The sequence below is a fragment of the Leuresthes tenuis genome, unplaced genomic scaffold (genome assembly GCF_036924035.1).
Source record: "Leuresthes tenuis unplaced genomic scaffold, fLeuTen1.0.hap1 SCAF_21, whole genome shotgun sequence".
Lineage (NCBI taxonomy): Eukaryota > Metazoa > Chordata > Actinopteri > Atheriniformes > Atherinopsidae > Leuresthes > Leuresthes tenuis.
In genome coordinates this window covers 28,930,351-29,058,887 of record NW_027325375.1, presented here as the reverse complement: position 1 = coordinate 29,058,887, position 128,537 = coordinate 28,930,351, and the positions used below count along the sequence as shown (strand labels likewise).

The window sequence follows — 128,537 nt, the reverse complement described above, 5'->3', positions numbered from 1 at the left end:
CATCACTCAAGTAACTTCAGAGCAAAATACATTTCTGAACACTTATTATCTTCCTTTTTGCCTCGGGGTGTTTTGTTTAGATGCAGAACGGTATCCATTCAGCGGTTGTACAGATTGAGCGCTTTCTTTGTGTGTCTACATGCTTGAAGGAATCTGATTATATGCTATATTTACTTTCTAAATATGAATCTAAGTGCTCTGTCTTACTACCTCTGAGCCAATTCTTTAAACGAGGAAGACGCAGCTAAGAATAGGCGGGTTCTTATGAACAGTATGAAGCTGGCAGCGTGGTGTGGGAAGCACTCAGCTGCTTGGCTGACCTTGTGAGGTGTCAATGAGTGTTGGATCAAACACTGAAAGTTGCGGTCAGCCTGGGGCCAGATGGTCATTTTCTCAACAAGAGAGTATCCTAATTTTGGATGTTTATTGTGTGTTAATGGGGCCGAGTTAGTTCTACTCCATACATCATAATAAGATAAATATAGCAGAAGTGTAAAGGAGAAGGAGCGTGCTACTCAGCAGTAGCCGAACCCTGAATTTGATGATCTTCAAGCATCGTTTGCAATGTTTTAATGTGGCTTTATCAGAGAATGTTTTAACGGGAGATCCTGTGTGCAAAACACAGCATCAAAGTTTGATTAACAGATTTCTGAAACAATCATTCAAGCCTTGTCCCACAACAAGTCCACGGATAATATTAAAAACATAGTTTTTAATCCATGATGTGCAGTAGATTATCTGGACACAAGAGGGCATCAAAAGTTGATACAAAACCATGTTTTTCTAACTGCACAGCGGTTAGAAAGCAGGTTACCCTGGTCTCCAGGAGTGAATAACATCAACATTGTCACAGCTTATCACTATGTAGTTACAGCTAAACAGCAGAGTGTTTGCTGTTGCACAACAACGAAGATAACTGTAGATTTTTTTGGATTAAATATGCAGCTCCCACTCGATGAGTCAGGGCACCTTTTACAACAGATTTGGTTTTCTTATGACCTCTCCGTGTGTTTTTGATGGCAGACTCAGCATGAAGGATACCGGCTCAAATGTCTGGAGGCATGTTTTGCCATTCTTAAGATTTTTCATTCTCAGCAGCTCTTTGTTTGAGGAGTTGAGACGTTACACCCTCTTTAAAATGCACCTTTTTCTTCTACCAGACGTGGATTTTGGCAGCGGGCTTTGGATAGTTTTGCTGGAATATTCTTCTTCTATCAGGGTGACTGGCAGCCAATACTTTTGTATGTCCACAGGCAATCCTGTGGTTTCATCCATCAATGCAAGCTCTTCAACATCTCTTCAATCATGTGGCCCTCATTGTATCACACACTATCCTGACTTATCATGTTCACAGCAAACACAACCCATCTAACTAAAATTCATTTGTCTTTGTCTGGTCTGGCAGCAGAGTATGCTAACGATAACAATCTGTCTTGTTTCCATCCACTTGAAGAGCTCGATTTAAACGTTCTGCTGTTTATAGAGGCATGTCCTTCTCACTGCAGCTGCAGCTTCTGAACCTTTTGTCTAATACATCTTGCTCCTGTTCTGGTGTTCACAGATCATTTAATGTCCATGTTAGCTGCATAGAAGGCTATTTAAAGTCTCTGCAACCCATTTTTCTTGCTCAGATGAACACTGTTGTTCATCTCCCCCCCCGAGAGCTTGTTGTAAGCTTATGAGTTTCTCCAGGTTTTTTATGTCTGAACTGGTGAGTGAAGCAGTTCACGGGAAACTGGTTTTATGCAAATCACTCTTAACTTGCAAGTAAGATGTTTAAGAAGAATAATTCTATCATCTGTACAGGAATAATCGGTCATGACACTACGAACACCCTGGCAAACATCCCTGTGTCAGTGTTCATTAAGCTGCGACTGATTGGTTTATTCCTTTGTGTTTTCTTCTTTCAGTGATTCACTTTGAGAGGGAAGACTGATGACACACTGATGAATAATGCACCCATGAGGCATCATTCTAAAATGTAAACTTTGATACCCTATCATCAACAGTATTTAATAGGCACATTTCCAATTTAAGGTTGACACACTATGTCTTCAAAGATTATATGCAAACTTATATGGCAGACTGCCATTTAGGACTGGCATCTGGCCAGGCAACCACCCAGCATTCAGCAGATGTTAGGTGAGTATGATCTTCTTTAGAAATGTGAATCAGAAAGTATGCGTTGCATCACCCATCCATCCATTTTCTTAACTGCTTAATCCACATGGGGGTGAATATGGAGAGGAGAGAGGCCCAGACATCCCTGTCTCCTGCTACGTCCTCCAGCTCATCCCGGGTGACCCCGAGCCGTTCCCCGGGACATAATCTCTCCAGCGAGTCCTGGGCCGACATCGGGGCCTTGTCCCAGTTGGTCATGCCGATGATGAGATAACTCTGTGCATGTTCAAACACCTTCAATGAAATATTAATTAAAACATGTTGACTGTGTAGGACGTGACAACATTTTGAACTGATAACCGTTTTAGCTACTTTCAAACCAAAAGCTACACATAGCTTTTCACCTTTGAATATGACAAATTAAAGCCATTCCTTATGAGCGGGCCCCTCAGATAAGCTGCAGACTCCGCAGGATGTCCAAGAGAGTGGCGCCATTTTCCTGTTAATCGAGTCCTTCTTTCTTAATATTTGATTCCCACAAAACTTCAGGACATTTCAGGTTTCCCCCTCTGGGGTTTAGGTGGGAACTCTCTTCATCCACAGACCACTCCTTTTCGGGGTTTTGGAGAAGTCGCTGCTTGTTGATGAGTCCTGCATCTATACTCTCATCTTCATGCAGGTGTGGCCACAAACCCTTTCATTGTTATTTGATTACTTTTTGCCTTGCAGCGACGTTCAAATAAATCATCTGCACCCTGAGATTGTGTGACATGTGGATGTCATACACCGCATCCCCCAAAGCGCTAAAGGTTGATGAATTTAACAAAATAGACGGAGCAGACAGCACAAGGCCCATTCTGAGCTGTTTTAGGGTTTCTCCGTTTGTTTTTTTGCTGAAAGCTTTACCTTAAGATTAGGCTATGAGGAGATTTAAATGAAGCTTTGGCGGGGGGGGGGGGGGGTCAATAAGGCAGATCTGATCCATCCATTCTGCTGCAGTGCATGTCAACTCCTCCTCAGATAATGCGAGGTAAAGTCAGTTATTCTGGCAATGTGCAAACCGTATTTTAGGTCAAATGCATTTCTACTGCAGTAATTTATTGATTAAATGTACTGATCTGCTGAAGTCATCTCCGAAATCAACTTAAAGACTCAAATAAAGGCTTCAGTCAAAGCTTTATCAAAACTGTGAGCATCCCGGTTCTTATTTTCAACTGATCACAACGCCTTGTCCCTCAAGATCTGGTCATTCGGTGTTTTTCCATTAACGCCCACAGGCAGGTTCATAATGGCCGTAACATGTCCATCACCATTCATTCACTGCAGCCGCTTCTTACTTAGCTGCAGCCACTTCTTCAGTGTTCATATCCATCTTTTGTATTCTTCAGTCTGCACGATCGCCTCATCTTTATTCACATTCCTCTTATATCAGCTGCTTGCATCCTTGTCTCCTGCTGTATTATCTACCTCGAGCATTTTGACAGCCTAAAAGATCATCATTTAATTGTGCTCTGCGTTCAGTTTCATTAATCGGCTGTCTTTTGTTCAGTGGTTAAACGCATTATTCCATGAGCGGATTTTAAAGTGTCCCAAAGACGATCACATGAAGGTCAGTCTTCTTTGATCAGAACTGACAGCATTAGTCTTGTATGAAACCCAGAATCTTATCCGAAAATGTCCCAGCAGAAGAAGATGAATCGATCAGCAAATATCAGCAATTGTCAAAGTCAAATAGAGAAATCTGATATTTGCATTCAAGTTCTTTAGAATCTTACTAAAGTGTTTTGTTTGCCTTTCCTTCAAAAAGTTTAACAGCAAACTGTGATTTACATGAAACATTTATGGAATACACTGGTTACTCTTTAGATTGTGGTTCTTCACCCATGTGGCATGTCTCAAATGCTCAAACTTTTGAACTTGGCTCCTTATATTTGTTGAGTCAAGCTAATCTTTCCATCTAGAGATATCTCTCTGGGTGCCGTGGTTGGAGATGAATGTACCAAACATACTACACAAACATGAGTCAGTTCAGGTTTATGATCGATAAAACAAAACCATAAATCCACATGAGGTAATAAATGAGCAACATTTTCATTTGAGATTTAATTATCCAAAAAAAAAAAAAAATTAATTTAGTCAAAGGAATTTAATCCTTTAATTGTTTTGACTTTAGGGGAGAGATGGCATTTAACTCAGCAATATAGCAGCAAGTTCAGACAATATTATGAGCTGCGGGTGCAGCTCTTTCTCAGTCTTTTCATTGCCTTGAAACGTGCAATAAGACAGCTCACTGGATTTAAACTACACCATATCTATAGGGCACAGAATTAAACATCCATCTACACATCAAAATAATGGTTGATTATCAGTAGGTAAACGGTTTGGTGTCCTATAAATCCATCTATCCAGCCAGCGGCCTCTCATTCATCAACTATTATCGATTCAGACTGAGCTGGATTCAGATGGATTCAATTGCACGACTCAGGAGACGAGATAATACAACAAAAGTACATATTTCCAAAAACAACAAAGACGCTCTTAAGGAGTCGATAATAATTCTAACTTGACTTGAAACACAATCTGTCCCGAAGACTGGCAGGTCAGACTTTACACACACTGGACTTTGACCTAACAAGACAAAATGACAAAGGGAGACGCAGACTATTTAAACACAGGAGTAATGGGGAACAGGTGGAAATAATCAGGAATCAGGGGAAGACAATCAGACCGGTGACACGTGAGGGAAGGGCAAGTAAAGGAAGAAGGTGAATACAAAATAAAACAGGAAGTGCTTGAACATAAAAGCACCGAACTTGAACATAACTAGATTTAACAAACTTGACGAGACGTAACATTGAGACGGGTTCTGAAGTGCACTTAGATTTCCATCCATCCATTTTCTATACCCGCTTAATCCAAGTCAGGGAAGACTGGAGCCTATCCCAGCTGCCATCAAGCGAGAGGCCCTGGACGGTTGAGTCAAACACTCAAACTCACGCCAAGGGTGAATTTAGAGTCACCAGTTAACCTAACATGCATGTTTTTGGATGATATGGGGAAGCCGGAGTACCCGGAGAGAACCCGGGAAGCACGGGAGAACATGCAGAAACCGAACCAGGAACCCTCTTGCTTGTGGTGGTGCTAATCACCTCACTACGATGCAGCCCTAAAACATCGTCTTTTCCTCTTATATGTCGAGCTGTTATCTTTCTGTATTCAATAAAATTCTGGTTCTTTTAAAACACATCCCTAACTGTGCCTAGAAAAAAGTGCTCAGTTTCATCAAATTGTGTTTTTATTATAGCTGTCAGATGCTTATAATATTATACAGCTTATTAACCATGTCCAATTCCATCTATGAAATACAGAGATGAACACAACTTACACAAAAAAACACCCATGAACACCAGAAAGTACATTCTTTTACATTATATCTCCATGAAAGGTAGTATAAGAGCAAATATCAACGCTTGTGACATATAAATATCTAAATCTGTACCAGAATTGGCTAAGTAAGGTCAATAAATGTATAAAACATGTTTTATCCATACTTTGTAATAATTCTGAGTAGCAGAAAAGCTGCACATTGTTGCACATTACATTGGTAGCCTTGTTTAACTTTTATTTCAAACAACAAAACAAAAATTGGCAGAGATGTGGCATGAAAAACACTGACACCCTGATGTCTTTTATACATATCAAACATTCAGCTGCAGCCGAAATACTAGAACGGTGAGTCACAAAACCGTGCATTAACAAGATTTAAAACCTGGCTTCTGCTTTTCGATGTGAAACAAATCTTTTCTAGTCTAAACTGACTGCCAAGAATTGAGGCACAAAGTAAACAAAACAGATGTGAGTAACCCGTCTTCACTGAAACATCTGGCAAGAGATCTGGCAAATTGTAAAACATAGAATAAAAAAACAGAATATGCATATTCTCTCTACTGACTAAATCAGCCTGCAAGTCCTGTGGCACAAAGTAAACAATCAGCCAAAAAAGGCTGGATTTTTCTCAAGAACAGTTCCACGTAACGTCGTACAAGAGTCCGCGTAAATTCAAGCATTCGCACAGAATGTAAATACAAAAGGAAACAGCGAGTCCAGAGTGCTGGGATTACATAATGTAGGGTTGTTGGATACCAGGCTGTGACCCGCCGGGTGGCTTCAGCCTCGCAGACCCTGGAAAATGAGCATGGTGGACTGAAACAGTAGAATGCTCTCAGATAATTGTGCCAGGGCACATTTCCTCGCCTTTGCAGGGTTCTGTGTGTGTATTCCTGGTGAACAGTGTAAGCAGAGCGTACAGCTTCTTCTCTTGTCTCGAGTTCTTCCTGCAACAGAAGCACAGTTTGAAGTCAGCTTGTTTCTAACATATAAAGATGCCGATATATATGTTTATTTCTTTTAACTGAGTATATGTGAACACATAAGTGTGGATTAACTCACATTTTGACAGCTAACCACATACAGAGAGACAGCACCAGTATGGCGATGATGGCAACAGCAACGTAGATGTAAACCGGTATCAAGTCCAGTTCTGGCTCCGGTGTGGTGAACATCTTTTCTAACACTAAAAGACACAGAGAGGAAATCAGGTTAGTTTTCAGTTGCTTTCCATGTTACTTAATGAGAAGAAATGAGCAATGAGAAGACAATTAAATCTGAGATCAACATCTTTTAAATAAATTAACTGTATAAAATACTACATTAGGTTAGAATATAGACCTGAGAATGTGAGGTACCCTGAGATGACTTTTAATCAACCTGGACTGAGAAAACATCCGAACAACAAAATAACTCGGATGAACGCAGCTTTATTTACTCTGATATTGTTCAAAGGACTTGCAGGAACACATTGAATCCCCTCAGATGTGTTTCTGACACACATAAAAAAACCACCTAAGTCACCTAAACAAATCCACCAGCCCAGTTCATTTTTCAAAGTTGAAACTTTAATGAGTATGACTTGAATGGAACTCTGGTTTAAGAGCAACATAAGAAGTAAATCTCCATAACACAATGTTAATTGAATGCTTTATTTACTGCTATTGCACTGTTTTGGATTGGATTACATCTCGGGCTGGGCAAATATTAAATTCTTTAATCGCGTTAATCGCATGATTTCCTCTGATTAATCACGATTAATCGCATTGTTATACGCAAAATACGATAATGAATTCAAAAGTAGCATATAACGCACTTTTATTGGAACTGTACAGTCATAAGATCGAAGTGCTCCGGTGATAAGACAATTCAACGTTGCAGAGCTTACAAATAACTTTGGCTGCGCCTCTGGAAGAACTTTGAAGTGAAAATGTTCACTTTTTTGTTCCTAACCTTCTCCATGTTTGTTTATCCGCTACATCCGCCAATCTGTCCTTTCCTGACTGCTTCCTGTGAGCCGCAGCAGTGAGCAGCATGCTAGGCTTTTTCAAAATAAAAGCCGGTGAGCGACAGACGTTTGCAATAAAAATAATAAATAATAAAAACTGCGTTCACGGGAGACAAATAACTGTCGGCGATAATGAATTAATTAGTTAACGCAAAAAATAACTAGTTAATGTGCATAATCATATTACAGCCAGACAACTTAGCATTTTACTGAATAGTAAAGTTTGTCAGCATGTTCTACATATTTGAAAAGTATTTGAAAATGAGCTTCCTTGATGAGACATTTTTCAGTATGATTCTCTGTGAAAATGAGCAAAGCAGTGCATACATTTCCATTTTCATATCACTGTTGGTTTATATAGATGTTTAGATGTTTGCAGCATGAGCTCAGTGAGAGTTACACTCAATCAAACAGAATCTAACACATTTTTTTCCCATTTTTGGCATTTTCTGTTGTGATTAACAGTCCATTTACATAATACAGAATATTTCAATGTCAGCTGAAAAAATGACTTTGCAATGTTCGCTTGGAAAATATTTTAATCAACAGAGGATGCTAACGTTGTTCAGTCACAAAATGCAAAGCGGAATTACAAAGCATTTCATTGATCATCTTGACCTTGGCCATCGATTAAAAAGTTAAATCCTAAAAGTAGTTGGAGTTGGAGCCTAATGAAGTTACCCTCATCCCTCAATGAGTTTTGCTGCTGCTGCTGTTGATGGACATTCAGTAAAGGTTAAGACAAGACTGAACTTGTCAATTACCATTAATCCTTTGGGAGGTAAAAATAGGATATTTTTTCCTTAAAGCGGCCTTCAAGTATCCATAAAGTGCAGTGCGCACACTGTAGGTAAAACTGGCGACTTCATCGTTTCTTATAAACAGCTGAAAGTAGTCAATCGACACTCATACAGTCCCAAAGAAAAGAAAACACTGTCTGTGTAACTGACTTTGTCAAAACAATACTGATGTAATAATATAGTGACACATAAGGCGCAAAGTTTTCTAAAGATTCTGCTCTGCAGCCCTGGAGACCAACTGAAAATATTTCCCCCGAACGGTGATGACTGAGTGCTTATTAGTCATCTCGTTTTTCCTGCCACACGCTCACTGGGACAGGTTTAATAATACCATTGGTTCAGGTACACATTTCTCACCTTAACTTTGCAAACAATTCAAAATATACATGAAAGTCACATCATCATAAAGTGACTTAGTCATTTAAATCCAAATACAAAAAAATATATGCAATTCAGCATATATTTTCCCTGAGAAGTGACACATTTAGCACTTTAGACTCAATTTCACATTGGTGCATACAGTTAAAAGTCTACATTTTATATGACATCCTGAACAGAAGATGTTCCTTCGGCCTCTCCAATCTTCGGCATCTCTGTCTGTTACCTGTGAACAAAGAGGAAAACATCAGTAAAGAAGAAACAAACTTTGCTTGCTTGTCTTTATTTCACTTAAAGCAGTATCACAGCTGACAGTTTGATCAAATGCACAACATGTTTGAAAGGATCCTACCTAAAGGGGAAGTTTTTTTAGTTTTTTTTTTAAACCTGGACCTTATTTCCGGCATAAAATACGTTTGTCTACTCACGATAACAGAAATAGATCCATATAACGGGAGAGAACAGGGCAGAGACAATACAGCCTCTGGTATTATAGCCCATGTGCAATACACATACACGTATACTGGGATGATGTCATCGACGGGCGCTGCTGCAGCACAGCTTATTTACTCCGTGCTCTGTGACGGTCGGCTAGCTTCACACGGCGTTTGCTACGACTAGTTTCCAGTAGACGAGTGTATAGAAAGCCCTCTATAAGCCCCCCGATAGCCGCCAATAACAACAACACAGCAGCTATGAGCTAACAGAGCTAAAGTACGCGTTCATTCATTCATTCTTCTTAAAGTATTGGTGAAATAAAGACAGATAAAGCCTTATTTAGAGGCTGTATTGTCTCTGCCCCGTTCACTCCGTTATATGGAGATATTTCGAGTGGTTTGAAAAAAAACTAAAAACTTCCCCTTTAATAGCTCAGAATTAAAACTTAAATTATTGTTTTTATCAACATGTAACATACTAAAATGTTTAGTTCAAAGAAGAACAAAGTCATAAACAGATATATGAGAAAGAATAGAATAGAAACTTACAATTTGACGATTATGGTCTTCAGGTGGAAATCCTAAAAAAATGCTATGACGGCTCTTGACAACTTGTTGCTTTGACTTTGAACACAAAAAGAGGCTTTATTGCTTAGTTTGAACATTCTTCATCCACTGGAAATACACTTTAAACTGATTGCTCAGGATGTCCCACATACAAGCTGAACACAAATATCTGAGGAATTTATACCCAACATGTTAGAAAAACTCTAAAAAGAGAGCGGGAGTAAGACTATGTCATGAAAAATATGAACTCATCTTGAATTCGATGGCAGTGAAATTGTCACATCTTTGGGTTTTGTTGTGTTTTTGTTTTCTGTCATGATTATAGTTTTTGTCTTCATGTTTTTAGGTTTGTATTTAGTCAATAGTTTCCCCATCAGTTCATTCAGGTCACCTGTGCTTTCCCCCTCAGCTGCACTCCATCACCAATCACCTCCCTTCAGTATTTAGTTTCCAGGCCTCACTTGGCCAGATCCTCACCGTTCTATATTCTAGTTTAATTATAGTCATGCTTCATGCCATGTTTGCATGTAATCAGTTTAATGTGTTTGGTTTTCCGGCTCAGCCGTGCCTTGTGTTCCTTTTGTTTAAATAAATCAAGTTTTTCTTTACAAATATCTGCATCCGGCTCCAATCTCCTTCACGCCAAGTCACACCACAGCTGACCCTGGTTGACAGAAATGTTTTTAAAAAGCTGGAAAAGGGGCAATAAAAAGGTTGGAGTAAGAAGTACAGCTGGAGGAAGTGTAGTGGTGTGATTGCCACCTTCCATGTGGGAGACCTGGGTTCAAATCCCCTGCATGAAAGGTACTCTCTCCAGTAGGGGTCCTTAGGCAAGACCCCCCACCCTATCTGCATACTTGTAAGTCGCTTTGGATAAAAGCATCTGCTAAATGCATAAACAACAATAAACAAAGATGTTGCAACTAATGAGGTTAATTGGAAACAGCTCAGTAAGATGATTGGGCATAAAAAAGAGCAGCTTAGAGAGAGAGAGTCTCTTGGAAGTAAAGATGAACAGAGATTGATTAAAAAAAGGTGTCAACAGAATGTTTCTCAATGGAAAATTGTGAATATGCTATCATCTATAGAACATAAAATCATCCGTGTCCCCTGCACACAGATGAAATCAATACTAGATGCTTGTGAGCATCAGGCAGCACTGCATTAAAAACCAACACGGTTGTCTTGGAAATCCCACAGAAATCATTGTCAGTGGACACAGAGCCATCCACAACAACAGGTGAAAGCTCTATTGTGCAAAGAAGAAGCCACACGTGTGTAAAAAAAGCTTCATCACTGACGTTTACTTGAATTATCTTGTTATCTATCTTTTCTCTCTATAGAATAATAAAGTATTATTATACTGAATTTAATTCAAGGTGTGAAAATCATTTCAGAAACACCTCCAGATTAAAAAGAAGAGCAACCATTAGCACTCAGCTTTAATGGTATGGGGGTGCATCAATGCCTATGAAGCATATCAGGAAAGGCACCATCAACACCGAAAGGTATCTAGAGGGTTTAGAGCAACATCCATCCATTTTCTCGACCCGCTTAATTTAGTCACGGGGGGGTCATTGGGTACATGCTGGTCATCAGTCCATCACAGGGCTTTTAGAGCAACGTATGCTATATATTTCAGCAAGAAAATGCTAATCTGCATATTGCATCTATTACACCAGCTGGACTTTGCTGTAGAGGAGTCCAGGTGTGGATCTCTTTAGTTCCCAGATGTTTACAGCTGTTGTCAACAGAGGAGGAGATGCTTCACACTGTTAACATGGCAACTTTTTTTCTGAGATGTTGCTGCTGATGAGCTAAGCTGCCTTCAAATACAAGGCGAGCTAATGCTTTTTCATGAAGTAGAAACATGTCTCATGTTCAGAATTTGATGTAATTTTTCTGTGTTCTAATAAAATATTTCATGAGATTTACTAAATGAGATTTTTTCACATTTTACAAAGCATTGGGGTTATATTTTCAGGCTTCAGCAGCTTTAAAGTCAGACGTTTTCTGGCAGCTGTGAAACATTCTTACCTGGGGAGCATATTTGGCGGCTCCAGTCACTCCAAAAGCCGTTATTGACACAATAGTTGTTCAGTTTTGACCGAACCCTGAAGCAGTTGGTCTTTTTTCTTTGGCTGGAGGGCAGCGTTAGGCTGGTCTGTTCGGCGGTAATCCGCTTCTGTCGGGAGGAAAAATAAGCACGAAAGTTATTATGAAATTAAGGCTTAAAAGACCAATGTTTTAAACTAACTTTTATTAAATCTCACTTAAATGTAGTGTAGTCATGATAAATCATCATAAACATTTTAAACGATGAAGAGACATGCATTAAAGTCTTTATCTACTTCAGCTGGTACGCTCTGTACAGGACAGATAAACCATACCGATACTATTTCTCCATCAGGTCCCTCCTGGCTGTGTTCCACCTCCCACTCCAGGCAGTGTCCAGGAACATTCCCTGCAGGTTCCTCCCAGTCTAGTTCCAGCTGCCTGTCAGGACCTGCTTGCAGATGCAGCACCTCCGTGGCTGCAGCCTTCACTGCAAAAAAAACAATAAAAGCATAAAGAAAATGTTATGGATTGTTAAAGGATGAAGGGAGGAAAACGAGTTCCAGCAAAGTGACAGCTGAGCAACAATCGTGGAGTCAGAATCCGAGCACCGCCTCACTGAGCAGGCGGCGTCCATGTTCACGCCGTACTCCTCTACATCACATACGTACCGTGGTTCTGGATCTGCAGGGAGATGAATGTTGGCTTCAGGTTCCCTTCGAGGGAGGAGCCGTTTACGCAGAAGTTGATATCAGTGAACAGGGGGAGAGATTTTTCTGTGAAGTTGCAGCCGCTCCTGACTCCCCCTGACACGACATATTTTGGACATTCCAGCGCCTGCTCCAGAGATTTATGCCTGTGGCAGAGACAGACCGCATTAATAAATAATTATCACTGACACTGTTTCTCATGTCTGGTTCAGGAATGATGGCTTGATTATGTACAAATGTAAATCTTCGGGTGACAGCTGGTGAGCATGAGTTTGATAGTTTAACGACTGTCTGATGGGGAGTTGCTGTAGGAAAACAAATAAACACTCTTCGTGCAATCAATCATAGACTTTAAGTGACAAGACCGAAAAGATTCAAAAATGCTAAAAGCAGCTGATGCATGTCAGTGTGAAGTTTCCTCAAAGGGTTTCCAAAGTGTTCAGATGCAGTTGGTTTGCATTAGAATTTATATTAGAAAAAAACAATAATGTGTTTGAGAAACTAGTAGTTGTAAGGATATTTTGCCATATAGAGTAACATCTGCTTGCATGGCTCAGAAATAGCCTTCTTACCAGAAATACAGACTTTGCTGTGAGGTGGCCGGTGTTTTCGGGCTTCTTTTCCACTTGCACTCCATATACTCCATGTTATGGAAGACACAGATAAAGTCCAGGACTGCAGTATCCTCAATTACTAGATGTGTGTGAATAAAGACCAATCAGCAGCTGTTCATTCACGTTCCACATCAGTTTCCATTGTTTCCATCACAACTCTGTAAGCACTGACCTGTGCTGGGAGGTTTCTGAATCAGTTCGGTGTAATTTGTGCTCTTGATCGTCGTGTTGTTGGTACAGGGCCCATCCAGCAAGGTGTAAATTCGTACTTTAACATCTTTCATCAGATTAAATTGAGCGCGATAAGTCCTGAAAACTGTCCTGACAGCCTGCCAAATCAAACACAAGCATGTTGTTGTATGTGACAGTGAATTAATAAGAGTTTTGTCTTTTAATTCCAGCGTTCAACAGACATGTCAAGAGACAGAAAATTGATTAAAAAGCCAGTAAAAGTCAGACGAGAGGTGTGGTATGTCATTGCCGGCTGTGAAAATTGTAAAACAAAATTGGTTGGACTGTAGAGGACTAAAAAAAACGCTGTTATTACAACATTCTGGCATAGCTTCAGTCATCACTGCGTCAGTCATTGCACTTTACTGTTGCCAACATCCTTTGCAAATGCAATTGAATCTGCAGAAAAATGTGCAGGAAGATTATTTCCACTCTAATGCAGAGGGTTGGAGTGCTGCCATTTCAAGGTAAGGCACTTAAGGAAAAAACACCCCTTTATGGCTTCCAAATGATGTGTTCTTTCAAACAAAAAGAATATTTGGGTTTATTTTTTTTGGACATTTATGCAAATCAGAGCCTATTTACTATGAAAATGACATATTAACTATAAGAGTGCTTGTTATACGAGCAGCGTTTAAGAAAATCTGAATAAGCAAACAGCGTACGCTCTAGACTTTCATATATCTCATTTCTCCTTCCGAGCCTAATTCACAGCATATTTTACTCCTGGTATCATGGTGACTTTTTTTTATATCCAGAGCCACATCTGTCAAAGTTTTATCGAATGTTACGTTTAAAGTAGCTGTGGTGCATCATTTTCAGGTTCAAAAACAATAAAAGAACAAGAACTCCAGACAGCAGTGATATCAACCGTAGTATCACGACTATAATCTGTGCTCTCTTGCATGCAAAAACAATGACATCTTCTGTTAGAGGGTGAACAACAGTGATGAAGTGAATCATCTTTGGTTTGAGGGTGTAGCTGAAATCGATCTTAAAAACTGCGTTTTACGATATTCCCGAAGGGCATAAACGGCTTACTGCGTTTTATAGTCCTTTGATAAGCCTTTTTTAATTTCGATTTGAATTTTTTTAACCTTATTCAAGAACTGCAGGATTGTACACAATCTGAATGAGGGTATAAAGTAGCGTTTATCATTTAAGTGAAGTGGTAATCATTTTTAAATCATTGAAAATACAACTTTTAAAGTTATTAACGTTTAATTCTAATTTAATAATTAAAAATGACACAACGCGGTGTTTATCACGCCGTAAGCATGACGTGAGCTAATTAATTTTTTGGTAACAGGTAAAGCAGGTCAAGAGCCTTCCTCTAAAATGTGAATAAAACAGTCAAGACTTACATCCCATTTGTCCCTGTATGTGTTGTAGTAATCCAAATGATACATTATTAAGCACTCTGTCATGTTGATTAAGCTCCTTGGGGGGCTCCAAGTAATCTCTAGAAGTCCAAGATGACCAGGGTCCAATACTGCGAGGTCCTCAGGAGGACTAACTGCAAAGGAAGAGGACAAATTTATATTAAAAAAGCATTTTTGATACGGTGGGAATGTACATAAAAATACACCTGAACGGGACATCTCAAAAGTCTTCTTTCTATCTCCGTGTTACAGAGCTGCCACAAGTTCTTCTTCCCCACGTTTCTTACTGTCTAGTTATTATCATTCTGATCATTTGAACACATCCAGAGATGCATATCTGAAATAAATAATTTAGATAAACCTCACAAACCTTCGAGTCCACTGCAAAGCAAGCTCTCCCTCCAGGTCATGAGAAGCAGCATCATTATGCGAGGATAAGACAGACGGAGTTTGTTCGCCATCTGTAGCACAAATCAAGACTGGAAAAACGCAAATACAGTTAGAATAAGATGTTAGAATAATCCAAAATGAGAAATTTATTATGCGGGGAAAAGATAATTAATTGTACGAAACCAACAAAACATGTAATGCTTACTAGAGAGTCAGAGAGGCGTATTCCTTCAAGTCCAGATAGAGATTATGAGACTGAGACAGCGTGGGCGGGCAGCCAAATTTAAATCTTTTTTCTTTTTTCAATTTTTGAATATTTAAAAATAATGTGCTGTATAAGGAGAGGGGGAGGAGTCCGGTGTTATCTGAGAGAGCAGGACCAAATTCATTGTAAGTGCAGAAAAGTTGGTTCTGCTCGTGTCCGAACATGATCGTTTGTGATGACATAAATCATTTCCACCTAATACACGCCTGGCACCATCTTAATAAATCTCTAACGAAACGAAACGAATATAGAGACAAAATGAATGACATTTTGTCGGAGATCCAAGGCTGACCCGGCAGTGCAGTAATGCAGCAGATTTAACACAAACAGTGACACAAAGTTTCTCAACTTACATGAGATTGTTTCTGTTTTCCTGTTTTTTTTTTTCTTCTTCTGCAGTTTTCCGCTACAGTGCTGTATTTTCTGAATTTTCAAAGATCTGCTCCCTTTCTACCTGCAGTGATCCGTGACATCACAGGTCAAAAGTTCAGTGAGGCTTATCAGTGGCTGCTGTGGCGCCCCAGCAGCAGATTTCAGGTGAAGAAAAAGGCTTGTGCAGCGAGGTAAATCAGTAAGTGATGGCGAGTTTAATGTAAAATTGTTCATTTATATCTGTGAAACTGGTGATTTTGAGAAGGAGATAAACTCATTACTGTTAAACTGTAGTCGTAGTCTGACTGTTGATTTGAATTCTTACACTGGACGAGGTCACTAAGAATTGTTTCACCAGCCAGACTCTTATCCAACTGGTTCTCCCTTTCTTAAGCCTGGGCTTTTCCCCTGCCACGCCTTTGTTTCCCATGCTGTCAAACCTGTCAGTATTATAATGACATCACTGCTTTCTCACAAACCCAATCACATCCATTATTTTGAGATCTCACTTCTGCTGTCATTCTTCTAGACTCCAGGCCTTTCCCATCATGAAGGGGCTGGTATTAGGATGCCAGGCCCAGGAAGCTCAGCAGCTCACCAATATTATACGGACAGGCCAGTCACTACTGCTGCTTTCACTGGGTCAAAGGGTCACCCCTGCTGCACTGGAAGATAAGAGGATGAATTTTCTCAACAATTTTCTCAATTCAGCAGTTTGATCTGCCAGAGTTTGTTTGGAAGAAGAGGTTGCGAGAACTTTACTTCCATGAACACTCCCTTTTCCCTAATTAATCTCCTTTTAGGACAGTTCAAGACTAATTTCAGGCACCTTTTCTTGGCAGTGGCTGAAGGCTATAGATTGTTGAAGGTTTGGTGGAAAAAAATCCTTCAAATTGGCTTTTTACTCGGTTGGAGTGGAGCGTTAAGCTTTGCCATCCACCCTTTTGGGGCCTCATTGTGCAGATGAATACCATGGGATGGTTTCACCATCATCTTGATGGGACAGGCCCGCCTTCCACCTGGCGGCTCTGCTGCTGGTGCAGGGATGCAAATATGTTTAAACCATCGTTTAACTTCGACTCACCTGTATGTTAATTCTGCCAAACACCACAGTCCAACATCAAGAAAGCATCTGTTTCTTCTCTGTGAGTGACTGATTTACCTGTTTAGGATAAAATAGTCTGTGTTTGCCTCCTTCAGCTCAAAAGAGTTTAAATAATCTACTTAATTCTCACTAGTTACTCACTACTGAATTCTACCTAATTCTTACCAGTGGCTGTTTTTTGTGGTGCTGCTCTGGTCTCATCATAAACACTTCAAGTGGTACCAACAGTGCGAAATATAAATATATTAAAACATAATCTAACTGATTCATTCTTGTTTTTGACACAAATTAGACCTTTAATTGTGCTACTGAAAGCACTGTGCATCTGTGCGTGGATCAGTGTATTTGTACGTGTTGTGCTCAGTGTGTAGGTTTAAAAACTTGTCATGAAGTTATCAGCTGTGTTATCTTTTTTCATCATTTCCCCCACAACACGGAAAAGTATTTCCCTCAACTGTGGTGTTGGCATGATAACGCCAGCATTACCTCATTAGTAGAAGAAACAACTGGAACAGTTCACTGATCATATTAACCTCGGCTCTCCAGGTTTGATTAATGCTCACAACCGTCCCTTGACTTTGTGGAAAATAAACATCTGCTCACCTCTGCATGAATGCAAAAACACACTGAGCGTGTTGAGCCAGAGAAACACTGAAAAACACTAAATAAGCAGAGCTTTAACAATCCAGGAAAAATCAAAACACAGATCATTTACTGTTACTTTTTAACATCTGGTGGCTCCTTGGTAAGGACAGCGAGAGGGCTTGACATCCCTGCAGACTAGTACTGCAACATTTAATATTCTCAAATAAAGCACTAGTTTATACTTGAATTTCTCTATTTTTTCACTATGTTTAATCAGTAACCCTACTTGGCTTCTGGTTTCTATCTATTTGGAAATAATTTCAATCCTGTTTTATAATTGTTTATAGTTTTATTTTGGACCATGAATCATATGTGTTAGCATCATATGTGTTACTATCTGCTATGTTAGCATCATATGTGTTACTATCTGCTATGTTAGCATCATATGTGTTAGCATCTCCTATGTTAGCATCATATGTGTTAGCATCTCCTATGTTAGCATCCTATGTGTTAGCATCATATGTGTTAGCATCTCCTATGCTAGCATCATATGTGTTAGCATCTCCTATGCTAGCATCATATGTGTTAGCATCTCCTATGCTAGCATCATATGTGTTAGCATCTCCTATGCTAGCATCCTATGTGTTAGCATATCCTATGTTAGCATCTCCTATGCTAGCATCCTATGTGTTAGCATATCCTATGTTAGCATCTCCTATGCTAGCATCATATGTGTTAGCTTTGCCATAACAGTCACACAGCAGTCACTAAGGATTCGCATTGTTGCACCTTGTGATTGAAGAAGCACTGGATAAAAAGCAAGTTTTCATTTTACTTCTTAATCATCTTCATAGATGATGTCTTTCAGCAGGGAAACATTTGTTTGCATCAACATTGGAAGCTCATGATCTTCTTACCAATACACACAAGAATCCACCAGGTCTTTGGCAGTTGTTTGTTTAGTGATCAAACTCATCACAGGTCCAGCCTGCTCCTATTATTTCTCTTTTAGGCTCCCTCCAGGCTGACATAGCTATCAGCCCCCTGCTGTCTCTTGTCTTCACTTCCTTGATTCTTTATGAACTGTATGTGGTCGGATTTCCAGTCTCTTGCTCTTCCTTTCGTGATCTTCAGACTGCAGCACGAAAAGCATTAAATTCCCTTCAGAATGCTGGTTCAGCAACTATCAGTGTTGGAAAAATGTTCAGAATGTCCTTTATGGAGTGAGTCCCCTTAAAAAAACTGTAAACGCTGCTTCAATATTACCCAAAATCAACAATTTGCCCTCTGTCTCTTCATAAAAATGCTTGTTTTGGATGCTCATCGATACTGACCAGCTCTGCAAAGTCGAGCGCCTGCCACAGAGATATATATATATATATATATATATGTATATATATATATGTATGTATATGTGTGTGTGTGTGTCTCAATGACACAACATTATTGACTCAAGCTTTCCTCTTTAAGAAAGCCATTGATCTGACTCCACTATCACACATTTTAATGCTATGTTTTCATTGCAATCCTAACGATGAAACTCACTTTAAATCTTAAATCTTTAAATCTGTAAAGCACTTTGCCGCTCTGTTAAGAGAACTGATGAATTGTTTAATAGATCTGATGCAGTTAGATAGTTAAATGGTTAAATTGTCAGTACATCAACAGATGTAATGAACATTAAGAGACTCACCTTAGTAACCGAAGAAAAAGAGCTTCTAATGGTTATTTTTCTCACGGTAGAACCGGTTGTATTAATCAAAGATCAAATTACAACGTGACACGTTGAGATAATCTTACTGTCATCTAACAGCAGAAGTGGCATTTACTATGTTGCTGCTAATCTGATCTCGAGTTGGAGACTTTGCTCTCACCCCTAGCGTCCAACTTTCTGTTGAGCTTTTTTTATGATGGCACTGAACACACGTCTGTACTCAACTGTCTGTTCGTTACATTTTACTGACAGTTTCACCTTTATCTGGGACAGTAGAGACCTTCCTCAAAAAAGATGGAATTTTACTTAACAAACTGTGAATAAAAATCACCACCGAGACTCATTTTACTCCCTATGTCAATCATCTGTTTACTTAGGGACAAGATAAAAGCTGATTTACAACAGGAGCAAATAATAACACCTTGGAGGAGAGCTTCCTCAGCCTCACTCCAAAACATGTGAGGAAGATCCTCCATCATCCCCATCAACTGCCACCTCACCTTCCTCACCCCCAAACTGAAGGCTTGTGCACCTCAAGGCTCGACTTCGCTCTCCTATAGCTGCATAAGAGCAGCTATGAGCTAACAGAGCTATAGCACGCGTTCATTCATTCATTCTTCTTAAAGTATTGGTGAAATAAAGACAGATAATGCCTTATTTAGAGGCTCTAAGCCCCGTTCACTCCGTTATATGGATCTCCAGTTATCTAAATATCTTCCGAAGGACGCCGACTTTCACCAAACTGTTCTCGGTGAGCAGATGAACGTATTTCATGCCTGAAATAAGGTCCAGGTCCAGTTGATGTATTATCATGTCGTCTCAGGTCATCTATATTGACAGTTGTGTTGTATGCGATTGCCGCTACTTGTGCTTGTTTTTATTTGTTTTTTCTCTGCTTTCAGGAGCTCCTGGTGGCTGGATTCCCCTCAGAGACCATGGATTGTTGTCTGTTTTGTTTTTTTTACAGGTGTAGCAGCTGGTTGTCTGGTTTTTGTTTCTATTTTTGTTCTGTTTCCTCTTCTTTCCTCTTCTTCTTTCCCGGTCCGGTTCAGTTCTATTACATGTTATATATTGTAAACAAAAATAAATAAATGGGCATCAAGGGGAGCTTTACATTTATAAAACTTCCCTTGGCAAAGCAAATCTGTTTGGCATAAAAGGTATTCAGACTACAGTTCTGCTGCCATAATGCTGAACAGGACAAGGGGAAATAAATAAATAAATAAGGTCCAGGTTTAATAATACCCCCTTTAAGGGGTCTTATTGCTCATTTCAGGAGATACTGAACGATCAGCACCACGTGTCCACAGTTGAACGGCAGACAAAGGAAAAGTAAGAAGAGAAGAGAATAAATTGCCAGACAGGTATTTTTGTATCAGCTTGGTCTTGGCTCTGCTTGTTTGTGCTGTTGAGAGCTCTTTGACTGTGAGCTTCAAGACTTATTCCGCCTCTTTTTACCCTATAATAGCACATAACATTTTTTTATTTTTGTTCGAAGATTTCAGAAGCTTTGAAATATTAAATAATGTTTAAGTGTTTCAACTTCATTTAAGATAGAAAGGCCGATATGTTCCCTGATTTTGGGACTTGCTCCACTGATCAGTCTTCAAAGCAGACTCTTAAACCTCAACAATCTTGTCTGTTACTTGTGTTTGTGAGTGTGTGTCCATGCCAAAAATCTTATTCAAGGACATGACTCAATAGATGACTGAGAGATAAACATTAACTCAAGAGGGATTAGTTAAGCAGGGAAATCCCAGATTATGAAAAGGAGCTTCTTGGAAAAGCAACGGACCAAAAATGTGTTTTCTTGGGGTCAGCAGCAGGAATCACCTCCATCATTTAAGAGAAGTGCCAAAAAGTCAACTGGGTCAAGCCTCAACAACTAACATTCTTCGGATTATATGCTGGTGGAGGCCCGTCACCTACCCAAATAACATCTAGATTTCCTGAAATGCACCAGTTTGCTTTAAACACTCAACCAACTGGACCAGTAGTCCATCTGAAGAATGACAGCAGCGATGCGTCATCCCTCAGGACTTCGTCTGAAACATGGTCTGTTGGGATCCTTTGTTATTACAATTGGTGCTTTGACTTCCTCGCAGATCCTTATCAGTTTACACTGGAAATATCTGAAACCAGTGTCATAAACACTAGTGCTTCCCAGAGTTGCGTCATCTGGCTTGTATTGTTCATTGCGATGACTCATAGAAAGTAGTATTGGGTTTAATATAAACCCTGCCAGCAGTTACAGTAAGTTAATGTGAGCTATCATTTCCCCTTCTGCAGCAAATCACTGAATGCTAGCAAAACAAAGAGGTCACTGGAGGTCACACTTGAGGTGTGAAGTGTGCACATCAGGGTCACCTGATGAGCTGCACTCCTGGCTGGTGTGGCAAGACTTTTCAAAGAGTAAAGATGGTTGACAGATTATTGGGACCCCTCTCCAGCCTACATGGCTTTAAGCTAACCAGTTCATCTTTTTGACCTCTGGCAAATAAAACTGCAGCATGTGGTGCAGGTCGGCCAAGCTCTGGACGTCTTCTCACAGGCGTCAGGCTCCATTTCTCCGTGCACGCTGCCAAACATCTGTCAGTAGTCAAAAACTCTGTGTTGTCACATGTCTTGTGCCTATTCAGAATCACTATAAAGAAGAAACTCATCTCTCAATGCGGGTGCTGTGTTTCATTTTACTGTATTGATTTGTTGTAACTGCTGGAGCTGCTTTGTTATGAATTATCTCTTCTACTGTTTCAACACCCCTTAATAAATAATGCAAGATAAGCTTTTGGCACAATTACATGGTTCCACGCATCAGTGACAATGTTTTCAATAAGTCTTGCTGACTTTTATGGTGTGTAAATCACCTGCATCTTAAGAGAAAGACAGTTTTGCTTTGCTTTGCAGGTTTGACTGGTCTCTTGTAGTTATGAGCATGTTTTCTATCTAACTTAAGCAAGGGCGTAACCATGGTTTAGACATTGGGGGGGTCCAAGAAAAACAAAATTGTTGAGTGCATTATCTACAATTCTTTATTTATATATGAAAAATTGGACATTTAGAACATAGTTTAGAGGACTACATTGACCATGTAAGTTCACATCTAAAGGAATAGTGTGATTTCTCCGAGACAGTGACTGCCCCCCCCCACTTTGTTTTGGTTAGTTGCTTACTGTTTACAGACCTTAAACACACCTACCAATTACAATTATGCTCTTCCAGTAGTACTGTAGCAAATAGGACAGCTTCCAATGGAAAACGACCAAATACCCAAAGCATGTTTATGGAAATATTTTAATAAGGACAACTAAAGATGTAACAAATTACAGACTTTTCCTTTAACAAAAAATGTGCCGAGGACTTTTAGGTCCAGGTTCATTAATATTGTGTCAATGTCTCAAAATGTGTATTAACAATGAAAAGTCTAATAGTCTAATGTTATTTTTGTTTTAAGTTTTTTATTTTGAAAGGGGACGGAAGTTTATTTTGTTGATTCTGTGTTGGATTTCCTGTTCTGGTACAATCTGCTCTGTTGAGCAGCGCCCGGTGGGTCACTCTCATTGGCTAGAGTGTTAGCATCAACAACGGCGACCGCGGCGCAGCCGTTACCCCGGTAACACACGGAAATAAGTTGAAAATAAATAAGGCATAACAAGAGACCGATCCCTTGACAGGGTTCATAAAAGGAGAACATGCATTTTACATATTTTCTTCTGTATATTGGGGGGGACAGGTTGGTATTTTCTCAATATTGGGGGGGACACGACCCCCCCAAAGAATGCGTGGTTACGCCATAGAACTTAAGACTCCAGATACTGATTTCCCATAATGCACCGGCTGCAGCTCAGGAGGAAGAGCAGCAGAGCTGAACCAGAAGGTCAGTGGTTTGAGTCTGGTCACTTGTTGAAGTGTCCTTGGGCAAGACACTGAACCCATACAAGTCTTGTGTGAATGTAGTAGGAAGAGCTGAGACGTGCTGTAAGAGTGTGTAATGTGGCAAAAAAGTGTTAAAAAGACTAGAAAAGCACTTTAAAAGTACAGTCCATTTACCATTTTACCCATAATGCATTGAGTAGTTTATCACTCCCTTCTGGTAATAACACAAAACACAAGGCATTTGCTTCATTTTGGGGTCAGAGGTGTTTGAACTATACACATTTTTCTCTCTTTTTGACTTTTGACAGGAAACCAGTGAAGTTTTTAAAGCTCCTAAATAAGTCGCGTGTTTAGCATGTCAACTCAGGCTGCGAGAGGGAACCAGAAGGCAGAGACAGCAGGAGAAAACAAAATTAAAAACGTGTAGTGGACTGCATGCAAATCTAGAACAAAACCAGGAAAGGAACATTGAGATTAACTCAAATTTATTAACAGTGCTCCCAGTGACAGGCCACATAAACTAAACCTAAACACTTGTACATACTGTATATATATATCAGTATTTTTTGCTGCTTTTGCTGCTGTAATATTTGGATTTTTCCCCTTGTGGAATGGATAAAGGTCTATCTTTTATTATCTTAGAGTTCTTCAATAAAGAGATCAAATTAAAGGTTGATGCAATTTATTGGTGCACAGTAACTAGAAAAGCTTTGCTGTACAAATATTAGAATAGAGTTGGACTCAGATGCTGTATCAAGGGTTGTTGAGGCTCCATCTTGGGCAACTGGAGAAGGTGGAGTTAGCGAGGAGGTGGGATGCGTTGTGTACTTTCTCGAAGGACAGCGTCAGCAGAATTTAAAAGGACTTAATAGCAGGAATATCATTGGACCAGAGCAGATAAGTCATATTTAATGAAGACAGTTTGACAGTGTGGGAAGGAAGGGTGTGGCAGTGAAGCGATGGAAAATCCCAAAGCAGCAAGAAAGAATGAATGTAAAAGATTAGATCTCTTATGTTGGACTTTTTCCAAAGCTCCAATTTAAAAAAGTCTTGAGCCACCCCTCATTTCTTTCCATCAAGGCGTCAGACTTTCTTCACTGATGTTTAGTCCAGTCCTTGGACCTCACTATTTTCAGAGCAATGTGATTTTTTTTTGTTTTTTGCCTCTTAACACCGACATATGAACCACTTTAATATAAAAAAGGCACCTGCCTGAAGGGATAAACCACTGTTGTATCAAAGCCAGAGGCAGAAACTTTGCTTGTTACAAGCAGTCTGTTGCAAAGACATCATTTGTTCCCGTTTATTTAATTGTATCAACAAAAAAGTGACAGTTTGACAGAAATTATGTTGTATTTTTTGCACCAATGCTGTGATTTGACATATCTCCATGCACTGTACACTAGGAAGCTAAGTGGTAAACCTAAAAAAAACTATCTATACCTGTCATGCCAGGTCTATGTGTGTTCTTTGTTCCTGCTTTATTTTGGTACTCACTTCCTGTCACAGCCTTACTGTCGTCATCCTAATTCTTTTCACCTGTGCATCATTGTCTTCCCCTCTTTAGTGTATTTATACCCCAGCCTTTGTTGTCATTTGCCAATCTATTCAAGCGGTTAAATCAAGTCTAGCTTTCACGTTTCCAGTCGATTTAATACTTTTGCCTTGTCTACACTTGCCTGTCCGTGTACCAGACCTTGGAACGATTAAACCAGTGTTTCTCAATTCCAGTCCTCATGACCCACCGCCCTGCATGTTTTCGATGTTTCCCTCCTCCACCACACCTGATTCAAATGAATGGCGCCTTATCAGGCCACTGCAGAGCTTGATGGCTATAAACCATATATAAAAAAAGGCTGAGCTGTGCCAAATGACACAAGAAGTGGACTGAAAATCAGTGGCAACAGGTCTTATGGAGGGATGAATCCTCCCCAGAGCCCGGACCTCAACATTATTGAAGCAGTGTGGGATCATCTGACAGAGAACGGAACAAAAGGCAGCCCACATCCAAAGAAGAGCTTTGGGATGTCCTTCAAGAAGCCTGGAGAACTATTCCTGAAGACTCCTGACAGAAAGCTTGTCTCAGAGGGTTCAGGCTGTGATGGAGAATAAAGGAGCTCAGACCAGATATTCACTTTAAAGCTCGTTAGAATTCTACAAACTCTGTTTCTGCCCTATAAATCATATCTTCATTTATTTGTGCAGCACCCATTTCCCATTTTCCTGGCAATAGATGGGGTGGCTCATGTTCTCGAAATAATACATCTGATTCTTCAACTTTTTAGTCAACTGTTTGAAATGACTAAAAGGTGACTAAAAAAATACTTAGAGAGCTGTTTGGGATTCTTGCTAAAAGTTGCCTGCAGGAACCACCGAGTCTCACCATGTGGTCACTTGTGTGTTCAAGTGCCAAAAAAGGCTGGATTTAAGGCTATTCTTGTCTTGTGTCTTGTGTCAATGTGATGGAAAAATCTGAAGGACATCTGTCATTTTGACAGATTGCAATTCACACCCCTGACCACTTGGAGGCGAGTGAGCAGCTATCGTCTCTCTTGATGCATGACCTCGCTCGTGGGCCGATTGGCTTCACAAGGAAAAGTGTCCCGGCCCAGTAACGATGATGGTGTTGATTTAAAAAAAAAAAGAAAAAAAAGAAGAGGGACTGATACAGTGGAAGGTATCAAACAAGTAATCAGCCCTCGGCAACAACGGGGCGAGCGAGCGGCAGCAAGGATTTCAGGAGAGAGGACAGAGTTCAGTGGAAGCAGGAGTTCTCGGCTGAGGAGGGAGGATGGAATATATATATCTATAAAGTAACGGAGTTACATGTCTGTTCAGCTTGTTCGGACTGAATATTAATTAAAAATTAATTAAACTTAAATGATATTGAATATCTCATCATTATCATTTCGGAAATTAAAGTGGCGGGTAAAAATAGATTATGGGTTTTTATGACCCTCTCAGTCAAAATAACGGACAACTAAATAATCTGGCACAACTTCTGATCTCATCAGAATTATTGACTTATTCTGTCAGCTTAATAGAATCAATAAATCCTAACTTGAAGACAGTCCAACTCACGGTTTAATCGGAATTTAACCACCCATAATAACGCAGCATTAAATCAAACGGTGCCCTGCTGATCAGAGCCTGCAGTGCAATAAAAACAGAAACAGCCAGAGTTGCAAAGAGTTTGACTTTATTTTACATTGATCACGTTTTTGTTTTTTTTTAAGAAAACGTTGGATTTTATACAGACTGTATGTACAGAGGTTCAGCTTCAGTCATTCTGTAGTCTTGCATGCAATAGACCAGTTTTACAATACAAAAAGATTATGTACATGACTTTGAATTGTCTTGGCAGTGTAGTATTTAGACACGACTCACTGTTTCATTGATTTTGCCTGGATGAGATCACAAGCTATAAAATCATCAAAAAGTCAGAATAGTCAGAACAAGTAACCCAAATTTACGAGTACATATAAAGTAACATTAGCATCACTGTCTGTAGAAATGATTTGCCACGGAAATGTCATGTGTGTTATAAAGGGAATATTGTGCATTGTCCAGATTATCTTGCTTTATCAACTTTCCTTCTATGCGATACCTGCTCAGCTAATCTTGAGATAAAACACGTTAATTAATTATAGCAGATTTATACATGTAATTCAAGGACACCCACTTATGTTTGACCAAAAGCAGTTGCATATTTTGTGATATCCACCTCTTCCAATCGGCTAAAACAGATCTTTCAGGTCTGCTGTGACCAGTTTTACTTTTACTTTGAATTCTAGTGCAACGTAAGTGACCAATTTACAATAAAAGACCAAAGTTGAAGCTCTCAAACTGTTTTAATTCATGTTTCTAGTTACTTCTGAGGTTGAGAAAATAAAAGGGTTCCACGGACAGTGGAAATATTCCTGAAAACCCTCAGGTTTTCCACTTAAAACTGAGCTCTGAACAAGGAAGAACAACACCCATGTGGTTACATGAAAGAGCTGATGTAAGCCTTTAATGACTGACTTCCAGGCACACTGAGTCTAGACAGTCTTCGTTCAGAGAAAGAAACACCTGTAAGTTCCCACTAATTGTGTTGAAGTACAGTTTATGACATTAATATTAATATAACAATCAACACAGCTCACCGTTTTCCTTTTAATATGGTGCTGCACAAGCATCACATGTGTGTGTGTGTTGCAGACATCTGTCTGCACATCTTTAAGAATTCCATCATGATTTGGCAGTAGGGTAAGCAGGCTTCACAAAAACAATGCATCAGTGTGGCCACAACATAACTATTTCAGTCAGTTAACAGAGGTCAAGGTCGGTTTGCTCCACAGATCTCATCGCTTCAGAGTCTCAAACAGCTGAAGAACTGTTGGTGTCGGTGCCCCACACCCACAGTGTGTCCCAACAAAAACATCACAAAGATTCATTTGAATTTTAACACTTCATTGAGCTCTGGAACCAGAAAGTATGTGAATTATAGAGGGGACAGGTGCCAACGCGCTCTGCAAAGGTGAACTGGAACTGCAAGACTTCATGAGAGTTGATACACCTTTCATGTAGAGTTACTAAGGATATAAGAAACAAATATATACAAGGGTGGTTCTTATCTGGAATGCCCCACCGGAGGATGAGACGGTGAGAGCTGCAGATGATTCTGTCTCAAAGGGTAGTCGGTGCGTGGGATGTTCTGAATGCACATCAGTATTTCCAGCTGGTTCAGTCACCACACCCTATCGAAGGTTAACAGCAGCTGCATGTTGGTACACAGCCAGTCTTCCTTAAGTAGGGTTTATGTTTGAATTTAAACTTCTTAGTCATTCTTCTCCACTAACATGTTTCAACCTTTCCTCTCTCATCTAATGGAAACCACATCAGAACCATTTATGAACGAGTCGGCCACAAAGTGTTTTTGTGGTGTCACAGTTAGCACCTTCTTCTGCTCTGACTCATAAATGTGTTGGCTTGAGTAATAAAACCTTTCCAAACATTAACCACCATATCTCACAAACAGAGTGTCGAAAAACCCCCAAAGTTTAGGCTCCGCTGTCTGGTCAGTTTCTCGATTTTATGCCAGATGTGGTTTAGATTAGACGATGGTGCCTACTGCTGAACATAATCAGTAAACTTATAGTGTTTGATGAGGGCAATAAATCACATGACCTACTTATGTCAGAGAAAATCTCAGAGACTTTCAGCACATGAGGAACGTTTGACCTGAGACTCTGTGGTGCTGTGCATATTCAACACCCAAGGGCTGAAACACAGGAAGCTTTTCGCTGTTTTGTTTTTGTTACCTCTGAGGCATCTCTTCTCTGGAAAACTAATCCAACTGAGAAATCAGACAACTTGACTACAGGTGAGGCTTTGCACAATCGAATGCAGAGCAATAACAAAAACAAAGCTTTATTTTGGATTTCATGCCAAATCTCAGACACAAGTCTTTCAACAGGCCATTTTGGGGGTTTTTAACAAGCCATTTAACAAAAAATCATGTAAGAAGATATAATCACAAAGTACTGACACACAAAGTGTACCTTAGAAGGCCTGTTATTCATATGCAAAGCCATGATATCATGTTGCAACGGCCATGGAGCTTTGTTGGACTCCATGTTAGCAAACTGGAGATGCATCTCTGCAGCGGAGAGGCTCCTTGTGTTAAAAATCTGAAGCACCTTGAATGAAGGGAGCAGCTTCAACTCTAATTCATAGACTAAAAATAAAAACATTAACAGAGAATTTCGTCTTTCAAAGTTAAATAAATATTTTATATATCCCTCCTCTAAGGCACGTGTCATGTTGCAGATGTTATAAGGCTGCGTCTGGGCCTGAAGTGGTACTAGATCCTGACATCCTTGGTTGTTTTAGCTGCTTTAGTGAGTTTAAGCTGCTTAAACTAATCCCCACCAGAGATTTAGCAGATTTGAGATTTCTTAACTCGATACGACTCATTGGAAGTAAATCCAAATCATGAGGGTGTCAGCTTTTCCTCAAAGGATATCCTTCGGTTTTATTCACACACACTTTTATCCAGAACACAGCAACGATGTGCTGTGTGTGAGTCGGTGTTGAGTTCTTCAGTGAAGCACAGAGCAAGTTTCTCTGCTGTTTGACATAATCTCGTGGCCTGCATTGCCATCATTCTTACCTGCAATTAATGCATAGTTCTGTTTCTGTTTGTCTAAATTAGTGATGTGATTTGTTGAGTTCCTGAAGACAGCTTAGCATCAGAGGTGCAAACATGTAGCAGCCGTGTCCATCACTATATTTGGTTGTGTTTTCTTTATTTTTGCAGGGTTTGACTGTCTTAAGCTCACTAATCTGAGCTCCGAGCCACAAGAACAGTCATCAACAACTCAGCAACAGAGCCAGCGACGGGAGCATCCAGAAAACACGAATAACAGATAAATGAATAGCTGCATCTAAAAAGGTAGGGTATAGATAAAAAAATGCACTCACCGGCCACTTTATCAGGAACCCCCGTTCAATTGCTTGTTAACACAAACAGCTAATCAGCCAATCACATTGGGCATGTAGACGTGGTGATGACACCTTGCTGAAGTTCAAATCGAGCATCAGAATGGGGGAGAAAGAGGATTTACGTGACTTTGAACGCAGCATGGCTGTTGGTGCCAGACGGGCTGGTCTGAGTATGTCAGGAACAGCTGATCTGCTGGGATTTACACCCACAACCATCTCTGGGTTTACAGAGAACGGTCCGAAAAAGAGAGAATATCCAGTGAAAATGCCTTGTTGATGTGAGAGGTCAGAGGTCAATGGGCCGACTGGTTCCAGATATCAGGAAGGCAACAGGAACTCAAATAAACACTCGTTCGAACCAAGGAAAGCACAACACGTGGAGCCCTGCAGAAGATGGGCTGCAGCAGCAGGAGACCACACCGGGAGCCGCTCCTGTCAGCTAACAGCAGGAAATTAGGCTACAATTCCCACAGGCTCATCTCCTATTGTCCAGAACTGGACAATAGAAGACTGGAGAAACGTTGCCTGGTCTCCATTTCAGCTGCAACATTCAGATGAATTTGGCGTGAAAACGTGAAAGCATGGATCCATCCTGCCTTGTATCAACGGTTCAGGCTGGTGGTGTAATGGTGTGGGGGATATTTTCTTGGCCCACTTTGGGCCCCTTAGTACCACCTGAGCATTGTTTAAATGCTGCAGCCCACCTGAGTACTGCTGCTGACCATCTTCTGATAATGACAGGATAACACACTAAGCTCAGATCCTCTCAAAGTGGTTTCTTGAACATGACAATGAGTTCACTGTTATCACCGGATCTCAGTCGAATAGAGCACCTTTGGGATGTGGTGGAACAGCAGATTGGCATCATAGATGTGCAGCCGACACATCTGCAGTGACTTCATGATGCTATCATGTCAATATGGACCCAAATCTCTGAGGAATGATGCCAGCACCTTGTTGAATCTATGCCACAAACAATTAAGGCAGTGCTGAAGGCAAAAGAGGATCCAACCTAAAGTGGCCGGTGAGTGAATATTAAGTAATAGATACAGAAATAATTAAATTTCCCTGAAATAAAGCAATGTATCCAATAGTATGTGCAGCAGGTTGGGCTGGCGGTAACTATGCAGAGAGTGTATACTTTGCAGAAGTGATTGTCTCTGGGTGTCTCTAAACCCTTATGATTCAGAAGCACAACCACTCAGACACACCCTCTCAAAAGCATATGCTAACATGTTTCAACTGAGGTTAAAGGAAAGAAAAAACAGCTTTTCATTGCCTTTACACTCGCTATAAAACAGGGAGGCGTGCTTTTAGAAAGGGCCAAGCACATATTATCACAGTGGTCAAATGTCACTTACCCAGGTGCATGCAGGTTTGTGAGGAAAAACACTTCAGCACAGAGTTGCTCATGATTTGTACAGAACCTGTGCTGCTGACACCACAGCAGAAATTCAGCCAAACGGGTTCCAGGCAGCACCGAAAAAAGATGCCACCTCGCACTCGCCCTCAAATGCAGCACAGAAAAGAATCTGTACTTCATTCAAGCTGGGCTGCTCGAAGGAAAAGAAAGAACATAATGAAAATCCGTTAAGAAAGGACCAAATGAAACTTCATTGGAAAACAAGGGTAAAAAAAAGCTGCAAGACAGCTTAATCCTCCTCAGTAACAGAGTGAGTTGTGTGCCAGTTTTGTCTTTACTGCCACAGAATGGAGCACTGGCACTTACAGCTGAGAGGGTAGCACAGTTCTTCTTCTGAACTCACTGTTATATCTGTGTTATAACCGTGCAGCTCAGGAAAAGCGCGGTTTCGTCAGACGTCCACGCGCATACATGATGACCCCAGTAGCAAAGAACAGGACACGAGGGATAATTTGATGGACGCTGCTTTGCTGCTTGCTGACATCATTAAAGGAGACAGGTCAGCATAATGTCTCCTGTTTCAGTCAGACAGACGCAGACTCCCCAAAAAGCCACGAGCCACTGGGTCCTCACCCTGAGGGGGGGTCTCTGGTCCCTGGCAATGGTGTGACGGTTCGGGCTTGGAAGAAACAGCAGGTCAATCGGACGAAAGATGCGCAGAGTTTGATGGCGACAGGTCCAGCAGAGCCTGGACAGTTATGCCCACCTTCACCAGACCACGCTCCTCTAGAATGTGATGCGGCAGGCACAGCTTGTCCTGAGTTTGCAGAGACATGTCTCTCATGAGTTTCATGGATTAAAACAAAAAGGTGTGGCTTTCTAGCAGAATTTACCTGTTGATTATCCACACAGATTCAGCAGAAATAACACAATGTCATTTTAGCTCCATTACTTCCAGCAGTAAGAGGTACAGAGCTCTGAGAGTCAGTATCATGGACTCTGTCCAGAATTCAATGATTAATAATAAACATGTAAAGAAAAAAAAAGAAATAATACGTGCATTCAAATGAGAAAAGGTGTAAAAATGTATTACCTGTGGAACACCGAGCTTCTTACAGGCGTCCAAGAAGTTCTCAACATTCCTGCGACACTTTGCCATGCTGAGCTTTGGCTGGAAGTCATAACATCAGTCAGGTCAGGTGATCACATTCATGTTTTAAATGTTTTAAATGTTTTAAATGTTATGGAGGAAACACTTTTATATACGAGCAGAGTCATGTTAGCCATGTTAGCATTTCTTCAAACTGATGATTTATGCAAATGTGTTTTATATGGAAAGCAAAAAAAAGCAATCTGATAAGTTTGGAAACGTTGCACCTAAAGATGCACCCTGCTAATGATTAATGGTGTTATGGTGTTTTTCCCCCCTCTTTTCCCTCTTTTCTGTCTTCTCAAACCCCAGCTGGTCGAGGCAGAAGGCCACCCTTCCCGAGTCTGGTTCTGCCAGAGGTTTCTTCCTGGTTCTGCCAGAGGTTTCTTCCTGGTTCTGCCAGAGGTTTCTTCCTGGTTCTGCCAGAGGTTTCTTCCTGGTTCTGCCAGAGGTTTCTTCCCGAGTCTGGTTCTGCCAGAGATTTCTTTCTGGTTCTGCCAGAGGTTTCTTCCTGGTTCTGCCAGAGGTTTCTCCCTGGTTCTGGTTCTGCCAGAGGTTTCTTCCCGAGTCTGGTTCTGCCAGAGGTTTCTTCCTGGTTCTGGTTCTGCCAGAGGTTTCTTCCTGAGTCTGGTTCTGCCAGAGGTTTCTTCCAGAGTCTGGTTCTGCCAGAGGTTTCTTCCTGAGTCTGGTTCTGCCAGAGGTTTCTTCCTGAGTCTGGTTCTGCCAGAGGTTTCTTCCTGGTTCTGCCAGAGGTTTCTTCCTGGTTCTGATTCTGCCAGAGGTTTCTTCCTGGTTCTGGTTCTGCCAGAAGTTTCTTCCTGGTTCTGGTTCTGCCAGAGGTTTCTTCCTGTTAAAGGGACTCGTTCCTTTCCACAGTCCCTCAGGCTCAGGACAGGAGATTGGACTGAAGACAAGTTTCGGTGCAATCTGTTGGTTTCCTTATTCCATATTAATTTTGAATTGGCTCGATGTGAATGAATTGGATTATTTTGAAATTAATTAATTGGTTTTAATTGGATTATGATTACAATGAATTGAATTCCAATTGGCTTGAATTGGACTTTATTATTTAAGTGCCTTGAGATGACTTTTATTGTAATTTGGCGCTTTATAAATAAAACTGAATTGAATTAAAGAGTTACTGCTGCTAACTCATAGCACCTGGGCCCTCTTCTCCTGCTGCCTGTGAACAGAGTTCAAAGTTCAACCTGTCCTTCTTCCAGATGAACGTTGGAGATAAAGACTGGTGGGAGACAGTTCTCTGAATTTACAGACCAAGAATTGTTAGAAAAGAGAAGGAAAGAAATCTAGGCTGAAGATAAACTTTTCAAGGGTCTCCATAAAATATTTTGTATCCCTCACAGACCATTACATCACCTGCCCCCCACCGCCATGTTGTTTTTAAGCATGTGCAGAAAGAACATATATAGGAACGATCAAATTAAGTGTATCCATGGTTACGGTTTTACTGTTGGTCAGATAATGAAAAGGTTTACAGCACTCTCCTCGATCTGATCAATACTTTTTCTGCTCGGGATCAACATGCTTTGGTGTCAAAATGAGGCATTTTTATTCTGATTGTTCTAATCTAAAGTGGCTTATGTAGCCTGCTCTTTTTATACGTTTCAGTTTACTTACCACTGCAGGCGATGGCACATGAATGCTGGCAACAGACCGAGGACAAATGTGATTGGCTAAATGGCAAAGGACGACCCCGTCCATCAGAGCCGCTCCAACATCGTCCGGAAGCAGCACCTTCAGCCTGGACTCGATGTTCTGCACACACAGAAGCAATGACCCAGTGATGTCACTGTCCTCTGACACCAAAGGGAGTTTGATTTTCACACAAAGTTCTCGAGAACATCAGCATGTGGCTGCACGGGTTGTCGGGTGAGATTATACATGCTACAATGTGATGGTTGGATCTCAGCTTATCTGCCTGCAGGTCTGTTGTCATGTATCTCTAAATCAGAACCAGGAAGCAGATTTGACGTGTAGTTCAGGCCTGCCTTGCATGAGGTGTAAAAGAGAATAACTTTTGTTTGTTGCCAAACTGAATCCCATCTCTGGCTCCATCAAAGGCTGCTAGAAACTTGGGTGTCATGATTGATGACCAACTAACCTTCAAAGATCACGTTACCTCGGTCGCTCGTTCGTGCCGCTTTGCATTACTAAACATAAGAAAGATCAGACCATACCTGACCCAACATGCCCCCCAGCTGCTGGTGCAGGCCATGGTCATCTCCCACCTTCACTACTGCAACGCTCTCCTAACTGGTTTCCTAACTGCTCTCCTAACTGCTTTCCTAACTGGTCTCCTAACTGCTCTCCTAACTGGTTTCCTAACTGGTCTCCTAACTGGTCTCCTAACTGGTCTCCTAACTGCTCTCCTAACTGCTTTCCTAACTGCTCTCCTAACTGCTCTCCTAACTGCTTTCCTAACTGCTCTCCTAACTGCTCTCCTAACTGCTTTCCTAACTGCTCTCCTAACTGGTCTCCTAACTGGTCTCCTAACTGGTCTCCTAACTGCTCTCCTAACTGCTCTCCTAACTGCTTTCCTAACTGGTCTCCTAACTGGTCTCCTAACTGGTCTCCTAACTGGTCTCCTAACTGCTCTCCTAACTGGTCTCCTAACTGCTCTCCTAACTGCTTTCCTAACTGCTCTCCTAACTGCTCTCCTAACTGCTTTCCTAACTGGTCTCCTAACTGCTCTCCTAACTGCTCTCCTAACTGCTCTCCTAACTGCTCTCCTAACTGGTCTCCAGCCTGTGAAACCTCTGCAGATGGTCCAGAACGCGGCGGTGCGTCTGGTCTTGGATCAGCCTAAAAGAACACGCCCCCCCTCTGTTCATTGAGCTCCTCTGGCTGCCCTTAGCATCAGATCCAAGTCCCTGATGTTAGCTACAAAGAGCTTCATGGAACGGCTCCATCTACTTGAATGCTCTTGCAAAGGCTTCTGTCCCAACTGGGTCCCTCCGTTGGTCCCAGGATTGTCGTCTAGCAGCTCCTACACCACGCCTAAGACAATCCAAACTCTGTTCATGTGTCGTCCCACGATGGTGGAATGACCTACCGAGCGCTACCAGAACAGGGGCGTCCCTGTCTATCTTCAAGAAGCTCCTGAAAACCCAGCTCTTCAGAGAGCATCTCCTATCCCAGCACTTACCTTGTACTTCCCTCCCCCCTCTATCTCTGCACTTTATCTTTCTGCACTTCCTTCTATGCCTGCACCCTATCTCTACTCTGGTCTGCTATGTGCCGTTAAATGCACACTCGCTACTTTGCTTTCCTCATAATTGAAATGAACAATGGGCTGTTGTCAAGTTTTCAGGCGTGACCCAGTTAAGATGTAAGAGCCCTTTTGTTCTCTTGCTGCTTTCTCTTCTTCTCTTAAACGTGTTTTTACTTTTGGTTTGTTCTTTTGTTTAGCTCCTTTTCAACCAACAAACGCATGTACTTGTTTCAAAAGAGTTTCCTTTATTTTGACACCATCACCATGGCAACACAACCTGCTCCTGAGTAAGGCGCGGCGGGGATTTTGGATTATAGTCAGATCTAAACAGCACCATCCTTTCATTATCTATTTCCCATTACATATCTCAGATGTCACAATCAAAGTGAAGCATTAGTCTGTTATCAGGAAGACTCTGTGCTGTTGCCAGATGTTTTTACCACAACTATGTGTTTGATTCTAATACGACTCAGTCATCATCTAAAAAGTCAGTTGGTGCTAACATAAAGAGACTGCCCTCCCAGTCTTAATTCTCTGGAAGAATACAATAGGTAATCCTCAAAATCTTCCTATATTTGCCATTTTTGGGATAATTGAGGGTGTTGGGTTTGTACAGCAGGTGTCATTGCCCTTTTAATGCAAGTTTCTTTAGGACAGAGTACCAGTTCACACGTGTTTGAGACTCTTGTTTCTTTTCTTTCTTTCTATTTTGAAGCAGTGTCTATAATCTGGTCCCTTGTAAGTCTGGCTGCTGGAGTTTTAACCAGGACTAAGAGATCTGAACGCATCACACCAGCTTTAAAACCTTTACTCTGGCTTCCAGTCAGTCACAGAATAGATTTTAAAAGCCTGCTGATGGTTTACAAATCCCAGAATCTGTGATATGTTCAGAGAATATAAACCCAGCAGAGCTCTTAGATCCAAGACTCAGGTCAGCTGGTCCAGTCCAGAGTCCAGACTAAACCTGGAGAAGCAGCATTTAGCTGTTATGCTGCAAACAAGTTCAACTTATCTCGACTGTTGCTTGTTTTAATTCATTGTAATTATTTAATTTCTTTCTATTTATATTCTTTTACATATTTGTAATGCTTTTTCCGCTCCCTGCTGCAATGTTTTTATTTTATGTAAAGCACTTTGAATTGTTTTGTACATGAAATGTGCTACAAATGAATTTTTAATTTTTTATTTTTACTATAAGGTGTTCTCTTTTTGGGGATGGAGTGTTTCCCAGCTGCCATCAGGTGAGAGGTAGAGTACACCCTAGACGGGTTATGTTCTGGACTCTGGGGGAAGTCAGAGAACCCACAGAGACTCTGAAATATGAGCTGAGATTCAAAGAGACTCTGAAATATGAGCTGAGATTCAAAGCGGGAACGTTGTTGCTGTGAGGCGACAGTTAACCATCACACCATGGAGCAGCCATGTGTCACAGGTGGACTTAACTGAGCTAATTCTGTGATTTATGGCAGCACAAAATGGTAAATGGTAAATGGACTTGTACTTGTATAGCGCTTTTCTAGTCTAGCTGACCACTTCACTACATGCCACATTCACCCCACTCACACACATTCATACAGCACGTCTTAAGATTCATAACTACGTGCTTTTCTAATCATTCATACACACATTCATACCCCCAATGATACACTGGGGGGGCAACGTGGGGTTCAGTGTCTTACCCAAGGATTGCTCTTCCTCTTGAGCTACAGCCGCCCTTAAAAACCATGACTGAAAAGCAGATGCACAACTTACATTTTTCTCAATTTTAGGTAAATTCTAGGTTGTAATGCAGCAAAAAGGCACTTCATACTTTCATACAAGGCGCCAACAATGTAACAATTCATGGATATCGTGGATTTCAAGTTGTCATTGAGGTCAACAAATGTTAAAGTTCAAATAGCTGCCATCAGCTTGTTCTCTGCAGCTTGGGGCTATGATACAAATGTTAAACTATTGTCAGTGTTTTCCATTTTCACTCGCTTCCATTTGACCCCACTTACACGGTCACCAGCAGAAAATATGCAGTTTCCAGTTTCCACCATTTTCTTGTATACAAAAGAAGAGTAATTTCTCACCAGTCGTGACAATGATTGCATTGAGACCTCAGCACCTTGGCAAACAGCCAAAGCTTGTTTCACGTCATGTTGGACAAGCAAACCTTGAAAAGGTTAAGGGCATCTGGTAACTGAGACATGACTGGAAAGAGCAAAAACAACTGAAACGATTGAGCAACGAAAACAACCCGAAAAGCACAACCAAACCCAAAGAGCATGACTTCGACAAGGAATCAAATCCAGCTGCAACACGGAGGCTTTGGATACTTTCTCAAGGCACTGAAATTATATAAAAAATAATGAACAAATCAAATAAAGTTGACATTTTTCTTCTTAAGAATTCTGTTTAGAAAAAAAATCCCAGAAACTGTGGACTATCAGGACACCTCACCGCTTGAAATCACCTACAGACATGACATCCAGTGGTGCAATACTATCAAGCTGTCATTATCTAGCAATCAGGAATGCTGAGAGAAGCGTATTTTGCTATGTCAACAAATCAAAAGCTTTACTTTTACTTTTTCTGACTTTGCAACACCCCGCCTTTCGCCCGATGACTGCGGGGAACAGGCTCCAGCCCACGGTATAGAAAATGGATGGATGACTTTACAACATCACGTTTGTTCTACTTGGGAGGCATCGTAGATTAGAATCTTATCTGCAACTCATCCTCCATCTGCTGCCATCTTTTATTTCCCTTCCAAAGATTCTTCGCTTGCTTCACCTATTCTTGGCAGTCTGTCGGTCGAACTTGATGGAGGAGGTTTGATTCTCCTCCTTTTCTGTATCGAACACTTTGGAGCAGATTTACGTGCCCGTCGTGCACCGCTGGCAGTAAAAACTTACTGTTGGTATTTACTCGCAGACTGATACTTTTAGCTTTGTTCTCTCCGGCTTCCTCCCACCGTCCAAAAAAACCATGCATGTCAGGTTAATCTGTGACTAAAGGGTCCTCAGGAGTGGACGTGAGCGAGGTTGTGTGTCTCGTTTGTCTCTGTGTGGCCCTGTGATGGACTGGCGACCCATCCAGGGTCTTACCCAATGACAGCTGGGATAGGCCCCCCCCCCCCCGTCACCCTAAAAGTGAAGGATGATTTTTGCACTTCATATCAGAGCAACAATGTTCCTAAACAACAACAGAAACTCGAAGTTGACCTGGACTCCACCCATTTTAAAACACAGTAGCTTCTCACACACTCGACTTTGTTGAGCCAGATGGGTGAGGGGGGGGGGGGGCCCTCTTCCAACACCCCTGTTGCTGGCGCATCTTGGCTCCCAGGTATCTGCTGGGGATTTGAGTGGCGTTTGACTCATGCATGGGTGGCCAGGGCTGGCTTTGCGGGGGGCCTCTGCCCCATGGGAGCCCCTGCAGTGGGCCTCCCGGGTTCTGTGCTCCATGGGGGCTACTGGCGGCCTGGTATTGTGGCCCTGTTTGTCTGCTTCTGATCCCTGGGTTGTGTCGGTGGCCCTCTGCACTCATAATTGAGCACAATTCATGTAAAACCTGCTCCATATTTTTTGATTACATTATAAATGTTATCGATTTGACTCGTCTGTGAAAACTCTCTCATTTCCTTAATGTTTTCATTGTTTTCTTGTCAGAAAATATGGAGTCATTACCTAAGGAAGCCATTTTTCATTCACTTCAAACTTGTCACATGATACGCTAACAGCTAACAGAACAGAAGCTGTAAACTTCATCAGTAGAAATAGACCAGAATGCATTGTGCCAAGAGCTGCTAGAGTTTCCCAGTTAGCGCTCGCTGGCGCTAAAGTTTGCAGCTTCTCATTGAGATTTTCTCAGCCACTGAGTGAGCAGACGTCTCAGCTGTAAAGTGGTTCCTCTCTTTTTTCAAGTAATATAGATCTGTGTAAAGGAACCATATTTGAACTTTAGAAATTCAGCCTAAAGAGTAAGGAGGAGCTGGAGAGTGTCAATGTTTAACTGGAGGGAGGGATGTCTGGGTTTCTCTCCTGGACCTGTTGCAACTTGACATCATTTAAGCCGAAAAAAAAAAAAAGGATGGATGCGGGGGGCCTCTGCCCCCCGCATGGAGACCGACGTCAGTTACAAGAACCAAAAAGAGCCCATTGTCCTGTTTATCACTTTAGATTCTGTGTGTGTTTATGTGATGTGCAACTCAATATTTTGTAACATGATAATGCAGTCTGAAAAAAAAATGAGGCTCAAGGTAGAAACAACTGAGAGAACAGTTAAGTTTCACATACATTAATGCTACAACGCACAGGCCCAACAAAATTAGATGAGACAAGACAGGGCAGGTCCGCACTGTGTGAGTAATTTAGCTCTTTGGAAACTCAGAAGTTTAGATTATCTCCGTGTTGTCATGTAGGAACATTCAGTGAGAACCCATACAATACACTGGACATTTGTCAGTCCGCACATTCAATAGAGTAAACATACACAGGATTTGGCAGGTTCTATTACTCTCTGAATTGTGCAAAAATGCAAATGCATAAACAAAGCTGTGAGGCGCCTGACCTGCCGTAATAGTCCGATCTGCTCCAATTCCTCCCTCAAGTGTTCCATCTTCCTCCTCATCGTAAAACTGGGGTCTGTCGAGTTGTATTCCTGACGGCTTCCTCTCGTGAAGGCTGAAAATATATGAACAGGGTCTGAGTACTGAGTTCCAAATCAAACAGGGAAATGTGCAAACTAAACTGAGTTCCTGGAAGTACTTCTGAGAAGTAGCACTTACTAACAACGGATAAACAACCTGCCAGAAAATGTTCTCTTGTGGGGCCACAATGATCCATTATATTGAAGCAAACAAATCTGTGTTTTATCTGTGTTTTATCTGTGTTTTCAGGAGTTAATAACACAGCTCCATTGTGTGTTTTCTGTAGCCATGTTGTTCCTATTCCACACATTTCCCTTCACACATGCTGATTTTATCTTTAATTCCAGGGCTGCAACAAAACATTTTCCCTCTTTTTGTATCTCTGCAGCCCTCTGATGCATTTAGATCAGACATCATCATGCTTTCCAAATCATGCATCAAACCACTGGAGATCAGCTCAGTTTTAACTGGAAATGTATAAATCTGCACAACAAATAGCACTCTGCCAGCAGGGCACGACACAAAGTGAGAAATTCAACATTTCCTGAGCAGCTTTGTAGCAATGTGACACAGTCCAACGTGTTCGAACTAAATCTAATTCATTTTCTCTTTGTAAAGCAATTCTCAAACACAAATGCAACCCACAGTGCTTTACCAAGTAAGAAGTTGAATAAAACGAGGACAACATAAGAAATAAAAGACAACACAGACAGGAAGCTGGTGAAACCGGAGAGGGGCTTGGACACGGGACTACTGCAGTGTATATAAGCTTGTTTAGGTGTGAGTTAGATGTCCAAGTATGAAAGCAATGCAGGGAGCTACAGTTTAACACCAGAACACTGAATTATGACAATGTGGTGATGCTCAGTTTAAAGGGGAACTCCGGTGTTTTTAAACCTGGACCTTATTTCTGGCATGAAACACGTTCATCTACTCACCGAGAACAGTTTGGATATTTAGATTCCTCGAGATCCATATAACGGAGTGAACGGGGCTTAGAGGATGCAGCCTCTAAATAAGGCATTATCTGTCTTTATTTCACCAATACTTTAAGAAGAATGAATGAATGAACGTGTGCTATAGCTCTGTTAGCTCATAGCTGCTGTTATGTGGCTATAGGAGAGCTAACGGAGGGATTTCTACACAGGCACTCTACTGGGACCACTTCACCTGTGCTTTCCCCCTCAGCTGCACTCCATCACTAATCACCTCCTTTCAGTATTTACCATATTTTTTGGGCTATAAGGTGCATTAAATGAAACAAAACTCAGATAAGTCAAACTTTATTCAACTCACTTGTTGTACTGCCTGACTGATAGCTTTGAGTGTGAAATCCGCTTCGTAAGCATGTCTCTTAACAGGAGCCATTTTTGGGGCAGCGGGTATAAAAAATGAATGAATGAATGCACACTCTGCGAGGCTCGTGACTACGGTGGCCCGTAATGCTCAATCCATCAAACAGTGCAGCTTCGTAGTTTACCAAGGCCGTGCTAAAACATTTTGACAGATTTTTGAGCGCCGTGTACCACATAAAATCGGTTCTAGGTCAGAAAGCACAACCAGAATGAATTCATACATTAGGCGTACCACATTTTAAGGAAGCACTGTCGATTTTTGAGAAAATTAAAGGATTTTAAGTGTGCCTTATGGTCCGAAAAATAGGATAGTTTCCAGGTTTCCCCTTGCACTTGGCCAGATCCTCACTGTCACTGAAGACAGCTATTCATGTCACATCAGGTTTGGTCTATGGTTTGTTCCCATGTGCTTTTGGTTAGTCATAGTTTTTGTATTCCGGCTCAGCCGCACTTTGTGTTGTTTTACTTTTGAAATATACCAATATATCATTTTGTTTTTCTGAGATATCTGCATCCGGGTCCTACTTCCACGCCAAGCCACACCACAGCTAACCAACCCGTTCTGACAGAAGCAGGTGAAGTGAGTGAAGCTGCTGACCAAGAGGGACTGAGGGGAAACATGGCAAAAACTAATGACCAAACACATGAAAACAAAAACTATAATCACGACAAAGGCTGAGGAACTTCCTCCAATAAAAGGTATAAACCTATAAAGATGAGAACAGATTTCCATGATTGATTTTCACACTGAAATAAGACATGTGTGAACTGAGGTTAAATCATTGTATGTCCAAATAAAGCTCGACAGCAAGAGAACAAAACAATTCCACAGAAAACCTTCCTCACTTCCAGAGAAAGAATGCTGGGCTCCACCTAAGAAAAAATGTTGGCTTCAGGTATCATCAAGCGTTCACAGTGCAAAATAATGAGCCTCAATGATACCTCCTCTCTGTTTTCACATGGACGCAGTGCTTCGACACGTCCGTGAGAACCTTTGACATGTTGATGCAGTGTGTTTTATCTCCAGCTGCAGAAATCTAAATGAATGAAGTCGTATGTAGACAGAAAGTAGCACAAGGTGCTTTTCTCACATGCATGAACTGGCATGTCATTGAATCAGTTTACCCAGAGGAGATCTACTGATTAATTCAACACAATAAAACAGGTAAAAAGGAAAAACGAGAAGACAATAACTATCACAAATGTGTGTTACCTGATCTTGGCTTCAGTCCAAACACTGTCAACGTGGTACTGAAGTCAGCGTTGCGCAAACTCTCCTGGGGAGATAACATCCTATATTCACAAAGACTCATTATCACAACTCAGGGGTTATTGTCCAAACATGATGGTAGATTATACCTACCTCACAGTCCTCGTTCCCACTGGAGTTTTTACGAGCACTCTGACACTTATACTGTAAGCAAAGAAAAAGCAACTCTTAAGCATGCCTTTGTGCCGATTCTCTTACTTATCCTCATCACCTCCAGTTGAATAGGTGTTTGACTACGAAGGCACACTTCTTTCACATCGTTATCCTGAATCAAAACGACTGGAGCGTCAAACTTACTTCAGAAAACCTGAGGCAGCTTTCTCTGGGATCTTTGTGGTGACATTTATCTACACATCACTGCTAACCCAAACCACACACAGAGAACAAAAAACACGTGCAGTGACACTGTTTTCAGATATCTATATGTGACGAGGTCAGTTTTTTCTTGTGTGTGTTCTGATTTTTTTCTTACTCTGTTATGATTTGATTGGTTATATATTGCATGTTGTACTGCCTTGAATTTTTATTCATTACTTAGTTTGGATTTTACGTGAGTTGCATGTTGTGTGTTTTTTACATGCTGACCTTGAACGGTACACAGACTTGATGGTGGTGGTCGTGACAACTGGATTTTACACCTTTTTAGAGATGCTGAGGACTCTCCTCCGGTTTTAACTTTAGTATTGACGCCATGTGGCTCTTTTGTCTCCTGTCTTTATGTTCCAGAGTGACTGAGGCTTTTTCTGCCGCTTTCAGAAACTGGAGATCTGTCGCCTGTCCGAGCTAAAGAGCGGGACTATCCAGAAGCTGTGGGACCCTCAGGGAGCAGCCCTCGGCTATTAAACCTGGGTATCAGCATCTTTTAATTATCGTAGCTTCGTTATTCATCATTTTAACAGTAGATATATTTTTATTCTTTTAGCAAACGCCTCATTTAAAGCAGTAACTACTCAAAAGGAAGTTCACAGAACTGGAAAAAGCTCAACATCCAGATTTCTGGAACTACCAAAAGAGACCTACTGCTAGACAAACATATAAACTGGGGTGGTGAGATTAATTCTATAAATGGACATCTGAAAATCCACAATGCATGCTTTGATAGCATTGACGAATGCATGAAATTGATTCACTATTAGTTTGTTTATGCATTTACGCTTTTATCCAAAGCGACTTACAGATAGGGTAAGGGGGTCTTGCCTAAGGACCCCTACAGGAGATAGTACCTTTCATGCAGGGGATTTGAACCCAGATCTCCCACATGGAAGGTGGCAATCATACCACTAAACTATCCAGTCCCCAAATGAGTCCCATTCACTAAATGATGGCCAGCTCATACCTTTAAGTAGTCTTTCCTCAGGTATTTATTCCGTCTGCGATCTTCATTCTGATTGAGGACAGGTGGGACTTCAGGCCACTTTGGGTCTGAATCTGACTGATCTGTCTTCAAGCTGCTATCAAAGGAGCAGGAGGAAGAGGGCTGCAAAAGCAGAAAGTTACAAATAAAATCATTCTGTTTTCCCGGTTTAGGAAATCTGAACCTGAAGAATGAAAAGTGCAAACAAAGACAAACACGGGGAACCTAACACATCAAACACAGTATATCTGCTGAGAGGTAGAAGACTTTGTACCTGTCCACTCAGCATTGATGCTGCACTACTTCCTTCATCCAGAGAAGCACTGGAAATAAGACACAAGTAACACCAGATGACTTTAACGTGCAGTGAACATGGGTCTCAGTTCATATACGACACACTGTTGATAAATCTGAGCGTAACATGATAGTACGTCAGAGAATTTGAAGAGCTAATTGTGCCTGACACGCCCCATATGCCCCGTCTTCATACCCTATTTTACCCCATATTTGTGACGTCTTCAGACAGAAAAACCTTGTAGCAATCGATGGTAGGTTCAGGCAGCAGCCAGACTGCAGTAACCACCCAGACCAGAGTATGTGGTGGTAGCATTCAACACAATCTCAAATCTTCAAAAGAAGAAGACAAGTCAGCTAATCCAGTCAGCTTCCAGAAATGCCAATGGCCAGCTGAGAGAATATCTAATTAAGAGGGTCTAGACATGCTACTCGTTAGCCTTGCAATGCTAAAGATTAACCCAGCGATTAGATGGTCCATCAAATAGCTTCATTAAATGACACCACCCAGGTTGAAAGAACAGTAGTAGCTCAGGAGGAAGTGCAGCTGTCTGTCAATCAGAGGGTCAGCGGTTTGGTCAGTGGTTTGATCTCATGTTAACGTGTCCTCGAGCAAGAACCTGAGCCTCGTGTTGCCTCTTATGTGTTCATCGGTGTGTGACTGTAGCCTGTTAACACTGTACTGTATAGACTAATAAATCCCGTGTGAAAGGGGCTTGCAATGTAAAAGGTCAACCAGACTAGAAAAGCAAAAGAGATATATAAATAGAGTTAATGACCAGGAACACCTTATTCCTCGTCAGCTGAATAGTTCGCTTGAGCAAGGATATATCCTCCAGCCACAAGGACAAAGCCTCTGCTTAATTTGGTCATTTTTACTGTGCTATAGGCTTGCTTCCACGGCCCAAAGCACAATGTATCTCTCTGACAGTCTGTATAAAATGAGTAACTTAAAGATTTGCTAAATTAGTGGCAAGAAAAAAGGAGAATATTGAAAAATATTTTTCTCAAAACAGTGCAAATAAAGTTTTCAACTACACTGCAGATTTCAGTGTATACGATACATGAGTTCCATCGCTCAGTGACACTGAGTCATAGTCCACCAGTCCTGAGTCGTGGTCCATCAGTTCTGAGTCATGGTCCATCAGTTCTGAGTCATGGTCCACCAGTCCTGAGTCGTGATCCACCAGTCCTGAGTCATAGTCCACCAGTCCTGAGTCATGATCCACCAGTCCTGAGTCATGGTCCACCAGTCCTGAGTCATGGTCCATCAGTCCTGAGTCATGGTCCACCAGTCCTGAGTCATGATCCATCAGTCCTGAGTCATGGTCCACCAGTCCTGAGTCATGGTCCACCAGTCCTGAGTCATAGTCCACCAGTCCTGAGTCATGATCCACCAGTCCTGAGTCATGGTCCACCAGTCCTGAGTCATGGTCCATCAGTCCTGAGTCATGATCCACCAGTCCTGAGTCATGATCCACCAGTCCTGAGTCATGATCCACCAGTCCTGAGTCATGATCCATCAGTCCTGAGTCGTGGTCCACCAGTCCTGAGTCATGATCCACCAGTCCTGAGTCATGATCCACCAGTCCTGAGTCATGATCCACCAGTCCTGAGTCATGATCCACCAGTCCTGAGTCATGATCCACCAGTCCTGAGTCATGATCCACCAGTCCTGAGTCATGATCCACCAGTCCTGAGTCATGGTCCACCAGTCCTGAGTCATGATCCACCAGTCCTGAGTCATGATCCACCAGTCCTGAGTCATGATCCACCAGTCCTGAGTCGTGGTCCACCAGTCCTGAGTCATGATCCACCAGTCCTGAGTCATGGTCCACCAGTCCTGAGTCATGATCCACCAGTCCTGAGTCATGATCCACCAGTCCTGAGTCGTGGTCCACCAGTCCTGAGTCGTGATCCACCAGTCCTGAGTCATGATCCACCAGTCCTGAGTCATGGTCCACCAGTCCTGAGTCATGGTCCATCAGTCCTGAGTCATGGTCCACCAGTCCTGAGTCATGATCCATCAGTCCTGAGTCGTGGTCCATCAGTCCTGAGTCGTGGTCCACCAGTCCTGAGTCATGGTCCCTCAGTCCTGAGTCATGATCCACCAGTCCTGAGTCATGATCCACCAGTCCTGAGTCATGGTCCACCAGTCCTGAGTCATGGTCCACCAGTCCTGAGTCGTGGTCCACCAGTCCTGAGTCGTGGTCCATCAGTCCTGAGTCATGGTCCACCAGTCCTGAGTCGTGGTCCATCAGTCCTGAGTCATGGTCCACCAGTCCTGAGTCGTGGTCCATCAGTCCTGAGTCATGGCGCAGTTTTGTACGTACCTACGAGCGGTCTGAGGTGCGAGCCTTGGTTTGCTGCTGGAGCTTCCAGAGTGACTCAGGAATCTGCAGACAGAAACAGAAACAATCCTTACTGTACTGTTCTAACGAGGCCTAGAAACCAGGGACAGTCCTCGTTAGATGATGTATGATGATTCACCCTCCATAAGCAAGATTTGAAATTTCTTTTACAATCATGTTCGGGAGTGTTTTCAAGCCTTTTTTCAAACAGTAAAACTGTATATCCTGCTTCAAGAATATCATCCATGCCCCCTTCCTGTTACAATGCAACAGAAACGAACTACAGAATGACCAGTTCCTCTTTAACAAGTTGTGACATGCTGTCTGCAAATAAGGAGAGCGAAAATCTCCGTACATGTACCTGTGTGCTCGGCCAGTCACCCGCCGCCTGTGAATAAGACTCTCTGCTCTGCAAATTAGGGATCGTCGTCTGGAACCATGCAGAAGCAGATTGAGAGGAGAGAGAAGAGGACAAGAGATGATGTTTATGTTTCTGTATTTATCAGACGCTTTTATCCAAAGCGACTTACAAATGAAGATATAACAGCTTTATAAAAAGCTAACAATAAACTACATAGAAGGAACCCAGGAGTCCGACTCTGTCAGAGGGGACAGAGTAGAGATAGGGTGCAGGCATAGAAGGAAGTGCAGAAAGATAAAGTGCAGAGATAGAGGGGGTAGGGAAGTACAAGGTAAGTGCTGGGATAGGAGATGCTCTCTGAAGAGCTGGGTTTTCAGGAGCTTCTTGAAGATAGACAGGGACGCCCCTGTTCTGGTAGCGCTCGGTAGGTCATTCCACCATCGTGGGACGACACATGAACAGAGTTTGGATTGTCTTAGGCGTGGTGTAGGAGCTGCTAGACGACAATCCTGGGACCAACGGAGGGACCCAGTTGGGACAGAAGCCTTTGCAAGAGCATTCAAGTAGATGGAGCCGTTCCATTAAGCTCTTTGTAGCTAACATCAGGGACTTGGATCTGATGCGGCCGGCTAAGGGCAGCCAGAGGAGCTCAATGAACAGAGGGGGGGCGTGTTCTTTTAGGCTGATCCAAGACCAGGCGCACCGCCGCGTTCTGGACCATCTGCAGAGGTTTCACAGGCTGGAGACCAGTTAGGAAACCAGTTAGGAGACCAGTTAGGAGAGCAGTTAGGAGAGCAGTTAGGAGAGCGTTGCAGTAGTCAAGGTGGGAGATGACCATGGCCTGCACCAGCAGCTGGGGGGCATGTTGGGTTAGGTATGGTCTGATCTTTCTTATGTTCAGTAATGCAAAGCGGCACGAACGAGCAACCGAGGTAACGTGATCTTTGAAGGTTAGTTGGTCATCAATCATGACACCCAAGTTTCTAGCAACCTTTGATGGAGCAAGAGATATGATAAAGGGAAGGACAAAAGTAGACAGAGATTAAGTAAAGTAACGCTGAAAGAGCTCTGCAGAGACAAAAGAGGTGAAAGTAGTGTTGATGGAGGGAGATTTTTGGTAAGGTGAGAAGACTTAGAGCAGAATTAAGCAGCACAGCATGGTGTCACACCAACAGGATCAAAGTTACGTCCCACGCACCTGTTTTGCTGCTCCTGCTGCAAAAGCTGAACAGCAATCTTCCTCAGGTCCAGCACTTCTTTCAGCTCATCATCCTCCTCCTCAACCAGCTGCTCCTTATCAGAACTGGGGAAAGATGAAGAGTTTAAACATAATTTCCACAAATCCCAGCTGTCAGAACACAGAACACCCATAACATAACCATGTATACAGTGTGCTGTAAACTCAGCTTAAAACCACATGCTGTATGAGGAAACTCCCATAATACTGTTCCAGTTAGCATCAAATACCTAACATGACATCTGAATGTCTTTTCATGAAGCCACACACTGAGCACAGCTCTTCTTTGTATGTGCTGGATTACAAAGAAAGGTTCTGTTTACGTGGAAGGAACCAAAAGCATAAATCAAAACCAGCAGGTGCAGAGATCCGTTAGCCACAGAATCAGCCTGAGGCAGCAATGCATACGTGCATAAAAGGTAGAAAAGAGCCTGAAGTTTTGCATTTGTGCAACTAATTGAGTCGTTAAATAGTAAAACCACTTGTGGCTTCAGCAGTTATCCACTCGTTTATGTGCTTTCATCAAGCTTCTTCCATTTATTTGTGGATAATCTCGTCTCATATGTCTACAAACATCTTTGATTCAAGTGAAAGAAGGATTGCAACAGACATCAAGCACAATATGTTCCAACAACACAGCTGCACAGCGTCTCCGCGCATGCTCTTTTAAACCTCCACCATGTTGGGTTGAAATGAACACAAATCAAATCAAAAACAGAATGCAGTGATTACAGATCACCTAAATGCGTTGAATCTAATTGGAAATAGATTTACAAATTGTTTAAAAAAAATTTTTAATCATCATTATTTGATGACAGCAGCATTTTTCAGAAATATTGGGACAGAGGCAGATTTTTTTTTCTCTAAGTTGATTTCTCAGGCCACAAAACAGTCGTCTACGTCATCTCGGTGAGTCCATCTTAAATGATTTCAGGCCCAGAGAAGATATTTCAGTATTTGTGGATGTTTATTTCTGTGATGAGAGCTGTTCACTGATGATGGTTTTCAGAAGTCTTCCTGAGCCTGTCCAGTAATTTCCAGGTGATTCAGTCATTCTCAGAGTGTTTTAACTACATCATGTATCATAGAGTCTTTTTAAATGTACGGTGGCGAGCCTTTTTCTTTGTCCTTTGAGCCTTTCAGTGGAAAGCCTCTCCCGGTCTTTGATTCTAAAGGAAACAATCCCTCCAGATGCTCTTTCACACAGAGTCATGCTACTGACCTGTTGCCCATCGTGTTGGTTTGTGGGCCCATTGATATGCTGTTTTGGCCGTGCACAACTTTTCCACCGTTTCCTACATTTTTTTTAAAGCGTTACTCCGCATTACAGTTTCCACCGGCTGATCTTTTCGTGCTTATTATGCTAATCCATAGCATTTAAGATGATGACTCACTGAGGTGTAGTCAGGGAGTTCCTTTGTCCCACAGATTTATCACCTCAAGTCTTTGTGTTGTGTGCATTTAGCACATTACATAAATGTAATGCATGACAGTAAAGGTTGAGAAGATAAGCTCCTTCTTTGACGGCTTCGCTGCAGATGACTCACCCTGACTCTTCCTTCCAGCTGTCTTTATCTTTGCATTGTTGAGACATGTTAAGAACTTTCTCCAGTTCCTGAAACACACCGAGACGCACACCATGTCAGGACCAATTAACAGAGATGAACTTTCTCGTCCATGAATGCCTGAGTGATGTGTTCATGCTTTTCTTGATTAAAGTAATACTTTTCTTTGAAAGACAGTCTGACAAACAAACAGATACCTTTATACAAGACATGTGACTGCTTTGCTGCCCATCACACTCTGACAGAGCAGGATCCTCATCAGGATTGGGGTCTATAAAGTCATAGAGATCCTGATCTGATAGAGGGAGGAAGCATCCGCGTTCATCACTTAACTGTCACATTTTAGGCACTTCATTCAACAACCCCGTGTCTCTGTTATTGCTTTCAAAGGGAATATGTGATACTTATTGTCGATAACCTTTGCAAGAGTCCATTTTGGAGAGAAGGGAAAGGGCATCAGCACGAGCTGTCTCTGAAACTTGTGAGTGGAGGCTGACAGTGTCATCATCAGAGGGCTGCAGAAGAAGCAAAAAGTGGTGTCAAAAGCTGTCATAGTGATGCTGACTGCTCACAGTTATGATGCCAGCGTGCCACAAAGTCTGTGCACAGATATCCATGCAGTAAAAATTACTTTTTGTGGCTGTTGCTTCTTTAGATGTAGCCAAACATGGCCGAGAACATAAACATGTTGAGGGAAGGCGTGAGGAACCCATGGCAGGACTAATGTTGTGGGAGAAATGAGCCTCTTTCATGTACACCTGCTCAAGCTGGGACTGATGCGCCTCTGTTGCTCATCGCTTCGAGTGTGAAAGTCGAGGCAGAACAGGGGGTTGAAGTCACCCCTCGGTCCCTCTCTGAGCCGGCGGAGGAGGTCGTAACCACGGCAAAATGACCTTCACACACTTTCAGCCGCTCCAAACGCTGCTGTTGTCACTCAGCGGATTCCATGACGCCAGCTTGATGCGTAAAAGGGCAGAGCAGTGCGAAGCTAAGTCGCCTCTGTGTGGCACGAGATGCAGCAGCGACAGGTTAAGAAAGAGGTCATGTGTGAAAGAGGTTCATATCATTCACTATATGTCATTAATCTCTTTCCACCAAACTGGATTTTGCTCTGAGCACCCAGCCAAACCTCTGAGCGTGACCTATTTAATCTTAGGATGGTTACAGTCTCCATTAACTCATGACAATTATTATGTTTGCAGTTGCATGTAGATTAAAAGGTAGATAATCATAGAAAAGTGGTTAGAGGTTTTAGATTTCCACCCGCAACCTCAGCTATTATTTCTGACTCATTATGTCTGTCAGCCCTGATTAACTACCGGGCTCCACATCAGGCCAATCCCAGCGTTCAGGTTTCAGTCCCTTCGTGAACACTTTGTGCCATACCTAATAAATGCCCTACCTTTTCTTGTCTTCTGTTAAAAATAACGCCTTCCACATTTTATGTCGTAAATGCTGACATTTTTCTTATTAGCGACGAGCCTGAACTTTAAAGTCTATCCTATCCTGATCGGTTCTGTCCGAGGCGTCACCAGGTGAGTTCTACTGTCTTAACCCAGGAGTCAATCCAGTTCTTAGATGTACTGGTAAGCAGCAGCAGTTAAAGGGGAACTCCGGTATTTTTAAACCGAGACCTTATTTCTGGCATGAAATACGTTCATCTACTCACTGAGAACAGTTTGGTGAAAGTCGGCGTCCTTCAGAAGATATTTAGATAACTGGAGATCCATATAACGGAGTGAACGGGGCTTAGAGCCTCTAAATAAGGCATTATCTGTCTTTATTTCACCAATACTTTAAGAAGAATGAATGAATGAACGTGTACTATAGCTCTGTTAGCTCATAGCTGCTGTTATGTGGCTATAGGAGAGCTAACGGAGGAAATTCTACACAGGCACTCTACTGGGACCACTTCACCTGTTATCCCAGTAGATGAGTGTGTAGAAAGCCCTCTATTAGCCCCCCGATAGCCGCCAATAACAACAACACAGCAGCTATGAGCTAACAGAGCTATAGCACACGTTCATTCATTCATTCTTCTTAAAGTATTGGTGAAATAAAGACAGATAATGCCTTATTTAGAGGCTGCATCCTCTAAGCCCCGTTCACTCCTTATATGGATCTCCAGTTATCTAAATATCTTCCGAAGGACTTTCACCAAACTGTTCTCGGTGAGTAGATGAATGTATTTCATGCCAGAAATAAGGTCTAGGTTTAAAAATACCGGAGTTCCCCTTTAAACACACAGGTAATTCCACAAGTTGGATACATCAGGCCAGGATCATGCTGAGATTGTAATTGAATCAGTTGAATGCTGTGAGTTTGAACTCTGACCTCTGTTGTTGACAGCCTCTTGTCACCATTGTCACTACCAATTCCAGAGTCGGGCCCGTGGTTTTTACTGGGATAAAAATCCTCCATGCTGGAATTAGGCAAGATAATTCATATGTTGCAGAATTAATAAAATAACAAGTGGATGTATTTGTAGTTTGTGTAAAAAGAATACATAGAATATCATCTTTAAATAAAAAACATTATGCTTTATGACAGAGCTAAACTTGGTATTCGAATACTAACCTATCTGTGAGGGGCTGTGGAAGACAACGTTTACTGAGGGAGGGGAGGTCCAGGGTGTCTGGTTTCTTGTCCATTCTGCAAGCCTGGATGTTCAGGTACTTGAATATGTGAACTTTGCCCTTCAGGCAAATCTGAAACACACATACATATGCAATGTGTACCGGCACAGAGAGAAATGTGTCCTTTCGTCCACTAGATGGAGCTCTTGTATATACATCATACATCCCGTAAGCATGTAATCGGTGCACAGAAGTCTTTAGTGAAACCCAAACACAAGTGGATGTACATACTTGTGCAGGTGGAGACTGCATAGGATTGTTGTCAAGGATGATGTTCTGCAGCTGCCTGAGTTTCCTGTAAGCTGGAGGAATCTCTGTGATCTTATTGCAGGAGAAGTCGAGTCGAATGAGGGGCAGGTCTGCTAACTCTGAAAGTACAAATGTCTGAGATTAAACGGCCATCATTGTACAGTGTGACACCTTCTGCATTCCTGCATATAAAACAAAGGCGGTATGGGCACACACACGTCTCCTGGCAACACCACACCACTGGCAGAATATTTCCCAGTAGCACTACAGCAGTTTAATCATGCAGTTGTACAGTTTGAGGTACTGAAACAAAATGTTTGCTTCCAACAAACCATAATATCCTAAACTTCTCTGTCAAAAGTGTGAGGAAATATTAGACCCCACAGTTCTTATGAAGTGACTTAACAGCACATTTACAGCATCTCTCCCTGGTGAAATGATGTCAAAAGTCTTTGTGAATTAGAGTTTTCTGCGACAAATGAAAATAACATTGTTCAATTTGTATTCAGTTGAAGATTCTCAGTCATCCAGGTCTTGGTAATAATAAGAGCTTGAATAAGGGCAACTGGACTTCTTCTTGGATCTTTAAGACCTCCCTGCTTATAATAAGATTGATATCCCCCACCATCTAGTTTAGAACTGAAGAAACCTTTCAGATGAGAGGTGAAAGGTCCAGTTGCCCTTATTCAAGCTCTGATGAACATTCAGTCTGAGTCATATACATGCAGAAAAAGGCGAGACATTTCAGTTTAAGGTTGTAAATCTACGTAACTTCAGAAACATTGTGGTGATTCAATCATACTGATAATTTTCATGTTATTGCCGAAGACTGTGAATGAGATGTTGAAGATAGTATGACAGCCAACACAAAACAAACACTGTAGCCAAGTGTTTTTTGGCTGTGAGAGGACTAGCATGCTCACTCAAACTGTCAAACAACATTAGACAATAAATAAATGGAAGAACAACATAGATATTATACTGACCCTCAGGCAGCATATGAAGACAATTCTTCCTAATGTTAAGCTCTCGTAAGGCTTGGAGCCGCCCCACCTGAGCTGGTAGGACCTGGATCTCATTGCAACTCACATCCTAAACAGGAGACAACGTGTAGCAAATAGGATTACTCAGGCCATCAATATACATAAGGCCGTATGTACTGATAAATGCACTCTGCTCACCAGCTCCATCAACTCTTTGGCCTTTCCAATCTCTTCAGGGATGGACACAAGCTTGTTGTTGCTTACAAGCAGAACTTTGAGGGGGAGGCTGAACAGATATTTTGGCAAAACTGACAGGAGATTTCGGCTGTGGAGGAAGATAAAACATTGACCTGCATTTAAAACAGCATACAAAGACATTGGGAATTGAGCTTTAGCAATAGAGGAAATGTGTCTCTTTCATGTGAGCTTTTTTTTTCCGTGCTGTTGGTGCACTAAAAGGGGAACGAGCACCTCTTCAGAGACTTCTAGCTGCGAACACATGAACATTCACTGCTGCTGAACTGATCAAAAGAAACTTGGAAACAGAACTGAGAGCATATTGTTAGCAATAGCTCACCTAATGTCAAGATATGTCAGCATCTGAAGGTTGATAATGGCCTCCGGGATGCACTTGATGCAGTTGTGGTAGAGGCTGAGTGACTCGAGGGGGGCGAACAAACACACTTCTGGAGGGATTTCTGTGAGACGATTCTTGGAAAGATCTGCAAGGAGATGGGGGGAAAGAAAGCTTATGAAATATATTCACTTTCTTTATACACTATATAAACACAGGAGACGGTCTGCACATTATTCACAGGCTGATCAATACATTACTATGACAGCTCTGAACATCTAAGTGCTACTGGTTAGATTTGTCATGATGGGTGGAAAGTAATAAGACAGTAATAGTCTTTTCTTTTGTTGAAAAATCACTAACATCAGAAACTATTTGCTTTTTGTACATAAGAAAATGGCATTTTCTGATATTTCAAACAATTTATATAAGATTTATTTTCCTGGGCTTTATATTATGAGCTTTTTTTTTAAAAAAAACAATATAATATATTACTTCTAGAGGGGGATAAAGTATAATTAATAAAAAAATTTGAAATGTTATATAAAGATTATTCATGAAATTATGAAAATGACAGAATCCATTTTCTAAAGATATGTGTTAAGAGTATATGATGATGCTATCAACCCTATGAAGCTAAACATCTGTGTTTCAAGCTAACCGCTAATGTTAGCGTGTCATCATGCATATTTGTAATGGTAATAAGTATGATGTTGCAGGTAGAAAAGAGTAATATTTAATTTATTCTATCAAAGATGTACAGCCGTTCAAATGATTCTGCTAAGCTAGTTTCCAGCTAAAGGCTAATCCCAGGATATCATCATGACAATGCTAAATTATTGATGTTTTGCAGTTATAATCAGCACTTGATTTATTTATTTATTCATTGATTCAAGAGAGTTGTTGTCCAATAAGTGGACTCCCCATGTCTCACACCAAAAGCCACACACACACACACACCCTGGGACAACAGGAGCATATTCTCCTAATTTTCCCATGAAACCCTCCACTTAGACTAATATTTACTATGGTCTCCATCAGTTTAGTAAATGATCCTGCTAATACTTCATAATTAGCACTGAAAGCAGTCTAGAATTAGCCTGTGCCAAGTAATGTGGTTTTGGAAAGCTCCTCTTTTTGTAAACATTTCTTCAAGAAAATATCAGCAAAGGCATTGAAATGTATCGTGGCAACTTGTCTAAATCTTATCTCGGCATTTCACTTAAAAACAAAAAAGGTCAACTTCAAGGCAACGATAAAACTAAATATCAGCGTGAGTCATGTTCTTGGAACTATTAACATGATCTAAATTAAATGTTGAAATATTTAGTTTAGATGCAAGCTGGGAACTATCAACCAAAAACTGACGCCTTTATCCCATGGATCCGTGCCAATGACACGGCTTATAATCTCAGTCCTTTTCAATGGAGCTTTCTGAAATACACCTACAATTAAATAACTGTACAAGATATGGAATCCTTCCCACATAAAGTGGAATTAGGTTAAAATTAGTGAAAAAACATCAGTGATGCAACATAGGAACCGATCCTTTGTGCTTTTATCTGTTTATTTTATGGGAAAATGTGTCAAAACTAAAACACCCGGTCAGCTGTTGCAGAGATGGTTATGAAAGCTTCGTGTCCTTTTATATTAATGTGAAATAGTTGGTGCTGACCTGTTTCAGATGCTCAGCTTTTCTGCTAATAATACAAGTTTGCAACTAAACCAGCATCAACAAACCTCCTCCAGTTGCTTCTGCTTTGCTGCAACAATCAATGCAACCTCTCTCCCAGTCAGTGAATAAAGGTGCAGCTTTACATTTGCAGCTGTCTCTTATTATTAAATATTTAGCATTCTGGCTCTGCAGGCAAATAACTCACTAAAGGAGCTCACTCAAGAAGATACAGATGGTTAAGATCATTACTAAAGTATTTGATCTCATTCAGTATTCTCTTATATATCCGTCTATGATAAATCTGATAAATCTGTTTCTTTGACATCCGTTTTCTATGCCCACATAATCCAATTCTGGGTTGCAGGGGGGCTGGAGCCTATCCCAGCTGCCATTGGGCATGGAGCGGGGTGCACCCTGGACGGGTTGACAGTCCATCACAGGGCTTTCTGGAAGACAAATGAGACAACCAGCCATGCACGCTCGCTCCTAAGGACAAATTAAACTATCGTGTATGTATATCGTGGAGAGAACCCGTGCATGTGTTGGGAAAACTTGCTAAATCCACACAGAAAGGCCCCAGGCAGGATTCAAACCAGAGACCCTCTTGCTGTGAGGCAACAGTGTCAACAAACACACCACCATGCAACTCCGAAACCTGTTTTAAACAAAACTTTAGGCCTGGAAACTTCTGGTGTTGATCTGAGGCTGCACTGTTAACAATAATATATACTCTAAGATGTATAAAGATATATCTTTATGATATTATCTTATCATCTAAAACGATTATGTAAGGACGTTAGGTGAGAACGAGCCTCATTATATACAATAAAAATAAAATGTATGTGTACATTTTTGCAGCCTGACTTCCAGCACAGCACTGCTGAATCATGCAAACGGATCATTTTCATGAACATAGGTATCAATACACACATATCTATGCTAACCATCCTCTGTTTTCTGTCAAACAAACCCTGACACATGGCACCGCCTATCCAAACTGAAACAAAAGCATACATGGGGAACTGAGAAGAACAAGACATGTAAAGGCTTCCTTGTAGCCACCATCGGATTATTGATTCAGGGGCTGGAAATGTGTGCATATGTGTGTGTGAACAATCCTGTTTTCTGAATTATCTTCGACTGACAAGATAATTAGAGGCTTCTGTGAGGAGCTGCATGGCCCCAGATAAACAGAGAACCCCCCCCCCCACTGTGGTGCCCCATCCTTTCTGCTGGAAAAGCAAACACTGCTGCACCTCAGTCCCCTCGATCGTAGCAATTACATGTCCCCTCCACTCTTTATTAAGCAATTAGTCTGTATGTGCTTTACTGAAAGCACCCCACTGACCTGCTGCTGGGGGTTACTGTTTAGTGTGGAGGGTTCAGAATATCCATCAGTTTTTATTTCGGTTTAACTGTCACATATTTTGTGAGTAAATCTTCAGCCCTATTCCCTCTGAAATGAGCAACAACAGACCCGACAGGCCCCCACTCTGTGGTTCAGGAAGCAGAAGTGAGAAACAGACAATAAGGCAGTCAGTCGCATGAAGGGAAAAGAAGACCAGAGGTTAAGGGGAAACAGAAATTACCACATGGGGATAGACCAAAGCTCAGGTCACAAGGTACACTTGCTCTCCATTTAGAGTGAATTTTGCCTCTCCCGAAGGGTTTGATCTTAATGATGTAGCCCAGCTGTATACAGACAATCCCCCCCACCTCCCACCATCCAGCCCTCCTTCCCCACAACTGCAGGGATTCTCCTGTAGCAGTGGGTCTGTGACAGAGAAATAGGGAGGAGGGGGCAGGGGCGCTCTTTGTATGCCTGTTTGTCTCCATCTCTTTCTCCCTCCTCCTCTACAGACCGTGCACCATCTGCAGGCCACAGTGGGTCCTCAAGCCACCTGCTGGTCACCTCGAGCTCCCACAGGACGGGGCCTGCCAGACAGATGAGCGCTCCATCATGGCTTCGCTACGCTGCTCCTTCCCCCTTTGGCAGCAATCTTTTTATTCATGCTGGAGGTGCAGATGATGCTCGGGCTTCCTGTGACACAGCTAAATCTAGACTAATACTTATGCTGCTGAGATCTGGAGCTATGATTGACAGAGAAAAATCTCAAATGAAAAGAGGAAACCAGCTTTTGTTTTAATGTTGCAGCTAATGTGAGGCTCCTTCGTTTCTGACTGGATTACAGAAAGGAGCTGAGTCGAATCTACAGTAAGAGTTTATCAGGAAGCCTCCTCTTCTTATTCAGTGTCCCAGACTCAAACATTTTCTGATCCCTGTGTGCCATTTGGAAGCTTTTTGGGACTGGAGTGCAGCTATCTGAGTGTTAACATGGGCAGCAAACTGGGCTGGACCAGGATCTCTGTGGCTCGTTACAGGAGGCAGCACTTTTTCTTCCTCGGTGCATGTTTCACGACGACCATTTGGACAGATTCTGTGCTGTGGTCCGGTGGGGTTAATAGTGTGATAACGCTAAAAGACTTAAACCTACCCGGACCTTGGTGCTGGAGGTTTGAGCGTCCATGATCTCAGAGCAGTAGAGGAGAAGAAGACACAAACTTCTTTCTATCATGGGCAACATCTCCCACCCTGTATGGAGTTCATTCTGGCCAGAGGAACACGATCAGCACTTTTATCTACTCCTCAAAGTATTTATTTCACATTTAGTTACACAGCCTCCACAATCTTTGCAACTGTAAGTTTTAGCAAAGCTCTTTTTGTTATATTATCATCATCTTGTGTTTTATGGCTCAAATGCACAGCAGCAGTATCACTGATTTGAAAAGGTTTTAACTCAGAATTCTTCTCACTCATCAGTGCATTCATGGACTCACCCTCCAGACCTCTTCATGCACCCTCCGTTCTGCAACCAAGAACACCCTCAAGCCCCCAGAACCACAAATCAGAACCACTATGGGTGATCGGGCCGTTTCCTCTGCAGCTCCGAGGCTGTGGAACACCCTCCCCGACCACCTGAGACTGCAGAGGCTTTTAAATGTGACCTAAAATTCACCTTTTTAACAAAGCTTACTGCTAAAATATATTTTATATTGCACTTTGAGATTGTTAAATATAAAGTGCAATACAAATAAAATGTATTATTATTATTATTATTAACCCTTCTTGTTGAAAGGAATGAATATGTCTTGTCTGGACATGCTGAGGAAGATGTCAAAAAGCCTTAAGTTATATAAGTGATTTTCTATTGTTAAGGTTACATTTGTATTATTGCACAAAACAAATGTTAAAACATAAGAAAACCCACATTTTTTTTCCAAAAGATGCACCTGGTACGTCCTAATTTGTGTCTCTTTTGCAAATGTTTATTTTGATGGATAAGACTGAACTGAAGTATGACAGAGCACCAAGTATTGATGGAAACTGACTGTTCTATCAGAACGATGCTGAACCTACTCTCAAAATAATACCACACTATCTCCTCCTGCTTCACTTTCTCAAAACAGCTGCTTATGAGACACACAATCCAACACTGATTGTGCTTCTCATAATATCGGTGCACCGCTGTGCTGATAACTGCCAGGTTTCTCGAAGCCTTGAGGCAGGAGTCAGCCTTCCTTGTGGTTGCTTTTTAATGAACAGTGGCACTCACAGTATTTACATTGGTTGATTATTACATCTGAGAATACCAGCTTGATTCTTGTCCTTGTGGAGAGAAGAATGCGGTGAAAACAGCACGAGTTTTACTCTCTTTTCCACCTGTTTCAGCTGCAGCAGCTCTGGGCATTACATTTGCAGTCAAACTCGGGTCACAAGCGCCCGCATTTGAGGGACAAAAGTCACATATCGACTCTTTTTTTGTTTTTATCGCACATTCTATTCATCTTCAGCGTTATTTGAAAGACAAACATTTTACACTTAACCCTTCATAGATGAGATCTGCTGCAAGATGACACACTCTGAACAGTCCTCATTATGTTATATGGTCAAATGAAGGCAAAGTAAACTAATCACAATCTTCTATGACCCAGTATTTCTTAAATACACTGTAAATAAACCAGGATATTCACTTAGAACTCAAAGCATTTCCCTGAGCCACCACACACTAAGTGTAGCATCTATTCTACACATTGCTGTGAAGCTGAGAATCACAGCAACAGGAAGCAACTCGCACTCTGATATGTCCCTATGGTATGACCCTTTGGGGAGGGTGACGGCAGGCAGGGGCACGCTGTGATATGAACATGAACATCTGCCCAGATCGCTGAGCTGCTCTTCTGCCACAAGGTCAGAGCAGCACGGCAGGCCTCTTGCACTTTCTCGTGGGAAAACAAACTGACTGGAGACAAACTGCCAGTAGCACAATGCAAACAGACACCCTCGTGTCACCAGGCCTCTCTGCTCCTGCTGATCACTTGTCATGGAGGGGCCACTTATCAGACTGTGTCTTCTAAAACCAGCATCACGAGGCTTTAACCTGCCCGAGGACCTGAAGTTAAAAAATGTCATCAGGACTCCAACTTTCAATGGTCAGGTGTCCCAATAAGGTTCAGTGTGGCTTAAAAAAATCCCAAGAGATTAGACAAAAACTGTCTTAAATGAAAGGAAGAAAAGGGGATCTGAATGAGCTTGCTCTATCATTAGGTCTAAATGGCTCAGTTGTGATTAATCCACTGTGATGAATGTGAAACCTGTTTGTGGGGCTGTGACACAGTTTCTTTGCAAAGCTGAGATTGTGGCTGAAGTGGAGGGCTGTGCTGCAAAGTGCTGATCTCTCTTTGCACATTCAAACGTGTGACTTCCCTTGCGCACACCCTTAATTCAACATGCTCTGAAGCTTATCGAAACAGGGTGAAATTGTAGCAACACATATGGCAACTGGATTAGTTACTGTCAAAGCAAAGGATTGACGTTGTGACAGTTGTGTTTTGCATGGTTATTGCTGCTGTTGCGAATACATATGTTTGCACTGACAGATCACAATCTTGACAGATACTTGCCTCTTTTTTAAGATAGAGGCAAGTGTGTTTGTGGAGTTTATTCAAAAGCATGAAAGTTCAAGGACTGGTGACAGAAAGAAAGCACTTAACATAACATAATCAGTGTTGATTGATGGAATTAGCTTCTAAAAGCAGGAGAGTGACATCTAACAAAGCCCATTAAGCGGTATAGAGACACATCTGCTTGATGTCAAAGCCATGATTGGCCTCTGGGGGCTAGAGTGTCGGTTCTGTGCAGGTTATGAGCAATAACAAACATTTTTACACTACTCCTGGTCTGATTTGTGTTTTTTAGTAAGTGTTTTTTATGAAAGAAAACTGCCGTAAATCCCCTGGGACAAAGGGCTCTAAAAGAAATCAGCAGCTCCTCATGATAAAGTGCTGCCATATGGCACGTGGACACATCAGAGACTATCAATCTGATATTCAGCATCTGGCAGTTGTCCATGATAATGACAGAAAATGATTAATAATAAACCATTTCACTATCATTATCTAATCTGCCTACGATTAAATAGGAAATAAAATAAATCTGATTCACGTCGGTACATGCTCACCTTCACAAGGTTTCTAGCGGCAAAGTCTCTCCCTCTGACAGTGTGTGAAGTCCTGCTACACCATAATGTCTGATAAAACTTAGTATGTGTGGTCATGCCCTGATAACACCGCCTTCAGAGGACGTGACTGACCTCCTGACTGCCCTGACTGCAGAATACGGTCACCGTTTTAAGAGAATCCATTAAAATACAAGTCCCCAAAAAACAGCTAAGCAGCAATCAGCCTGCACTTGAAACCAAATCACATCAGGTCCTTCTCCTGCCTGACAGATAATAAACTATGTGCTCATACACCCCGGCAGGCAGCCAGGGGGTGAGGCTGTGATCACCCTGCATCTTTTGTCTGCCGAAAATGAGAATGGGGAGGAAAAAACAGCATGTAGTAGGTGCAATTATACCGTGCTAGGCGCAAATATAAATGTATAAATGAGCTAAACGTTCATTCATGTCGTGCTCCGGCTACTCATGTACCAAATGAAGTGCGGCTCGCTGTGCACAGCGCCTGCTTGGGTGCGCCTGCCGTCTCCTTCATGCGTCTCCCGGGAGGTTACTGAAAGCTGTTGGTGTCGACCAAAACAGCCACACAACAGCAGCCGAGCCCCTTTGTGCAGTAAAGTGGCGTGATATGAGACACTGAGGACAGTGATTACAACCAGGATGTGATGCAGTTTCAGAAGTCAGTCCAGCGGCCGCCTCATCCCTTTAAATGCACGCACGCGTTACTGCGCCCCTACCCACAAAAGAAACCATGCCCGATAAGAGCATGCTGCGTTCGTCAGCGCCTCACTCCCTGCACATATCTCTGTGAACCCATCTCACACGCACAGCAACCCACCTGCTTGTGTCGTATCGGTCAGATCGTAGCTCATCCCCGGGTACTCCCTCAGCTTCCTGCCGCTCAGGTTCAGGATCCCGGAGCACACGGCATCCTCCAGAGCCCGGTCCAGGCTGCGGGCCGTGAGGTGCTGCTGCTGGTGCTGGTACTGGGTGATGCCCGGGCTCCAGTGAGGTCCGCTGGGGTAATGATGACTTTGCAGAGCGGTGACAGCTCCCACACCTCCCTGACCAGTCGCCATTTTCGTAAAAAATAAATTTCTCTTACAATAATAACAGCGCACAGCGGCAGTCTCTCCGCCCATGCGCATGCAGGGTGCATTCCCGGGACGGACGCTAGGGGATGGGCTTGTGAGGAGGTGCTACTGCTGGTAGTGATGGCAATGATGAGGAGGGTATGGTGGCCATTTTAGGCTTTTACGCCTTTTTACACATAGAAACCCATTTATTATACAACCCCTGACAGAAAGCATTCACCACACCTGCAGGATCCTTTAAATACTAAATCAAAATTGGATTTTTCTTTTTCTAGCTGAAGTAGGGGGAAACGTTATGGGATCACACTGCAAATTGCATTTGTAAAACAAACACCTACACAAGTCTGAATATGCAAATGAGTGTGCAGTTAAGAGAGAGTTTAAGGAGCTGGTGCACCTGGCTGGCAGAAAACATGACCCCCACAAGAGAGTTGTCAGTGGAAACAAAGGAAAAGGTGATCAAGCTCTTTCCAGGAGGTAACTTAACTGGAAGTGTGGCAAAAAATGCTGTTTGCTCCCAGTCAGCTGTGTCCACAATTTGGAGCAAGTACAAACAAAATGTGAGGGTTGTAAAAAGGAAACATACAGGTCGAGCAAAGAAGACGCCAAAGCGTCAGGACAGAACCCTCAAAGCAACATGTCTTGAAAATGGGAAATGCACAAAGTCTGGCTGAGAGACGTGGGACTTCCATCTATAAAAGCCTGAGATAAAGCATCACTTACACCTAAACAGAAGAAAAGAAGAGAGTCCTGGCAGTTAAAATGTTCTTCAATGAAGAGGAAACATATCAGAAAACAGTTCATATCTCAATGCAGTTCAAAATTTATGGAGGAAATATTAAAAAAAGATACCTTCCTGCAAAGATGGTCCGTCAGCTTCTACACAAAGAAGTTAGAATCTGATTGATGAAGAACATTGTTTTTAATAAGAGACGTCTGAGGAGCTTAAATAAGGTACAAACTGTATCGTTGTGTCTTTTTTTTTTAACTATTTCATGTGAAAAAAATGCAAAAACTGACAATAGTTTTGTGAACAATCAAGAATCTTCAGTTAAGATATTTTATTTTTACTTATCAAAGCAGGTTTAGGTGCAGCTAGACTTTATTTTCTCTGCTCAGAACAAACACATCTGCAGTCATAAGCAGCTCTACGGTCCTGTAAGTGCTTCTCTAGCCAACCCAACTCGAGTTAAATATCATCAATAAAAAGCTGCAGCAATGTCTTTTAAACATTAACTTGATTAGGCAAGTTATTTTTGTGTCTTTGCCACTAAAATCCACTCTGAAATCATCTTTTCAAAGTCAAAGTCAGCTTTTTTGGCAATTCTCTAATACATATTCAGACATATTAGTCTGTGTATCCCTAACAACACAGTAGAAATAAAAATAAAGCAGTAAACACTGAATAAAAAAAGTCTTTATATAAGAAAATACTAGAAGAAGTATAAGGATAAAAAGTATAAAATATATGCTATTGTGTGCAAAAAAAGAAGCAAAAACAGTAATCTAAAAACAAAATACAAATACAAATAACAGACAATGGATGTAGTAATGAGGTAGATGTAATGTAATGTAAAAAACTGAGCAGTCTTTTATTATTATGCTTATTTATGAGGAAGAATACAGCCACGTGGCTATTTTCAGTTCTGTGTTTTCTCCACTTTAGAGCTTTTACTGTAAAATTGCATGTGCATGGCTACAATGAACTCAACTAAAGTATCTTTGTGGGACATCAGAAATACCCTGCCATCTCCCTGGTTTCCCTCCCAACTCACTCCCAGCAGAAAAGCAGCATCAAACCACTTGGAAAAACAAATTGGTTCATGAACAGGCGCATTTTAAGACGTTGGAACACTGAAATTTGATGTCAAATCAAAGAAATATGTTGTTTTTAGTGGACTATGGTTCAAAACAGGTTATTTTATCCCACTTCAAACCCTTTATCTAATTAATATAACACGTTTTGAGAGGAAATTTTCTCCCGTGCTGTGTAAATAAGCATGTTCCACCTGTTCATGGCACAAATTTAAGGAAAGGTCAGAGGGGACACATCTAAGACAGCCCCCCCACCCCGCCATCATCAAGTGACTACAACAAACATGGCAGGGAGGAAAGCAGCTGTGGTTGGAAGCAGATGAAGAGTTGAAATTGACATTAAAATCTCGGATTTCCTTCTTTAAAGAGAGGAAGTCTCCCTCATTAATGCGCACGTTGACGGGAGACAGACTCATTAAATGACGTGCGGACTGAGCAGGCGTCCTGCCCACTCTGAAGAGCACCACTCGGGTATCTTGCATCCTGGTAGCTCGTTGTGATAGAAAACATTTGCCCGTCGCTACCAAAATGGTGACGCAATAACATACAACATATACATGTTTGATTAAGGTATGGATCTGCATGCATGTGGTGTGGTTTAATCGTGTCCTGCCTGCTCAGGCGGTGCATTGTGGCGTTGTAGAGCAGCAATGTTAGCTAGCTAAGTGAATGCTATTCATCTGTTGGAAATGTGTGCTTAGCAGGCAAATGTTAACGAATATGATACAGATGAGGATGCAAAGTAATTGCGTCATTTGGATGATTGTTCATGTTAAAATAGCTGCTGTGTGCAGCGTTACACGCTTAAATGCTAAAGCTAGCTTGCCATTTAACTCGGTCCATCGGCAGGTAGCTAAGCTAAGCATTGAGGTTAGCTAGCGTTAGCTCGGTTAAGTGATGGCTAACATTCAGTCAGGGCCTGTTAAACAGGGTGAGGGTTTGTTAAACAGTTTGTGGTGCAAACGGACTGAGATAACCTGTGTTTGGCAGTCGGTAGGTTTATATATGTGGAGTGGTGTCATCAAGTTAAAACATTTGTGTTTGCATCCTTGGCTGATTTCAGCACTGAGGTCCACTTGATTTTGCTTTGTGATTTTTCACCAAATTATCTATTTTCTTGGTTTCTGTCGCAAGTTTACCTCGAGCATTGGCTATTTTTGTTGTCTGATTAAAGACCGGATCAATGTAGGAGCAGAAAATGAGGAAGCTGTTAAATAGAAAACAGATGTTGGCTGATTAAGCTTTCAGTCAGCAGTGGTCGCGTCTTCCTCCAGAGGACATGATAATTATCCTCAGATGCATCATTAACTCAGGACCCTGACCGTGAGGTATCAAGTTATTCAGACTTAATATTTATCAAGTTATTTCATGGATAGATTTAGATTTAGATTAGAGATTTCAATGATTAATAACTACAACCTTTTCTATGTTTTCCCAAAAATATCCCATGCCTCAGATTATTTTCACAGTCCACTGTTTTCTGATCAGGATTATGATCTGGACTCTTTTTATTGATGACTTTGGCTGAAGGTTTCCAGTCATTGTCCCGCTGGAAGGCCCAACGCTGCCCAAGGCCAAGTTTTCCTTCTGGCTGTTGCTTCAGAATCTCAATGAGATGCTCTTAAACTTAATGTTGGACGGCTGTCGCTCAGCTGCTCCGGTGTTTGTCTTCCAGTCGGAGGTTCAATACCCAGAGCATCCTTTGTCAGCATTATGACGAGGCACCGCACCCCCGGTGTGCTAATTGCTGTGTGGTTGGAGCGAACATCTGTGAGATGGCTGAATGAGAAACATGTGAAGGGCTTTGTTGACCAGGTTAAAAAGGCATGAGATCAGTGAGGACCGTTCCCTTTTCTAAGGATCTGAACATAGATTTCAGTCCTAGATCAGAACTGAAAAAGGGTTTTAAAGGCACACAACCCGAAGAGTAAAAAGGTCTCAAATATTTGACCTGATGAAAAGCATTTTTAAGTTGTTTTTTTTCCCCATCTTTTGTCATAGCAGTTCGAGAATGGCCGATAAAAAGGGAAAACCAGCCACTCCGATCAAATCGCTCACAAAAAAAGAAAAAGAAAAGCTAAAGAAAAAGGTACGAAGGTGTGAGATGTTGTAGTAATAGATGTGTGCTTTCAAATGAAAAGACAAACGAGAGAAGCATGCGTTCTCCGTGCAGATCTGCATTAATGACCAAGGAGTGAAATATCTTGTAATGTTTCGCTGTGACACTGCAGGAGGAAGAGAAGGCAGCAGAGGTCTTTGAAGAATTCGTGGCGTCCTTTGAGTCCAGCGAGAAAAGCCGAGTGAAGACCTTTGTCCATGGGGGAATTGTGAATGCAACAAAAGGTGAGCAGCGAAGGCTCGAGGACCTCTGGATCGTCCCTGTTCGAATAAAAAAAGATATTATTCGCTTTTATTGTCCTCCTTTTTCCCTCATCGGAGGTCAAATTGATTTTCAAATCTGGTCCACATCTTCTGAATGGTTTGATAAAACACCTTTTTGACTTTTATTTAGCAGGTAGACTTCTGAATAACTGAAATCTTAATTGGAAACACATAATAAAGCCGCAGACTTGACCAGTCGGTGTGTGTTGCTTTTGCTTTTGGAACCGCGGCTGATCAATAAGAAGCTGTTCGCTCATCTGCTCTCAGGCAGACGGACGAGGTTTACACCTATAATAAGGAATGAAATGAAAGGTCAGAGTTTTGTTTCTCTGTTTCAGAGGAGGAAGCAGCAGAGGTCAAGAAAAGTAAGCTGTACCGACCTGCGGCGAAGTTTGTCCCCGTGCCGCCGCATGTCTCCCCGCCAACAGCCGCCGAAAGCAAAAAGTCTGTGAGTTTGTCCTCTGATGCCTGCAGTGTCGTAATTACACGATAAACAGGCGTTTTGGCTGCTTACTGGACGCTAAATGTTGGTCACGACCTCGCTCTTTTGTTCAGAAGTTGTACAACCGGTCACTGACTTTCTCTCTGTGTGATGAACAGGCGTTTAAAAAGAAGGCAGATGAAAAAAAGAAGAGCAACCTCGAACTGTTCAAGGAGGAGCTTAAGCTGTAAGTCTGTTGGTACACATGTCCGGTAGCGTGTTTCGGTGCGATCTGTTGCCCACGTGAGCCTGTTTTCATGTGCTAATGAATGCAGAATCCAAGAGGAGCGCGAGGAAAGGCATAAGAGGAAGAAAAATGACCCTGGAGGAGGGGGGGAAGTGGGAGGATTGGGAGAGCTGGACATACCATTATCAGGACGATCAAGTAAGCATCAGCTCTTCATTAGCCACAGTTTGCTAAGCTGCAGCTCAGGCTAACCCCCGTCTCTCTGGTCCTGCAGTGTTGTACGACGACCTGACGGTGCCGGTCACCACCAACCTCTACATTAACTGCATCAGCCCAAAGGTAAAGCAGGGCCGCCTTCGCTGGGGGGAGCGCGGTGCAGCTGGGCGTCGCTCACGTTCTCTTGCACTTTTTCCAGATGAACGAAGAGATGCTCTGCAGGGAGTTCTGTAAATACGGTCCCCTGGCCAGCGTGAAGATAATGTGGCCCCGAACAGACGAGGAACGCTGCCGCACTTCCAACAGGGCCTTCGTGGCCTTCATGACACGGAAAGATGCAGAAAGGGCCATGGCTGCCCTGGATGGTAACGCTGACTTCTGCTCCAGCTCATGACCATTGAGCCGCGATCCTGGTGTTCCTGACTGGCCTTTTGTGTCGTAGGTAAAGTAATTATGGGCTTTGAGATGAAGCTGGGATGGGGCAAACCTGCCCGCATTCCACCTCAGCCTCTATACACTCCGGTTGGGGTGAGAGCCGCGCCGCCCCCCCCATCTGGCCTTCCTTTTAATGCTCAGCCGAGGGATCGCTTCCGCAATGACTTCACCAAGCCGCTGGGCATGTCCAAAGCTGAGCTCGACAAGGTAAGGTCCGAGCAATGGGTGTTAAACTGCATTTAGACGGTGATGCTAGTGTAAGACTGTAGTCTTAGAAGAACTTTACCACCTTTAGAGACTGAAAATGTGTCATTTGGCTTTTATGTTGAATGGAGAAACGTTGATTTTAAGCTTCAGCTGGTTGAAAAAACTGCAAATTGAGTGCAATTCATCCCCGATCATTGGAAATAAGTGTGGATCATGTTATTATGTTGATGCCTGCTTACTGGTCTGTCCTGCAGCGCAGTGCCATTTGACTTGATGCCGGGGATGCTGTGTCTGTGTGTAGAAACTGTTAATAGAAACCTTTGTTTGTCATTATGTAGTTTAGCTTGTGTAGATGGTTTTTCTTTTTTACTGGAGTACTAAATCTGTGTTCCCCTCCCCAGTTCACTGACTATGAATGCTATAGTGGTTTTCTATGCTGTATGTATCCTGCAGTGTTTCATCTGTACAAGTTCTCACTTTTTAATATTTTTACTATTTGATTTGACTTCACAAACAGACTCTGTCCGAAGCCGTAGTCAAAGTGGTTATCCCAACCGAAAGGTACACACACTCTTCTTACTACGACTGACCAGCTGTCATGATACAAGTGTCATAGGACAGAGGCTGAGGTGCACTGATCTTTTATCCATGCTTACTCTGTGAGGCAGGAGAAACCAGGTTTAACAGCTATTGCGCTTATACACACTGTACACAACCAGGAACTTCAGAGCGTGTCATCCTGTTCCTACCACCCAGGCAGTGTTATTGTAAGAGGTGAAAATGACTGTCAGAGCCATTCAACTTCTTTGAGTGCTTGGATTCTCGCGGGTTGGCTGAGACACTGCAGACCGATACAGCTAGAAGGCAGATAGATTCGATATTAACCCCCAGTCAGGTGACGTCATCAGTGAACCCATAATGGTGCCGTAAATCAAAGCAGTCTCAAGTAGGAGTAGTGAGTTTTATCAGAGTGTAGTGCTAGATCTGACACGACAAGTTTAGACCCAATCTTAGGTATCTCCCCACAGAAATGCCACGCAGTTGCTGGTTTATTACGTGCTGAAACTGTTCCAATAACTGTCTGAAAACAGAAAGCCATCTCCACCCCACAGAGTTAAAGCCACGTCTGACAGCATGGCCTCTGAATTCTCACGCAAGTTTGGTGCCTTGACCTTCTTTAGCATTGAAAACTAAATGATAAACTTTGGATTGGAGCATGATTAGATCAGTTTTCAGGAGTGAATACTGTTACTTCTGTGATTTATTTAAACCCTTTTATGGTCCTGTTGACCCAGCAATGATCTAATATTCTGGCTTATTGTCCCATTCGCACACTGGGACTTTTAAATTGAATGCTTTGACATTGAATTCCTGCTTAAACACGATGTGACAGTCAGTTTTCATGGGCCACTAGTTGACTTTGAAGAGGTACCAGAGATCTCACATTGTAACTTACAGAGAGATGAGACGCACAACCTGCTCTGATACGCCCTTCTCTCTCCGCAGGAACCTATTATTCCTCATTCACAGAATGATAGAGTTTGTGGTGCGTGAAGGTCCCATGTTTGAAGCCATTATAATGAACAAAGAGAAAAGCAATCCAGATTACAGGTAGGACTGCTGCAGATGCTTGGTCCTCTAAGTAAACACGCAAAGTAAGTGCATACTTATCTATCTTTCTCATCATTCATCTTCTTCAGGTTCCTTTTCGATAACAAAAGTCAAGATCATGTGTACTATCGTTGGAAACTGTTCTCTATCCTCCAGGTACGTTTGTGCTGCAGCGCCTGGTTTGCATGAAGCTGCCACACTGAACCCAGATCTTTGACTCGCTGCTGGTTTTATTGGGAACGACTGGGTTAGCAGTCACCTGGTGAATGTATCTCCCCACAGGGAGAGTCCCCGACAGAGTGGAGGACGGCTGATTTTCGGCTGTTCCGGGGAGGCTCATTATGGCGGCCGCCCATCCTGAACAGCTACTCTGAGACGGGTGAAGACGATGAAGAGGTGGAGGACGAGGTGTCCCTGGAAGAGGAGGTGAAGAAGGGGCAGCTCCGAGCCGAGTGAGTCTCTCCAGCTGATTTAGTCGTGTTTTTTTTCTGTACTTTTCTTCGAGCTAAACGTTCTGTTCTGCCAACGCCACTCAGGCACAAACAGAGGCTGGAGACACTTCTGAAGGAGCTCACTCCAAGCAGAGAGGATGTCGCCAACGCCATGCTGTTCTGCCTGGACCGGGCAGACGCGGCAGAGGAAGTCGTGGGGCACATCGCCGACTCCTTCTCATTGCTTCAAACGCCCCTCCAGACAAAGGCTGGTTGCCTCTCTTTGTCTTAAAGTTAAACGTGTGCACGTGTCGTCTCTAACCTTTCATTGTCCTCACAGATGTCTCGGTTGTATCTCGTGTCGGATATCCTGCACAACTCTTCTGCCAAAGTAGCCGGTGCATCCTATTATCGTAAATAGTAAGACCTCTGACCCCTGAATGCACCTCCAGCTCTGATCGTTTTCTTTTCTTTACCCTCCGACAGTCTCAAGCTGTTTCTGTCTTTTCAGTTTCGAAACAAAGTTACCGCAGATATTTGGAGAGCTTAACGCAGCGCACAAAAACATACAAGCCCGGCTGCAGGCCGAACAGTTTAAGGTAATCCTGTCACTGATTTTCCTCTCAATTAACCCAAAAAGGATGAAAGAAGAAAAATAAGCGTTGGTTTTTATGTTCTCCACAGCAAAAGGTCATGATTTGCTTTAGAGCGTGGGAAGACTGGGCCATATATCCACAGCCTTATCTAATCCTCCTGCAAAATATCTTTCTGGGCTTTGCCAAACCAGGAGAGGAGGCGCCACAGGCTGCAGAGGTGAGCTCATCGCCTCATTGCAGACATTTCTGCCTCTTTGTGAGGCCGCTTCTTTCACACTTCTGTCTTTCAGGAGGCATCCTGCGAGCTTGATGGAGCACCCATGGACCGGGCCCTGATAGCCGGGTTACCTCTGGGCAGAGCTCCTGTGGATGACATAGACGGCTGCCCCATGGGCTGGGACCCCCTGGACGGAGTCCCTGTTGATGACATAGACGGCGTTCCTCTCAGTGTCGCCATTGATGACATCGATGGAATGCCCTGTGAGTCCACCACATGCTGTATCTCTCTCAAACTCAAGTCCACCGTCTCCATCGTCCGTTATCTGCCCTGCGGCTGCATCTTAAATCCACTCCACTCTCCTGAGCTCCACCCGGGAGTCAGTGACATCACTCCAACACAAACAGCTGCTTACCTAATGACCTACGGTGGCTCTGACCCAGGTTTCTCTTTGCTTTAAACAGTAGATGCTCCCCTCTCTGGAGTGCCTTTGTCCAAATGGGAGAAGACCAGTGGAACTGGGAGATTTTCTCAAGGTAAGACGGGTCAGAATGTGCTGCATCACCAGTCCAACTCCAAGGATCCAGCTCATTATTCTGCTTCCTTTCTCAGCCAAAACTGAGTCCAAGTGGGACACTGTGGGGGAGCCAGGCGGTGAAGAGGAAGTTAATATTAGGTAAGTGTCTGGCTTCAGTGCGTCGTCCGTCTTCATTTCTTAGAGGAGGGAGTAACCGGTGCGTTTCCTGTCCTCCCCGGGAACAGCTGTAACTCACAGGATGAAGATGAAGGCTCAGAGAGCGACAGCAGCGCTGACTCCTGCAGCTCGCCAAACTATGACAGTGCAGTTTTCCAGAGCTCGCTCAGGAGTTTTCAGATGTCTGAGAGTAAAAGGAAAAGGCTGAGGGAGGTGGAGGTGAGTGTTTGCTTTGAAAGAGACACTGTTGTTGTTGTTGTTTGTCAGCTGATCCTCCTCTTCCTGAAGCAAAGCTTCAAAGTGCACCTGCACGTTTACTGTAGAGGTCCTTCACCTGAAATCAACCTTCAGTGATTCTGGAGATTTGCTCCTTTTCTTTAATTAAACAACCAAAAGATCCGGGATCCTCTCCTTGTCCGATTGGTGATTCATCAGTGAATATCATTCTCATCCAACCCTCCACAGTCCATGACTGCCTGTCTTTAGCCTGCTGTAGCCTTGTTTTCCAGATGGAAGTCCCATTTCCCTCAAATTTCTTCCCAAACGATGATTCCTGTCTCTGCCCTTTGGTTTTCCATTTTCAGGGCTACTGCTTTGAGATTTCACACCATCCTGCATGTTTCCCTTTTACAACCTTCCCATTTTGCTTGTATTAGCTCCAAATTTTAGACCCATCTGACTGGGAACAACAGATCTTTCAGTTATCGAATCCTTTCCAGTTGCAACAGCTCAGTAAGGTCTGTAAACACTTTCCCTCAATAAGTGATTGTTTTTTTTCCCTCTATTTGATCTGAAAGAAAACAATTTCATTCATTTTTCCCTCTAAATAAGAACAATGGGTTGCACACACAGACTTTTCAGTGATGTCTGTAGATGTAGAACTGATGAGACTGTGTCACACACAGGTAAAAGTTATGAAGTTCCAAGATGAGCTGGAATCTGGCAAAAGGCAGAAGAAGTCTGGAATGACCATCCTAAAAGAAGTGGAGAACTACAGAAACAAACTGCTGCAGAAGGTGGGCTGACGGATCACTTTCTCCCCCCCCCACAGCTGGACCCGTCCTCACTTTAAATGTTACACACTTACTGACACAGAGCCGCAGCTCCACCAGCGTCTGACCATCAGATTCAGTCAAATGAGACTAAATTAATATTCCTCTGTCTGTTTTAGGAGTTTCAAAAAGATGAGGACAAGAATGAGAAGTCCAAGTCCAAAGAAAGGCCAAAAGACGACAGGAGAAATAAAGAAAGAAGCAAAAGAAACGACGGGGACAGAAGGCGGACCGGTGATCAGCCTCGAAAGTCAAGGAGCATCTCTCCTTTAAAGCAAGTGCAGTCACTTTGTAGCAGGAAATGTGCTCGTTCTGCTCGGTGCTCAGCCTCTTATATGTTCTGCTCATTTAGGAGGACGAGGTCTCCCAAGTCGTCCAAACGCTCCCGATCACCGTCTCCCAACCAGAAGTCGCGCAAATCGAGGTCACGGTCACCGCATCGCTCCCACAAGAAGGCGAAGAAGAGCAAACACTGACTCAGCTCAGCAGACGAAGCCGCTCTCGGTCCCAATGTGAACTGTCCACGCAGAATCCAGCTCCCTTTTATATTCTGAAGTTTGAACACTGTAACTAATTATATATATTTTTGTTCATGTTTGTTTTTAAAATGATGTCCGGACATGTTGCTGTAAAGGTCTGACACTAAATAAATCACCTTTGGTGAGGAATGTCGGCGAGGGCATGATTTCCCAAGGCTGCAGAAGTCTTAAGTGTAGATTTTTTTTATTGAGGAAAGGAACATAGGATCATCTTAAGTTTACAAAAGCAACAAGTAAGCAATGTTGAACAGAAGACGTACAGTATTATAATGAAATGTGCTTTCGTTGAACAGAAATTTATCAAAAGCCACTTTTATTTGTGGAAAAAATGGAGATGCTGAGCTCTAATCGTTAGCGACAGATCTTCTGCACTGAAGGGATCCGCTGAAATGTCTGATATTTCCAAGAAGGCTTCAGAAGATGGGCTTAGAAAAGCAAACTAGATTTAGTTTCAGTCCACCCTGACAATGAGACGAACGGTGACGAGTCATAGAAAAGAAAAACCTCAGAATTAGTCTTACTTCTGACAGGAGAAGTGATTTTTCTGAAAGAAAAACATGTAAGGTGCCCATACTGGTGCAAATAGCCTTCCTGCTACTGTATCCTCCGCCCTGGCCATACAGCTAGAAATGTACACGCATCTGAGCAGAAACACTTCCTGCTCAAACCTCTTGGCATCTCTGGATCTCTAAATGCCAAAACCGTTCACAGTTACCTGGTATGAAAGATTTAAAAAATAGAAACGCGGCAGGGAATCTCACCTCGTCCCTTTTGTACAGTCTTTTGCTCGCACCCTTATCTACAGCTTTGTCTGGGAGCAACAACCATCGGGTACTGAGTGAAAAAGAGTCCGAACACGGAGAACCCCGGAGCTCATCAGTACTTTTTAACGTTGATGAAAACTTTGATGGCGCCGGTGAAGTCGGCAGAAAGAAGAACCTCGGTGTGGTCCGTTTTCAGGGCTCCTGTAAAAAGAGCAAACGATGCAACGTCACAGCACTGAAATGACCGTCCTGATGGTACAAAACCCGTCTTTGCAGCAGATGCATACCTGACGGTATCGATTCGGACTCCGTTGAGTCCAGGCTCGCGCGGTCGGCTTCTGGTTTTTCTGCTCCACTTTCCTGTGGAACGATCAGGGCGGGATGGGGTGAAAATACGGCCGAGGTGACCACTGCGTTGTGTGCTGCAACACAAAATGAGGCTTTAGCAGCAGGAAAAGAGCAGGATAAATGGCGGGTTGTGGCGCAGCGGTCACCTTTGATCCCTTCCCAGAAGTCATTGCGATCCCGTCGTACGGACGTGAACTTGCTCAGGTCGTGGTAAGTGCTCCAGATGTACACGTATTTATCCTCCGATCCGCTGACTATGAATGAGTAGTCGTGGCTGCAGAGAGACGGCAAACAGTGAATTAGTTGCTGCTCAAAACGAGTGAAAAAATGCTTCAAAGAGGAAGATTTTAAAAAAAAATCTAGTTTCAAACAATTCTCACCTGAAGCTGGCCTTAATCTGGCTGCTGCTGTTGACGTAACCCTTGTATTTCATGGACAGAGACAAGTCCCTCAGGTCATAAAGGCGAATGCGGGAATCATTCGAGGTCACCAAAATCTGTAGAAGCAAGGTGGATTTTTAGGTTTCATTCCAAGAGCATCACACCTGCTGCAGATTAGGGGGGCTAAGTGCTTACTTTATTCTCTCCAGGCAGAGGTTCAATGCCGGTAATCTTGCGCCCGACTTTGTTCCTTCCTCTGGTGGACCTCACGTGAATCTGAGTGTGGTATTTCAGCCGCTGATGAATGAGAAGGGAAAACGTTAGATTTGTGCACGACTGTGGCGTGATGGCGACAGGACGCGGCCACGTGTGAGTACCTCCGTGTCATAGAAGATGCAGCGGCCATCGTAGGTGCCGATGACGGCGTACTTTCCGTTCTGGCAGAAGTTGGCAGCGGTGATGAGTCGAGTTTGACCGTCGACCTCATTCCACAGCGCCACCTTCTTGTCTGGAATGTTCCAAAGTCGTAATTTTCCATCCAGAGAGCCGCTTAAAAAGTATCTGTCATCCTGGGCGGCAAGGAAGAAAAATACGCTGCGTAAACGAATGGATGTGTGATTTGTGCTGATGATGCAAGTAACACAAGGTGACTGGACTTACTCTGGGGTGGAAAGCAATGGCTGTGACGAAATCAATGTGCTGAAAGCAGCAAAGACACTCTCTCCTGGATATGTGCCACAATCGAACCGTTTTATCCATGGAGGACGACAGCAGGAAAAAGTTCTGCACAGGTACGAAATGTAAAAACAATGACGAGGGATAGAAAACACGGGTCTGGACTGTGTGAGAAGGGGGCAGCGAGACCGTTACCTTCGACCAGGACAAGTCCAACAGGTCGGCCGTGTGACCCTTGTACTTGCAGAAGGGGACCTGACGAAAAGGAGCATTTCTGTCTTCAGTGTCTGGGTCCTCTGGAAGACAAGCTGCCTGAAAGCAAAGGATACGGCCATAATCACGCTGATAATCCCTGAAAGTGATGCCTTAATATGCACAAAACAAGTGTTCTCAGCGCTCACCCCGGGATCCGTGTCAGATTTAGAGGAGCATAAACTTTCCTGAGACGGAGAAGGAGAAACGCGACCTGGACGAGCCAAAAAGATTACATTCCACCAAAAGAGACTCAATCATCACAGAACTGCAAATGTGAGCCGCTCCCGAGCCTACCTTCAGTGTTGTACTTTAGCCTCATGTTGTTGAAGTAGTCAAAGGCGATCTTCAGCACCCAGATGCGAACGATATTATCTTGACCTGCGGTTGCCAGCAGCCTCCCACAGTGGGAGAACTTCATCGTCCAAACGGCGCCCTGCCGGGACAAATGTGCCACGATTAGACCGTTTTAAACCAGCCACAGAAGAGATATGACAGGATTAATATGGTCTTACCATGTGCTCACCACTCAGGTCCTGCACAACCTTGATCTGATCAAAGTCAAAGGGACCCTTGAGGCTGTGGGCAGCTTTGAACTTGGCAGGCCTGGTGTAAGGCATCCCCTCATCGTCACTCGATGAGTTATCGTCCTGATCCGTGTGGAACACTGAGTGCAACCCAAGCAAAGAGCAGAAATAAGCTCAGCAGAACCTCCGATGGAAGAGCAACGCTTTGCATTTATGCAGCAAACTGAAAAGAAGCTTTTCTACCTTCATCGCGCACACTTTTCACTTTATTGACGGCCTTCTCGCCGTACTCCTCTGCCAGATGTTTGGCTTTTTTCACAGACTTGCCCAGGAATTTTTTGAGCTGCGTTCTGTTTGGAAATTACAAAAGAAGAAGAAGAAGAAATTCTTACATTCTGGGTCAGATGACGGGCTGAAAAGGAGAAAAACAACCTGAGCAACGTTACGTTTTCTGCTTCAGTTTTCCTCCATCGGTTTCTGACAGCGCAGCCTGAGGCTTGTCATCATCATCCGACTGTGCCGCATCATTCCTGGAAGGGAAACAACACATCAGCTTCTTCTGCATGGCAGAAACTGCACAGCAACATGCTCAGGTGCTGCATCTAAACGCACGTGATGTACTCCTTGGTTCTCCTCATGATGTGCAGAGTCAGAGGGTTGATCCCAGCAGGAAGTTTCTCCTCTGCCTGAATCAGAGGAATCTCTTCACCAGTGTCTAAGTTCTTGATCATCACCATCGCCAGTATTTCCTGGTTGAAGATCACACACGCGGTCAGTGTTTGGATGGGAGGTTGTTGGTTATGGGAGGGATTCAAACTGAATAAACGAGGATAAAAGTACAAAACAATAGGAGGAACTCTCACTTCGTCCGTCAGCTCCCTGCCAGAGTTGGACCGCGGCCGCTGAGGGCCTGGAGCCTGTCCTCCAGTCTGAGATGAAGCCTGTTCATCTTCATTTTCCTAAAACATAATCATTAAACATTACTGACATGTATAAAGAAATCAGGAAGGGAGTTGGCCTAATCTTGTGGATTGGAAGCTAAACTGGATCTTTTTAATGGAGAGTTCATCCTCAGAACCCTGCCAGATGTTCTGCTGTTCCTGCCGATATGAACCGAGTCATCACCGGAGAACACAGAGTGTTAGATATGATGCAGAGGTGCCCCCCCCCTCTCACCAAAGGCAGAGGGAGACACCTCCACCTGCGGCAGGTGAGCCACAGCTACAGCGTGGAGTTTTTTCCTTAAAGAAGGTCACATTCAGCTCAGCGTGACCTTCTGTTGCTGCTCGTTGGATGAAGAATGCTCAGATCAGGACTATTTTTGGGTTGTTGATGTGAAAATAAAACACATTTGCAAAAAGAAAGAATATTTGTCTGCTCCCACGTTGATAAGAGTATTAAAAATATATATTAAAACATATATTTTGCGATTAATCACGAGTTAACTACAAATAATCGGTGGATTAATCGTGATTAAATACTTTAATCGCCTGGCAGCCCTAATACACATATTTATGTGACATATCAGCAAATTGCTAGAGTTTGAGCACCAAAAACAGGCGACCGCCTCACTGACCTGCGCTGTTACCACCTTGTCCCCACTGGTGGCACTGGCCAGGTCCAGGGAATGCTGAAGGTCCTTTGTTAGGCTCCTAACTGTGCTGCACGGAGACACCAGTCCAGACGGCTCCAGGGAATCACAGTTGACCGAACTCCCCACAGACACTGGATAACCACACAAGAGGACACAACAATCGGTTTTTCCTTTGATCTGTCTGTGCGTGCACAGGGTTTGGTGTCATTGAAAAATAATAGCTCACTAAAAGCGATGAGTGGAAGGTTTTCAGAGGATAAGTGATGCTAACATCTTACCACATATTTTAGTTTGAACAGTTTTCTATTATAAGGAACGTTCAATCAAAGTTTAAGTGACATCTGTCCGTCTCACTGCCTAAACTTCATGTATTCACTCATGCTTTACCTTCACTAATGCTCCCCACACACCAAAGACTTAGAAAAGACTCTGAAAGGCTATCAGCTCACATCTAAAGACTAGTGTTTAGAGTTTTTAGTCCCAGACCAAAGACTGAATCTTGTAGGGTCACCATTTACAAGACTACAACTAGATTTTTTTTATTTTTTCCCATCATGCTCAGCAGAAGTTTTACAAAAATGGAGGAGAAGCAGCTTTTAGCTGCAGCTGCTATTTTCTGTGCAGTGGTTTGTGGTGAAAAACCCAACAAAAAGAAGAGAAAACGCCTCAGAATTTCCATTTCCACCTGCTTGTTGCTCGTTCTTCTACGTCCGCCGACATGTTTGTTATTGACTGTCTGCTTTCCTGTTTCCGATGCTGTCAGAGCTCATCTATTGGCTGTTGATGGTGTCACTGCGACCTGAGATAATATTAAACACGTTTGATACGATCCGAAGCCCAAGACTGGGGACAGACTGGTATGAAACGTGGTCGCAGACTGCAGATTACCACCTTAAACTTATGTTTATCTTTATGCATTTAGCAGATGCTTTTATCCAAAGCGACTTACAGGTAGGCAGGTAAGGGGGTCTTGCCTAAGGACCCCTACTGGAGGTAGTACCTTTCATGCAGGGGATTTGAACCCAGGTCTCCCACATGAAAGGAGTCCCTTAATTTAACGCAGATTACCGCCTTAAATTTAACGATCGAGATGACGGGAGCGCGCCGAGACTCCAGATAAACTCCTAAAGACTCAGTTTTTAGTCTGGGACTGTGGTGTGAGCCCAGCATAAGCCAACAAAGAGCCAAACTTCTGGGCTAATGCTCAGAAATCTGTTACGGTTACATGTCAAAGGGTTACGTTAATTTCTTTGATGAGTTTTAATCAACTCAACACTTTGAGCATATTTCTTGTGTCTACCTTCCAGCCCACTTGGCCTCAAACACTCCTGTGACTTCCTGGATGGTAAGCTGTGCCAAGATGGTGGAGGAGGTCTTGGTGGAGGACCCCCACTGGGAGGGGGTGGGCGTGAGGGAGGAGGCTTCTTTGTGCTGGCTACAATATCTGGTTCCACTGTGAACTGACGTGGGGGCTTCATGGGCCCTGGGGAGTCCGGGGAGACCTGCTCTAAAATGTCTGCAGGCCTCTGCTCCTGGTCGCCCTGTGCAGCCACACCAGCACCGTCAGGCTGCCTTTGTCCGATGGTGCTGGTGATGTCTGGAGGTTGCACGCAGTCCTGCAACCCCGCCGATGGCTGTGGGACATCTGCGGGTTCAGGAGCAGGTAAGGAGCATTCTCCGTTGGTTGCTGCACCGTTCTGTTTTTCCTCTGACCTCTCAACCAGTTCAGGTCCAGAGGCTGACTCCGCAGGAACCTCCTCAGCATTCTTCTCTTCCTTTGGCTCCGCTCTTACGTCAACATGCAGCTGATCTAACAGCTGAGCCACCTCACCAACACTGTCCTTCTGACTCTCCTCGATGATGCTATCAATGATCTATAAACAGGAGAAAAGAAACTTTCATTTCACAGCCCAAATAAACTGTAAAAGAGATAATTCTTCCCCGTCTTTAAAGAATTTAACAGTGTGTTTTAATGAAGTGAAGCAGATGTCCCATATTTACACTCTTCTTCAAAGATTCACAAGAATGTGACAGAAAAGTGGATATTTTCATTTTTAATCTGGACATTTCACAAGAGCAAAGTGAACTGAATTATTCCCAAAGAGAAGTCAGAATGTTGCAACAGATTATAGACCATAAAAATGGTCAAACAATAACTCAGAACTGAGCTTTTGTGATGGACACAGATAAAACGAAAGCCACACCTGTAGGGAATCATCCTGCTGGGTCTCAGATGCAGCACCGCTCACATCCTGCTCAGCGTTCCCTGAACTTTGTGGGATCTGAAGAAATCAAATAAAGGTAAAAGCACTGATTTACAGTTGGGCTGAAGCACATCAAGACTGCTTACTTATGTCAGAAGAAATGGGTCGATGAGCGTATTTATCATCAATGGATTCATGACGGAGAAAAGGTGTTTTCAGGCAACTTTGCAACTCTTACATGAAAATTTTAAGCTGGTCTGAGTGCAAAGTTCACCCCTGAGGCCCCTTCAAATGCTCCGTTTGTGACCTCTACCTCATTTTTAAGCTAAAGTTGGAATAATCATTACAGCATTAGTGCCCTGTTTCAACAGTGGCTCGGTTTAAATAAACATACCTCAGGTGAAGGAATGACTAACTTTGTAGGTGACCTGGACACACAAAACAAACAAAAAAAAGCACAAAGGTCGGGTTAAAATGCATCGAATCAATGGATAAAAGTAGCTTTCTTATTGTGGTTACGCTGCTCCTGAATAAAACTCATTTTCAGAGACCTGCTATCATTAAACATGACTATCTGAGTATGGTTAGATAGTTATATCAGTAGAGCGCTGAATGTTGCTGAGAAAAGACCTTAAAAAGTTCAAATAACATGACAAATTCAGTTAAACCAACAGGGCAGAGTGGCATAATAACAGAGACAGGGCTATATTTCTATAAATCTGTGTATATGATGAGTAAGCTTCCTAATATGACTTGTATTTTTGGTAAATTGCACAGTTGGTTGATTTTGGCCTCAAACACCCACAGCCACCAAAGCCTTTCTGCTGTAACAACAAACTTTGCACAGGAACCTGTTCCCACACCTTAAGCCATTACCCTGAGGTGTCAGGGATGACATCACGTGCCTGGTGTTGGGGCTAGACTCTCCTGTACTGACAGTAAACAGCTGGTGAACTTTAGTGCGGTGTGACAAATTATCACACGATACACACACATTAAAAACCGAAGCTCAGTGAACAGCACCGAGTTGCATGAGGAAATGGGTGTTCTACAAAGATCCGTGTGATGCAACAAGCATTAATCATAAAGAACTGTGTTTAAATGTCTTTCCTTACACTTTTGGAGAAGGAGTAAAATTAACGTCCTCTGCAGCATCATAGAATTCTTCGGTGTCACTTGTATCTGACGCCATGCTAACGTCAGTTTAGCTTCCCAGCTAGTCCAACTAAGTCGCCAGGCAGCTGTGTACAAGCCTAACCTGCGGGGGTTTTAAGTGATAAACATATGCGGTTGTCTTACTATACACTGCCTGATCTAAAATAACAGCTTAATTCCAGATGCTTGGCCCAGCCGTCGTCAAACAACCACTTTCTTGTCCAACGTCACGCCATAACGTTGCAATCTGCTAGCCAACCACAGGGCTAACGAATGCATTCTGGCCGTTCGATGCTAACGCTAGCTAGCCTTCTACCTCTTTTAATTCAGTCTCTCAAACAACACAGTATCGATCATGGGATCGGAAAAAAGCGCGCTTTGACAACAGCACCCTCTTGATCAGCTGTAAAGCTGTCGGAGCCAGTGAACCGCGTCATGAAGAAACAGGAAAAAATACATCTTAGCGGCTGTATATGGGTGAGTCAAAGGGCGGGGCGCAGCTGCCCTTCTTCTTCTGCTTCACTGTTATGATCCCTGGCTATGATTTTGACACATTACTGTCAACTACTGGACTCTTTGAAGAACAGCAAGCTAGATTGGCGAGTTAGGACAGTGGTGGAATTAAAATATTCTGACGGTCAACTCAGATAAAGTCCACAGACAATTATTTCAACAACTGCAGAAGCCAGATACACATAACAAACGTTTATCAGTGTTTCTTATGGGTTCATGATTGATTTGGTGTGATGGAACCCAAGTATAACATGTTACAGATAACTGTTTTCAATAGAAGTAATGTGCCACTTATTCTCTCCATCAGTGGTAATGCTGTTAATAAAAATCTGCACGTGTAACTCTTTCACTGTAGACTGTGAGTGTGATTAAAATGTGGTTTTCCATATCGAGCTTGAAGTGCAGTTCACAAGCAATTCAGAGATAATAAGTTGATAGAATATGCACTTAAATTAGCACCTACTCATTCATTCAAGTAGAATATTTTTGGGCACAGTAAAAAAGTGTCGGGCAGCCCACAGTCTGCTAAACTAGCACTGGATTTGATGTCTGTTTTTCTACTTTATTGAAACACTCACTGGATGACATGAAAAGGTGAAATTAGACGAGTTAGCAGTTCAAAGAGGTTCATTTTAATGAATGCATATATCCTCTACCTGCTTCAGAGAGACCACTCTCATCTGGACAAAGCAGGCAGCTCTGTGAGGATCATATTTTTTTTATTTCTCTGGTGCTTTTGATATCATTCAGTTTGTGACGCTATGTCAGAAGCTTTAGAAAATAGAGGTGAACGCCTCTACAATTCCCTTGATTATTGACGACCAGTCAAAAAAAGCACTGAAGAGTTGCATGTCTGCACCACAGGATCCTCGTTGTTTTTCTTCACAGTACATGTCAGACTTCAAGTACAACTCAGAGCCCTGTCACCTCCAAAAATACTCAGATGAGCATATCAGTGACGGACATAGAGGGAACTGGTCAACATGGTGTGAGACAATCATCTCACCTTGAATGTGAACAAAACAGAGGAGATTATTGTGAATTTTAGGAGGATCAGGAATAATCCAAACACTATTTCTATCCTGGGAGACGAGGTGGATGTGGTGGAGTACTGCAGATACCTGGGAATGCTACACTGAGGCAGTCTACAAGACGGGACAGAGCAGACTGTACTTCATAAGGAAGCTTAGGCCCTTCGATGTTTACAGCAAGATGTTGCATATCTTTAATAAATCTATGATGGAGAGTACAATCTGTTGGGGCAGCAACAGAGCCACTGTCTCAAATAAACTTAACAATCTGATCAAGTGTGCTGGCTATGTGCAGGGAATGGTGCTGGAGCTCCTGGAGCTGTTTCTGTAAAGGAAAATGTTGCAAAAGCATATCAACATAATGGACAATGCTGCAGACCCTCCACAAAACATAGTCATCAAACGACAAAGTGTGTTCAGTCAAAGGCTTCTTCATCTCCGGTGCAACACAGAATCTTACAGATAATTTCTGCCTGCAGCTCGAACTCTGCACAATCACTTTTAAAAGAAAATGTTTCTAACTAATGACCAATAACTGTTGTTTATTCTTTATGCTGTAAAAGAAGAAATTAACCAAATCACCCAAAGAAACAATGGTTTGGAAAGTCACTAAAGACCATTTATAAAAAGTACTGAGCGACCATTTTATTCAAAATGTATAATCATGCAGTTAAGTGACACATGTTAAGGGTACAAAAAGTACTCTTTTTGTTTTAATATTTAATATATCAGTCTTTCATAGCACGTGACAATTATCCTTTGTTCGACAGCATAAAAGAAACTGGAACAAAAATGATGAGTAAACCCACTTCCCCACGCATCACTACATCTCTGTCGTCATCAGCCATGTCTGAAACCCAAAATCATTCTTATGGTTTAGGCTGAAAATGCAGCCTACGCAGTAACAATGAGGTTTCTGTGTGTGGAGACAAGTGGTTGCATTTGTCCAAATATAACTGCGGTATTACAAAAACTAGGTTGTGGTTGAGGCTGGTTAGATAGCTCTCGTGGTTCTTATTGGTAGTTTTCATACAGCTGTGATGAAATCTTGTAGATCACATCAAGAGCACTAGGAGGAGCCAGAGGAACAAAGTTATTTATCACACTTCATACAAAATTAGCTTTATGGTGAGCATAAGTCTCCAGGGACTCGCTGTAACTTCCTCCTAATTATAAATACACAATTATGTGTGCGTGTCCAAAAAAAGGTTATTACTATGACACTTATGGGGTCTGACAAGTTTATGGGGGTCAACATGTTGGGGTTCTAACTGAATGTTTTAATTTTGTGTTACATTTCCAAGCATTAATAGTTCCCCATTACCTCACTGAGACATTTCTATTTCAATCACCCATGATTTCCTGCAGAAAATTCGTCTGCTTTTGCAAACCACACGCAGCGCTTTTTAGGCTTAGGTAAGAAATTTAACGAGTGACTTTGCTGTAAGTGCGTGTCCGTGAGAAACAAGTCTTACCGTGTAAATGGAGGGTTTAATTATAGGAGTCATGTTAAAACACACTCATGTTAGATGGGACAGTTAAATAAATTGTTTTAAGATGTGTTACTTTACTCCCTAACCTTAATTTATTATCATATGAAAAGCTACCTTAGTCGCTATCTTTCTTTCTCTCATTGAATTTTAGGCACAGTAAGTAAGTATGATGTCATTATGCAACTTTATAGTTATACATTATAGATTATAAATCATTATTGTTATAGAGCAAAAGAGTACAGGGTGTCCAGCCGCTGAGTGCCTAATAGCAGAAGGACTCTTCTTAAAACCACTTTATTTAGTAACGGAAGTTTTGAGCCAATGGTAGAAGATTGCCATACTCTTCCACCAATGGGAAGTTCGGATACTCCTGGTGTCCGAGTAAGCGACAACTTCATTGGATAAAATGTGTCAGGGAAGGCGGCTTCAGTACAGTAAGTGGATTTGTGGGCTTGGAAGGAAAACAAGGACGCTAGTTAACGTTATCGCGTTTTAAAAGGTATGGAATCTGTTATTAAAAAGTTTACAGAGTACCTTTAAGACACGAACAACGGCTGAAATGGCTTTGTAGCACATTAGGCTAAACAAATACCAGGTTGATAAATAGTCACAGGCATCTGTTGGTGGTGGCATATCAACCAGTCAACCACACCAACTTATAACTAAACCAACTAACTAATGTGTAGACCCGGCTCATTTATGCCGTTGTAAGTTGCGCTAATTCAGCTTTCGGGTTTGGTTAAGAGTAACCAACCTGACAGCAACATAGTCGAGCAATTTAACGTTATTTTAAGCTAGCCAGTGTTAACGTTGAGGTTAGCTTAGCTTGTTAGCTCGAGCCTGATCCCACTGGAGAATGTCAGGACAATGTGGAGTCAACATGAGCTGAGGAATCAGTTCAGCTCTGCTTTGACAGCGTTGCTTATTATAAAAGCTCAGACTGAAACAACATTAATGTCTTGGCAGACGTCAGCCTAAACCATTTGCTTCAAAGTAAATCAGCCACCTCGCTGAACACCTCAGAAAAACAAGTACAGTAGGAGCACTAAATTTTAAAAGGACACCGCTTCAGTCAGTGAGCTCATCGGACAGCACTTTACGGAGACACGCGTTTATCCTGCTTGTTTTGCTTGCTGAAATGTTACCTAAATGGGCGATAACAACAGGAACCCAACTGTGATAGTTAGGATGGATTTTTCCTTTTAAAAAAATCAATTAAGTTTCGTGATCGTTGTTTATCCACCACGTATTATTTAACCTGAAATCCCAGTCACAGGAGCATATAATCGGTCTAGTTACACCCACGCTGTCGCTATTTTTTGTTTAAATTAGCTTCAAAAGCAACAAGTTGGAGTCATGATGCAGCTGAAAACATTTCGGCACGGATTGGGAGTGTGTGTTCACTTTTCCATCAACATTTGTGGGACGTTTTCCAGTAAAAACGAGCATGCTGCGCATATTTTCCCATCACTCTGACTGAGCCCATTCTTCTGAAAAATGCCTGAAAGTTCACATAGTGTGATGGATGCACGTTTGCTTTTAGTGTGACAGTTTTTAAAAACTTAAATCTTTATTATTTAACTTAACTTGCATAAACAAATATTTTTCTTGTGCTTTTAATGTTTTGAAACGATTGAGAGTCTAATCTCAGGAGGTGTTGTGGTAAAGCCAAATTAAATCTTCCTACATTTTGGTTGATCATTAAATGAAGATGAAAATGTTGAAAGCTTTTTTGTTGTTGTTTAGGTGTGGTTTTGGTGAGGGTATGGAGCACCCTGCACACAGAGGGGAGACGATGCCCATCGGACTGCATGACAGGTGATGCTTTTAAACTTGCTTTTGATTAGCTTTTTATATATTTCACGCTTCCTGTATTTCATTGTGAAGCACTTTAAGATAAAATGTTACTTTATTCAGCTCAGAAAGGAGCGGTTAACATACTGCCGTCGCCATCTGTGAGAGCTTTTGGGGAATTTCTTCTCTTCTTCTTCGCCGTTTTAGAGAAATGGAACCAGGCGGACTTTAATTTTTCTTAAATGGTTCGACATCAGTCCCGTGTTGGACTATAAGGCAGCACTGAGCGGGCTTGGCATCAGCCCATGTCAGGACGTAGCTTTCACCTGGAATCACACGTGTTAAATGTGGTAATCCCTGATTACGCTGTGACAGGGGAAAGCTGAGCAGCTGTGCCACACACAGACCAGGCTTGACAGATAATGCTAAGAGTCTTACTTGAGTGTTTCCCAATGACTTTGAAAGATATTCCGTGTTTGTGCTTCAGTAGTTCACCCGTGGGAGCCTCCCACACTTGAAAGGCCGATGTATAGTAATGGCTAACTTGTCACCGTCTGCTCGTAGTCGCTCCAGTGTTTGAACAGTGTTGTCACAGCTCTTGACTTACAGCCACAACCCTTGGCATACAAAGAATGGTGTTATTCAGATGGAGTCATTGTTGGTGACACTTTTCATGATAAGCTGACACTCGTCTCTACCAGTTAGAGTCAAATGGCTCAACGAGATGTAGTATTACCTCGTGTGGGAGTACCGCTACATATAAGTGAAGTCAATTAGGCGCTTTGCTCTCAGGTCCTTCACAAGAGTTTTGTAGATTCACAGCTTCAGTCTTCAGCCAACAATAGATAAATATTGTGCAGCCTCAGCAGAAAGTCAGTCAAAGTCACAGCTGGAGAACATTATCTTGAGTTGTAGGTGTATGGTTTGGTTCAGGCTGTCTCAGCTGTATAAGCTTTCAGCATCTGATCCAAGAATAATCTCCAGGCAGGTGTAACTAACTAAAAGAGACATAAACCACCATGACATCAGTTATCCTTCTGCTTTTGCATGACTGAGTTTCTTCCTGCGCATGAGGCTCGTTATTCACAGGATAGGTTTGGGGTTATTTAGGTCTTATTTTCTGCAATATTTGAAAAGGATGATTTTAAAAAGGGGGGGTTACAAGTTTGGGAGGAGAGTGATTGTGGAGATTTGAGGAGAAAAGGTGTAGCTTTGAGTCTTGGGGCAAATAAATGATCGAATCCATCCCTGTGGTAAACAGTTTAAGACTGGAGGGAGAGGTTGTTCAGACAAGATCATTATGTAGCTAATGCTGCAGGTGATTTTACATGGAGAAAAGGTTTTAAATGTATGAGGAATTCCTTTTTCCCCAGATATAGATTAATATCCGTAGCCTACATATTCAGTGACTCAATAGCTGTTAAGCAGTACAAGAAGAAGAGGGTTTAGCAAGAGAAGTTCAGGAAATATACTGTTGTGTAGCAGATAAATGGGGTGCCTGTGCTCCAGAAGAGCTTTCTGTAGCTGGTGAATGTGTGTGTGTGTGTGTGATAACTGTCACTGCTTCATGCTCTTTTCTGCCAGCTTGTGTAATGCTTTGCATTGCTTGTCACAGTTGCTTGGCCATCTGTGTTGCTTTTTACATGGTGACTATGTGGGGGCATTACGATGATGATTCACCTTGTGATGCCTGCCAGGCCTCAGCGATGGATCAGCCGGCCCAGCCGTAATGTTCTGCCTCCTGTGCCTGATACCCAGGTGGCTCTTCAGAGTGTTTCCAGAGGGGGAAACGTTTTTTAACTGGGAGAATCGCCTGCTGTGAAGCGGATGTATGAAAACCACTTGGCAGTTTTCATGTGTGAATACAGCTTTTGTGCAAGTGGTTCCGAGGATTTTCCTATTCATGGTCTGAGAGTAGTTTTGTGGCCCTTTTGGCAAACTCCCGTCCATTTAAAGGGGAACTCCGGTGTTTTTAAACCTTATTTCTGGCATGAAATACGTTCATCTACTCACCGAGAACAGTTTGGTGAAAGTCTGCGTCCTTCAGAAGATATTTAGATAACTGGAGGTCCATATAACGGAGTGAACGGGGCTTAGAGGATGCAGCCTCTAAATAAGGCATTATCTGTCTTTATTTCACCAATACTTTAAGAAGAATGAATGAATGAACGTGTGCTATAGCTCTGTTAGCTCATAGCTGCTGTGTTGTTGTTATTGGAGGCTATCGGGGGCTTATAGAGGGCTTTCTACACACTCGTCTGCTGGGATGATGTCATCGACGCCCGCCGCTGCAGCACAGCTCATTCAGGACTCAGGACGTCCATCTTACTCAAAGTCGTCGTCCACGTCATCAAAATCTGCTAAATATCCTGCCATGTTGCACAAAACTATCAGCAGCAAACTCTGTGTGAAGTTAGCCGACTGCCACAGAGCACGGAGTGAATAAACTGTGCTGCAGGGGGGCGTCGATCAATTGGTTTCAACAACTGGGCGGTAAAGTCTCACAGGCCTTGTGGTGGTTTAAAAGTTTTCTTTTTCATTCAAAAGTTTCATTTTAAAATGATACCAGCTACTCTGCTCTTGGGCTCTTCCACTGCTGCAGAAACGGTCTCCTTAACACAAAGTCTCCCATAGGCGTATGAACAACTTCCATTCTTACTTTAACAGACAAAAGATCTGTGAGACCTTGGATTTGTCTTCCTTAATGGTGCCCAGTCAGGAACGGTATCCTCCTGACGCTCGTCGGCCATCTTGAGCATCACTTTTTGAATGATGGAAGACAAATTTACTAAATGAATCAGAGCGGGGTATGAAAGTATGAAAACATTTGTTTACATGGTCAAAATAGCTGCAGAGCTGCTTCTTGCGTTGCAAAAAGTTCTACAAAAGTGACCCTCTTTGTAGTTTTTTAACTAAACGCTGTGTTTTTGGTGCTGTTAAGCTGAACTGCGCCTGTTTAAGTATCGAATTCCTCCTCTTTGCGCAGCAGTCCCAGAGCTGTAATTCTCTTTTCTCCAACAAGGGGGCACTGTTGCTTAACCGCTGGGCTGTTCACAGATCCTGAAAGAGTGATGGGAAGGCAGGGCTTCTGCACCCCCCACCCCCCCGCCTACCACGAGACAACTGTGAATGCAGCAGGGCAAGTAGCCGCGGTGGATGCAATCTATTGGCTTCTCACTGCTGCCCTGACTGTAGCCTGCACTGTCTGTACCAGAGTATTTCTGTCGCTGCTGGTGTCGCCGCTGCTCTCCCTCCCCCTTTAATGGTGTGGGCAGAGTGGGATGGAAGACTGCATTGGGAACCTCTTCATGGAAATGGTCTTTGCTGTTGGTATTGCTATAGCACCATTCTGGTGACAACAACATGCCGTTGAAATGGAAAAGCGGTTCTCCCGTCAGCTGGAAATTCCCAGTGCCAGTTCTTAAGACATCCAGGTCCTCACCCCTTTCGCCAGCCTACATGTGAGTAAGAGCTGAATGGCATTGTGCAGCGTAGCACTGTATTTGGAGATTGGCTTTGTGAGCTTTTTTAGTTTCTGTGTATTTAATTTATTGTCTTGTGAATCGCTGTAACAGGGTTCTTGTTGGACCTTCAGTTGAGCCGAATGGGACTGAGCCTCGTACCGTTTCCTTGTCCAGCATGAATTTTATGCTTCATGGCAGAATGCCTTTTCTTAGGCAAAAGGGCTGATTTTGTGGCTGGCAAGCAGCACATCCCCGACTCTTGCCCTCTCCCTGTGGCTGTGTTTGTTTGGGAGCTGGGACTCAGCAGCTTGGGAGGAGCCTGCCTTTGTCAGGATGTCTGGCGTGTCCTGGTTTAGAAGCTATTGTCATCCGCTACTGTTCAGGAGGGGGGAAGGGTAGAAAGGGTGTGCTTCACGCAGCCTCTCGCCATCCTCTTTTCACCCCTCTCCCAGGGCTCTGTTTGACTTTTGAACATGTCTTTTTCCTCCAGTGAAGGAGAAAGAAAAACCTTCTCAAGCTAACTGAGCTCCCAGCCTGCAGGAAATGTCAGAGGCTAGCTTTTTACTGAACGGGATCGTTCTCATCCTGTTGTGTTTTCTCCCTTTTAATTGAACAGAAATATGTATCGCAGTAAGAGAAATCTCTGCCCTCGCTGCTGTTTTTGCATTTTCCCTTTTAAGCGTCTTCAGTGAAGTAGGAGACGTGTAAAATATCATAAACTGCTGCGTTCATCCGTCGGCACAAACCTTCAGAAACTAGACACGTCTTGACTAAATGCCCCCCCCCCCCTGTGGGCTTAAGACGCACAAAGTTGTCACTCTTGACACTATTCAGTGAGCGTTTTCCTCTACAATGAGGGGTTTTTGTCATTCATTCACATCTTAACTGTCCGTCTCAGCCGGAGGAGCCTGGGGTTCAGAGTCTCGTCCAAGGTCGTCTCAGTGGTCGCAGCGTTTGATTCAACGAGTCGTAATCGCTGCTTTGGGTTCTTAGGTGAAGACGCCACTCCAACATGAAGTTGAATCAAACCTCGGGATCTCTAATCTTGATCATATGGATGATCTCCTTGAAAATGAATAAACAGCCATGTTGGTGTATTAAAAGACGCTTTATTTACTTAACGCCGTCCAGGAGTTGCTGGTGTCTCTTCCTGCCACAGAAATAATGAAGACCTTGTCAGGGACTGTAAGGATTGTGCGTACTCAGCGTTGTTCACATTATTTTTATCACTTGACACTGAATAAACGCATGGACGGACTCTTTTCACCAGCCTGTCTTTCAGAGGACTGTGAAAACATTTTTTTATGAAGCACACTCGATGTACTTCAGTCTTCACAGCTCACACACACACACACACACACACACACACACACTCTGGCCAGTGGAGTACACTCGAGCACAGAGGCTCCACCTTACTCTGCCCAGTGTTGCTCAGCTCCACCAGACCACTTACTATTTTAAAGCACAAACATAGTAAGCTGTGTTTTTAAGCGGGCAGATATTGGGCCCAATTATAGGGCGGCCTGTGGTCAGGGAGAAGTCTCTCTTTATAGGCTCACTGTCCATTTGGCTTCAGACATTTTTAACTTGGTTGGCAGGGTAATCTCTGTGTTTTCCAAGCAGCACAACGCAGAGGAGAACACTTTCAGAGTAGGTGAGGTTCGTAATGATTTCAGATTTGTTTGCATAAGGCGGTTTGTCTGTTTTTAAACCGCACTAATCTATAAATTAACCCGTGAACTTCCTACACAACCCATGCCTATAAGGAGTGGTTACTGTTCAGCACGGGCCATGGACTAAGCCATCAGCTTGGTTTTTATCCAGTTATTTTCCACAGAAACAGTAACTGAAATGTCTTTCCTCATATTACAGCTTCAGGGCCGAACACTTCATATATATGACGGCTGCCTTTGGCTGTCACCTCTCGGAGGCTTTGTGGTGAGCCAGTAATCTGAAGGCAGCAACGCCTGTTTGATTCCTGTCAGGAACCTTTAGTACATGTCGTCTCCCTTTTCTCTCCCCATGAATTTGTCGCTCTTTGCCAACTATTTACTGAAGGAAAAATGCAGGAAAAATGTCCTTTTTGGCCTCTTTATTAATTTTGTGAGAGATTTTTTTGCATTTCAGCCGTCACTGTATGTTATCTCCTGGTAAAATGGCTTTTTAAAGACCATTTTTACCCAAATAGAGTAATATTTTTCAGCCTAACGCGTGTTAAGAGCAGCTAAATGCAGCGTTATCAGATCCAGTTCCACTGAGAGGCTGTGCAGATATATGTAAAAGGGACGCTTTGAGAGTCTGGTTAACAGATTGTTGTGAATGAAGATGCTTCACGTCTCTGTAAAATCCTTCTGCTGCTGATAAAATCTGCCGTGCTGCTGCTATGAGACGATCTTTGCTGTCTCTGAGGTAAATGGCTCATTAGTTCACGTGCACGCACTTCATCGGAATGTGTTTCATTACCAACCTGAAGTAATTTCTTTAATAACTTAAAGGATGAATCCATTTGATTTGACAGCTGACATCAGATAGAATAAGAACCGGCTGTGTTTGCTGGAGGATTTTGATTCGCTCAACTCCCAATAACCAAAGACTTCTTTCCGTGGTTAAATACATAAAACAGGAGATTTTTCTCAAGGCTCTCACCAGATATAGCACGTCATGTGTTAATTGGCATCAGTCAGGCATGATATGCCTGCAATGAGGTTGAATCTATTAAAGTATTCATTAGCAGTGAGATTGTTCTCCAAAGTCTAACTAAAAACAACAGATTGAGACATTATTTATATATATATATAATGTCTTGATTAAAAACTGTGTTTGGTATTATGTTTGCTGATCTTATTTGTTGGCTTCTCTGTGGAATAATAACACCCTGCACTTAGAAAATGCCATTATGTGTGAATGATTAATGTGTTTTCTTAAGCCTTACGAGATGAAATTCAATGACTTTCTCAGAGTACTTTAGATGAACCTGCATGAAACCAGCAGAATATTAAATGCTGCCCTCCTGAGAGGAACTTCTACCCCTTTTTTTCAAACGAGGACAGTGTTGTGTTGTAGTTCTGGTGCACATATGTCGTCCTATTCCTTTGCATTCAGTGCAGCTTTGGAACGGGCAGTAAGTTCCCGCTGACTTGTGGCCACTTTGCAGGAAAGGCAGCGGCCACCCAGGGATCATTTTATTCTTTTATTGAGAGTCCAGGTGGGAGGCACAGGCGGTCTGGCTGGCAAAGCACCAAGCGAGTTCACTCAGGTGAAACTGTCATATCTGTGCTCAACACAGATGAAGCCTGATGAAGCTGGGGCTAGTCGGTATCCATCATTTCCTGCTTAAATGCTTTTATTGAGTGCGCTGCATCAGATTCACCTTTTAGGAAGGCAAAAATCTTTTAAAGTGACTTGTAGACTGAATATTAGCACTGCCAGGCTGCAGGTGAAGTCATTTAGCCCTCTCAGAGCATTTGGTTCACAGCAGAGGTTCCCAAAATGCCTGTCCAAGTAGAAATGTGTCAGCCTGGACCCCATCAGTGGGTCAGGTCGGTGCCAGTTCCTGTCTTTTCACGCTTTGTTGCTCCGGTGTAAAGCTTCCTCCGAGCCTTTCCTCCTTTGGTTCCTCATCAGAACAGCCAGGATAGTTAGATATTGAAATAAACGATGTTATTGCTGACTTGTGCGATAGTGGAAGGATCAGGCGTGCACGTGTGGACGGTGACAGGTGAAGCTCATTTGTATGCGAAGCCATGCTTCTGCTCATTTAAGCTGACGCTTCTAATTTCTTTATTGCTCTCAGAAAATCTCTGGCCTTTTTGTCCAGAATCTGAGTTCAGCCCTCGAGGACACGTGCACGGCTTGGCCTACGTGCACTGAATGATACTACAGAACACAGCTCAACCCATTTTCTTTAGGTATTCTTGAGAAACTGCTGTAGTTTTGTTTCTGGCAGCACATCCTGCTGGGTCATGCTCCCTTGTTCAGCTTGACTGAGCGTTTGTTCCATGTTGACAAGGTGGCAGCTTCACCCACAGATTAACAGCATCAAATGAAGGTCGCTTGGTTTTCTCATTCTTTTTGCGTACGCTGACCTTTAGGTGCTTTGGTTACTGACTCATTTTTGCACACGGAGACAGCTTATAGTATTTAGAGAGCGAAACCATCATCTAAAGATTATAAATAGTTTTCCCCTGGCACAGCGAACAGCAGATGACTATCAAAGGACCTGATGATTGATGCGTTTCTTGGCATTTAGTCTATTAATTTTCAGTTCTAATTTAATTACAACCTTCAAATAAAGTGGAATTTGTGTTCTTAAACTGAGCCCATATTTGATTACAGATATTAAGGAGCTGTGACACCACGTTGCAGCCATTTAAATAGTAGATTATAGCTCATTTTCCTGTTTGAATCTGTGCACCAGATCCATTGCTGCTGTTCAGACCGACCACAGAAGGCTTTGGTGAAGGCGAAGGAACAAAAACTGCACAAATGTCTTCAATCTAAAACTTTCTGAGTCGGTTTCGGTTTCAGATGAGCTCATATGAAACGGCTGCGTGAACGACACAAGCTCGTAAGATCTGGTCATAATGGTGTTGAGCGTCTTAATAAATAAGCAAACTACGTATTAGAAGTTAGAAACCCTGGAAATATATGTTATTTAATGTCATTTCTACCACCAGCGATGCTGGTCTGTGGGATTCACACCTGGTGTTGCATTATATTTAAAGGCATTTTGAAAAAGATCTTGCTTTTTAAATCAATTCAGCCCTTATGAAAGTGAAATGCTTTGTTTTCTCCTGGGACCAGGAGCAGATCAGCTGGCAGCTTTACTGCATTTCTCTGCTCCGTCTGTGAGATTTCCCTCACTGTCTCCAGAAGTTCTCACTTAATAATGTTTCTTATGATTTACCTGCTGCACTTTATGTGCTTCGGATCATTTTATTGGGACGTGCTTATCCTCAAACCCTCAGTTTTCAGAAGCTTTTTGATTTAATTTCAGATGGATAAACATCGGTGGACACTCAGTAACTGTTTGGGTCCATATAAAAACACTTTATTTTGTATTTCTCCGGTTAAATTCGGCAGATTTCAGTATCTAAGAATGACTGAAACAGCCCAGCTTTAATCTTTTCACTCTATCATGCAGAGGATTTGCACAGAGTTTATTAGATGGTTTCATGGTTGGTTCCAGCTGAACTGTGACGCCTTGGCAAACAAAAAGGGGTTTTTCTTTCAGAACGATGTCCAGTCAGTTTAGTTTGCCGAAGGTCGACTTAAACCGAGTTCTAGATGCATCACAGCGACCTCCAGCAATCACCACGACGCGCTGCTGCAGCCGAGGAGCTGAACATTTGAGTAAATTAATTTTAATTTCTCAATAAAAGATGCACAAAGTCGTCAGAATGCGCTGCCCTGAATACTTCAGGATGCTGTCTGCAGTTGAAATGAATGAAACTTTATTTGTTTTATGCACTTTGTGAAAGTATTCATCTGAAGGGGCTGCAGTCAGTTTTCCATGAGCTGTGCAAACATTTTATTTGGATTTTCTGGCTGTTTTTTCACCTTTTAAAGCTTTAAAACCAGGCCCAGGCCCGGTAAAGACTCCACCGATAGACGACTTAATTACAGTTTTCTTCATATTTAGCACAGATAAAATAGCGCAGGTGCTTGTTGTTTTATTTTCATCGCGATAACATTGAAATATGTGTCGTTTATCAGCTGTTTTTTGCTCAGGAAGCCAAATCCTGGCCTTCCAGAAGGTGAGAGGCTGAGATATTCAAGGTCTCCATCAGTTCATGGCTCAGCATAATTTAGCAGCAAAGCTACACCAACCAGTTATTTCCTCTCTCATCTCTTGTAAAAGTCCCTCCGGCTTCCTGAGCCGTCACTGGTGGAAGGATGTCAGGATTTCCACTGAGATGAAGCGACTTGACGTGTTTATTCATTACGACTTCAAGCCTTCTGCTTCCTCACACTTTCTGTCCTCTGACTCGGCCCCACGCAACTCACACAAACCAATGACCCTGAAAGTAGCATTTAAACCAGATCGTAGGGCAGAGCGGTCGCTGTCCTCACGGCATCCGGAAACAACGGCTTTCTTTTGTGCCATAAGCATCCCTCTGAGGTAACTGATGCTATCAATGAGCCATCAAGCTGCTGGGAGTGTTCTGGATTTAAGAAACAAGCAGATTTTTCATCACTTCAGACCTTGGTGCATTTATTAGAGAAATTTAATGGCAAACACAATGAAATCCACCTGACTTCATGGTGGTTCTGTAAAAGACGGGCAGTGTGTAGCATATCTGCTGTTTCGTCCGGTCCAACCTCATTTAGTTAAGTTTGAATGTTAAATATTAAAATGTGTGTATCAATAAGCTTTGGTAACATGTATTTTACTGGCTTTTAGTTTGATATAGGGATGATAAATGTTAATATTGTGATGACTTTAAGTGAAATGCAGCCTTCATTTAAGCATCATTGTGTGATTTCAGGCTAAAATGTCTTTACAATATTGATTTTTCTCTCCTGTGACGTTAACAGTAATTTATTTCCACATGTTGTCCAGTGCTGGTCGACACATTGTGATGTTTTATGGGTCAGTTGTGATGCTTCATGATCATTAACTTCAACCTCCCACTGGTTTCTGATGCAACTGGACATTCAGTGTCTTTTCTCTTCAAGAACAACAGATCATTTTGTGTTGGATGCTGTAGCTGTTGTCTCTTTGTTTCGTTCCGGCAGCCACCGGCACTCCTTTATGGTTTGGACAACCCACTCTCTCCTGGCTGCCTGTCCGACTTACCACCTGACGGGGTAAATGTCCAAGTACATTGCCTGTGCTCTGTGTCAGTGTGACTGTGAATGCTGTTCAAGCCATCAGTGTTTAGTGCTAATGGTGTTCACAAACCCCCGCTAGATGTAGTCCATTATCACCTCCTTGTAAATTGTGTCTTTTATTATCAATCCCACCCTTTTTGTCATTTCAAAAATGGTGTTTTATCATCCAGGTTTGGGTGGAACGGACCTTAATCACATGTAGTCCGGTTGCATAGTTCTATTTAGTTTTCTTTACCTTGTGTGGTTGTAGAACCTCCATCTTTTTGTGCTTTTGTTGTGTATCCAACTGTTCCTCAGTGCAGCATGTGAGTGGAATGACGAGCAGATTCATCCCAATCTTCTCCGTATGTTCACCCATCGGAGACCCAAAGTGTCTTTGATCTATTGATGCTTGAAGCCTTGAAGAAAGACGTGTGATCGACCTGAAGTGTCCAAGTGCAGAGATGTGATTATTCAGTCCACAGTTCCTGGTCATCAGACATTTATTGTAGAGATTTAGTCTTAAAAGTTGACTTTCATAACTTTATTTTTTAACGCCTGATATTTCTGTGGTTTCTGAGTTAACTTCGAGGGTTTTTAACCTCCAGGTGATAGAAATAACTTTTCCTCACATCGTGGTAATTTATTTATAATGCAGATCCAGCCTGCTTCTCAATTAAATGACTCCTGTTAAAGTTTCACAGCATATATACCTGAAATTATTCATTCCCCTGGCAAATTCTGTCTTAAAATGACTTTTATTCAACCGGCAAGTTTTTTTTTCTTGATTGGAAATGTTATCGGCGTCTCCCAGAAGATGATAAGATGATGTACAAGAGGCATCATTGTGGAAGAAAATAATTTCTCAGCTTTTATATACATTTGAACAAAAAGTGGCAGGAGGGGGGGGGGTTCAGCCGATGGACCAGGGAACCTAATCCCAGTAAAAGGCAGCGTGAAAATAAGAGAAATGCATCAAGATTCTCCTCAGAAACATCAAGCACTCTGCAGGGAGACTTGGCTTTGGGCTCCAGTGGACATTCAGCTCAACAACGACTCAAAACACAGAAAAAGTGGTGAAGAAATGGTTTGAAAATGTTTTGCTGTGGCCCAGAAAGAGACCTGAGCTGGAGATCAGGGTGATGGAGAGCAGAGCCTCCAACCTGAAGAGTTGCAGCTCATCGCTGAAGATGAATGGGAGACGTGCAAAAAGCTGGTCAGCAATTATAGGAAGCGTTTGGTTGCAGTAAAAGCTAATAAAGGCTTTTCTATTGATTATTGGGAAGGGTATGAATCATTCTGGACATGGCACTTTATGTTCAAATGTAAATAAAAGCTGAGAAATGATTTTCTTCCACAATGATGCCTCTTGTACATCATCTTAGCATCTTTTGGGACGTCTGTGTCGTTTCCAATCAAGATAAAAAAAACTTGCTGGTTGGATAAAAGTGACTTTAAGTCAGGGGTATGAATAATTTGGGGCTTATATGTATCATAAAAAGGCTTTTGTTGCTCCGTCAGATTAGTTCTGTTCACAAACAATTGACTCCCATTTTACTGACTTTATTTAACCACACAGAGACAGTTGGAGAAATCCAACTTTTGCTTCATTTTAGGATGTGGGCGTAGCTGTGAAGTGACGGGGTTGTTTTGTGATTAAACCCCCACCTTTTATTTATCTGTATCTTGCTCTTTTTAGGAGGAAAGAATAAAGTGAAACAGATTAGAGCCACGGGATCATATTCTGCAACATTGGTACAGAAACGTAGATTTAAACACTTTAGATTCAAGCCAAAATCCGTTTTATTCAAAAAGATGTTGAATAATATCCCCTCAAAGCTTATGAAAGTGTTGCAAACAAATGATAAGCCCAAGAAGGGCTGCAAATGACTCTAATTATATAAATAGTCCATCCAAAAAGCATTAGTCCTGCACATCTGATGCGCCGCCCGCTCCTGTGTCTGTTTGAAGATCAAATTTACTGCTGAGGTTGGAGAATATTTGTTAAAACCAGTCTTCACATGAAGATGAATGCTTTTCTTAAGTATCCGCCGCCACATTCATTGACTGCTCTGTCGTCTGCTGGTTCCGTGGAGGATAGTCGTAGTAATTTAAGCCAAGTTTTCATTCAGTATTCATCTCCTCGGTGAAACCAGGCGGGTTATAGCAAAGATCTCCACCCTCGTCACCATTAACCACGTCTTACTGAACAGGCTCAACCCGTCTCGCCTTTTGCTTAAAACGCTTTAAAATGTGGGTTACTTGAGATTCTTTTCACAGATTACACACTCGACATCAAGGCCGGCTGTTTTCATTTCTCTTTTCTTTTGAAGGAGGTTCGTTCTATTTAAAACGGTCCACAAGGTTTATTATCTTTTACCCAAATGAGTTTCATTGTTTAATGTGAACAAAATGTACATTTATACGGGGATTATATCCATCTTTACACATTCAGTCTCTGTGGGCCAATTAAAGACTTTGCAGCAGCTTACATCACATATGCTGGTGCTTCTTGGAGTGCGAGGACGTATGATTCAGATGATGAGAAACGCAGTCCAGTGTTTTTGGTTTGTTTTCCTAAAGTCCAGGCCACTTTAAAGACTTGGATCCCTGGATCATAAAGTAGTTAAATCTTTCGTTTGCTCCAATTATTCTAAAGAATATTTCATCTCGCGAGTCATTTCTCTCAAAACGTACTGATTACAATTCATGTAGCTCGGTTTTAGTCACGGAGATGCAAAAAGCTAATGATCTTTTCAATGCTGTCTGAGGCTTGTTTTTCCTTATAAGTTTCCCATTAACCTCAGAGATGATCTATCAGCAAGATGTGCCGTTTATTTCAGACTCCCATTAGTTTCCTGCTTCAGTCGGGGGTCTCTCCACACGTGGAAAAGCAGCGTTCTGGTGTATTTATCCATGTGATATCTGCCATAACTTTCTTCAGCATCGGGCTGTTTCAGCTTCCTGCTTTTGTAAATATGTTGGGTTTTTTTTTTATTTCTGACACATGCATCAGAACTTCTAATATAAAATAGTTTGATGTAGCAAATTAAAGTAAAAGCTGCCAAACTGTCCACGAGCTCGTCTCTTTGCAAAGTTTATGGAAATGTCCCTTTTTTAAAGTAAAAACTCGCTCTGGAACTCCGGTGAGGGATGAAGCGTATTTCCTAAAGGATGATTCCCCCCTTTTTTCCTGCTCTGATGGTGTCCCATTGGTGTTCCACCCAGTTCTGATCTGGTCATAGCAAACGAGTTGCTTCATTTTCCACTCATTAAACTATCCAGATGGAGGCACTGTCACTGGTATTAGTTACCCTTCCCTTTGAGAGGACTTCAGCTCAAACCATGATTACAAAGTGGCAAAGCTCCAGGGGTCAGCTTCAAGTTGAGTGTCTCACTGCGCATTAAATGACTCTCCCACAGCCACCTGAGCGGAACCAGCCAATTGTGCCTCTAACGTAATAATCAGACTTAATAAAATCAGAGTTAATTTATTCTAAAGTGCATATTTATTTGAAGTTTCTTGGTTATCAGGCGTAATGTGTTTTATCTCACATTGGCGCCATATCAGAGGTCGGAAAGTGGAATGAAGACCGTAAACCCCAATTATTGTGCAGTCGCATCTCTTTCTGGCTCACGCTGATCAATACATCCCTGTCCTGGTTCTGATGAGGCATCGGGTTACGCATGCAGCACATGTCGGATCATAGAGGCCACAGATGTGTTTTATAAAGTGTTGCTGTTAGTGATGATTAGCTCAGGAATAAATGCTGATACACAGCCTGGGAGGCTTGAATTGAGTCTTCACTCATTGTTTAACGTGCTTTTTACGCAGTTTATATTCAATATTAGCTCAGATTTCATGGCCCTGGCAGACTGGAGTTCTGCTGGTTGCCCAGAGGTGTTTTGGGAAGGTAGAAATATGTAATTTTCTCTTCCCTCTTCATGGTTTTACCTGCTGCTTTTAGTTGGTCTTAGAACTGGGTTAGCACCACCTAAATGTTCTCGTGTGGTGTCACTTTGGGAACTTATTTGTCCTACTTTCTATAGGCTGGACTGAGCAGGAAACAGGGGGTGCTTATGGCCTCTGCTGTAAAGTAAAAACATGTTTTTATTTTCCTGATAGATCCCTCGTGGAGGACGACGACGCTCACATGAAAGTCGCTCTGGGCTACGGTGATATGGGCATCTCTGCTCATCTTCAGGCATCGAAGACCGGAAACACCCGATTTTTCACAAGCAACACACACAGCTCAGTGGTTCTTCAGGTGAGACTTCAGTCACCTTCTTCCTCTGTGGTTTTGTGAGGCTGTTTTACAGGCTCGCATGACAGTGATTATTCATGAAAACACGAAGCTCAGTCCGGATCCTTGCCTTCAGCAACACTACATCTAAAAGCAACCCCCCCCCCCCCCCCCCCCCCCCCCCCGCCTCGTCGGTAGGGATTTAGTCCTTGTTGAGTTTTATTGAAGTTTGACACACACAGCAAACTCGTAACAGCGTCTGAGAGCCCATAGCATGAATTATTGGGTATCATTTTTAATGTTGATTAATATTTTAGTAGTTGAGTAAAAGCTTTGGGGATTTTTGGTGTCTATTTAAGTTGATTTAAAGAGTGAGCGCAGAACACTCACTGTGACCACTTTTTTTGAAGAAAAAAAGGATCAACTTCCTCGTATTTACTGCTAATTTTATTCGTTTGAGTCCTCTGCGTTCAGGAAGAAGCTGGAAAGCCAGCGTTTGCTTTAGGATGTCGGCTCTGATCGGCTCTGATCGGCCTGAAATGTGGCAGAGGGGGCAGGCTTTGTGCCGCTTGTCCTCGGCTCCCATTGAACACCAGCAGCCGTTGGCTGCTTTTGCTGCTCATTAATCTTTTGCTGTCGCAGCACAGTAAGAGAATGATAATGATTGTTTTATTTCACATCCTGATTGAAGGATCTGTTGCTCTCAGTTCGGGGTAAAGCTCTCCTCTTGCTACTGGCAGTTTGAGTTGTTGTTAACCAGTAATGGCTTGTTTTCTTTCTATTTGTGCTGCATGTCATAACCTTTGTTTCATTATGGTAGACATCCGCTGTATTTAAGCCGTAACTAACCACCACGTTGCTATGCCTACAAGGGAACAATATAGCTGTTGCTGAAATGTATAATTTCACCCCGGTTGTACGTAAGATAACCAGCGGGTTCTGATCAGTCAGACAGCTCCAGCACATAAGAGCACTGTTGGAAATGATTTCAGGCCCATGAGGTCATTTCTCTCAGGCCCTTGCTGATGATTCTTCAGTTAATCTTTACCTCGTTTAAGATCTTTGGTAATCAAACGCAGTCTTCTGCTGTTCAGGTATCTTAAGCTTGAGCTTTCATGCTTGACTCCTGCCTTTTCTCCCTTTTGAACTCAGGGATTTGACCAGCTGAGGATAGAAGGCTTGTTATGTGACGTCACGCTGGTGGCTGGGGATGGCGATGAAGCGTTCCCTGTGCACCGTGCCATGATGGCCTCCTCCTCCGACTACTTTAAAGCCATGTTCACAGGTGGGTCCACAAAGCCTGAGTTAAACAGAGGAAGTCTCTGCATTTATTATCGATATATTTAGAGTTTGATTTACGATGGTGTGGTATGTGTGACTTTCACTGTGCCTACATCCTTCCAGAATTAGCCATTATTTTGCATCCATGTTGTCCTCAGATAGCCAATAAATGTAGATGAGACTTAAAGGGAAGTTTTAGGAAGAAGATACTGTGAAAACAAACCCAATTCTGCGATAGATGCCACAAAAATGGCAGCAAGATTGAGTTTATTGCTTTGAATGGCTCTTGCATTAACCTGTGGCCTTAAATTAATTATGTTTCTTAGCCCCATAAAAGAGCTGTTTTTTCAGCTGAGTATAAGTAGCTGCGTGTATTTCACCGTGCCGTGAAGACTGCAGGTTAAATCTGTGCTAGAAGCCCTTTTTAGTGACATGGGTCCTGATAATCCAGCTCACTAAGACTTGCATCTTCAGTTTGTTCCCACAGATTTCTCTTGTGTTATCAAGCAGCCAGCAGCTGCACCTAATCCTCCGACTTCGGTAAGATTGTAAATATTCTGATTTGAAAACGAAGCCGGCGTTATTAGCTTTGGACTGACGCCTCCTTTGAGCACATTGGAGCTCTCTGGAGTTGTTCGATCTTTAATAACCATCGATTACCTTTGGATATCGCCCAGTTAAACCAGGTTTTGGGTTAGGGTTGAATCGGTAGACTGTGGTCGTAACTGCAGTCATAAAGTGAAGAAGCTGCAGCTCAGTTCTAGTAACACTTTGAGTTAGTTACCAAAAGAATTCAAGAGACCAAAATCAAGGATTTACTGCTTGTGGTTCTGAAAAGACTCTCGATTTACTTTGGGTTTGCCGTGGATAGGACTTAACTCCAGCTTCAGCACCGTAATCAAGTGAGAGGAAAAAGCTACATCATTTTGGGCCAGAAAACAGCTGATTAGTTGGTGTTTCGATTCATGACGGAAGAGGATGGAAGTGCTAAGATTTGACATGAGATGAGTGTGTGAATTCATGCGTTCCACCGTGTGTAACCGTCATTTCTCCTTCCTGATGCAGGTGGAATGAAGGAGCAGGATTTAATGTGCATCAAGCTTCACGGAGTAAACCGAATAGGCCTGAAGAAGATCATAGACTTTATCTACACAGCAAAGCTGTCACTCAACATGGAGAATCTGCAAGACACACTTGAGGCAGCAAGCTTTTTACAAATCCTTCCCGTGTTGGACTTTTGCAAAGTCTTTCTCATTTCTGGGGTAAGGAGGCAGAAGCATGAGGCACAGTGCACGGCTCCCCTTTAGTCCTCAGCAGTACTTGAAATGCAGACTGTGGTTATCTGAATATCTATTGGTGACTAAGGTATTTAAAAAGCTTTTTAAAACATTTTAAAGCTCCAGCTTTCTCTCATTTATTATTTATTATGACACCAAGGTTTTGGAATGGGATCTGATCCAAGCAGCCATCATTCTTGGTTGAATTTCCCAGATTTTTACCTCTTTCTCTCTTCGTAGGTTTCTCTGGACAACTGCGTGGAAGTGGGGCGCATTGCCAACACGTACAACCTGACCGAGGTGGACAAATACGTCAACAATTTCATCCTGAAGAACTTCCCCTCTTTGCTCGGCACGGGAGAGTTTGTCAAGCTCCCGTTTGAACGTTTGGCTTTCGTACTGTCCAGTAACAGCTTGAAACACTGCACTGAGCTGGACCTGTTTAAGGCCGCCTGCCGCTGGTTACGATATGAAGACGGTCGAATGGACTATGCCCCAAAACTCATGAAGAACATCCGCTTTCCCCTCATGAACCCACAGGAGCTCATCAATCACGTTCAGACGGTGGACTTCATGCGCACGGACAACACCTGCGTCAACCTTCTCCTGGAAGCTAGTAATTACCAAATGATGCCCTACATGCAGCCGGTGATGCAGTCAGAACGGACAGCCATCCGCTCAGATAGTGCCCACCTGGTCACGCTGGGCGGAGTTCTGCGCCAGCAGCTCGTTGTGAGCAAGGAGCTGCGTCTCTTTGACGAAAAGGCTCACGAGTGGAAGGCGCTGGCTCCCATGGACGCGCCTCGCTACCAACACGGCATCGCGGTCATCGGCAACTTCCTTTATGTTGTGGGTGGCCAGAGCAACTATGACACCAAAGGAAAAACGGCAGTGGACACGGTGTTCCGGTACGACCCTCGCTACAACAAATGGATCCAGGTGGCGTGCCTTAATGAGAAACGTACCTTCTTCCACCTCAGTGCACTCAAGGGACACCTGTACGCCGTTGGAGGAAGGAACGCAGCCGGAGAGCTGGGTGAGCTTGTGTCCCCGCACTTTATGTCTGTGGTTTCCCTGAAAGCAACAGATTTTACCCGTTTCATATGCAGAAGAGGTTTAACCTGCTGTTTGGAGTCCCACGCTGATGTAATCCATTACAGGAGCAGCTCGGCGCTTGTAACTTCAGTTTCAGCTGTCGTTGTCTCAGGAGTTTAGTTTCACGCTGCGTGCCGCGTTGCAGCGAGTTGTACGTCCTGAGGCTCGGCTGAATCTGGGACAGGAACCGTACCGACAGGGCCCTGCACTGCAAGTGAGAGGAGGCTTGTGGTTTTAAGTTTTCATAAGGATGTCGTATCATGTCAGCCAGACTCGGTGATCTCATGCTCCTGGTAGTGAAAACTCTGTTTTACTGCCGTCTGATAAAACTCCAAACAGACACAAACTTCCCTGTGATGCTGACTTACTGATCTGGAATCTCTGCACCCGTAACTGTAGACCACAGAGAGGTGCCACCCGGTATTTAAATTCAGCCATAAAAGTTGAACAGACAGAAAAAAGGAGCCGTCTTCTCTTCGGGGTTATAATTAGACGAAGGAACACAGCCCCAGTTCGCCTCTTTCCAGCTTTACATTCGGCTGCATGTGCTTCCGTCCTCGTGTATTTCTGGAGGTGCCCTGGCCCGCCATCGTGTTTGCTTGCTCTGGATGGGTCATACGGGTGTGGTTTTTCTCTTTTATTGTTGCGAAAGAAAAGCCCAACAAGGTTTATATTTGCAGAAGGAAGCTTTGAGCCTTTGGAGCTGCGTAACCACAGTTACCCTCCAGGCTGGTTAATCTGTTCAGAATGAAATAACAAAGATGTGATCAGAAGGCACCGAGGTTTGTTTAAAGGCTTCGTCATTGTTCATTAGTGAGTAATATACTGTCGACTGGTCAGGGTTCTGTGTGTAATTGCTCATGTGATTGCTTTTTAAACTCATTTTAAATTCATCATATATCATTTCGCCTTTTGCAACTGGACAAACTGTACAAAGACAACAACATTTGTGCATTACCTCATATTCTGCTTGTGGCAAAGTGAGAAATAAAGTGCTTTCAATCCTGTAATTACAGGCTGCCAAACAACACGGGGATAACTGGTGTATGCAGCACAGCGTTCCAGTTCAATTGTGCCCCTCCTTACGTTTAACTACGGCGTTTGAAGTCTGGCTCTCTGACATGAGGAGCTGTTGGTATCCCTGTTTGTCCGGCTCGCTGCGAGCCCAGTCGCATCCTCATGGCGAGCATGTAATGAGCTCACAGAGCTGCTGGTTGTGGGGTCTCTCAGCCACCATCCGCCCGCCTGTGATCATCACTCACGAATCCCAGAGTCCCTGTTCTTGGCTCTCTCGGATTTTTGCGAAACCTTCCACGGGCATCTTAAGATAAAGGATGCAACAGTCTCCAGTTTCCTGTGCAGTCGGTGCATTCAGCGCCGTTGGGGATGCGAAGTCTGTATTTAAATCTCTGTTTTAGCTCCCACGCAGAGACCCTCCAAGGCCTCATTTGCTGCTGTTTGTCCTCCTTAGTTGTGTCTTGACCTACTTTCTACTAATACAGTCTCTTCTCTTTTTTCATCTTTCCTTCTTCAAGCTACTGTGGAGTGCTACAACCCAAGGACAAATGAATGGACGTATGTTGCCAAAATGAACGAGCCTCATTATGGCCATGCTGGGACGGTGTACGGCGGCTATATGTATATTTCAGGTAAGTGGCCCCGGGGAGTTGAAGTTGGTTCACCATCGGCTGAAATGAAGAGTGACTTTGAATTTGAGGCAAGTTTAAAAGTTGCATCTGGAATTGGGTTTATTCTCTTTGCATTTCTTAACGCAGATTCACATAAATAGATTCACGCTAAATATATCGATAATAAATGACGAGATTTCCTCTGTTTAACTCAGGCTCTGTGGACCCACCTGTGAACATAGCTTTAAATTCACAAGACATTTTGCATCATTGTGGTCAAACAGCAGTACTTTCCAGGTTTTGAGGTAACATTCAGCCTGGATTCCTTAGTCTCCTAATGCTTGGTATTTCTATTGGCTCAACTTGCTACATTACATTGAATGAGAGCCTTTCACACGCACAGACTTTGGCAAATGACTCCACACACTCTTCATTCATCTGCAGAGCATCATGAAGCATCTTAAGGTCCGGTCCTGAAGGCACATGCCAGGTACTGAGATTGGACCTTTGGGCAGTCCCTATTTGCTCCTAAGACATCACATCAGCGCCTGTTCACTTCCTGCGATTGAAAACAAATCCTGCGGTATGGAGATGAGCCCTAGTTTCATAGCGTGACTAATCCAGAGCGATGCTACAAAAGAGGGGAAGGGTGGTGGTGGTGGTGGAGGGGAATTTGGAAGGATTGAGCAAAGTAGAGGACTGAAGTCTGTGTAGGAGGTGTAACGCAGAACAGACACTGTTAATCCCTTCTGGCCATGGGCACAATCATCCTTCTGCAACACATGAGCAATAAACAGTGTTGTTCAAAAACAAAGAAGAAGAAAAAAGGATCCTGAAAGCGTCCAGCAGAGGAGAGAGAAGGCAAGAAACGGTTCGCTGTAAAGCAGTTCCTGTAAGTTGTCTCTAAGCACGGGGGCAGAATTTAAGCTTCTTTAACTGAATACAGCGGTGCACTCTGCTGGTTTCCCACTTCAAATCCACGTCACGGACACGTTACAGACCTGTAGACACGCTTATAGACTCAGAAATCATTAAGCAGCCCTCCAGGACAAAGTGCACACTCATGCAGTTTGTAACATGTACATTAGATTAGTATCTATTAGATTATATAGCAGCGTGTGTGTGTAAGAAATGCAGGCTGTGCTAAAGTGTGTGTTTTATTTCTCGGTTCCACTCCCCTCTGTCAGGTTTAACATGAGCCTGTCGCAGGGCATTAAGAAAGAAAAAGAACAGATATTCCTGAACGCTTCCTTTACCTCGTTTGGAAAGCTTCATGAGGTCAAAGAGAGATTGCATGAGGACTTCAGAGAGACTTAAGAAAAGACAAGCGCAGCACTAAGATAATCTGACTGCGAGGGAGCTCAGCAGTGATGAAACAGCTGCTCCAGCTTCACCACACAGAGCCTGTTGCACATGTGCGTTTTACACGTTGATTAATGCAGGTAATGTAACTGCGGACATTTCTGAGGTCTGTAGAAGGATTTAAGGCCAAACAAAAAGGATATTGTCGCATAGAGAGCGGCCTCTCACCCTCCTCTTTTCATTCTTTTACACGAATCCTAATTAGTCGAACTGCATGAAAATAATTGGTGTTGCGTTTAAGGTCATGTGGGATTGTGGGAAAGAATGCAAGAAAGCAGTGAAGCATAGCGCCTATAAAACTAACACCTTACTTTCGAGTCATTTTACTCGGCTGGAACATGTATAAGAAAAGGATTTTATGGAGTGCGGTTATGCCACAATGTTCATACATTTAGGGAACAAAATCAGGCTTTTAACCAATGAATTGTGTCCATCAACTGGACATTTGCATGGTACCGTTGCTAATACACTGCCAATAATTTCTTTGCACTCATCAGATACTGCACTCGGGGTAGAAACCTTGGAGATTAATATAAAATATTCAAAAGCTGTTCAGCTGCAACATTCATGAAGATATCCCAGAAACTACCTCAACACACAGCTGTCGTCATCGATTATATAAACACTTTTAATTGGATATTTTCTGCACTACAAGCACCAGAGCAAGAGCATATTTAGGACCACACAGACCACAAGAACCCCGATTTTATAGCAGAAAGGAGATGAAACCATAGTTTCACATCTTATGAACAGAACTGCGTTCAGAAGTGATGATGTAGACTCAGGCTGAGATGAGCTGAGCTGATATTTTTGCCTCGAGCTGCACTCAGCACTACTGGCTGTTCGCTTCTTATTTGCTTTACACTTCCCTGCTGAAAATAGTGTTACACGCTTCACTGACGCAGGTCAGTTGTCTGGTAAATTTTGCTTTTCTAACAGCTGTTTCTGCACCTGTGCCGTCTAAAAATATCTGGGTGAAAATGAAGTGTTGCGGAACAAGGCTTGTGGAGCCGGCTCTTTAACACCAGAATCCCGCAGCTCACATGGAAAGTTAGCTTGAAGATGCTACAGGTACTCGGGCTTTGCAGTTTGGAGGAGTTGTGCTGCTGTAGCGCTCCGAGTCGCAGGGGTTACGGTCTCGCTGTGCAAGGTGACCCACGCTGGAGCGCACATTCTGTGCGTGTCTGTCACAGCACATCAGGTCAGTTTCTGCAGCCGAGCCGCTGCGCTGTCTGAAGCTATTCTGTCAGCTCCATGAACCTGACAAGTGCACTCAGCCCACAGATCATCACAGCTGAAGTAGGGCAGCAGAGTTCAGGCACACGAACCGAACCGGCGCAGAGCCTCGGGCCTGCGGTCCTGTCCAAGAGATAAAGACCGCTTAAACAGTCTGATTACAGCTCAAACTCCACAACATCAGACTGCTTAGATATTTCCTTGACATGATTTGAATCATCTTTGGCAGCAGTTACTGGCTCTAACGTCGGAGGGCGTGACGTGACACGATGAGCTTTGCACACCTGGATTTGGGGATTTTCTGCAGATCCCTTTGAGCTTGTCTCTGCCTGGCCCACTTCAGGACGTTATGTTGGTTCTGAGGCTTATCTCTGTGTATTTTCACCTACTTTAGTCTGCCTTTTTATCACCATCACTGAAGGAAAACGCAGAAAATGCTTCACGTGCACACTAATGCACATGCATGTAACCGTGCATTGTTTCCTCCAGACACGGTGGTGAGATTCAAGGAGAAGCTCCTCAGTCACGTTTCATTTAGAGCGTATCATTTGGTCTAATTATCATCATGTTTTAGAGTTTAAATAGACACGCGAGAGCCAGATCCAGTCCACTCAACATCAGGTAAAGAAACATCTGGGAGGTTAAATGGAGGAAAGCTTTGATGTGAATCAGTGTTTTCTTAGATTTAGCTTCATCACTGTTGGAAGTTGAGTGCTTATTGCAGGGGGTGAAAGTCGGGTGATGGTAGAGGCTGTTTGTACGGTTAATGCACAGCTAAGAATGTCATGAAAGGCCAGTTTATGGGAGTGAGTCACAGGATTAGATGTGTTTCTGTGCATGTAGGTGGCACATTCCTGTCTGAATGCTGGAAACTGACAGTGTGAGACATGCAGGTTACTGCTCTGCAACCCCAAAATGTTTGATTTATTCTGAAGGGGTTCATGTAAAAGCAGCACACTTTGCTGAGTTTACCCTTCCAGCGCTGTGGTGTTGGCCTGAGAAATACCTGAATGTTCCCATGAGTGCGTGGAGCAGCTTATTCCCTGGACGTGTTGCTTCTTTCTTTGTGCTTTTAACTGGCTTTGCACCCGTTTGGCCGTATTGCTCAGCAGCGCACGTACAGATCGCTGCAGATAATCCTCTGAGGTGCTGCAAACCGAAACATTTTGCATCATGCACTGCCACCCAGGTGTCACTCTGGACCATTTCCAAGGGAGAGAACTCATTTCACACGTAGAATCTAATACTGGCGTGTGCACGTGTGAACGTTAAGGCCTGCTTCTCCAGACGTTCTCTGGTGTGCATGTGTGAAAACTGCTTTCACGCTTCAGACGTGATAAAGGATCTTAAATGAGAGGCGCTTATGTTTCTCTGTGGCTCTGCAAAGTGAAAAGTGTGGGGGGGGGAATTGAATCCACATCCTTTTAGTTGCTATCGGCTCCCTGCATATTAATGCTGATCCATATGTTCCCTGGTCATGCTATTGTGAAACTAATCAATACTTAGTGCAGCTTGGTTGTGCGTCCTTGTGGGATTTAACATCAAAGACCAGCACTAATCGTTAGTGGGTTATAGTTCTAACGGATTTCGACTCTCAGGCCTGAAACTTCAACACTCTTAATCATTACGGGGTATTTGGAGAAAGTGCTGAGCTCCCTTTTTGGCTCACCTTGGTCTCCGTCCCTTCGGGTCCCACATGTACCGGCACTGATTCAACCGGGTCACGGCTGCTCTGGAAAATGTTACGAGGTGGAAACATACGGCCACACGTGGCACAGAATACAAACAATGAAGGGCACAGGCTTTCAGCCTGTCTCTGAGATGGGATGTATTTGGCTGTAATCTGGCTGCTCTTCGTTTCCCACTAATGGCACGATTAGACTTTGAGATACTGATCAGACATCATTGTATCAGGGAAGGGCCAAAGCCCTTGAACTGAGTCAGAATAGCCGCATGGCCCCGTGGGAGGGATTACAAGGACCCTGCCTTGACTCCCGCACTCTTCTCTTGTCAGGATTTAAATAGCAGACCTGCTCCGTGCAGCTCTTGGATGAAGAGAACGGGCAGCCCAGCTATCTTCCCGTTTGATCGGTTAAGGAGGTGCAGCATCACAGATCTGAGTCATGGCGGCTGAATACACAGCTTAGGCTTCAACAATGAAGCGAGCACACGATCACTGGGCACAGGCAAAAGAGGGATTCTGCCTGTATACGGCGTGCTCTGCAAATCTTCACTGCATTTGCTCCCAGTCACTCAGCCTAGGGGGGAGGGGTGTGCTGGCTGCCACCCAAATGCATGCTGGGATTGTGTTCCTCTTTATTTTAAGCCTTCCCTGTAGACATGTCCTGTTTTTTTTTTTTCCTCCCCACTTTCCTCAGCTTTTTGTGTCCCACCGTCTACGGTCTGTTTGTGCATATGTTAACAGGAGCTTTGTAATCGTGTTCCACTTTGTAGTGAGTGCTCATAATCAGCATTATTTCCCTCTGTACGGCAGGAGGCTGAGCAGCCACTGATATCCCTCTGCTTTGTAAAAAAAGAGGCTCTAATCTCTGTATTGGTGGTTGAATTCGTTTCAAATATGAGGATCATGAGAAAAATAAGTTTGAAGAATGTGGAGCCTTGTATACATTCTTGCTCCTCATACGGAGACCGTTCCAGCGCCACGGTCGGCGCTCGGCGTGGCCCAGATAAAGAGAAACGTTGACGTGGGCGAGGGACTGAACGATCTGATTGACAGGTCCACAAAGTGTTTTCCTCCCCTGAATTGATCCGCGTCGAGGCTGATTTTCATCCTTTTTTTCTCTTCCCGCTGCAGGGGGAATCACTCACGACACTTTCCAGAAGGAGCTGATGTGCTTCGACCCGGATGCGGATAAATGGACTCAGAAAGCGCCCATGACGACGGTGCGTGGCCTTCACTGCATGTGCACGGTGGGCGACCGGCTCTACGTGATCGGGGGCAATCATTTCCGCGGCACCAGCGACTACGACGACGTGCTCAGCTGCGAGTACTACTCCCCAGCCCTGGACCTGTGGACACCTATCGCTGCCATGCTGCGGGGTCAGAGCGACGTGGGCGTGGCCGTGTTTGAGAATAAGATCTATGTGGTGGGCGGCTACTCCTGGAACAATCGCTGCATGGTGGAAATAGTACAGAAGTACGACCCCGAGAAAGACGAGTGGCACAAGGTTTTTGACTTGCCCGAGTCGCTCGGCGGCATCCGAGCGTGCACACTCACAGTTTTCCCCCCCGAGGATATCTCAGGGTCGCCCTCCAGAGAGTCGCCACTCTCAGCACCTTGATGAGGAAAAGGGGGGTGGCCCTGTTTTGCTCCCCTCAGCCCTTTGCTCCCCCTAAACAAACACACCTTATAGACACTGTTTGCACTTCCTCTTTGGACAACATCTGTACTGCACCCCCCCGAGCATCCCCGAGCCCTCGTCCCCTGAAGCTGTGCAGAAACCCCTCCCTGAGTGATTAAACTACATAGCAACATGGTTGGCAACCTAATTACGTGTTAATGTTGCGTACTCGGTATATTTTAGCAGGAAGTACCTTGACTTGAAACATGACTTTGCAAATCAACTTTTCTACCTGATGTCTACAAAGTTTTCTTATGTCTGGTTTCCTCTGGTGTTCCACCTTGAGATGTTGACCACCATGCGACTCTCTTTTAGTCTATGCCAGGGTAAAAGCAGGTGACCCCAGAGGGCAGAAGCTTAGGGACGAATGATGGCTTTTAACTCAGGGGTTGGCCCAGGCCCCATCTGCGTCTCTGACAGCTTCACTTCTTTCCTGCTGTTGGTATGAAACTGTTAACAAAATGGTGTTTTCTAAATTTAATAAACATGATTTTGAAAGTATTTCAGAGTTGTTTTTACTGATTGCAGCAGACTGAGGCTGAGCACCCAGCACCCTGAAACTTTGGATGGGATGAACTGGTTGGTTTGGATGGGATGAACTGGTTGGTTTGTGTGGGATGAACTGGTTGCTTTGGATGGGATGAACTGGTTGCTTTGGATGGGATGAACTGGTTGGTTTGTGTGGGATGAACTGGTTGGTTTGTGTGGGATGAACTGGTTGGTTTGTGTGGGATGAACTGGTTGGTTTGTGTGGGATGAACTGGTTGGTTTGGATGGGATGAACTGGTTGCTTTGGATGGGATGAACTGGTTGGTTTGGAAGGGATGAACTGGTTGGTTTAGAAGGGATGAACTGGTTGGTTTGGAAGGGATGAACTGGTTGGTTTGGATGGGATGAACTGGTTGGTTTGTGTGGGATGAACTGGTTGGTTTGGATGGGATGAACTGGTTGCTTTGGATGGGATGAACTGGTTGGTTTGTGTGGGATGAACTGGTTGGTTTGGATGGGATGAACTGGTTGCTTTGGATGGGATGAACTGGTTGGTTTGTGGGGGATGAACTGGTTGGTTTGTGGGGGATGAACTGGTTGCTTTGGATGGGATGAACTGGTTGCTTTGGATGGGATGAACTGGTTGGTTTGTGTGGGATGAACTGGTTGGTTTGTGTGGGATGAACTGGTTGCTTTGGATGGGATGAACTGGTTGGTTTGGATGGGATGAACTGGTTGGTTTGTGTGGGATGAACTGGTTGGTTTGTGGGGGATGAACTGGTTGCTTTGGATGGGATGAACTGGTTGGTTTGTGTGGGATGAACTGGTTGCTTTGGATGGGATGAACTGGTTGGTTTGTGTGGGATGAACTGGTTGGTTTGTGTGGGATGAACTGGTTGGTTTGTGTGGGATGAACTGGTTGGTTTGGATGGGATGAACTGGTTGGTTTGGGTGGGATGAACTGGTTGGTTTGTGTGGGATGAACTGGTTGGTTTGGGTGGGATGAACTGGTTGGTTTGTGTGGGATGAACTGGTTGGTTTGGATGGGATGAACTGGTTGGTTTGTGTGGGATGAACTGGTTGCTTTGGATGGGATGAACTGGTTGGTTTGTGTGGGATGAACTGGTTGGTTTGGATGGGATGAACTGGTTGCTTTGGATGGGATGAACTGGTTGGTTTGTGTGGGATGAACTGGTTGGTTTGTGTGGGATGAACTGGTTGGTTTGTGTGGGATGAACTGGTTGGTTTGTGTGGGATGAACTGGTTGGTTTGGATGGGATGAACTGGTTGCTTTGGATGGGATGAACTGGTTGGTTTGGAAGGGATGAACTGGTTGGTTTGGAAGGGATGAACTGGTTGGTTTGGATGGGATGAACTGGTTGGTTTGTGTGGGATGAACTGGTTGGTTTGGATGGGATGAACTGGTTGCTTTGGATGGGATGAACTGGTTGGTTTGTGTGGGATGAACTGGTTGGTTTGGATGGGATGAACTGGTTGCTTTGGATGGGATGAACTGGTTGGTTTGTGGGGGATGAACTGGTTGGTTTGTGGGGGATGAACTGGTTGCTTTGGATGGGATGAACTGGTTGCTTTGGATGGGATGAACTGGTTGGTTTGTGTGGGATGAACTGGTTGGTTTGTGTGGGATGAACTGGTTGGTTTGGATGGGATGAACTGGTTGGTTTGGATGGGATGAACTGGTTGGTTTGTGTGGGATGAACTGGTTGGTTTGTGGGGGATGAACTGGTTGCTTTGGATGGGATGAACTGGTTGGTTTGTGTGGGATGAACTGGTTGCTTTGGATGGGATGAACTGGTTGGTTTGTGTGGGATGAACTGGTTGGTTTGTGTGGGATGAACTGGTTGGTTTGTGTGGGATGAACTGGTTGGTTTGGATGGGATGAACTGGTTGGTTTGGGTGGGATGAACTGGTTGGTTTGTGTGGGATGAACTGGTTGGTTTGGGTGGGATGAACTGGTTGGTTTGTGTGGGATGAACTGGTTGGTTTGGATGGGATGAACTGGTTGGTTTGTGTGGGATGAACTGGTTGCTTTGGATGGGATGAACTGGTTGGTTTGTGTGGGATGAACTGGTTGCTTTGGATGGGATGAACTGGTTGGTTTGGATTTGCCGTGCAGGCCTTGAAATGCCTGGATTCTTGTCATTGTGATGTGAAAGCCTCCTGACCCTGGTTCAAGGTGCTCATTAATCAGCTGGAGGAGGCCGGCTTCCTGTATCTTTGTGCACATTTCTGTAATGAATGAGGTGAGGAAAAATCAATCAGCCTGAGTGTGAGGGAGTGGTTCTTGTGCTTAATTGTTACAAACGATGAGTGTTTTCAGATCGATCTTTTTCCCACGGTCAGGGACGTGTTCTGTGGCCGCCTCCTCGTGGCTTAAAGCCGACCGGGCCCTTCCTCTGCTGTCAGCGCAACAGACGGCACCGTTGCCCACAGCCTGCCCACCTGCTCCTGGATGATTAAAGCCTTAATGGCAGCATATGGTGTCCGAGGCGTTTACTTCACCCTGCTTCCACGAACAAAAGGTTTGTGTAATGACCAGGTGAGACTGGACCTGGGCTTTAAATCCTCATTATTTTCTCATTATATCCTGCTAATGAGATGCTGCAGAGGTGCTTCTGATTTCACTTGTTAATGCCTCCTCCTGTGCTCCTGTTGTTTCAGCTTATTTAGCACAACGTGTGCTGATGTTCTGAAGCTCTTCTGTGTGCACTGACTTCCTCCTTTCTCTCGGTTTAATATCAGATCTGCATGTCTACGGGCTGCGGCTGCTCTTGTGTGTTTTTCTAGCTCCTCCAGATTGTTTTGTGAGGTGCTTTGTTTAATACCTGTGACATTTCAAAAGCTCCAGACGCGCAGCCGCTTATTGTTGCAGCGCTTTTGATGGAGCAGCTTGCCTCTGTCTTCTAATTTTAAAAGCAGGCAGTTCGTAATCCTTTAATGGAAAGTCACAAAATAAACTGAAGGGCTCGAGCGGAGTTACCAGCTGCTGGCAGAGTGGCGTGTGAACAGAGAAGGCCAAAGAGTGCAAGTCCACAGCGAATGTTGCCGTGACTTTTCTCTGAAAACAAATCCTGGTTTTATTGAGCGTTTCCCGTCGACCCTCCAGCCTGAATCTGAGGGGATTTGCTGGGACGAGGGGCTCAGTGAGGATGACTCTAATGAGACCAATTTGTTTGCTGCTTCCTGTCTGTCCACAAAGACCAACCTTATCCACATTATGCAATGAGAGCTTTTGCTGTAAATGGTTCTTTTTTTTAAGGCTTTGCTCTATAACCAACCCTTAAAAAGTACGGCTTCATCGGTCTGTTGCTCTGCCGCTTCAGATGTCCTTCATAGGGCTTCAGAAAGCTTCCAGGTGTGCCACAGAACAGCAGAATCTCCACCTGAAACCACCGGATCCAAAGCTAAAAGTCCCGTGCAGCAGCTCTTCTGCTTCTTTATTTCAGAAACGATGCCGTCTCTGGTCTAATTCCTCTTTGTAGGTGATGCTTTTTAGATAAACAACACATTGATTATTCAGTGGATGGAAGTTTTGTGCACTAACACAGCAGCTCACATCGAATTGTCTCTCAGCCATTACTGGATTATCTTGCTATGAAGGTTTGTGTGGACATCTGTGGTCCTCGCAGGAGGAATCCTGCTCCCCTTTATCGATGGTGCCACTAATGTGTTGATATTTATCCCTCAGAATGAAGTCTGTCCCTGTGGTGTAATTACGCAGATGTCCATTGATCAGTTGGAGAATATTTACAGCTCATTTATTTAATTTCTAATGATTCAAACAGTGTTTTCTTTTAAAGTCCAGAGAGGTCTGATGTCACCAGAGGACGAACTACTAAAAAATAAACTTCTCCTCAGACTAGATCCAATTTTCTTCCTTCAATCACGTGTCAAGTCATTTGGTTTATGATACGCTGAGCAATGAGGAGACGCTTGGTAAGCATTTCACACTTTAAGCATTACATTAACAGCATGTACATTACATGCATGTTAGCGCTGACCTCTTATCAAGCTGCTGGCTTAGTTCTGCAACAATAAAATACATGTATCAGGTTTGAATTTAGCTTTTAATTCACTTTCTTTATGCTATGTTTCCCTGAAATGTTAATTTTTACTACAATAGAAAAGCTCTCCTGTCGGGATTGAGGGTTTTCTCCACTTGGCTCATCCGTAGACGTCAGTTTGAACGAGTTCCAGCAGTCAAACCAGACAAAGAGCACTCAGCTGCTCTCAGATGTGTCCTCAGGCATTGACCGATACAAAAAAACATTCAGTTCTATATGTTTCAGCCTGAGTGAAAAGAGCACTTTGAAGACTCGCAGCACATTGTGTTCCACATCCACGCGGCTGTATCGTTTCCTTGTGTGGCCCAAAGCCTGCGCTACATTACTCAAAGCTGTGCATGTCCTGAAGACCAAAGCCGTGGATATTAATGAGCAGTGAGAGGCGAGGAGAACTGGAGCAAGAAATGACAAGTGCTCGGCCCTCCTCCTGCTCCTCCTCCTCCCCCCGCCTCTCTACCTGTGTTTCTCTGCGGATTTCATCACCACTGGAGGCATGTTCGCTTGATTCATGAGGCAGATCAAAGAGAAGCGTGTGGATTACGGACCGACTCTTGACATATGAACACATTTGTGGCTCGGTGGGTCTCCAGACGACCCCTCTCATCCCACCGCAGCCGGAAAATGACCCAGTTTCCCCAGGCTGCTGGATGTGTGCACGCGCAGAACACTGATGACCCTGACAGCTGGATGCAGCTACTGGATCTGGGGCCTCCTGGACCGATGCAATGTTCTGCAGAGCCGTGCACCCTCCTGTTCTCTGACTGCATGTGTGATGGTGTTAATGGTTATTGATCCTTCCGGCTGCTGGCAGGCAGCCAACATATCCTGTTGTTTTAATGTTAGATGTATTTATTTTCGGTTTCTGCAGCACACCACAGAGGTTTTTGGTCTTAAAAAAGGCGCGCGTCTCTCTTTTCTCCCCCGTCATGAATATGCAGAAAAGGTCAGGTCCTTGCTCCCCTTCTGAGCTTTCCATCCCCCGTGACTGTGTCCTGAATAATCTGTCCCTGATTCAGCTCTTGTTCCACAGCTTGTTCCTGCCCCTACAGAGGTGGTGGTGGTGGGGGGGGGGGGGTTCTGTTCAACATCTGGCCAGTCATCAGTCCCAGATTTTAGCTTGTGGCATCAGGAACATCTCATATGTAAAAACATCCTCAATTCTCCTCTCTTTAAGCTGTTTATCAGTGCTGCAGCAGCATGTTTGACTCTTTCTTTTAACTGCGCGCTCATTTCTTCCTTCACTGAATCTGCTTCTTGTATTTTAATTAACTGCCATTTCTGAACCGAACCGCCGTCCAGTTTTCTAACTCTTCAGCGTTCAATCTGCACCTTCTCCGACTTTTTCTTTAAAGTTTTCTTCCACTTCTCTAGGTGGATTGCAGACCTGACACACCTGTCAGAGGTGTATCTCTTCCTTCAATCCAGTGCTTGCTCGGATCTGCTCCGCTGCCCCCCGACAATGAAAAGGAGGCAGGTATTGAATAGAAATCGGGGGTTATTACAGACGCTGACAGCTTTCAGCGGTGAAAATCTCCTGTCAAGCTACGAAAATCACATTATATAAAGTCTATTTATTATTATTCTAACGTAGCCCAGTCTAATAAGATCATCCACACGTAAAAATGATTTAAGAGCCGCCGCCTCGGAACCAGCTGAGGGAGGAGTGGAACTGGAGCAGTTCAGGCGCGCCGGGAAAACAGCGCGACCTCGCAGGGTTAAATACAGCCGCGGCTTCACGTCCCAGCAGCTTTCTCAGTGTTAGAGATTCAGCTGACAGCACCTGAGCTGGAGGAGAAGCTTTCTCCACCTCTTCCGAGACACATTACTGGTTAAACAAGCAGAGATCAGAGATTCTGCAGGAATCGGCCGGTTTGATGAGGTGATTTTTATGAATAATCTGTAGATCAGAAAAGCATTAAAATGAATTTACTGGAAAACCCTCTGATATGAAACAGAGACACATTCAAGCGCCGCATCATTAGAAATATCCTGCAATCAAAAGGCTTCAGAGTATAATGAACAAAATGAAAGTATTGTGTTGGGCTTTTATTTCCGCTTATCCCCAACCGATGGATGATGTCGCAGTTAATCTGGGGGTTTGTTAGATGATTAACCGGAGATGAGAGAGGGAACCACCAGTTTAATTTGTGGAATATTTATTTAATAATTTATTCAGTTGCATCTAAAACATGACCGGGGGGGGGGGGGTTAAGCTTTGAAGGGTTTAAGAGATTTCATCAGTGGTTTTTGATGCGTTGAATTTATATATAAAATCTTAATTTGAATGTAGCTACTCGTTGTTTCTGTTAAATGGATGATAAGGGATTTAAAAAAAGCTTTTTTAACACCTTATTTGCTCCTTTGCTGGAGCATCTGGGGCAGCTGGACAGTGTTTGATGCATCCGGATCTATGGGATGCTCTGCGCTGACAGGATGGATTTGTTTCTGTTGTTCTCTGATGAGAAGGATGTGTGCGCGTGTGCGCGCGCGCGCGCGTATGGGAGACCAGGCCGATGCCAAATTGATTGATAACCCTCCTCTCCAAGTTGAAGCTGAGTTTCAGCCTCCTCAGCGCTGTCCTGTGTCATGCCAGGTTGCCATGGTTATTCGAGGTCTTCATACAGGGAAATGAGAGGGTTGGAGACAGAAAGGTTCTCTCCTCGTGTCCTTTATGGGATGCTTTTGGAGAGCTATCCTTCTGAGTTTAGAGGAGAGCGCTGACCTGCCATTTTTGGAAATGTAGCAGTGTTGATCTGTGATGTGAAGCTGCAGCTGCACAGATTACCCCTGCAAACTCATTTCATCCCTCTTATAGCTCCTAATTTCTATTTCCAGCACATTATCGGTGATTGGATGCCAGAGCTGCCCACTGTGCTCTTTGCAATATTGACCTCTAGTGGTTCCAGTGAGAAGAAGCTGTGATTCACGCTGCCTGAACCCGTTTTGAAAGACGTCTGGATGGTGAAAGATGTCACACTCTTTCCCTTTTCACCTGTGATCTAACACATGCGCGTGCTGCATTAAACCTAATCACCCTGCCTGTGACATCAGACTTCCACTCGGAGACAGAAGTTAATCTTTTTATTTACATGGTTTGAGCCAAGACAGGCAGACACGGGAGTAAACAGGATGAGACGGGTTTAAGGAGGGGGCCAGTGTTCAGTTTCTACATCCAAAACTGGGCTGAGTCGCGTCACAAAAAGCTGTTTATGAGGCTCAACTCATCTGCATTTGGCACTTTTCTTTAATTCTCTGTACTGCCGATAAAGGGCTTATAAGACCAAAGAAATGGAGACTTCTCTTTTATTAAATAAGACGTGTTCTGGCTTCATGCTGTAGTGGCAGTAATGGGCAGTGATGGATGTCTGACCTACTTTGAACATTTTGTGCCCTGTTAAAGCTGACCCCGGCAGGCAGAGAAAGCAGCCATTAGTGGTGCTGTTGGTTGAGCGCTAATCAGAAAATAAGATAAATGAAATGGTAATCCTCCCACTACCAAATCCAAATTAATTCTTTCCTGAATAATCAATTGTATGAAAATGAATAACGCCTGAATATCCGCCAGCATGATTCTGAGAGTTAAATATGACATTAAAAGCAACCAGCAGTTACTTTCTATGCAGAAAAGCCTCTTAAAGTACACACTGCTGTCATGGAAAAGATCGACACAGATGATGGTAGATTTAATCACGAGGAAAAGATGGAATTGTGCAAAAAGCTACTTGGTAAAATGGGGGACCTCCTCTTTTTTTATCCATTAAAGCCACCAGAGACGAGCAAAGCCACGTTCATATGTTGTAAACGGTCTTAATGGAGCAAATATACAAATTAGACTTCATTTAATTTCTATTTGAGAGTTTATCCAGAATGTGTAAGCTGGGTATCATCTCTCAAAATGTGTTTAAATACCAGATAACTCATAACAGTCATATTAAATGTAAATGATCGGGGTCAGCACGACCCTGTTTCCATCCTGAGACGAGAGGTGGAGGACTGCAGATTCTGATTGAAATGGAAACAGAGGCAGTTTACAGGAAGGACGGAGCAGACTGTCCTCGCTGAGTAAGTTCTTCAGTGTCAGCAGCAAGACGTTGCATATCTTCTGTAAGTCTGTGGCGGAGACTACAATCTGTTCAGAGCCAGTGACTCAAAGAAACAGAACAAAGTGATAACGAAGGCCGGTTCTGCGCTGGGGAGTCACTCCGCGTAATGTCCAGCAGCTACATAATGTTCCATCATGTTAATGAATGCCCACGACCGTCCTCCATGATATACTGAAACAATTTAATTTCCTTTTCAAGGGTTAACAAAGTAACATTCAATACAGTAAGAATAAACTACATATATGAATGAGATAAACCCATCATGCTCTGAAATATCATCTAATCTCACACGTCCTCATTTGCATAAACGTCCAGGCGCAGTTTTTAAATCCTAAAATCTCAAAGACTGAACAGAAAAACAGTTTTGCCCCTGTTCCCCCTCTTTGTCCTTTCAGTCTGAGTGTTTTATAAAGCGTTGGCATGTGTCCTCACTGACACTTTAAACAGTTTGGTGCGACGGACACGAAGAGAAGACTTCTCCCACCTCTGATTTAGCTGGTCCTCCTGCTTTGGGTTTGAGAGCAGCTCAGATGGACTCTGAGGGTCACTTTTGTACCATGTTGCTCGGAAACCTGACTTTTAGCCACTGAACTTAATGTTGTCCGGTTTGCAAACAAGCTTGAGATCGCAGTCCTGTTTCCTGTTGCATTAATAACTAAAACCTCCTCAGGTTTCAATGCGACCAGCAGAGGGCGATAAACTGACTCTGCTTGTCCAGGCCTGAAGGCAGCTCGTGTTAGAAAAGGAGCTTTTTTGGCATCTGTATATAATATTTATTACCTCTTCTGTCCTAATTAAATACTGTTGTCTAATAAAATGAAAATCATCGTGGAGGCAGAGGAATATGACGACTAAAGTGACGGTTTGTGTATGTAAAGATAATCCGGTGAGTCATTTTCATCCGTCCTTTTAAATCATCACATAATGAAACCTGCAGGTGGAATCCAAAACTTCACAAACGGGGGAAAAAAAAGAAGCTAAAATCCAGTGCAGACGACACAAAAACCTGCTCTGACATGGTTGTTAGTCACTCAGTAGCTGTAACAGTTTGCAGATAGACGGACACAAAGTATGAACATCGCAGTCAGCTGATTCATCACTTTACATTGAACCACTTAACCAGAAAAGGTCCATGAGTCACCAGACCACTGACTGAGATTACCATGACTCCATCCTTTCAGCACGCACCCCTGCTGTGACCTTGAATTCACCTGCAGACGGTAACCCAACGAACCTCATCACAGCCTGATGAAGCCTTGCTTCTTTTTTCTTTTCTGTGCCTGAGATGCTGAAAATAAACAGAATCAGTCCAACAGAGAGACGAATTTCTTCTGTTTTTCTTTTCCAAATAATCCTCCACTTTGTTCCTGCTAAGCTCAGAAGGTGAAAAATGTGAAAAATGTGGAGTCAAGAGCCCAAAATCAACAAATGGTGTGAGTGTGTGTCAGAAGTCCATTAAGTGAAAAAATAACAACCTCTTTATCTTCAGTTCGTCTTCTGAGTGACTCTGAAAGCTGAAAATCAAGTATCTAAATTCCTACCACAGCTTTGTAATGTATTCACTTTGAAAAGCTTAAAGCACAGTATGACCTCTGAGAGATTTTTCTCCTTTTCTTCGGTGCATTTTTGCAGCAGGTGTTTGTAAAAGGCCCCCATTAAAGGCAGTTCTCCTCTTCCTCAGAACTCTGCGCCTGAACTGCCCGGAATGGCTCATTTGTGGTGGGTGTTTTTCCTCTGTTTCATAACGACATTGCCACATACAGTAAGACGTATGCTTGAGGCTTGCAGAGCAGCTAATTTGGCAGACCTAAGGGAATGAGCCTCTCGGTGCACACTGAGATCACATATCCACACAGGATGGGATGTGTGATCGGAGCAGAGTGGGTCTGTCAGGAAGCAGGCCCTTTAAGGACCAGGGTCCGCTTTATCATCACTGTTTTAGCTATTTATCCGACAGCAGGTGTGATTACAGCTGCTTGAATTCTCAGAACATTAAGAAATGTATCTCCTCTTCTGTAGGAAGACAAGGTGGCGAGTTTGAGCAGCAATGTCTTTCACTTTTGTGCCTTTTTTTGTTGTAGAACATCTGTTATTTCACTGCTCCAGACCCGCATCGCAGCTTTGTGTGGGTGGATTCTCATCACAGGACGGTCGTCATCAAAATCCCCCCCCCATTATCCTCCCTTAACCTGATGATGTTTCCCAATGAGATCAAAGAAAAGAGCTTTTTAATCTTTTTGTAAAGCAGGGATTAAATATTTAGCTGCTTTTCAATTCAAGTTATTACCGACAATTTTATGCTTTGAGAACAGATTTCATGGTTTTCTTTAAGAGGAAATGGTAGCTTGTGCTATCAAAAGCTCTCATTTGTGATATCAGTCTTTTAGATTTACATGCTTTTTTATTCTTGCTTTAAAAGTGCTTTAAAAGGCTTTGAACCTCTGCAGAGAAGATCCACACAGCTTCCCATCAGCAGAGTGACAGGACATGGTGCCCATTGTACACTTTTTGACTTGGATTTAGAGAGTTTTGAGAGTTTTTCAAAATAGTTTTTGTGCTAATCAGGTCAGTTTTAAGATGAGATGCATCTTTGTATTGTTTCTTATGAATTTAACGTCTTTTATGCGCGACTGTGGCACCGCAAAGTTATCGTTCTATTTGCTTCAGCCACCTGACACCAACACTTGATGCTGTACAGCCATGTGTTGTTTTCCCGTCTCAGTCACGTAAAGTCAGTCAGTTTCACTGTGAGAGCAATATGTGTCATAAAATCCACATCTTGAGATCATTTCAGGCAGAGCTTCCATAAAACCACTTTGAGATGCAAGTGGTGCAGCTGGGATAAAAAGGAGTGGTGCAGCAGCGCCGTGACGGCAGGCAGACCAAAGGGGAAGGGAAGCGTTGCTGCGAGACATGCAGAGACTTGAATATGAGATAAAGTGGGAGGATTGAGACATTAGACTCTTCTTTTTTCCATCATGGCAGAAGAGCCTGAGGCTCCTCAGCAGCCCGCTGCTGCAGTGTTGACTGGATGCTTCTGCTGGAATAAGGCAAGCCTCAAAAAATCTGTATCCTCTCTAAAAGGCTATTGTGTGACAGCTGGAAAAACAGTGCACTGGACGAGCTGCTGACGCTACATCCGATACCAGAAGAGAAGGAAAAACACACCCATTCAAAAGCTGTTACAAAGCACCGCTTTTTATTTGTCTTTTTTGAGTTTAATGAGATTTTTTTAACAAACACACAGTAGCTCAACTCTTAAAAAGTGACAGTAGTTCCAGAAATCCTGTCCAGGTGTCAAACTCTGCAAAGGCAACGAACCAAATAATGGAAAAGCATAAATAACACAGCACATCATTCACTTAAACTCTCCCTAATGCCACGATCAAGCTATCCACACGGGATTTAAATACAGAATGAAAATAACTCTCACAGAGAGTTGAAAGAAAAGCTTTTCTCTGTGCTACAACATGTCAACAGCTCCATCTGAGTTAAATGTATCTTACAGCATCCTACCTTCTGCCAGCTGCCTTTGTGGCAGATTTTGTCACAATTTTAAGGAATATTTTTAGTTTTAATCTTCATGTGGCCGTTTCACAACTTCTTTATTCTTTATTCTGCAGCAAGTAGCCATCAACAAACACTTTGTTTTTTGGATGTTTTAGCTAAGATTGAGGGTTGTTGTGCTTTCTGTTGCTCAGTTAGACAGTTTAAAGTCGGGGCCTAATGCTGGGATGTGCTTTCTTGCGAATTTGTAGTGAGAATTTGCTTCTTTTTTGTTTGTCTTCTTGTTTTATTCATTATTATTTTCCATGCAGCTACTTTTCAGCTGACGGCTCCAGGAGCTTCCTTGAAAGACACCATGGGGTTTTCAAAATATATCAGCACTTAAAGCAGGAAAAAACAAAACCAGTTCTATGTTATGATAAGTCGATGAACCCCGTTTCCTCCTTTTTTGAGAAAGCCTCTTGGCGCAGACATTTTAATGTTAATTAACTGTAAAGAGTCTCATGGGCTTGTCTCTTTGAGTGTCCAGCCTTTGGAGTCGGCTGTGTTGCCCGTAGAGATGCTGGCGTCCTACTTCCTTTGCCTGCTGCACCTCCACAGGAGGATGACCAGCAAAAGGAGCAGCAGGAAGCCCAGGGCTCCCCCGATGAGCCCTGCCGTCAGAGCCCAGTTGTCCTTGGGCTGGTACATCATGCACGACCTGTCGCTTTGCCCGGCATCATTCACAGCAATCACACAAACTTCAGTGATGTTGTTTATCTCGCCCACTGCACCGCTCCTTTGGTCTCTCCTAAATCTCTGCTTTTCTTGCCCTCCTACTGTCACAATATAGGACGTGACCTGTGAATATGGTTCGCACCAGCGGAGCACAACATCTGACCCGTTCCAGGACACTGATTTAAGGTCTGGGACCCCGGGACGCTCGTCATATAAGGTGAAGCCTGGGCACAAGCAGTGGTTGGAGTCAGACAGGTTCGCACAAGGGATCTGGCCCTCGCGGCAGGGATTGTAGTCGCAGCGCTGAAAGCTCCCGCCGCCTGGAGACAAAGAGGTGACTGTATCGTCATAGTCATCGTAATCCTCCTGGGGAAACGTCCCTGAGACTCCGGATGTTGTGGGCAGCGGACAGTAACCTCTGATGGAAACCAGGCATAAGATCACGAGGGGAAAAGGAAGGTTCCTCATGACAATCGTTGTGCTGGAGATCATAAAAAGCAAAATTTCATCAATTAGGTGGAAAATCTGTTTGTTTTTTTCTACATTAATGAAGTAAATCGGCCCCTTGGGATTACTGCTGGATGCACATCTGTTGACTCAAGTTTTATCTGTCTTGTATGAAAGAGCCTGTATGAGGACATACTGTCCTGTTATTCCTCCGCTAACTGCATCTTTCAAAGCTTTTATGACTGCAAAGCGAAGGGCTACAAATCATTTAGATTGATTTGCTCCTTTTGCTTAATTGAAATCAAACGCCTGAACTTGGAGGCGACGTTTTCTCAAAATGCGGTCACTTAATCAGCTGACATGCAATCCCCTGTGGCTTTTGTCAATGATTTAGAGTGTTGTTTACAGAACTGCTTGGATTATTCCTCATTTGTTAACATTTGGAGGTATTTCAGTCCGCATCAGCATTCCAGGCGGTATTGTGCAACAGGTCCAAATGCCTACACACCCAAGACCGAGCCTGATCAGCTGGATCTGGTTACAGAGAAAATGCCTGTGTGATTCTCACAAGGATCCACACGAATGAACCTGAAGTGTCATCTGAGGTGAACATTGCAGAGAAGCCCATTCAAAGTAAGCCTCCCAAGCTAAGAGCGTGTTTAAATTCCCTGAAAGCAGAGCAGGCGCCCTCCTGAATACTAACTCACTGGGAATTCTTTGTTTCCACCAGCCAAACTCCCTTAACTTGCTCAAAAGCTGCAGCTGTGTGAAATGGTAAAAGAACTTACCTGCTGCCTCAGTTTGAAATCTTTATCAGAATGAGCTCCTTTCTCCTCGTCTTTCCTTGACTTGCTCCCTCTTACTCTTTCTACCCCCCTTTATATGTTTTCCTCCTGTCCAACAATCACCTCCTTCTTTCTGCCCTCCCACAGCCCCCCCTCCTCATTCCCGACCTCGCTGCACCAGCTCCACCTCCTTTCCTGCTGAATACTATGTGGCTGTGACTGAGTGACACACAGTGGAATTACTACAGTCTCCCGTTGGTTAGATCACCGCTATTCAATGCAGACGAAGTGAACCGCACGAATTCTTGTTGCATTCTTTCATAATGGGCAGGTTATTCAGAGTGTGTCTCACTTGTTAATGAGCAATGAGCACTTGTTCTCCTTTTTAGGTGTGAAATGAGGTTTGGAGAATCTATACGTCAGGAATTGAAATGAATTGAAACTTGTCATTTAGGTGAAAGGTTACCCACCGTCTACCCAGAATCCATTATGATGTGTGTGGCTGCTAATGTGCTATTTTTATATTGGTTTAAGTAACAAGCAGCAAGCGCTAATGTCAGGAAATCTTTCCTGAGATGAGAAGAAGTGAACGAGACGGGATGCAACAGCTGCAGCCGCAAATCCAGCTGTTCCCTGGTATCTCCAAGCTGCCTTCAAGCTGCAGAGGAGACCAGTGATGACAGTCGTGTTCTCCTCAGCCTGAAGAACCGACTGAATGCCTCCTACTTCTGCTAAAGCAAACAGATGTGATGCTCCTGTCTGGCACCTTTCAGTTCGAACAGTTTACACATCTGGAAACTATTTGGACAAAAACTACGGCAAAATGCAGAGAAAACAGAACTGAACTACCTTTAGCAGAAATAACATGAAGCAATCGCCTCATTTGAGAGAAATGTTGGCTCATTGTTTTTTTTTTATTTTTATGCTCATTAGTGTTTGAACAGCTCCCTTAAGCACCCAACACAACCAGGCTGAGGTCTGGACTTTGTCTGGACCTTGATTCTTTTCTTTTTCACACATTCTGTTGTAGATTTGCTGCTGTGTTTGGGATTTTTGTCCTGTTGCATGAACCAGTTGAGCTAAGCTCAAGTTGAGTTAAGCTAAGCTCAACTGGATAGTGTAGTGGTATGATTGCCATCTTCCATGTGGGAGACCTGAGTTCAAATCCCTGGCATGAAAGGTACTGCCTCCAGTAGGGGTCCTTAGGCAAGACCCCCTTACCCTATCTGCCTACCTGTAAGTCGCTTTGGATAAAAGCGTCTGATAAGTACATAAACATAAACATAAGCTTTAGCGAGATGGCCTAACATTTGGTATCCAGAGGAGTTCATGGTGGACTCGATGACTGGAGGGTGTCCAGGTCCTGTGGCTGCAGAACCAGCCCAGATCATCAGCCCTCCACCACCGTGCTTCACAGCTGGTACGAGGTGTTTGTACTGATATGCTGTGTTTGGTTTCCTCCACATGTGCTGCTGTGAATTATGTATTTTGTCAAATACAAAATGACAAAATGACGCAATTTTAATCTATTTTCTTAAACCTGAAGTTGTATTTTATCTTACATATAAGACGCAGTGACGAACAGATCATCTGAAAGAGGGTGTCGTCCCTTTTAACATCAACTTTACATGTAATTGAACAGGAACCAGCTTACTGACAAGGATTAGCACCATGAACATCTCTTTCCCTTTCATTCTCACGTAACTATCCTTGTTGTTAGTCACTTCTCTTCTTCCTTTAAGTGTCTAACTGTGGGTGAGGGAAGTGTTTTGTACATAAAGCAGGGACTGTGTTTATCTCAGTGTGAGGAAGATGCACATATCTGTAACCAGGATACGTGTGGGCATTTTCATATATTGTGTAATATGGATTTAGTGCATGTGGGCTATTTTGTTTTAATGTAATACCTTTAAACATTGGCTACGTCTGCTTTTTCCTAAACCGCTCAGTTAGTGATTGCTTCAGCTTTCGCAGAGTGAGTCAGATGTGGGTTCATGAGGACTTTACTCACTATAAAACCCAGGAAATACTGCAAGGCATAAATGTTTATCTAACTGGGAACAAAGATTAAGTGACTGGCAGTGTGAGCTATTTAGAGGCAGAGGTGATATTCCACAGCAAGGGATGTTTCTGTGGATCTGACACTTATTCAAGCAGATGGTAACTGTTAGACGGGGGGGTTGCATAACACCACATCGCTCTGGCCCTCTTTGCCACAGACACACCACCATCAGTTTTTCTGCTTTTCACATCAGAAATGACTTAATGAGTTATTTTAGTTTATGAAAGGCAGCTCCCCAAATGAAGACCACAAGGTCCCTTTATGACACGACCGGAGGATCTTCAGAAGAAATGGGATGTCGGACTTAAGCTGCAGTCATGACAAATGTTTGGCAGAATAACGCCCCCCTTCACATGGTTATTTCCTGATGGGAATAGGCGTTTAACTGAGGTGCCAGATGGGCCCACTGACTCCTTGGACTGGGCAAAGGCAACCCATGAAACTAGAAACTAGAGAATACCACTTAATGTAAAAGATACATTTATCACTTTAGAAACAAACAGTATTCAGGCACATTTTCCTGATATTAATGTAATGAGTTCAGTAGGACAGACAGTCCTCTGCGGACAGTTACACCCAATGACTCGCCTCAACTTTGTGAAGTTATG

The 128,537-nt window shown here is 43.2% G+C and overlaps 6 protein-coding genes across 11 annotated transcripts; 2 read left to right on the top strand and 4 right to left on the bottom strand.

The window, feature by feature from the left end:
- Positions 1–5,394: 5,394 nt before the first annotated feature.
- Positions 5,395–15,770, bottom strand: il13ra2 (interleukin 13 receptor, alpha 2). 2 transcript variants are annotated; one of them, XM_072375786.1, is made up of 10 exons: positions 15,699–15,770; positions 15,061–15,151; positions 14,673–14,824; positions 13,250–13,406; positions 13,036–13,156; positions 12,425–12,609; positions 12,089–12,243; positions 11,736–11,883; positions 6,571–6,694; positions 5,395–6,455 (listed from the first exon to the last, which is right to left on the bottom strand). In XM_072375786.1, the coding sequence occupies exons 2-10, from the start codon at positions 15,149–15,151 to the stop codon at positions 6,344–6,346; spliced, it is 1,245 nt and encodes a 414-aa protein (XP_072231887.1). In that variant the 5' UTR covers positions 15,699–15,770; the 3' UTR covers positions 5,395–6,343. The 2 variants fall into 2 exon arrangements, with proteins under 2 accessions (XP_072231887.1, XP_072231888.1); XM_072375787.1 differs by lacking the exons at positions 5,395–6,455; positions 6,571–6,694 and adding an exon at positions 9,677–9,755 and having other exon boundaries at positions 15,699–15,767.
- Positions 15,771–26,187: 10,417 nt separating this feature from the next.
- lrch2 (leucine-rich repeats and calponin homology (CH) domain containing 2) lies at positions 26,188–62,432 on the bottom strand. The gene is made up of 21 exons (XM_072375136.1): positions 62,123–62,432; positions 54,097–54,241; positions 53,718–53,844; positions 53,523–53,628; positions 52,519–52,655; positions 52,229–52,359; positions 51,986–52,073; positions 50,070–50,166; positions 49,849–49,946; positions 49,634–49,701; positions 48,048–48,152; positions 46,850–46,918; positions 46,471–46,533; positions 44,118–44,166; positions 43,826–43,966; positions 42,583–42,633; positions 42,433–42,496; positions 39,786–39,898; positions 33,635–33,772; positions 31,940–32,017; positions 26,188–31,663 (listed from the first exon to the last, which is right to left on the bottom strand). The coding sequence occupies exons 1-21, from the start codon at positions 62,430–62,432 to the stop codon at positions 31,544–31,546; spliced, it is 2,298 nt and encodes a 765-aa protein (XP_072231237.1). The 3' UTR covers positions 26,188–31,543.
- A 2,035-nt stretch (positions 62,433–64,467) lies between these two features.
- Positions 64,468–73,374, top strand: LOC140280235 (U2 snRNP-associated SURP motif-containing protein). 4 transcript variants are annotated; one of them, XM_072375539.1, is made up of 24 exons: positions 64,468–64,664; positions 66,195–66,282; positions 66,425–66,536; positions 66,914–67,023; positions 67,176–67,243; positions 67,332–67,441; positions 67,518–67,582; positions 67,659–67,824; positions 67,902–68,101; positions 68,619–68,662; positions 69,608–69,712; positions 69,802–69,868; positions 69,995–70,164; positions 70,249–70,411; positions 70,484–70,563; positions 70,655–70,742; positions 70,828–70,956; positions 71,030–71,219; positions 71,421–71,492; positions 71,569–71,632; positions 71,719–71,869; positions 72,556–72,666; positions 72,822–72,976; positions 73,055–73,374. In XM_072375539.1, the coding sequence occupies exons 2-24, from the start codon at positions 66,205–66,207 to the stop codon at positions 73,176–73,178; spliced, it is 2,622 nt and encodes an 873-aa protein (XP_072231640.1). In that variant the 5' UTR covers positions 64,468–64,664; positions 66,195–66,204; the 3' UTR covers positions 73,179–73,374. The 4 variants fall into 4 exon arrangements, with proteins under 4 accessions (XP_072231640.1, XP_072231639.1, XP_072231637.1 ...); XM_072375538.1 differs by having other exon boundaries at positions 64,468–64,724; positions 66,198–66,282; XM_072375536.1 differs by having other exon boundaries at positions 64,468–64,763; positions 66,198–66,282.
- Positions 73,375–73,420: 46 nt separating this feature from the next.
- wdr44 (WD repeat domain 44) lies at positions 73,421–81,651 on the bottom strand. The gene is made up of 20 exons (XM_072375535.1): positions 81,101–81,651; positions 80,380–80,413; positions 79,986–80,063; positions 79,082–79,655; positions 77,764–77,912; positions 77,051–77,146; positions 76,800–76,936; positions 76,634–76,717; positions 76,431–76,537; positions 76,176–76,327; positions 75,958–76,096; positions 75,810–75,874; positions 75,604–75,720; positions 75,394–75,516; positions 75,111–75,302; positions 74,929–75,030; positions 74,734–74,849; positions 74,500–74,627; positions 74,293–74,427; positions 73,421–74,206 (listed from the first exon to the last, which is right to left on the bottom strand). Exons 1-20 carry the CDS (start codon positions 81,175–81,177, stop codon positions 74,118–74,120), a joined length of 2,694 nt encoding a protein of 897 aa, XP_072231636.1. The 5' UTR covers positions 81,178–81,651; the 3' UTR covers positions 73,421–74,117.
- A 2,945-nt stretch (positions 81,652–84,596) lies between these two features.
- Positions 84,597–112,235, top strand: klhl13 (kelch-like family member 13). 2 transcript variants are annotated; one of them, XM_072374925.1, is made up of 8 exons: positions 84,597–84,676; positions 85,924–85,995; positions 100,375–100,516; positions 101,645–101,777; positions 102,839–103,035; positions 103,291–104,086; positions 105,681–105,794; positions 111,187–112,235. In XM_072374925.1, the coding sequence occupies exons 2-8, from the start codon at positions 85,943–85,945 to the stop codon at positions 111,672–111,674; spliced, it is 1,923 nt and encodes a 640-aa protein (XP_072231026.1). In that variant the 5' UTR covers positions 84,597–84,676; positions 85,924–85,942; the 3' UTR covers positions 111,675–112,235. The 2 variants fall into 2 exon arrangements, with proteins under 2 accessions (XP_072231026.1, XP_072231025.1); XM_072374924.1 differs by lacking the exon at positions 84,597–84,676 and adding an exon at positions 88,994–89,432 and having other exon boundaries at positions 85,926–85,995.
- An 11,409-nt stretch (positions 112,236–123,644) lies between these two features.
- On the bottom strand, positions 123,645–125,978 carry LOC140279652 (LRRN4 C-terminal-like protein). The gene is made up of 2 exons (XM_072374807.1): positions 125,871–125,978; positions 123,645–125,116 (listed from the first exon to the last, which is right to left on the bottom strand). Exon 2 carries the CDS (start codon positions 125,101–125,103, stop codon positions 124,489–124,491), a length of 615 nt encoding a protein of 204 aa, XP_072230908.1. The 5' UTR covers positions 125,104–125,116; positions 125,871–125,978; the 3' UTR covers positions 123,645–124,488.
- Between the last annotated feature and the right edge of the window lie 2,559 nt (positions 125,979–128,537).

Excerpts from the sequence above, each read along its gene's own strand:
- wdr44 (XM_072375535.1), bottom strand. The coding sequence starts at position 81,177 with ATGGCGTCAGATACAAGTGACACCGAAGAATTCTATGATGCTGCAGAG. Across the intron at positions 79,656-79,985 it reads AGCAGGATGATTCCCTACAG|ATCATTGATAGCATCATCGA; the intron begins GTGTGGCTTTCG and ends TCCTGTTTATAG. Across the intron at positions 77,147-77,763 it reads ACAAGGTGGTAACAGCGCAG|GAAAATGAAGATGAACAGGC; the intron begins GTCAGTGAGGCG and ends ATTATGTTTTAG.
- il13ra2 (XM_072375786.1), bottom strand. The coding sequence starts at position 15,151 with ATGGCGAACAAACTCCGTCTGTCTTATCCTCGCATAATGATGCTGCTT. Across the intron at positions 12,610-13,035 it reads CAGCAAAGTCTGTATTTCTG|GCATAAATCTCTGGAGCAGG; the intron begins GTAAGAAGGCTA and ends TCTCTGCCACAG. Across the intron at positions 12,244-12,424 it reads CCTGCAGATCCAGAACCACG|TGAAGGCTGCAGCCACGGAG; the intron begins GTACGTATGTGA and ends TTTTTTTTGCAG.
- klhl13 (XM_072374924.1), top strand. The coding sequence starts at position 89,335 with ATGCCGTTGAAATGGAAAAGCGGTTCTCCCGTCAGCTGGAAATTCCCA. Across the intron at positions 89,433-100,374 it reads CCCCTTTCGCCAGCCTACAT|ATCCCTCGTGGAGGACGACG; the intron begins GTGAGTAAGAGC and ends TTTTCCTGATAG. Across the intron at positions 105,795-111,186 it reads CGGCTATATGTATATTTCAG|GGGGAATCACTCACGACACT; the intron begins GTAAGTGGCCCC and ends TTCCCGCTGCAG.
- LOC140280235 (XM_072375539.1), top strand. The coding sequence starts at position 66,205 with ATGGCCGATAAAAAGGGAAAACCAGCCACTCCGATCAAATCGCTCACA. Across the intron at positions 72,667-72,821 it reads GAAACAAACTGCTGCAGAAG|GAGTTTCAAAAAGATGAGGA; the intron begins GTGGGCTGACGG and ends TGTCTGTTTTAG. Across the intron at positions 72,977-73,054 it reads AGGAGCATCTCTCCTTTAAA|GAGGACGAGGTCTCCCAAGT; the intron begins GCAAGTGCAGTC and ends CTGCTCATTTAG.
- lrch2 (XM_072375136.1), bottom strand. The coding sequence starts at position 62,432 with ATGCGCATGGGCGGAGAGACTGCCGCTGTGCGCTGTTATTATTGTAAG. Across the intron at positions 46,919-48,047 it reads CAGCAGGAGCAGCAAAACAG|ACGACGATCCCTAATTTGCA; the intron begins GTGCGTGGGACG and ends GCATGGTTCCAG. Across the intron at positions 42,634-43,825 it reads TGAGGAAAGACTACTTAAAG|TATAAGTGTCAGAGTGCTCG; the intron begins GTATGAGCTGGC and ends CTTTGCTTACAG.
- LOC140279652 (XM_072374807.1), bottom strand. The coding sequence starts at position 125,103 with ATGAGGAACCTTCCTTTTCCCCTCGTGATCTTATGCCTGGTTTCCATC.